The sequence below is a fragment of the Lampris incognitus genome, chromosome 1 (assembly GCF_029633865.1).
Source record: "Lampris incognitus isolate fLamInc1 chromosome 1, fLamInc1.hap2, whole genome shotgun sequence".
NCBI classification, from domain to species: domain Eukaryota; kingdom Metazoa; phylum Chordata; class Actinopteri; order Lampriformes; family Lampridae; genus Lampris; species Lampris incognitus.
In genome coordinates this window covers 40,120,591-40,264,769 of record NC_079211.1, presented here as the reverse complement: position 1 = coordinate 40,264,769, position 144,179 = coordinate 40,120,591, and the positions used below count along the sequence as shown (strand labels likewise).

The 144,179-nt window shown below is 43.1% G+C and overlaps 1 protein-coding gene across 1 annotated transcript; it reads right to left on the bottom strand.

The window, feature by feature from the left end:
• Positions 1–41,443: 41,443 nt before the first annotated feature.
• Positions 41,444–124,624, bottom strand: LOC130124508 (complexin-1). Its single transcript, XM_056293942.1, has 4 exons — positions 124,574–124,624; positions 124,347–124,466; positions 51,775–51,950; positions 41,444–41,641 (listed from the first exon to the last, which is right to left on the bottom strand). The coding sequence occupies exons 2-4, from the start codon at positions 124,375–124,377 to the stop codon at positions 41,444–41,446; spliced, it is 405 nt and encodes a 134-aa protein (XP_056149917.1). The 5' UTR covers positions 124,378–124,466; positions 124,574–124,624.
• Between the last annotated feature and the right edge of the window lie 19,555 nt (positions 124,625–144,179).

Here is a 144,179-nt window from a genome sequence, read left to right as displayed (position 1 = left end):
AGCAAAAAAATGGCTGCTTGAAAAAGCTAACAGTAAGCCATTTTTTTTCCTGGAGAACTACTCCACATTAAATCCACGATTATTTTCGCCTGCCGTTTGGTTTATAACAATGTCTTGCAGCTGATGGGCACTGAGGCATTTAATGTCAAGTTTTCCTTCAAAAGGCAGCATTTCAAGTTTGTGTTCCCAAACGTAATCCACTTCATTAGAAATGGCAGCTGCTTTCGAGGAGAAATACAACTTCTGGGGCGCCCTGGTTGCTCACCCTGGTAGAGCGTGTACCACATTAGGCTGAGTCCTTACCGCAGCAGTCTGGGTTTGAATCCGGCCCTGCCTGTCATCCCCTGCCTTTCATGTCTCTCTCAACTATCGCTATCTAATAAAAAGGCGTAAAATGCAAAAAAAATTTAAAAAAATCTTAAAAAAGAAATACAACTTCTGCTAAATGCTAAGCAAATGACAACAAGTTACTCTGCAAAATAGCCAATAAAATTGGAGCAGGGCAACAGGCAGCCAGCCCATTTTGGCATTAGGTTTATGCCACCTGCTTTTCTTGCCAAAGGTTTTGGGCATACGTATTGTTGTTTCTCGTACTCAAAGCATTTGATGTTGTGAGAGTGAAGCTATCCCCACATAGCAGCTTCTGGAGTCAAACGCAGTTAAAAACACCCTTTTAAAACTATTGTGTCAAGTCAGTGACCTTCTTGCTGTGAGATGACTGCGCCACCATGCCGCCTGCACAATAATCTAGCTAAGGAAATTCCAGAAAGTTGAATCAGTTCATCTGGACCCAACATGTAGGACTCAACACAGTCATCTGGACACAATGCTAAATGTTGTGTCCAGATGAACTGAGTCCCTTTTTTTCTGCACCCAGCAGGTTGGGCTGTACCCGACTTGCCCCAAATTACCCATTGCCTCTACTTGTGTCTTTAAAGTTTTTTTATTCATTCATAAATTAGAGGGGAAAACAAACTCTGAATAACAAACCAAAGTGTGCATCACTGCTTTGTGTAATACTATGTCGAACTCAAATCCAATCCAGTCGATACATCATGCTATGCATTAGTCAGTATACTTTGTCAATAATTATTGTATTTCATCTATTTTATCAGTGTAGACCGACTTCTTTCTTGAGCTTGAAGGTCACTGTTTTCAATCTTTGCATAAAAAATAGATGGGAAATTTGAAAAAGAAATACTCTTCCCTTTCATTTACAAGCACCATTGTATTCTCCTACAATGATTCTGCTCTCGGGGCATTGTATAGATGCCAACAAATGAAGACTGGCAGTACTGAGTAGTTCCCGGGTGTGAATGTGTGACTGTGTGGTGTGAAGCAGAGCAAATTGGTGAAAAAGAGCATGCATACTCAGTGTTCCCCTTGATGAGTAAAGAGGTTATAGGTGAAATCCATAACTTATATCCATCAATAAATAGTTATTTTATCCACCTGGACCATGGAGTCAGGTTACATAATACTAAATGGCATATTTACCATGGTTGGAGACATGCTCCATATAGTGCTGCTGAAATATTTTATCAGGTAGGACACACTCTTGTGTAGCGGAAAACACATTCCTTCTCAAACAGTATCAGTATTGCAGTAGGAAAGTGTCATCATATAGTCTGATATAATTTGTCATACATTAGATTTTCTGTGTTATCTTTAGTCTGAGGATACCATTTTTGCAAGGTTTGAAACTGTTTACAGCTGAGCAAATGGTGCACAAGCAATAATTGCTGCTACACCTTGTCTCTAGGTCTAATTTTTTTACCTAAAAACTTTTTTTTTACAACAGAGGTATACAACTGTCGTACAGAGAAGAAAAAAAACAACAACAACAACAACTTTGTACAGACCGAGGGAGCTCAAAGTCGACTCATTTTAAGTCCTCTCAGAGTTAAAATAAAATACTTATCAAAGGTCTTTATAGCTTTTTTGTTTTTCACCTTTTCAGTTAAGGTGCCATACTGCTGGAGTTCAACAACAAATGGATGAAAGTAGGGTTTGGAGTCAGACCATTTAGATTTGTGGATGTGGAATTTATCAAGAGTAATCAAAAGCTATAGTTAAATTTTGCTGTCCATGCCATAAAATACAAAATATAACATCACATTGAATACATTAATCTGTACATTAGTACAATTTTTTTTCTATTTATAAAGTCTTGCATATCAATCCAAAGTAACTTTGAATGGGCACAGTGAAAAAACAAATGAAATAAGTTTCGCTATCTGATTTACAAAAAACACAGGTCTATTCCATATTTAACTTAAATTTTTCCAGGACTTCTTTAGCAGGGGAAATTTGTAAGTTCTTGAAAGATACTTCTTTCACTTTGCTATTAATATAATAATTGTTTAGAATACAACAAGCCTTTTCCCATTGTAGCTCTCATTACCAGAAGGAGGGGCAGATCAGCGAAGTCACGGATTTCAGCTTTAAAAAAAAACATCTTTAGGGGGCTTCTGGGTGGCGTGGCAGTCTATGTCATTGTCTACCAAAACGGGAATTACTGGTTCGAATCCCCATGTTACCTCTGGCTTGGTCAGGCGTCACTACAGACACAATTGGCTGTCTGCGGGTGGGAAGCTGGATGTGGGTATGTGTTCTGGTCGCTGCGCTAGCACCTCATCTGGTCAGTCGGGGCACCTGTTTGACAGGGAGGGGGAACTGGGGGGAATAGCATGATCCTTCCACGTACTACGTCCTCCTGGTGAAACTCCCCACTGTCAGGTGAAAAGAAGCGGCTGGCGACTCCACGTGTATTGGAGGAGGCATGTGGTAGTCCGCAGCCCTGCTCTGGTCGGCAAAGGGGGTGGAGCAGCGACCGGGACGGCTCGGAAGAATGGGGTAGTTGGTCAGATACAACTGGGGAGAAAAAGGGGGGACCCCCCCCCCCCAAAAAAACAAAAAAAAACAAAAACATCTTTATGTATGTGGCTCAAACAAATGGGTGTATTTAGGCACAGGTTTGGTCCTTTGTCCTGAGTTTAAGTTCGGCTCAGAACCATTCCATAACCTTCCATATCCCATCCAATGAAGCAAAAAGTGTAAATAATTACATAAATAGATTTGTGATTATTGTCTGTAGGGTCCCAAGAAGCAGACTTTTTTTTTTGCTTCTTGTCATAGTATTGATAATACTACGATAGTATTAAGTCAATTTTATTTGTATAGCCCAATATCACAAATTACACATTTGCCTCAGGGGTTTTATTATCAATCAGCTGCTTGCCATCATAGTTACAAACGAGCATACCACTTCAGCAATACAATTTTTGAAGTTGTTGCTGCCACTGTGAGCCACAGATGGATGCCAGTATTTCTGCCTTGAAAAAAATTGGGTCAGACATGGCTTGATTGTCGGGGGAGGTTTTCATGAATGCCAGAGAAGCTGCTACGTGACAATCCTGCTCTGTGCCTGCCAGGGTAACAGAAATATTCACAGACAATACTTTTGACAGGGCTGAATCAGCTCTGAAATCTCACCGCCCAAGGAGCCCTTTAGGCTTGTGTAGAATAGGACTTGTCTCCAGGTGTGCTAGAAATAAGAATACTGCTGATGGCTCGGAGCGTATCATTACAGAGTCCTGATTAATATGAGTACATACTATGTTGGTCTTGTGAGGTGGAGGGGAGTCAACAAATTGGCAGCTCAAACAGATAAGCAAGGAAGCCTTGGATTTCAAACCCAAGTAGTGTTTGTTAGCCACAGGTAGCCAGCCTGAAGGCAGAGACACAGGACCGGGGCTCTTACTTTGGCATTATGAAGATTATAGGTATTCCTGGGTTTTATTTCTCACAGTGAGCCAGCTCAGCCTGAGTAACGGTCAGGGGGAGAGGGCAGGAAGGGTTGAATGACCTGCTGTTGCTGTTGATCTAAAATGGAGAAATGGAGAGAGACAGTCATCAAAATGTCATCGAGCGCCACGTGTTTTTCGGTTATGACCCAAAGGTTTACTGGTGCGCCATCCATTTAAGAGTGCATACCATGTGAACACCAAGCCAAGGTGCCCTGAGGTCAAAGGTGGCCTAGGACTTTTTTTTTTAATCCTTTTATTTTTATTTTTATTTTATTTGCTGCATGCTATACCATGCCCAGACTTTCTTTTTTTCTCCCCAATTGTACCTGACTACTTCCCCCACTCTTTGAACTGTCCTGGTCACTGCTCCACCCCCTCTGCTGATCCAGGGAGGGTTGCAGACTACCACATGCCTCCTCCGATACACGTGGAGTCGCCAGCCACTTCTTTTCACCTGCCAGTGAGGAGTTTCACCAGAGGGCCATAGTGCGTGGGAGGATCATGCTATTCGCCCCACCCCCTCTCCACTGAATGTGCACCCTAACCTACCAGAGGAGGCGCTAGTGCAGTGACCAGGACACACACCCATATCTGGCTTCCACCCTCAGACACGACCAACTGTGTCTGTAGGGACGTCCGACCAAGCTGGAGGTAACACGGGGATTCAAACCGGTGATCCCCATGTTGGTAGGCAACGGAATAGACTGCTACACTACCCGGATGCCCATGCCCTGTCTTTCTACTGTTCAAATCAAACTAAAACAGCATAAACAGTAATTAAAACGATCCCATTTTATTTTTTTATCCTATCTGATCTACATATCATAGGGTTTTCTATAATGACAGCCACAGGGACAGCCACCACATTATTCATTCATTTGTTATCCAAACTGCTTACCCTTACTCAGGGTCATGGGGATGCTGGAGGCTATCCCGGCAGTCACTGGGTGGCAGGCAGGACGACACCCTGGACAGGCCGCCAGGCCAATGCCACCACATTATCGGATTTAAAAATAAACTCTGAATTCATCCCTTTAACCGTCTCCTTCTCCTAGGAAATTCTCAGAGCCACCAAATAGTCCTACATATATTCCTCAATCAATCTGCTGACACTGCTATCCAAAGTGACCAATACCGAGTGCAAAAGCAAAATCCTCTGTAGTTATTTCCCTGCCAGCATTAAATATTTATACTTTTACTGATGCTGTTGGATATCATTGGCCTGTCTGCTCATTTCTTAACTCGAGGGTGTTGTATATCGGCACATGAGATACTACACACATACACAATACTATGTATTGCTTGTTGCAGTAGTGGTGTTATGTTGATCTTTGTGTCTTGCATTTTTCAAATCTACACTATAGCATCATTTTGAGACAAAAGAAATTACAAATACTTATAAGTCAGGGATACTTAAAAACACTTTACTCATTTGATTCCAGGCCTTTGTTTAGCTGAAATGTGTGTACATATCTTCTGTTGCAACGGACATTTCTTAGATTAAATTCCTCCTCTGAATCCCAGACTAACACACTGTGACTCAGTCGTAGTTTGGCAATAATTGTAAATGTAATGTACTGCTCTTAGACAGAAGACATGACTAACCGTTTACTATTTAATGTTGTACACTACTGTGCAGTTTTGTATTTTCCCTGGATAGACCTATGTACATGTTTTTGGCTTGATCAAATTTAGTCTCAGACATATGTGGGTCAAAACTTATCTCATCTCATCTCATCTTATCTTATCTCATCTTATATTATCTTATCTTGTCGTGTTGTGTCGCGTCATCTCATTCTATCTCATCTTATGAAAACTATATTCTTAATGCTGTTAATTAGAAAGCAACTTTTTCATATTTCTTTGCTTTGTAATTTTTTTATTCCCTCTTATAAATGTATATATCCTTTGTTCAACTTGGTATATTAGTGCTTACATAAGTAGGTATAAGAAAATTGATACGGAAAACCTTTTTTACATGCATACATTTTATTGACATTATTTAGTACTTGATTGGATATTTATGCTCATCAAATCCCATTCTGACATACAGAGAACACTAAACTCATATGTATTCATTTTCCTTTGGTTTAATTTTGTATGCCTGTGTCACCCCAGTGAGTAACACATTACTTTCATACATTTCTCACAATAAGCATCATAAATATCCGGTTGTACCGCCATATTTATTCAGGACATAGTAGAGTTTAAATAAAGAGAGAAGACCGGAAAGAAAAGGCACTTGTTGAATGATGTCCGTTCTTATTTGAGTTCAGCTGAAGTCACCTTACCATCTTCTTCTTTCGGTTTTCCAAAGGAGTTGAATCAAGTGCAACTGCACTTGGTATATATCCGTGAAGACGTTTCGCCTCTCATCCAAGAGGCTTCCTCAGTTCGTGCCTTTCTGACTAGACCAAGCTAGTCTGATTGGCTGGTGATGAGACTCAGAAGGTATCCTCTTTGGAGTCGTTGTCAGAGCTATAGATGTCCATGGCTCTTTGTGTCCCGATGTTTACCAACGCCCGTCGCTAACAGAGCCATAGATATGCGTGGCTCTCCTGTGCTCCGATGTCCAGCCGCGCCCGTCGCCATCGGAGCTATTGATTTGCATTTGTTTAGCAGCGACGGTCGTTGGGGGTGTTAGTTTCGACTTCATTGTTCAGTGGTCATGAGTCGTTGGAGCCGTTAGTGACCGGCTGTTGTTCTTGGAGGCTAGGCTTCTTGAGTCTCTTGGGTAGAGATGAGAGGACGGAATTGTAAGTGGGAGATAGGTGGTGTCGCAGACCTTCTCCTCTGTTGAGGGATGGTTTTTCCAGTTTCGCATAGATGGCTTCCTTCACCCCTCTTTCAAACTATCTATCTTCCCTGTCCAAAATGTGTATGTTGCTGTCCTCGAAGGAGTGTGTCTTCTCCTTTAGGTGTAGATAGACTGCTGAGTCTTGTCCTGAGGAGTTTGGCCTTCTGTGTTGGGCCATCCGTTTGTGTAGTGGTTGTTTGGTTTCCCCTATGTATAGGTCAGTGCAATCCTCATTGCATTGTACAGCATACACCAGATTGCTTTTCTGGGTGTGTGGTACACGGTCTTTGGGACGAACCAGTCTTTGTCGGAGTGTGTTGCTGGGTTTGAAGTATACCGGGATGTGGTGTTTGTTAAAAATTCTCCTGAGTTTCTCGGAGACCCCAGAAACATACGGGATGACTGTGCTATTCCTTCTGTTCCTTTTCTCCTCATCGCTCACCTGGTCGGTCTTTTTGGAATGTGTTGCAGTTTTCACAAATGTCCAACTGGGGTAGCCGCAGGTTTTTAAAGCTCCCCTCAGGTGTTTGTGTTCTTCCCGTTGGGCCTGAGTGCTGCTGGGCACATTGTCAGCTCTGTGTTGCAGAGTTCTGATGATGCTCAGTTTGTGTTCCAGAGGGTGGTGTGAGTCGAAAAGTAGATATTGGTCTGTGTGTGTAGGTTTCCTGTAAACCCCAATGTGGAGGCTCCTGTCTTCCCCAATGTGGACGTCACAGTCCAAGAAGGGCAAACTGTTGTTCTTTACGTCTTCCCTTGTGAACTTAATGTTCTTGTCCACTGAGTTGATGTGTTTGGTAAACGCTTGCACCTCTTGTGTTTGGATTTTTACCCATGTGTCGTCCACATATCTGAACCAGTGGCTCGGAGGTGTTCCTCTGAAGGAGTTCAGGGCCCTGTGTTCTACCTCTTCCATATATAAGTTGGCCACAACAGGCGATACTGGTGAGCCCATTGCACAGCCGTGTTTCTGTCTGTAAAACTGGCCCCTGAATTGGAAATATGTAGCGTTCCGGCAAAGGTCCAATAGTTGGCAAATCTGGTCCGGGCTGAGGTTGGTCCTATTGTGGAGGGTGTCGTCCCGTAGCAAACGTTGCCTCACAGTTTCCAAAGCCTCCATGGTTGGGATGCAGGTGAATAATGAGGTCACGTCGTCGGATACCATGGTTTCATCCGGTTCCAGTTTTACGCCTTGGACCTTGTTCACAAAGTCAATGGAGTTTTGGATATGGTGAGGTGTTTCACCTACTAAAGGGGTCAAGATGTTGGCTATATGTTTGGCAATGTTGTACGTGACCGAGTTTATGCTGCTGACGATGGGCCTGAGGGGGGTTCCATCTTTATGGATCTTAGGGAGTCCATATATGCATGGAATGTTATCTTGTGGGTAGTGACGGTGGTATTGTATCTGATCAATGGTTCCTCTTTTCTGTATTTTCTGTAGGTATTCTATTATTCTCCTCTTGTATCCACTAGTAGGATCGCGTCTCAGAGGTTCATAGGTGTCGGTGTCGCTGAATAATGACGTGATCTTGGCACGGTAGTCTGTTGTGTTGAGGATAACCGTGCATCTCCCCTTATCTGCTGGAAAATAATGTGATGTTTTCATCCTTGCTCAGGGCTGTCACGGCTTTCCATCCCTCCATGGTTAGGTTGGAAGGAGGGATTCAACTCCTTTGGATAACCATGCCCTGGATGAATGAGAACATTCACAGACTTCTTTCGGTTTGTTCCCTGTTTCTCAGGGGGGACCACAGCAGATTTGATAGTTTCCATCGGTACTCTGCGAGGGCACAGCACCAATGGCAGGCGTTGCTAACCCGGGCCTCAACTGATCCAGTATGGTCTTGTCAATCTGCATAATGATTTGGCAAAATGTTATGTCGGATGCCTTTCCTGACACAACCACTAACGCTATGGATGGGGGCACAGGTAAAGCGCTTGATACCATCCCAGTATTCATGGACTTGCACCCATGCCTGTCACCTACACTTCAAGTGAGAAAATAACAAAGGCAAATTTGCAGACAGTGTTACCACAGCTGTGGGAATGTTCGCTTTAAGTCTTCACAAGTCTTACGGTACATCGCAGAATATTCAGCCATCTGCCATCACACATACTGCGGATGAGTAATACTCACATGCCGAGGGAGAGAGGCAGAGGGGAGTCCCCATGTATGATGCAATAGCAGGCAGCTTGTGATCAGTCATGTTTTTGGGGTTGTTTTTGGGCCGGGGGAATTTACGAAGGAGGTGAATCACTCGCTGAACACCCGATTGAATTGAACTCTGCTGTCAAACCATGTGATTGCTTATTCTTTGGGCTTTTGTTTTCCGAGATCAAAAGAATGAACTGAGATCTATCGAACCCACAGCCGTCAAGTAGTTAATGTCTGAGGCTGCCAAGCTCAGTGCACTGAATTATGCTGAGCGAGCAGAGAGAGAGAGAGACAGAGGCCTCCCCAGCGCTGTCAGACATGTTGGCCTACTTCTGCTAGCAATCCAACGGAAACCACAGTAAATAAATTATTTACCAGGACACTGGAGTAGTTGAGAGGGCATGTGCACGGTTGGCTGTCTCTGTAAAAAAAAAAAGGAAAAAGAAATCCATATGTTTTGCTCTTAAATCAAACCTCCCAAGTGCTTACTGATCATTCATCATCCTACATGTCGATACGTTGTGGGCGAGGGAGAGATTTGGAACCAGAATACCCAAGATGATGGATATCTGCAGTGCGGGCTCTCAACTCCCTTGCTTGACCAACGCCTACGGCTTCTCTCTGGCACGGATCAATCCCCCCACTTCTTCAAGAGCTACGGCTTTCCCCAAAGCACCTTCAATTCACACACACCAAAAAGTCCCCAGGTTTGAATTTGTTACCATACTCGATGATTATTAACCTAAAAATGATGTGATGCCAATATCATGACATTAATATGACATGATATTGGCCTAGCATAGCATAAAAGAGAGAAATAGCCACCAGTCTACAGGCGCTGGCACACGGATGCAAAAAGCAAACGTGAATAAGGAAGAAAAACACGGGTAGTATCAGTGGAAATGTAATTGTAATCAAGCTTTCTGTCACGCTCTCCCGTCCTTTCATCAAATGTCCTCCCTGACAGCATTTACAAGGGCCATCCTCATGGGTTAACCAAAGACATCTACAAGCAATAAAAATAAATAAATAAATTAAAAGTTGTGAGAGAATTTCTTTAAAAATCAGATTAAAAAAATCTAATCTTCTAGAAAACCTCCAGACCTAAACTTCCACACGGTCATTCTTTTCACGCTGTTTTAAACATGACACCCGATGGTGCCTTTAAAGAGGAGCTTGCATTACTCTCTGAGAGACATTTTGGGTGACAGTGACTAATATTGGACTTTTAATTATTCATTCAGATCATAAGAGGATAATATAAAATAGGGAAATTAATGATAAGGACCACCTTTAGAGAATTAATTTTTTCCCATGCATAATTTAGGGCTCTCCCAGTAGAGAACTGTTGCTCCAGACACAGGAAGGAAGACATAATGAAAGGGAGACTAATTGTACCTTGGCTCTTAAAATACATCGTGTCTCAAAGGCTGCCATACATTCACATGTATCCCTGCCATGACTTGCATTCTTTGCAGTAACAACAGGTCTCTGTTACTTATCATGCACTGTATCAGGTGTTTATCAAGCCGACAATATAGCCTTATATTTTAGGACATTTTGTGCACAAAAAAGCAATGCAATAAACTTTACATTTGATCAAGTCCAAAGTAAAGGGAAAATAATAGGCACTTGCATATGTATACAATGGATAAGAGAGGGTAAATATGAACCCTGGTTAGGGTACAAAGTAAACGCGTGCACGTGTGTAAGTAAGCATCTTGTCCAGCAGCGTTGAAGCACAACTTGGACATTAACATCGGCTACGATGATGCAAAAAGAAAAAAAGAAAAAAGGAGGCCTTAATGCATGGGGATTTGTGTTTGCATCAGCAAGCAGTTAATCTGAATCCAGCTCGCTGTTTATGTTACATGCTCTGACAATATTTGAAAAAACTTTATCCAGGAAAAGTTGACTGAGGCTGGAGTCTTTTTTTTTCTTACGAAATATTCTGCTTTAGACAGTGACACATAATCATCTGCCATTTGCCCAGTAAAACCACTGTCCCATTGTTGACCAGCTGGATAAACAAAGGAATCAAGAACCTCAACCAAATGAACATTGGCTATAGATTTTTAATGATAGGCTTTGTCTTGATGCATGCTCCAGGTAAGAAAATCAGAGAAAGTTGAACCAGTTCATCTGGATACAATGTTTATTGACAGATACGTTTCATCACTCATCTAAGTGACATCTTCAGTCTAAACTGACTGCAGGTATCCCCACCCTGATGAACAATACAGTACAATTCAGTGCCGAGCGACTGAAACCAATGACCAGTTTCATATGCAAATATGGGTGTGACCATTGATCATGTGTACTAGTCACAGAGGACTGGGGATTGTTGGAGTCACAGCATTGTAAGATGGCGACAGATGCATAACGACCAAAACCAATGACCAGTTTCATGATCAAATATGAGTGTGCTCATTAACTAGAGTTTTGATGGCCATGTGTACTATTCACAGAAGGTTGGGGAATAGTTTTAATCACAGCATTGTATCTGTCGCAGCTGTCGCCATCTTAGAATGCTGTGATTGCAACTATTCCCCAGCCTCTGTGAATAGTGCTCACGATCAATGGTCACACACACATATTTGCATATGACACTGGTCATTGGTTTCGGTCGCTCGGCACTGTATTGTACTGTATTGTTTATCCGGGTGGGGATACCTGCAGTCACGTTAGACTAAAGATGCCACTTGGTTGAGTGATGAAACTTATCTGTTAATAAACGTTGCATCCAGATGAACTGATTCAACCTTCTTTGAATGATAGGCTTTCTTAGACTGTATTAATGCAGAGGTGACTTAAAAAAATTGATCAGGTTAAGTATCATTGTATCCAGCTCAATATATATGGGATAATTCATACATATTGTATATATCCACTAGAGGTACTCATGCTCAGCATGAGCGCCGACGGCAAAATAGTTTTAGCTCCATTAACTGAACTATGCTGCTGACAGATTTCATGAAATGGACAGAAAAGTTGTCAGGCATCAAAGGTTTGGAAAGAGGCGAGAGCTCTCGGCTGAAATAGACTGCATCTGCTGTGTTGCCCGGGTCAGCTTTTGATGGGTAGGATTATTATTCAGGCGCGGGAGGCATTCAGTGATACGTGAAGGAGAGCGGTGCATCAATCTTCCCTGCCTTTTATCCCCAAAAGAGAGGAGTGGGTTGACAATCATCAGCACGAGATAGGCCCCCCTCTAAAATAAGCCCGTTTCAGCTTGGAGATGGATATTTTGGTGCACCATTTGGCATCCCATAAACTGACCCCAGCAAAAGCCATCAGAAACTTTTAACGTCCGTCTGTCTGTTAGTCAGCCCCTGTGGCCTTAAAGCACTGCCGTGCCACCATTCTCACAGCTGACTGGGGACTGTACTGCCCTGGAATATCAATATTAACATGAGACATTAAAAGGTCATCAGAGAAGCTCCTCCTTTTCATGTCACGGTGTGATAAAGGTTAATAAATGTGCCACAAAACCGAGCCTAGAGAGATAAGAGAGATCGTGTAGAAATAGCTCTCATGATGCACTTGTTTTGCATTTGCCTCCCATCGCTGTGTTAATAAGCAGGCACCCAATTAATTTGAGGATGCGGTCTCTTCAGGGTTCACAGTCAACTGGGTTCAGGTTGGATTGATCTATTTGCAGAGGACCAGCATCACTGTTTATTGATGGTGATTGCATTTAGTTGTGCTTTTCATTTTGCTTGTGATAGTGGGAAAGGACCTTTTGAATGATTTGGAGCGCATGATTTTACCTTAGAGATAATTTCTGGACCTGTATTTAAGAAGTGTCTCACATTAGTCAAGGGTCAGTGATAAGAATGAAGGAAAGAATGGGGGAAAAAAAACAGGAAATTAATTTTTTTTTTGCAACCTGGATCTTATTTTTGTAGCTTTTGTCATCATGCGTAGAGGTTATGAAATCATATTACTCATTAGCCTCATTTTGGAGATTTTGGACACAGAACCACTGTTTTAGACATAGACTTTATAATAGCATCTCACAGGGCAGCTGAACACAACGTTTAAATATGTCCTGTGAGCAACGAATATGTTATTGCCACAGACTGTATGCATAATTTCTCATGAGCTTTGACTTCTCATTTGCACCGGCCGGGTAGTTTATTGATGGTTACCGCTGCACACGATAAGTATATGCCGGTCATTCTTGCAAGTTAAACCAGAAAGTGGTGCAGCAATGCAATCAACCATTGATAATTATGGACATTCTGAGCAATAACTTTTATTTTCACTATCATTTTCACTTTCAAATACATGGCTCAGATCGTTGTTGAAACGTATCTGACACTTGTGTTCTGTGGCCCCTGTAGGACGTTGTACAGCCGGCTCCAGTGGTGGTCCCGTATGCAAGATCTAGACAATAAAACCAGTGGGTGAAATAATATCATAACTGTTACACATTATGCCAAAAATGCAAAAATACGATCGAGGTTGTAAAAAATCTGATTTTTCCCTCAAACAAGGCCTCCCGATCCGTCAGTGGAGCTGCTTGAAAGTAAAAAGTAGAAGACTGGTTGTACTGGACACTTCCCAGTGTGTGCAACAGTCCGCTAAAACAAGAGCCCCAACAGTCAGCAAATCATCACCCTAGATTAATAAATTAAAAAAAAGACTGTCGTTAACTATCAATGATTTTTGATTCATTATTTCTTGCACGTCTGATTTGTTTGGTTTGTTTCTGAACGGTTTTTCCCATTTTCAACTGCAATGCATCAGGAGCTTTCACGGCGTGCTAGATGATAAGGTGACAGTCGTCTAATACTAGATATTTGGATCAATGTTCTCAGGCTGACGAACTCGAAGTCAGAGTAGATACGTCATCTTAACTGTCCTCCTGAAAGATAAACCTTCACATTGGGAAATCTTCCTGTGAGCATCATACAGTAAGATAAAATAAAAAATAAAAAATGGTAGTAAGGAACCACATGAACATGTCTTAAATGGTGCTGTTTTCAACCTAGTTTTGAATATTACCATTAATGGTATCATTTTTTTTAGATTGAAAAGAAGTGGATAAGATAACCATTTTCATTACCATTTTCATAATCATGTAACTTTTTTTAAAGTACTTCAAAGACCCTAGATAGTATATTAGGAATTTGCCTGTCAGAATAATCCTCCATGGTACATGCATACTGTATATTTTAATATAACTTGGGTTAGTTCAAGTTAGGTTGGGTTATTTCAGGTTGAGACCGTCTTACTCAAGTGAATAAAATCATATTTATTGTATAGCCTAGCTGGATGAGCGCAGATATAATATCATAACTATTCTCATTGCTCTCATCGTACAGCATCATTTAGTGTGGGAACATATAGTGACGTTTTTATACACCATACCTTATATTACATGTAATTTGTCACATGTCAGTTTGCTATGAATGTATAGATTTTAGCATAAGTAGTCTTACTGTGCAGAGAATGGCCCAGTAGGAACAATGGGCCATTGTTAATGTGATGTTTTACACATCAGAGCAGCAGGGCATCCTCATCAGGACAAAGTCATTTCCTCAACAGCACAACGGTTCACTTAGTATTATGCTAATTAAATATCATAAAATGGTGCAGTTATAGAGTTACTTCCATTGGATCCATTCGTGTCCATCAAGGAACATATCAAGTGTTTCTATTTTTTTCCCCACTGTAATTGTTTGAGCCAATCTCATCATTGGTACGTATGTACGTATGTATCCGAGATTGTTCAAAGTGTCATATTATGTAACGACACAGCGATGTATTTATATTACAGTCGTGCTGTAGCTCTATGCCAATTCCCCTGTAGTCTGTAGAGCTGCAGAACAAGCCACTGAAGAAATCTCCCTTTTTTGCTGCAGGTTTGCTGAAACACTGCTGTGCTTTGGCTCAAACACCAAGCAAAATTGCTCGGATAAAGGAATATTTGTTCTCTGCTCAGCTGTCAAATGTTACATGGAGTGGGATGGTGTTCAGTTGAGACTCAGAACAGCTTTGTGTGTTAAGATATAATCATTTGTTTTTTACTGTATATCTTTCACAGCAAGAACTGCCTGAAGCACTGATCCAGGATAGATGGTGGTTCGATGCATAACCTTTAAAATGGCTACCTCAGAACGGTATCTGTCAAAGCCTTCATCTCAGCCTATCAGGTGTTTGTACAGCTGCTTGCACACTGCGCCTGATAAGCTATGCCTACACAGGGTGAAATGCTGAGCTTGTCACTGATGAGAACTTCAAACCCCTCTTTCCTCCTTCTCAACAATCCATCTGCATTTGACAGGTTCATGAAAGGGGTCTTAGACTGGTCTGGCTCAAGCTGTCCCCCATGTTCCTTGGCAGTAAAACTGCCTTTAGGGAGGGATGTAGGGGGCTGTCAGCTTGAGCCGGACTCTTCATGAGTAATGATAGCTGTCTCTTCCAGGAGCTGTGGACTGGAAAGACATTGTGGTAGGTGATCGTCACAGCGGCAAACGTCTTCAAGCACTCCTTTTTTGGCTCGACGGTTTCCTGAATACCCTGAGGGTAAAGTGACATTGCAACAGGGATATGTCACCCTATCAATTATATCCTTTTATTATGTCAACTCCATCCAACAAAAACAAAAGAAAGAAAGAAAAGAAATCCTCCCTGGAGCGGGGATGTTAAAAGAATGGAGTCATGAGGTGAACTACAACTAAACCAGCAATAATCAGCTGTCTATCTGTAATTGCTACTGAAAATCCTAGTATGCTGATTTGATTTTTGATTCAAACTTTTGTTCTGTGGCACAGTGGTTAGCGCGGTCGCCTCACAGCAAGCAGGTCTTGGGTTGGAACCCTGGGGATGTCCAACCTTGGGGGTCGTCCCAGGTCTTCCTCTGTGTGGAGTCTGCATGTTCTCCTCATGTCTGTGTGCGTTTCCTCCGGGTTCTCCGGTTTCCTCCCATAGTCCAAAGACATGTAGGTCAGGTGAATTGGCCACATACTAAAATTGCCCCTAGGTGTGAATGTGTGGGCCCTGTGATGGACTGTCGACCTGTCCAGGGTGTTTCTCCGCCTGCTGTCCAGTGACTGCTAGGCTGGGCTCCAGCTTCCTGTGACCCTGATTTGGATAAGCAGCTTGGATAATGGATGGATGGACTGTGGTTCTCAATTTGGTTCTCGGGTAACACCAGTACTGCTGATTTTCCTTTCTGCCCGGTAGTTTGTTGTAGTCACCTGTTGTTCCAGTTTCAAAACCTCCCTGTTGCAGGCTGGAAACTCTTGAACCAACTTGAATGTAATGAGCTACCTGCTAGAATAGAAAACCAGTGGCGCTGGTGGTACACGAGAACTTGACAGAGAACCGCTACTGGTGTAGACAGTCAAAGTTTCATAGTGTATTTATACACAGGCTAAGAGGGGGCTGAAATGACATCCATGGTTATTCTGGAAGGCTAGTCACTCGTACAGACACTACTCTGGGTGACACTTTAAAAAGAGGAGCAAGACAGCTAGCTGCACCACATCAGTGGTCACCGTGCCTGTCGGCTGTCATCACAAAGCCCCGAGGCAGAAAAACCCGGGGATGAAAATTGCCAGTGGATTAAAAAAAAGGGGCTGAGTGAGAGTGAAAAGTGAAATGTGGGAAGGCAATAGAGGTAATATACAAGCCCAGTTCTTCAATGCTGAGGTATATATGACATTTCTAACAATAGTTCAACTGAGGAAATTACTTCGAACGCGTTACTACTCAAATCAGCAGTTACAGCAGGAAGGAGGGAGAGTGCGTGCATACACACACACACACACACACACACACACACACACACACACACACACACACACACACACACACACACACACACACACACACACACACCTAGCTACCACACAGTCTTGCACAGGTGACCCCTCGGTAACTCCAGCGAAGCAGCTGCTGGTTCAGTTGCCTCGCTTGAGGGCACCTTGATGGATGTCTGAGACTGACAGGAAAGATATTACTCACTGAGATTTAAACTGTTTAGTGACAAGCCGGCCTCCCCTCTGGCTTCAGGACACCTTAGACAACTTGACCCAAGGGAGGGATTTTTAACACCTGTACAGGTTTCCTGGGAACCCAGATGGGAAATGATGCCCTCGGCCCAAGTGCATCAAAGAATAGAGGTGGTCTTTTTATAAAGGGTCACATCAGGAAATGTTCCCTATATACAGTATAAAGCTGGACTTCTAAATTGGACTCCTGTATATGAGATGCTTTTGAGATAGCAGGCTCTGTATGTATCATAGCTGAAATCAATAATTTTTCTTCATTAACACATTTTATCCACCTGGACCATAGACCCAGGTTACCAAACGACATCTTTGCTGTGCTTGGAGAGACTCCATATACCGCTGTTGAAATTTTTGACCATTTAGGACAGCAGCAAACACCTTCCTACTCAATCAAATGTGATGGCGATGTGGCCATGCTTCTGTTGGACAAGTGATCTGCCATTTCTACAATCAATATGACAGTAGAACAGTATACTGACATTGTTTTTTTCTTCTTTTTTTTGTAGCTTTTCTCCCCAATTGTACTTGGCCAATTACGCTATTTTCTGAGCCAACCTGGTCGCTGCTCCACCCCCTCTGCCAAGCCATGGAGGGCTGTAGACTACCCAAGGCTGAATTACGGACCGGGCATGCCGGGCGAGTGCCCCAGGGCCCCGGACCACGAGGGGCCCCAAAAGGTCAGGAGTATTGTGTTCACGTATAGTAGGGGTCCCCAATCAAACCCTGCAAGGGACGTTTGTTCCAACCCTGCATCGCGATGCAGGGCCCAAGCTAGTCTCTACTGATGCAGGGGCCCCAAGTTACAGTCTCTACTGATGCAGGGCCCCAAGCTACAAAGTCTCTATTGATGCCAATCTGCATGGGATTCGCCGTGCAGATTGGCATAGCATCAACTACCATGCTGGGATTTGCATTAGTTTTACATTTAACAATGTTTAGTATTGTTTGTGTAGCCTATCTGGTGGGCGCGCGGGGGGGGGGGGGTGGGTTTGGTCCAATGGACGTGCATGCCCTGGGGCCTGGTGGGTTAATTCGGCCATGAGACTACCACATGCCTCCTTCGATACGTGTGAAGTCACCAGCCGCTTCTTTTCACCTGACAGTGAAGAATTTCACCAGGGGGACGTAGCGCGTGGGAGGATCACGCCATTCCCCCCAGTTCCCCCTCCCCCCTGAACAGGCGCCCCCGACCCACCAGAGGGGGCGCTACTGCAGCGACCAGTACACATACCACATCCGGCTTCCCACCCACAGACACGGACGATTGTGTCTGTTGGGACACCCAACCAAGCCAGAGGTAACACGAGGATTCGAACCAGCGAGCCCCGGGTTGATAGGCAGCGGAATAGACTGCCACGCTACCCGGATGCCCCCATATACTGAAATAGTTTGATGTAGTTTGTAATACATTAGATTGCCGGTGTTAGCATTGGTCTTAGGATATCATTTTAACAAGGGTGGGAACTGTTTACTGCTGAGCTGATGACACACAAGCGACAATGGCTGTTACACCTTGTTTGTAGTTCTCACTGCCAGAGGAAAACAGATCAGAGGAATCCCAGAGTTCAGCCTCAATTGCTGTATATTTTTTGCACACTTTTTCTTTTCTTTTTTTTTAACTTTTCCTCATTGAAGGGATTCTCCGTAATGCACAAAGTGGCGGTTAAATCCCCGCACGAAGTGGCGGTTGTCTCGGCACGTATTATCTTCTCGCTACATTAAAAAGTTTCACATCATTGTCTGCCCTGGTTACCATCCAGCCAGTGTTGCACTGGGATTGCAGTGATCCATGATACCGCTGTCTTGCAGCAGATAGCCTTGTGATTTATTTATGCCTCTCAATTTACATCCAGCTGTCGGGACAAAAATGAAGCAGAAATCCCAGTCGATGATTAAAGTTAACTTTCATTCGTCTCGGTATCGCTCATTACCACTTCAGAATGGGTTGAGCATGAAATCTGAGCATGTGGGATTTGAGCGAGCGGTAACTCTGGCAGTGTAGTGCCATTCAGTACCCACTGAACCGCACAAGGAACCCACTGTCTAACCATGGCTGCACTCGTACCGTGTTGTACCTGCTGAGCGATATACTGCAGGGAAGTGAACGACAACCCCGGCGATATGTGTGCCGTGCCCTACCCACTGCACATTTCAGGCAGGCTTGAATTTGTCTTTGATTTGCTCATTGACAGAGTAATGCTGTTTGTAAAATGGCATATATTGATCATTTGACTGTATGTTACACAGGTTTGGAGGCAAAGTGCTCCCACATATGTTAAGCCAAAAACAGCTTACATTAGGGAGTTTAAGATGTGAGTGGCTCACATTTTCAAAGTAACCCTTCCAGCCCTCTTATATGCATCCACTATTAGATGTTATTTGGAAAAATTGATGCCCATCATTCAATTTGATGTAGGTTGTTCGTATAATCAGATAGCCTGTGTGCTGGAAAGGTAAAACAGAGAGTAAATTCATGAACTCACCAGCTGCAATATATAAATTTTAGATTGCATGCGCAATATTAGCTAATACACTCAGCTGGATTACCAGAGATGGCGTGATTAAGTGCCTCGGTCGCTCTCTCACTTTCTCCCCCTCCCCATTGATCCATATCTCTTTATCTCTCTTGCTTTTATCCCTACTCCAGAAAGCATTGTCTATATTGAAAATCGGTGTTATATGCGTATATAAAAAAAAAGAATCACATTCATTCAAGGGCCAAATTAAAATTCCAATTTCCAGCAGTCATAATTTCCATTTAAATAACTGCACCCCCCACGTTTCATCTTCATAGTAGGGAATCCATTATAATACTTTATAAGATCGATGTCTTGATATTAAAAACATGCCTTGATATATTTATTGAGCAGACCTAATCTAATGTGACACCTTCCTGTGTCCTTATCTTGCTTGAAGCATTGAACCACAAATTTTTAAACACAAATAAATCCTGATATTTTTTTTGAAAAGAAAATAAAAAAAGAAGAAGGTTATATATTATTTTTTTGTGCAAAATGGCAGTTTACTGTGTTTTGAGGGTTCTCCTAAGTGGCTGCCTGCGTAGATCAGTGCACGGACACTTTAGTTACAGGATCCTTTTCACTTGAGATCACATCTGCCCAGCAAAAACTGTATGCACTCATTTTGTACTGTACAATGCTTAGGATACATTACAGTTTTATATGTTGCATGTTGTGGCACAGTGATTAGCGTGGTCGCCTCGCAGCAAGAAGGTCCTGGGTTCAAGCTCCAGGATAGTTCATCCTTGGGGGTCATCCTGAGTCGTCCTCTGTGTGGAGTTTGCATGTTCTTCCCGTGTCTGCGTAGGTTTCCTCCGGGTGCTCCGGTTTCCTCTCACAGTCCAAAGACGTGTAGGTCAGGTGAATCGGCCATACTAAAATGTCCCTAGGTGTGAATGTGTGTGTGTGTGTGTGTGTGTGTGTGTGTGGGCCCTGTGATGGACTGGCAGTGTCTCCCTGCCTGCTGCCCAATGACTGCTGGGATAGGTTCCAGCATCCCCGCGACCCTGAGAGCAGGATAAGCGGTTTGGATAATGGATGGATGGATGGATGGGTGATGTTGCATGTTATGGGTTGCTGTACCATGAAGGACAACGGAATGAGAGATTAGTTGAGATGATGGTCATGCTATAGCGTGGAAATGGTGTGTTTTCATCATAGCATCGTAGCACTTTAAGTCTTGACCTCTTGAGTCTTTGCCTCTCTTTGGACATTTAATGCACCTGAGATCCTGCAGCGAGATGCAGGTCTGTGTACACGGGGGGATACTGTTGTTTCTTAAGGCCCCTGTTGAATGAACGGGTCAGAGGAGAGTTCAGCAGCACAGGTCAGGTCAGTTCCCGCAGGTCAGCAGTTCTATTTTGATATAAATCTGTCACCGTTTTCAACACCGAGGGATAAAAGCTGGAAAGTGAGTGTGTGAGTGAGTTGTGGGCAAAACAAATTCTGGCAAACAATGATCATTTAATATTAAAACAACTAGACAAAAAAATGTTGGTTCTTAAGTCTGAACCTAACCATCAATATAATAGATTATTACTCTGTTATTGATTCTTTTTAAATAATTTGAGTAAATATGTGCAGGGAAGCAATCGGTCCCCGTCGTCTCGTTTGGGTGAGTCTGACATTGGAAGCATGACACTCGGTCAATGCTAAAGGCTTAGTCCGCTAATTCGCATTTAATTAATTTGATAAGGTGACATTGTCTCAGTAGCAAGCTTACTAGCCACACATTCGAAACACTCCTCTTCATAGTAAGGTGACTTCAGTGGCGACAGGCATGGGCACAAGTCCATGAATACTGGGATGGCATCCAGCACTTTACCTGGGCCCCCATCCATAGGGTTAGTGGTTGTGTCAGGAAGGGCATCCGACGTAAAATTTTGCCAAATCATTATGCAGATTGACAAGACCATACTGGATCAGTTGAGGCCCAGGTTAACAATGACCACCATTGGTGCTGTGCCCAGAAGCTATAAAATCCGCGGTAGCGACCCCTGAAAAACAGTGAACAAGCCAAAAGAAAAATAAGATTTTCTCACTTGAAGCGAAAGTTTATTTATTTTTACAGATATGAGGTTTTCTGTCCATCAACATACTGCTTGTGCTAATGATGCTAACACTGTTCAACACCCACTAAGCCATGTGAGCTCTGTCCTCTTCTGATGTTATTCAAGAAATACACATCCCAGAGTGGTACAACTCACAGGGCAGCAAGCTCCTTAAGAGTAAAAAAAAAAAGACTTGAGCATAATGATTTCAAACCAGGGTTCAGTTAGAGGAGGGGTTATATTTGCTTAATTGGCCAATAAAGTTGATTCTGAATCTGAACTGCGAAGATCCTGGAGCTTATATTGATGCTTTGATTTGAGACCAGGCATTTATTACAAGCTTCAAAACACATATGAAAGTGTCAGCATGCTATGAACAGAAAGAGGAGTCGCTTGAGAGACTGTAAAAGTAACGTCTGGTTTTTGCCGAACACAATTCTTTGCAGCTGCTGCATTAAAATCTTTTTTTTAATAAAAGGCATTAAAAGGTAGGAGATAAAGAGATCACATCATTCTTGTTTTTTTAGAAACGTTTTTTTTTCTAAGGCAGCTGCCCACTGTGCTTCCCATTGAGTTAATTTCCCCGAAACCAACCAGACTTTTTGCATAAAGTGTCACATTTCTTCATAAACTTTTTATAGTACATAAGCACTGCTCCCTGTCTTGCACAGGGAATTCCTCCAGACAGTCAGTGACAACATACATCTCCCCTAAAAAATGAAAGAAAAAAAAAAAGCTTGGCAGCTGTCAGACATCATCAGGGAGGGAGAACGAGACATCTCGGAGCTCAGTGGAGTGAGAATTAATGAGATTCTCCTGTACGGCGTCACAGTTTGGTCACAGCTGGATTCAAGATGGTTCAGTGCCCTTGCTTTGGGATTGTTATTTGTGGAGTTCTTTCTAACTAAGGGAGACGTGACTACAGCTATACTATATTTTGATTAGTTAAGAGGAATAAACATGAAAAATCAACGCAGTATTCCAGTTGAGGAACCATTTACAGCCCCATCATATTCACACAGGCACTTCATCCAAATAGGCGTCCAAATGGGGGATGCTCGAGAACTGAACATCCACTTTGCCGCTATATTTTAATAGCTTTTTTTTCTCAAATGTTGCATTGCATCAATGTATCACAGAGAGAAAGGCATCAAGTCAGATGTCTAGTATGTGAAAACTTACTGGCATATCAAAAAAGTGAGGTTAAAGGGTAAAACTGGTTCTGATTTTCTTGGACTGCAGTGAGATGAACAGTGAATACAGAGCTATGACTTATTGAGAATGATGGTGCCTCTCAGGAACATTTCATTGCACTTCAGTGCACATTGCACACTGCCAGAGGTGATGCTCAAATCCTATGCAGTCAGGAGGTGCTTTTTCATGTACTTGTACATCTTCCACATCAATGTTTCAACATCTGCCCAGTCCACTGGTTCACAAGGAGGGTAGAGACTGCTTCTCTCTCCGTCTACTCTTTGCTTTAAGATGCTGGCATACATACCACGTATAGCTTGCCAGCTAGCATGCATTCGAGACTGAGTTACCTACTGCAAAGAATGAACTGTTTAGAATTGTGTATTCATTTAAGAAATCAGATTGACGTGTTTTTCATTTTCCCAGTGTGTAAAAGTATATATGAATTATGAATACACTATCATGTAAGGTGTGCGCTGATATGATGTACATCTGTAAATAAATCAACCCAGTAACTATATATATATATATACATATATATATATATATATATATATATATATACACACACAATACACACACACACACACACACATATATATATATATGTACACTACCGTTCAAAAGTTTGGGATCACCCAAACAATTTTGTGTTTTCCATGAAAAGTCACACTTATTCACCACCATATGTTGTGAAATGAATAGAAAATAGAGTCAAGACATTGACAAGGTTAGAAATAATGATTTGTATTTGAAATAAGATTTTTTTTACATCAAACTTTGCTTTCGTCAAAGAATCCTCCATTTGCAGCAATTACAGCATTGCAGACCTTTGGCATTCTAGCTGTTAATTTGTTGAGGTAATCTGGAGAAATTGCACCCCACGCTTCCAGAAGCAGCTCCCACAAGTTGGATTGGTTGGATGGGCACTTCTTTGAGCAGATTGAGTTTCTGGAGCATCACATTTGTGGGGTCAATTAAACGCTCAAAATGGCCAGAAAGAGAGAACTTTCATCTGAAACTCGACAGTCTATTCTTGTTCTTAGAAATGAAGGCTATTCCATGCGAGAAATTGCTAAGAAATTGAAGATTTCCTACACCGGTGTGTACTACTCCCTTCAGAGGACAGCACAAACAGGCTCTAACAGGTACTATTTAATGAAGATGCCAGTTGGGGACCTGTGAGGCGTCTGTTTCTCAAACTAGAGACTCTAATGTACTTATCTTCTTGCTCAGTTGTGCAACGCGGCCTCCCACTTCTTTTTCTACTCTGGTTAGAGCCTGTTTGTGCTGTCCTCTGAAGGGAGTAGTACACACCGGTGTAGGAAATCTTCAATTTCTTAGCAATTTCTCGCATGGAATAGCCTTCATTTCTAAGAACAAGAATAGACTGTCGAGTTTCAGATGAAAGTTCTCTTTTTCTGGCCATTTTGAGCGTTTAATTGACCCCACAAATGTGATGCTCCAGAAACTCAATCTGCTCAAAGAAGTGCCCATCCAACCAATCCAACTTGTGGGAGCTGCTTCTGGAAGCGTGGGGTGCAATTTCTCCAGATTACCTCAACAAATTAACAGCTAGAATGCCAAAGGTCTGCAATGCTGTAATTGCTGCAAATGGAGGATTCTTTGACGAAAGCAAAGTTTGATGTAAAAAAAATCTTATTTCAAATACAAATCATTATTTCTAACCTTGTCAATGTCTTGACTCTATTTTCTATTCATTTCACAACATATGGTGGTGAATAAGTGTGACTTTTCATGGAAAACACAAAATTGTTTGGGTGATCCCAAACTTTTGAACGGTAGTGTATATATATAGTATGTGTGTGTGTGTGTGTGTGTATATATATACTATAGTTGTGCTATGGTGTCTGTGCATTTGACTATGGAAATAATTTCCTCACAAGGAATCAATCTATCTATCTATCTATCTATCTATCTATCTATCTATCTATCTATCTATCTATCTATCTATCTATCTATCTATCTATCTATCTATCTATCTATCTATCTATCTATCTATACTCAAGAGATAGCCAGTGAAAGTCCGCGGTGGCGTAGCGGTCTAAGCATCGGCTTGGTGTCGATGCAGTTGCCCACTGGGGACTGGGGTTCGCGCCCCGGTCTCGTCAGATCCGACTATGGCCGGACTCGATGAAGCAGCAATCATTGGCAACGCTGTCTTCGGGAGGGGGGCGGAGTCGGCTTGTGTTCGTCATGTGAATGCGTCTCTGTGTGTGTCGGAAAAACAGTGGTTCGGCTTGGATTCGCCTTGTCACGAAAGTGGGGAGGCGTCTCCTTCGAGACTGTCGGCCGGAGAGATGCAGTTGGCGAACGCATGCAATACAAGGCTGGGTGTTTGAATTAAAATAGGGATCAATTGGCCACTAAATTGGGAGAAAAATCAGAAATAAATTTTTGGAAAAAAAAAGAGATAGCCAGTGAAAATATACAGTTAATCAATTGTTGATTGATAATGAAGTTCATTAGCTCACCAATAGGCTGTTGGTGAGCTGTAAATACTGTATTAAAGTGTTTGGGTCTCGCACCCCCTGCAGTGTTTAATTACATATGAGTGTTTAACGCTTGATTATAATCAAGATAATTATGGATGAACTGAATATTTATAAGTCCTAAGAATAGACTATCGCAGAAAAATACTAGTGTTGAACGACGACCAGATGAGCTCTGCTGGCTCATAGGCTCATTAGATACCTAAGAGGTTCGTGAACTGCAGAACTGATATTGTGTTTCATTCTGAAGTAAAAAGAGAGAAAATCTCATGTCAGTGTATATCCTAGTGCAAAACAATATCTTATTTTATTAATTTGCTATACTCGTTAAATCCATATTCAGACGGTATGAAGACTAGGCAGGAAGAGACCTGGGATGGGTTACCCCCCCCCCCCACACACACACACACACGTACACACACACACACACATAGTTTCTGACCATTACCTTTGTGCAATTTGGAGTGTTCAATTCACCAAATGTACATGTCTTTGGAGGAAATTGGATTATCTTGAGGAAATGTACGGGAGCACAGAGAGAAGACGGTCCTTTCTGTGTGGAGTCTGCATGTTCTCCCTGTGTCTGCATGGGTTTCCTCTGGGCGCTCCGGTTTTCTCCATCAAAAAAGACATGCATGTTAGGGTTAATACTCCTGTCTGTACCCCTGACCAAGGCAATGGAAAGAAGAACTGGAGTTGGTCCTTGGGTGCTGCAGCTGCCCACTGCTCCTAGCTACACAGCTAGGATGGGTTAAATGCAGAGAGTAAATGAAGAGCATTCTATTCTATTCTATTCTATTCTATTCTATTCTATTAAAAGGGATCAAAACCAGGACCGTTTTCCTGTGAAGCAGTAGTGCTGACACTGATCTATTGTGTCTCCCTGCACCATTTGTAACATGCCATGTAGCGCAATAGACTGAGTAACCCAAAGCAATAAGTTACTTCTCATTTCAATTTGCAGCAAATACCCAAAAGACAAAGCTCCTGGACTAAGTAAAGTGACCCAGGAGAGAGTTCTTATAGTTGTTGACAGGACAGAAAAGTGGGAACACCAGTACAAACTAGAAAGATTTTCTTATACAACAGCATTGACAATGTGTTCAAATGACCCAGATCTTTTGTAAGGATAATTTACTCATTAAATGCAAACCTTATATCTAAGATTTGTACTAGAGTATTTTTTTCACCCCCCCCCTTTCTCTCCAATTGTACTTGGCCAATTACCACACTCTTCCGAGCCATCCCGATCGTTGCTCCACCCCCTCTGCCGAGCAAGGGAGGACTGCAGACTACCACACGCCTCCTCTGATACATGTGGAGTCGCCAGCCGCTAGCGTGTGGGAGGATCAAGCTAGTCCCCCCAGTTCCCCCTCCCCCCTGAACATGCGCCCCGACTGACCAGAGGAGGCGCTAGTGCAGCGACCAGGACACATACTTACATCCGGCTCCCCTCCCGCAGACATGGCCAATTGTTCTGTAGGGACGCCCAACCAAGACGGAGGTAACACAGGGATTCGAACCAGAGATCCCCCTGTTGGTAGGCAACAGAATAGACCGCTACGCTATCCAGACTCTAGGGTAATTTTTTCATTGTTTATTTTGAGTTTCAAATATCATTCCTTGAACCTGGTGCAGGCCTAAAGTGTAGACCTAATGTTCATTCATTTATTAATTCATTCATTCATTCATCTTCAGCCGCTTCTCCGGGTTCGGGTTGTGGTGGCAGCAAGCTAAGTAGGGCACCCCAGATGTCCCTCTCTCCCCAGCAACGCCCTCCAGCTCCTCCTGGAGGATCCCAAGGCATTCCCAGGCCAGATTGGACATGTAGTCCCTCCAGCGAGTTCTGGGTCTTCCCTGGGGTCTCCTCCCAGTTGGACGTGCCCGGAAAACCTCCAAAGGAAGGCGTCCAGGAGGCATCCTAATCATATGCCTGAACCACCTCAACTGGCTCCTTTCGACATGAAGGAGCAGCGGCTCTACTCTGAGCTCCCTCCGGATGTCCGAGCTCCTCACCCTATCTCTAAGGCTGAGCCCAGACACCCTATGGAGGAAACTCATTTCAGCTGCTTGTTTCCGTGATCTCACCCTTCCGGTCACTACCCAAACCTCATGACCATAGGTGAGGGTTGGAACGAAGATTGACTGGTAAATTGAGAGCTTTGCCTTCCGGCCCAGCTGCCTCTTCACCACAACGGTAGACCTAACGTGCACAAATATATTCATGTTGCACCTCCTCCTTGCTTCATGACGGCATTGGTGTATGATATTTTGCATGCTTTTCAGAGTAAAGTGTACTCCGTGCCTGATTGTCTTGTGAGCCGGAGATGTTTCCTGTTTCCGGAACAAGACTAAATCCAAAGCAAGCCTCAGCATGATGAATAGGACACTCAAGCAACACCAAGAGATTAAATCAGCTTTACAGAAAGACGTGTCAAAACCGGGTGCCGGGGCCAAACTGAGAGAGCGAGACCCCGTGAGACTCATCTAAAAAGTAAAAAAAAATCCAATTAAAATCGTATCACCAACAGAGACTAAACCCTCATTTGGTGTCTTCTGTCAATTAGCTCCTTGTGTACCAGAAAATAAGAGGTCTTCGCTCAGCACTACACCTGGGGATGAAAACAAAAAAAGTAATAAAAAACAAAAACACAATCCCCTTTGCTGTTATGGAGGTTTGCGGCTATTTTGTGTTTCTGGAATTCATCGTTGAGTGCCAAGACTGTGTGTGTGTGTGTGTGTGTGTGTGTGTGTGTGTGTGTGTGTGTGTGTGTGTGTGTGTGTGTGTGTGTGTGTGTGTGTGTGTGTGTGTGTATGTTTGTGTTTCTGCTGTGTCTCCTCAGGGGGGTGACATTGGTGCCCCTTGGCCCTCTACACAACGACAACGTGCCACAATAGATGTTGCTGAGAGAGCAGGCTGATTTAGGGAGAGGGGAAACATGTTGTATCCTTGGCAGGTTCCAGCGGTGCAGACAGAGACTGGTCAGACGTACTGCGGTCAGTTTTCTGCTGCATATGTGGCTGCATACACAGAGCTGTTCACCACACACATATTGTTCATTGGAAGAATTAAGCAATTGTGGTTATAAAAAAAAATGGAAGTACAAAATAGAATAAATTATGGTAATTTGTTAAAGCTTAGTGATTATCACCATTGCCTCCATAGGTCGATAGATTTAATCCCAGCCCTTTTGTTGTGAAGTTTGCAGGTGATTTTGAGACTCGGAGGAGACATTGCCTCAAGTTACGGATGGCGGTTCTTGAATGGAGATTGGTATTCGAGAATTCTGGTCATTCAGAAAACTACTCAATAAGACTTTATCTTAAGTTCAGAAATAAGGCGAGGTGGGGACAGATAAAACCCAGAGATAATGTGTCCTGTAATCCACCTTCCTAAGTGGAGGTGTAAGTGTGGAATACAATCCAACAGACTTCTGAGTTGCTCCTTGATACTCCCAGCGGTTTCATCGGCACATTAAGTCAGCTGCGGCTCTTGTCTTTTCCTTTCTTTCTTTTTTCCCATCCCAATTATAAACCCTTCACATGGCTCCTTTCCAGTGGTTTGGTGTCAGTTTAGCAAGTGGAGCGTGGCTGGTCCTGCTGCCCCCCACCCCAAGCATGTTCACCTCATCTGTTCACTTCATAGTTCACTTTATAATTTTACACACTGTTCTCCCACTCTATCTTCCCCCTCGCGCTGTCTTTTCTTCTTTTCTTCCCAGATCCAATTTAAATGGAGAACATCTCCATTGTTGTGCTACCCACTGGAAGAAAAGAAACTTGCTTGCTTTGCAGGTGCAGTAATCACAGTGGGATATATTCAGTAATCTGACAGTCTCAGACTCACTGAATAAATGAGCAGACTTATCTGTGCCCCATATTAATAATGCAAGATGTATTCTTAAGACCACAGTGTTTTACATTACACACACACACACACACACACAACTATGTACATTATCAATAAGCTTTGCATGCTATTTTGTTGATTACAAACTCTTAATCAGGGGTGGGAAGAGTACACCAACTCCATGGACATAGAACTAGTTTTTTTTTTCTCTTACCCCCTTTTTCTCCCCAATTGTATCCGGCCAATTGCCCCACTCTTCCGAGCCGTCCCGGTCGCTGCTCCACCCCCTCTGCCGATCCGGGAAGTGCTGCAGACTACCACATGCCTCCTCCGATACATGTGGAGTCACCAGCCGCTTCTTTTCACCTGACAGTGAGGAGTTTCGCCAGGGTGATGTAGCATGTGGGAGGATCATGCTATTTCCCCTAGTCCTCCCCCCCCCGAACAGGCGCCCCGACTGACCAGAGTAGGCGCTAGTGCAGCCACCAGGACACATACCCACATCCGGCTTCCCACCCACAGACACGGACAATTGTGTCTGTAGGGACGCCTGACTAAGCCGGAGGTAATATGGGGATTCGAACCAGCGACTCCCGTGTTGGTAGGCAATGGAATAGACCACTCTGCTACTCGGACGCCCCACAAACTCTTAGTCAGGGGTGGAAAGAGTACACCAAATCAATGGAAGCCGAAATAGTTTACTAGAAAACTTTGCGAGAGAGTCACTAATAAGAATATTATTTGGATCAAGTCGTAAAGAATCTGATATTAAATGTTTTTGCGAATGTGCAAGTTAAACTGAAGAGTGTTGACCAAGAATAATAGCTGACACATTGTGATTATGATGATTATCGCTATCACTGTTGTTGCTCTGAACATTATTGAGTTATTTCTGTTTTGGGGAAAACCTCACATAATGGAAGATTTATCCCATATCTGTAGTCAAGCACAGTACATGACTTACACACACACACACACACACACACACACACACACACACACACACACACACACACACTCACCCACACACACACACACACACACTCACACCATCATCATTATCATCGGCGGTCACTTGGGGTCGAGTATGACCGTCCCCCCTTTGGGTTCTCGGGTGGGTGTAGAGGCCGGTCCTGGAGCCACATAATGGGAGGACGCCTGTGTGTGACAGCTTTTTATGTGGAGTGGCTGATGCACCTGCAGCCACCACACGGTCCTTGGCAGGGGATGGCCAGAGTCCAGTGGCATGGAGAACCAAGACGATTGGGGACCACCCTCTGTTGCAGCCTTCATCCACCTTCAATGCTGTTGTGACCAGGAGACATCTTCCGCCAGTTCTGCCGTTGAGGTCTTTGTTGGATCACACTTCGTCTGGAACCTCCTGCTTGACCTGTCCACCTTGGGTGACCCTACAAGGAGCCAAGCTCTGGACGGTATAGCTCGTGGGATCATTGGTACATGCAAACTTCTCCACCATGGCAAGGTGGTGATCCAGGAGAACACACACACACACACACACACACACACACACACACACACACACACACACACACACACACACACACACACACACACACACACACACACACACACACACACACACACACACACACACACACACTGTCATTACGACAGTGATGTTGTTGCTGTTATGCTCAGGCATGTCTGGCAGATCTTGGAGGATCTCCGCTCAGTCAGTTCTCTGTCTTAGGTCTTTCACCATAGAAGCCGTATAAGATGTGACGTCAAAGGGTTCACAACGCCGTGAGTGTCTTGATAACTGCTAGTTCATGGGGGTATTCAGTACTCAAAGACACTGGTTGACAAAATGATTAATGTCAAGTAATAATTTATTTTATGTTTCGGGAATTATTTCTAGCTTGGAAATGATTAGGGGACGTTCGCTAATCCTAGTCGAGATGCTGGACATGATATGAATTGCTTTATGAATGTTGAAATTTCATCCTGAGAGCACTCCACTACAGTACACTATGATCCTTAAAGCAGAGGATAACCTGCATTTTAAGCAACGAGGAATGCTCAGAATACCATTTGGCATTAAGGGCTTCTCAGTAAATGACCCTGTCTTGAAGTCGGTAAGTTGAGAGAGTTCACGGTGGACTCGAGCAGCACTTGTGAAACAAAAACAGGCATTTTAATGTCAATGCTGCCCATTAGCCTTATGCCATGCGGCGTGTTTATGCATAAATCTAGGCCCTTCTCTTGACTGAAGAACAAATGAGCATCTTATGCTAAATCTGCAGCAATTAGGTTTCCACCCACAATATGTAAGCGGTATTCTGAATGGTTCAAATTGTCAAAACGCAGGCTTCTCTGGGTGGGTGGATAAAGAGCTGCGACAAGGGAACCGAGGCTGAGTGGCCCAGATGCTTCATTAATCAGTTGGGTAATTAGATATCAAGGAGCATCCTTTGGGAAACCAAACATAGTCTTTATCCTGGTGATGCATTTTACCCCCCCTCTCCTCTCACCTTAACAACCATAGGAAGGAGGTAGGGAGCAGGGTAAGAGAGGGGTATTAAGGGGTGATTCGCTTTGCACCGCTCTCCTCTATGGCCTCCTCAGAGTGGAAATTCAGATGTCAGGTTCAGCGCATTGCCCTCTGTTATCAAACTTCCGTAGACGGCTGGCAGTTCAATTTTGCAGCTCAGCAGAGCTTAATCCAAAGCAGCGCTTTCTTGGAATTACGGCTGTAGATTTATGCTGGCGAAATGTGCTGCAATATTTAGTGCATTGTGTTTAAAAGTAATAAGACCGTGCTGGGGGAAAAAAGACTCTCTAAATCGAGACTGTGAAGCCATGCTTTAAATGAGACTGTGCTATGAACATGTCATCAGTGTAGAGTACAGCTTTAGGAGCAGCGCCACCCGAGGGGGTAGAACAAGCTGGAAAATCTAAGTGGAGAAAGGGAATCAGGGAGACTTGCCGTTACTCTCAATGGCTGCTTGTGCAAATGCCCTTGAGCAAGGCCCATTACACCCAACCACTCTTATGAGGCACTTCACACTGGGCTTTATTATTAGGAGACTGTGGATAGTGGTTAGCGCGGCCACCTCACAGCAAGAAGGTCCTGGGTTCGAGCCCCGGGGTAGTCCAACTTTGGGGGTCGTCGTCTGTATGGAGTTTGCATGTTCTCCCCTGTTTCTGCTTGGGTTTCCGCCGGGTGCTCCAGTTTCCTCCCACTAGGTGTAAATGTGTATGTGTGTATCGGCCCTGTGATGGCCTGGCAGCCTGTCCAGGGTGTCTCCCCGCCTGCTGCCCAATGAGTGCTGGGATAAGCTCCAGCATCCTGAGAGCAGGATAAGAGTTTGGATAATGGATGGACTGTGGATACACTGGGCAGTTCAAGGATCTGCACCTCTGAAACTGGGTGACCTGTTGATAAAAGATGGTAGGAGACTGCTACAAAAGCTATATTATGTTCAGTTGACTTTACCTGAATTAGCAAAGTTTTCTATCATATAATATACTCTACATAGGAGAGTAACAACCAAGGTGATTTATAGTGCGTATTATATGCATTAGAAATGGTTCTGCACTGTGACATAGATGATACATTTGAAACATACTGGTTAAAAGAGAGTCAGTCACGTTTACAGCGAGGCCACTGGATAATGAAATGCTAGACGAAAGAGGAGACAGGCAACATTACCGAATGGAATGAATGGTACTGACAGCTTCCTTGATGGAAACGATAAGTTATTGAACAACCAAAGCATTCATAGGCAGCAGAGAATTTCCTGTTTGCATCCTGCAATTCCCTTTGGAGGGACATGAAGTATTCATGCACCACCGTGGATCATCTATTTATGGAGAGCATTTTATATATAATGCAGGCCTCTTAGACCTCTTAGAAAATATGTGGCACAATCTTACTTTCAAAGTGTACCACCACCTCAGACTCAGAGGAGAAATGCTCTCTAATTGAGGTCATGATGTGCTCATGAATGGACCTTTTTTTTTTTTAATCCTTCCCAGCCCAGTTGTTTTCTCCTTTTAACATGGTGAAATGGAGGAAAGTTCTCTCGAGGTTCTGTCCTGAAATGAAATGCCCAATAATACATCAGACTCCAACACATCATGCCCTGTCACTGCGCTAGGTGGAGAGGGAGCTCCCAGGGTTGCCCCTGATACTGCGGGAAAGGTCTCCGGCCTGTTGTGTTCATTAACTCAGCCCATTACAGCTCCATCTCAGCTGCCACTGCCGCCCCAATCCAGTGTGAATGGACTTGTCAATCTGGGCCTCCTTGGGATACTGTGATACCTATCAAGCTCCACGGGACTTAAAGCTCAACGATGGGGTTTGGAGATTCCCCTGCATGCCTGATGGCAGTCAAATGGCCGACTGATGGATTCAAAATGAATCACACTTTCCTCTCCAACGCTTATTTGCATGTAATCAAAATATGCAAAACAGGAGGATCTCTCCTCTTCTGTGTGTGTGTGTGTGCCCTGAATGTAAGATGACAGGCATGAATGTGGAAAATGAATAAAGCTGTTTTCCTTTTTTTTTTCTTTTTTAAGAGCAGTTGGCTGTTGCTATGTTTTGCAGTAGGGTAATACAGAACGGCTGGTTATGAATTGCTGGTTAGTCATTACTCTTCCCTCTGCAGCTGTTAATGTGTTGTTTGTCTCACTGCTGCAACACACACACAGCAGTATATTGATTTCTATTGTGTTGAAAGATATCTATCGTATGCCGTTACATACTGCACATGCCAGCTTGTATATATAGTCTCAGGCATGCAGATACAGGTAGCCCCGGGTTACGAACGCTTGATTTATGAATGCCTGCACTTACGAACCAGCCTCCGCAAAGCCCATTATTTATATATATATTAAAAAGAAAAATCGAGTTACACACAACGGTTCATAGTAATGAACGGACGGACTACTTTGCGCGACGCTGAAAACACTGCGCGTTTCAGGCGGTTCGTCGGCCCAAGGGAGAACAACGCCACACCGTTAAGTCGGGTCGCACAAACGTTGTGTGCGTTGTGTTTTGACTTAACATTTTCGTATGTTTACCCTCCCAATCTGATGCAAGTGATGGTGATGCATCGAAGAAAAGGGAAACGGTCCTGACTGAAACCAAAGTGGAAATAATAAAGCGTTAAGAGAGAGGTGAAACGCTCTTATCGTTTTTCACTTACCCGGTGAGGAGGGGAGGCGGGCCCCGAGCGGGCCCTCGTTTCTGGCGTCAAACGGCCGGCCTCCGCCGGTCGCGACCCGCTCCCGGGACAGTGGCAGGTGGGGAGTTTGAAATATAAGAAATTTTTATTTTAAGTTTTTTTTCATACCTATACACACACATTGTCTCTCTCAATTATAAATACGGTACTGCAGTTACATTTGTTATTATTACTGCATTATTATGTTTTCGGTCAAATATATACGATATCGGCCTGTCGCCCAGTGACTGCTGAGATAGGCTCCAGCATCTCTGCGACCCTGAGAGCAGGATAAGCGGTTCGGTTATAATTGATGGATGGATATACTATATACTAAGACAAACGTTTGACTAATTGACGCTACATGGGAACTGTACGTACCTGTTCCGACTTACATGCAAATTCGACATAAGAACAGACTCAAAAACGGAACTCGTTCGTAACCCGGGGACTATAGTGAAAAATCTCATAGACGTTTTTATTGACATTCCAATGATTCCAGGATGTTTGTCTACTTGAGGGGCAATTCTGGTTTTTCACAACCTGACATATATATATATATATATATATATATATATATATATATATATATATATATATATATATATGTGTGTGTGTGTGTGTGTGTGTGTGTGTGTGTATATATATGTGTGTATATATATGTATGTTTGCTATTTTGCATATGTGCAGTTATGATATCATCTTACTCACTGGCTTCATTTTGGAGATTGTGGACATGGGACCGACCACTGCTAGACATTGCTTAATAATGATGTCTTATGGTGCTATGTAACATGAGCCTGTCCTTTCGACGACAAAAAACCCTAGAGCCTCAGTTAGACTGGGTACATGATTTCCTATTATCTATGACTTTTCAGTTTGGTTAGCCAGGTAGGGTATCGATGGTTACTAGTACCAATGGTAAAGTATGGGCTGGTCATTCCTGCAAGTGGAACCAGGAAGTAGCTCACCAATGCAGTCGAACATCAATCATACTGGACATTTTGGTTGAAAATGTTTATCTTTCAGTTTCATTTTTACTTACAAATACCTGGTTTAGATAACTGGGTTGAATCAGAGGGTTTTCTAATTGTTGGGTAAAGCTCATTCTTGGAAGATGAGAGGAGACGATCCAGCTCATGATTACAACCAGAGTGAAGAAAAGACAAACAAAACAAAAAAAGAAAAAAAGAAAAAAAGAAACAAAACAAAAAACCCTTTTCTGTTGAACTAAGACTTTAGCATCAGTCTGCTTAAACTGACGGCTTTTGTGGCAAATGCCCAGCAGAAAACAGATAATTGACGGTCGGGTCTATAGGCAGCCCCAGGAGCCACGGCTGCCCCCTCAGCGTGAGTGGTGGTTGGAGAGCACTAAGGCTGCTGGGCCTGAAAGGACTAGCTCGGAGCATGAATGCTAATGGAATTGATTTCCTGCTGAGAGACCGGCGGACGGGCTCTGCTGCTCGTGCTTTGCAGAAAGCTTTTGGCCTGAAGTGGTGCTGATGCTGCTTTACAGGGAAAACCATGGTAATATAGCAGTGTTTCTAAAGAAGACAAGAATAAACCTTGCGCGATCATTTAGAATACAATCAAATGCGTCGTGCTATGAGGCTATAGATTTGATAAGAGGCAATATTGGGAAGATGATAAGGCGACACCAGCTCCCAGATGTGAATTTGTGTAAGTGCGTGATGTGAAGCGGGGCGTTTCTGGGTAAGAGCATCGGCGCTCAGCTGAGTCTCTTCAGTTAAATATAAATGTTAAAATGGCAGTAAGCATTACCTATATCTCTGTGATGGGAGCTATCTCGGCTCAGGAACTGACGGTGCATGAAGCCGCACACATCTGTTGCAACAGATACTGTGGGGGATTTGGTTTCCCCCCTGCACAATGCAAACCGCATGCAAACGTTTGAAAAAACCAAGCACCAAAGCAAAGCCACAGTCTGTGCAGTATGGGATGCGTTAAACAAAACTTGAGAGGAAAGGGTATTTTTGTGAGCTATCAACTCTGCTATGTGATTTAATAATAATTTGAAACTTCCATTGTTACCCCCCTCCCCTCCCCCCCAAAAAGGGGTGTCTTTTAGGTGAATACAAAACTGCATCTAAGACGGAGATGGAGATGGCGGCTCACCTTTAAAAGTGAAATGTATTGACACGTTATTTGAAGGTAAACAAACAACATGATGCCAGCAACCTTTTGAACGCATCTCATTTAAAATCCGCAGCAACACTTGGCCAGGAAGTGTGGCTGCAAAGGTCACAGCATTGTAATCAGTTAACTTTATGCTAATGCCAACCGCCACTTGTTTTTGTTTTTTTGCCCTTGCATTTTGGTAACCCGGAATGTTACGGATGTCCCCAGTCCCTGCTCGGCACTCCTCTACCATTGCTACAGCGGATGTGTTCGATGCGTTAACCCATATCACGGAGCCGCTTGTGGGAAACCGACTTTGTTAAGAGAGATACGTAGGTTATTTGTATAACTTTGATGTCCCTGTGGCGTAATCAGCCGGACACGGTTACCGGTTCATATCTTTTTTTTCCTTTCTTATTTTTTTTTGTTTTTCATAGGGGAATGATTATCCAATCATGATTTGAACGACACAGAGCATTCTGTTTACAGCCCTTTCGCTTTTATTGAATAGATGTTAAAATCCCTTGGGGGGAAAAATGCGAAAAATGCATAACAGCCATGTTGAGATGAAAAACAAAAAGAACAACAGAGAGTTGCACTTCATAGACTGACAAAAACAGTAACATGTGATAAACATTGAAGGTCTTTGCACACTCTTTCTTAATGGATGCCATGCAACGGAAAACAGGATCTACTGTAAGTGCCCGATCCGCAGCGGAAACCCGATTTGTTCTACGCATGTGCCATGTTGTTCTACGCATGTTCCATGGTCTTCTACGCATGTGTCATGATGTTCTACGCATGTGCCATGTTGTTCTATCCGTGTTCCATGTTGTTCTACGCATGTCATGTTGTTCTACGCATGTGCCATGTTGTTCTATCCGTGTTCCATGTTGTTCTACGCGTGCCATGTCGTTCTACGCATGTTCCATGTTGTTTTGCGCATGTGCCATGTTGTTCTACGCATGTGCCATGTTGTTCTATGCATGTGCCATGTTGGTCGACACATGTGCCATGTTGGTCGACACGTGTTCCATGTTCTACGTGTGTGCCATGTTGTTCCATGCATATGCTATGTTGTTCTACGCATGTTCCATGTTGTTTTACGCATGTGTCATGTTGTTATATGCATGTTCCATGTTGTTCTACGCATGTTCCATGTTCTATGCATGTGCCATGTTGTTCTATGCATACGCCATGTTGTTATTTTTGGCTCACGCGGGCGCAGGGTAAGCGTGGTTAAGGTTACGGTTAGGTTGAGTTTGAGGTTAGAGCAAATCGGGTTTCCGATACGGATCGGGTTGTGACATCTATGACTGTGGATGTTACGGCTACCACAGTCTCACAAATTATGGGTTTTACTTGACTTCCGCGTCAGAAATACACAACAAGTCTCTATCACTACGTATCTAAAGGACTTTGCCCTGTGCACAGAGGGAGCCTTAGCCGCAGGCCTGCTGTAACACTGGTCGAACGCAGAAACACAGGACGATGAACAAATTATATGAAATCACTTTATTCTCAGTGTGCTGTGATTCCAATTTTTTTTTTGCAGGAATGTTACAGACTAAAATATCTGTCTAAAATGGCATGCAAGTGAGGCTAACAGGTGGAGCTTTGTAACACAGAGGAGACACAAACAGTTACATCAACAACCTTGCCTACATTGCACACCATAAGCATGCATACATTTTATCAACAAATAGGAGGGGGGGGAGAGGGAGAAGGGTGAGAAGATCTTACAGTACAAAATAACGCACAGAATAAACACAAGGCTTTTCTCAAAATACAAATTACCATAGGACGAAACAAGACTGCCTACAGACAAGAAAAAGAAATGAAGGAAACTACACCAGAATAAGCATCTTCTCCACACAAAGACAGATGCAAGGAGAGAGAAACATCAGACACTTACATTCAAGTCACATCAAAGCAATATCTTTTTTTAAGTGGCATATTTGTCTGGCAGTTTTTTGTCATGTCCATGGCTGAATGAGCGGCACATACAAAAAAAGGCTTTCAAATGAATGAAACGAAATGTGGATCACCCGTTATCTGGCATGGGCGTTTACACAAGTCGACGAAGTACCGATTACACATGACTTGGGCAGTTGGTTTGGGCAGTTGGTCGTCGACATGCCATTTTTGGCGCGATCGATAGGCAACCGTTTAGATAATGGTGGCAAATATATCAGAGATGACATTAGCGGAAGTGACGTAAAGGTTGATCCAATTTCAGAGCAGTCTGGGGGAACACCCAGGGGTACCACGACATAACTCCGCACACGTCATGTCTGATGACTGGTTGCTGGGACGTTCGTTATAGGACTCGAGTGGGCAGTAATTAGCTTAGCTTTCTATAATGTTATTAGGCCAAACAAAGGTGGCGTGTGCTCGGCGAGCCCCTCGCAACGAAAACTGGTAAATTTCATCACAAGGGGGCGACTGTACTTCTGGACAGAACATCGACACTACTTTAAGAAGAAAAAATAAATGTGTACATTTGTAAAACATTTGAAACAAAACCTAGAATACCTGAGAATATTCAAACTAAGACATGCACTAAACACATTTAGAACAATGGGACACCTTCACCAAGTCTAATACAAGTGGACACCGTTCTTTGGTTTGATTGGATAACCTTTTTTTCTTTTCCGGTAACTGACGGAAAGAGGCGCATTCAACAACTATTGGTCGTCACTATCAGCCGTTCACACCGCGTCAGAACAAAGATGGGATGGCTGTTCACAAGTACTACGCTAAAATCACAGGACGTTCAAGAAAGTGCTCTACAAGTGATTACGTTGTGCCTTATGATTACTTTTTGTAACCACCAACGGGGCTTGATTAAGGGCCGATGTTATCCTTAATGCACCCCGAGGTTGAGGTTTAAATCGCCGTTTCAGCTTTGTGCTGACCACGAAGGACGACACCGGGGGCAAATACTAATGGCGTTTCAGAAAAGAGGCCAACAGTAGTGGACGTGTGCATGTGGATCAAAAGTATGCTTCTCTAACAAGATTTATCACAATTAAGATCTAATGCATTTTCAACCGGTAATAAGCACACATACGCGACATATTTTTTTCTGTACACGGCAGGCAACGCAGCTATCGACATTGACATGGTCATTTGTTGAATCTTAGCGCATATAGGAAATTCAGATTCACACTCGTAACTATATTACAGGAACGTTAAAAAAAAAAGAAGAAGAAGAGTTTTGGCTACTCGTCACGTGCGTGTAAGTAACACCGTCATCAACGGAAAGGGTTTCGTGACCAGCGTCAGGTCTTGTGGAATGTCAGGAAAATCTGGAATGTTTGAGCAAGACACTGCGGAGAAATTGATAGATAAAAAAATAAATAAGGCCAACGCAAAAGTATTAGGAATTTTAACCTCTTTCATCTGACCACACTTGTTTTTTTTTCCTTTTTCCTGTAATTTCGCTAATTCGGTGGTGCCTTCACGTAGCAGAACGGAACGGAGACGACTGACAATGGGAGTCCTCCGTCCTTTATGGCGTATTCTCTGAAATGTTGAATATCGCTTCATTCATCTTCAAAAAGAACAAAAATAAAAGCAGCAACATCTGGATCGTCGTTTTAGAACGTGCAACCGGGACACTTTACAACATGGAACGAATCCCCCCCACCCCCTACTTTTCTCTGGACTGGACGTTTAAATAGCCGAACATTTGTGACCTATAGGAAGGCGTCACTGTTCCTACCGCGTAAGTGCTGCGTCTGACTCTGACTAACACAGTGAGGGTTACGTTAAAACACACAACAACGAAGATTGTCTGTTATTGCTGATCCAGGATTTGCAATCCCTTCAGTTAACCAACGGACACAGGACAACTTCATTTCGAACAATATATTGCACCATTGTCACTGTCTGTTCACATATAGTGTGTTCACAACATAGTTGCGTTTATGAAAGAAGAAAGAAGAAGACGCAGAAGAAGAAAGAAGACGAAAGGAGGAGGAAGAAGAAGAAAGAAGAACAAGAAGAAGCAGAAGAAGAAAAGGGAGTAGGAAAAAGAACATGTATCTTACAAAGTCAAATTAAAAAATAAACACGAAATTCTCTACATCCAAATTAATTAGCCTGGCGGTCAAAAATTCACACGTCCTACAGCAGAAGCAGAACTGACAATACTTGCCACAGGACATATTAGAAATGTATCATAACACAAACATTTATAGTAACTAGTGCTTTGTGAGAGAAAGCTTATCTATAATGGCTCCACACCAGTTCGCTTTTATCGAAGACATTTACAGTATTCTCCATGGAAGAACAGTTCAGACACAAATTCATTCATCGCCCGCTATACATGGATATTAAGAGTTCCTTGAAATAAAATGGAAAACAAGTTATTGCCTCAAATATATATATATATTCCATCATCATAACCAATGAAATGTTTTTTTTCTTTTTTTCGTATATGTAATGTACCTTACAAATGTTCACAACGGCATGCTTGGAAAAAAAGGTCATCTGGAATGACCAATTCTTTATCTTTCTGGTTCAGTCTCTCTTACATACCAGCTCTCATCTTTTATATTCACACTAAACCGGCAAGAATACGAGGGACAGTTAATGGAGTTGAATCTTTTGAATGGAAAACTCAGTAAAATGCAAATAGCGGGAACATAGAGGAAAAGTCAATCAAATTTTGATATGATTTGGATAATTTCTTAAAAGTTAAAAATATGGCTTATACTCTTAGTCATCTTGAAATATGTTATATTTTTTCTTACATATAGTTCTCTCTTTTTTTTAAATTTTCAACCAGAGGCTATTTACAAACAAAATGGATGGACGATGGCTGATATCTGCTCTTTTTCTAAGACCCGGGCATTTGGAAAACATGGCACCAGCTTTGTCTTGAGGTTAAGGTATTGGATCTGTGAGGGCGTTTCGTAATGTCGTGTGTAAAGTTATAGTCTCGATATCAATAGATTAGAGTCCACCTGAACGGATGGATGGGTATGAAACATCTTCACAGATCGGACAGTTTAAGTCAAGAGCAAAGTCATGGCCCGTCGCTCAACGTCAGGACACTTAGAAGCGGGGGTTGTCGGAGGGGTTATGTAGAAAGGGGGTGGCAGCGGGTTCAGGTGGGGGGGGTAAATGGCATTAGTCTCGGTTAGATGGAGATTCTAAGGAGTTGACAATCAGTTATCTCTCGGAAACACTGTTACTTTTTATTAAACATATCCATCAGCGGGCCCGGAAGGAATTTCATGACCGTATCCACGATGCTCTCCTCCTCTTCCTCCTCGTCGCCGCAGCCGGCGGGGACCGCCTTCTTCGGACGGGTGAGGCTGCCCTCGGAGGCCTGCTCCATCGCAGCTGCTGCCTCGGCTTCCTTCTCTTCCTTCTTTTTGATGCCATACTACAAGAGGAGAGTTTGAGACAAGTAGATTTTAGGGAACTTCCTCATCAAGCATTTTACATTGATTGAACGTTGTAAAAAAAGACGGTCTGAATGGTATACACCGTCCGGGCTGAAGCCCGAATGAATTTATTTGAAATCTGAAAGCCTATAAATCTGTTAGCTGGAGAGCTAAATGACCAGTATTAAAACAAAAGCAATTAAAAGCATTCTAGCACAATGGGTGCAACATATGGAGCTGTGCCGTTTATCTTTGACAGCTAAAATCGTTTTGGCAATTTACAATTTTATAATGGTTGATTGCAGATTTTGGTCGAAAAGTGGGTTGCATTTAGCCGGATATATTCTAAAGTAGTTGACAGCTAATGCATACCTGCCAAAATGATATTGGGACTATTGCTTAGTGGCTAAACAAAACCTGTTTGGAAAATAAAAGACATGTAGTTGTCTTTGGGAGGTTCTTCATTCGGTGCTCCAAATTACCATAAAATGAAATAGATAAAATAAGATGAGCTGTATGAAAGAAAGGCACCGGTGTAACATCTTTCCTGCTTTAAACAAAACCCAGACAAATGATCACAGTGGCTTTTTTGATCTTTCTGACACTTCACCAGTGGTGAGCTGTCAGGGCCACCAGGACCTTCTCTGCTGGCCCTGACGAAATTGGAATCATAATTTGTTTTTCATAGTTAAATTGAACTCTGCCTGAAATGTGTCTGAATTCAGTGACTTGTTTCCTACTGGGGCTCAGCAGGGATTTCCAGTGTTATCTAAATACATCACAGCTCCTCGGACCAGCACTAGATTGTATTATTAGCCTTAGCTTTTTTTTCCCCTTCAATTTTCCCCCTTTTTCTCCCCAACTGTATCTGGCCAATTACCCCGAGCCGCCCCGGACGCTGCTCCACCCCTCCTCTGCCGATCCAGGGAGCGCCCCGACCGACCAGAGGAGGCGCTAGTGCAGCGACCAGGACAAATACCCACACCCGGCCTCCCCCCCCCCCGCAGACACGGCCAATCGTGTCTGTAGGGACGCCCAACCAAGCCGGAGGTAACGTGGGGATTAGACCTGGCGATCCCGTGTCGGTAGGCAGCAGAATAGACCGCTACGCTACCCGGACGCCATTGCTAGGCTTTCCCTGAAACCGCAAATTGATTGCAACTTTGAGTGACCTTATCACCAGCCAATCACATTTTGATGTGCAGTAACAGAATGTCCCATGGCCCTGTGACGTCATAATCAACTCTGAGCTTGAGCCTTTGGCGGGTTGTGAGCGAACTAAACTACGTCCTGATGGAAAACGCAATGGCTGCCGCATTCATAGCTACTTCGTGTGCCATTTTCAAGGCGGATGTTTGGAGACAAGAAAGCTTACCAAGGCCAGCACAGGTAATTTATTTCCTGTTTCTTATCGAACTGAAGGTGGTACACTGATCATAATGTGGCTATACTTTGTTGAAATTTTGAAGTTGCATGAGTGACTGGTGAACACTACATCAACTGTGGAAACTTGTTGTTTTTGTGCCATGTGGTGTGCGTGGGCAATCTGGGTGCTGAGTGACATGAAGGAAGCTCTGATGGTGATGATTCAATAGCTGCTATAGTACACAGTGGTGTGCGCTGTGGTTGTTGAAGATCAGCTGTCTTGTTGGTTTTGATTCAGTATTGCATATAGTGCATGATAGTGTATTTTGTAAGTGGCTGTGTTGACTGTATCGGCACCCATATGAGAAATTTGTGTGTGTGGGGTGAGGGGTGGGGGTGGGGGGGCAGTTCATTACTGAAGGCCCTGACTGAAACCCCAAGGTACGGTACTGTACTAGACAGGGAATAAAACCAACAGAAAGACCATTTCAGAGGAGGTTCTGAGGTCACGGCAATTTCAGAAACCATAAAGTGAGTTTGTTTCAGGTGTTGTATGATAGTTTTCTTGTCTAACGACCTTTTAGACATGATTAGACTGCGAATCCATTCAACAACTTATAAAGGAAAAGGTCACTTGGGGATAAACCTGTACAGTATTTCCTCATGTTTGGCAGTGGCACTGTGGGAGTGACAGTCTAAATACCTATGAGCATTTGTACATTTGGATGATGAACAATGGAATATCCATGTGTATCCGCTCACACATTGACAGTGTGTGTGTATCTTGTGTGTGTCTGTGGCTTTGTGTGTGAGGGGCTACATTTGGCTGATTGCTTTGTATACAGGAGTGAAGCTTTATCCCCTGGTGCAACGGCTTCAATTTGACCTGCCAAGATATTTTATATACCAATTACTTGGCTGAGAGCCATCTGGTGCTCAGCAGGTCTCACTGACAATGCCAACGATTAGGCCAATAAAACACACATCCTGCATTCTTTTTCTTTTTCTTTTTAAATCAAATGTATTTCGAGAGAGAAAAATGACCTGCAATTTAAAGACGCCCACTTTGAACAACACTAAATGGTTTCATTCAATGCTGAGATGGAGGATGTTAACTTGAAACATTGACTGCATTTAATGTGGCACCATTTTGTGGCGTATCCCTCACTATTCACACTAAATGAGTTCTGCTTTCGACCGAGGGCTGTTGCTGTTAAGCTGTCACTCAGTTAACACCACCGACTAGGACAGTCGACGGGAATTCTCCGTCGTTGGCTCAGGATTTCCATTGAAATACCTTAACTATGCTTTTTTTTTGCTATCTGTCATTTGGCTCTTCTGAAGAAAATCCTCTAACCTGTTCAAAATCCACATATGAAACAAACCGTTCTGCAGTGCACACATTGGCTTTCAAAGACATCTCAGCTGAAATGCTGGTTCCTTACTTTTTTCTTGCTTTTAGTCTCTTTCAAGATATCCAAAGGAATTGAATCAAGTGCAACTGGACTTGGTATATATCCGTGAAGACGTTTCACCTCTCATTCAAGAGGCTTCATCAGTGCGTGCCTTTCTGACTAGACCAAGCTAGTCCGACTGGCTGGTGATGAGACTCAGGTATTTATCCTCTGTGGAGTCGTTATCAGAGCTATTGATGTCCATGGCTCTTTGTGTTCCGATGTTTAGCAACACCCGTTGTTATCAGAGGTATTGATACGAGTGGCTCTTTTGTGTTCCGATGTTAAGCCACGCCCGTCGTTATCGGAGCTATTGATGTGCATGGCTCTTTGTGGTCCGATGTTAAGCAGCGACGGTCATTGGGGGTGTTAGTTTCGACTTCGTTAGTGCTCCATTCAGTGGTCATGAGTCGTTGGAGCCGTTAGTGACCGACTGTTGTTCTTGGAGGCTAAGCTTCTTGAGTCTCCTGGGTAGAGATGAAAGGACGGCACCTATGAACCTCTGAGACGCGATCCAACTAGTGGTTACAAGAGGAGAATAATATAATACCTACAGAAACTACAGATAGGAGGAACCATTGATCGGATACAATACCACCGTCTCTACCCACAAGATAACATTCCATGCATATATGGACCCCCTAAGATCCATAAAGATGGAACCCCCCTCAGGCCCATCGTCAGCAGCATAAACTCGGTCACGTACAACATTGCCAAACATATAGCCAACATCTTGACCCCTTTAGTGGGCGAAACACCTCACCATATCCAAAACTCCATTGACTTTGTGAACAAGGTCCAAGGCGTAAAACTGGAACCGAATGAAACCATGGTATCCGACGACGTGACCTCGTTATTCAGATAGATGGTTTGAAAGAGGGGTGAAGGAAGCCATCTATGCGAAACTGGAAAAACCATCCCTCAACAGAGGAGGAGGTCTGCAACACCACCTATCTCCCACTTACAATGCCGTCCTTTCATCTCTACCCAGGAGACTCAAGAAGCCTAGCCTCCAAGAACAACAGCCGGCCACTAACGGCTCCAACGACTCATGACCACTGAATGGAGCACTAACGAAGTTGAAACGAACACTCCCAACGACCGTCGTTGCTTAACATCAGATCACAAAGAGCCACGCACATCAATAGCTCTGATAACGACGGGCGTGGCTAAACATCGGAACACAAAAGAGCCATGGACATCAATAACTCTGATAACGACTCCAAAGAGGATAATTATCTGAGTCTCATCACCAGCCAGTCAGACTAGCTTGGTCTAGTCAGAAAGGCACGAACTGATGAAGCCTCTTGGATGAGAGGCGAAACGTCTTCACGGATATACACTCACCGGCCACTTTATTAGGCACACCTCTCCAACTGCTCGTTAACGCAAATTTCTAATCAGCCAATCATATGGCAGCAACCCAATGCATTTAGGCATGTAGACATGGTCAAGACGATCTGCTGCAGTTCAAACCGAGCATCAGAATGGGGAAGAAAGGTGATTTAAGTGACTTTGAACGTGGCATGGTTGTTGGTGCCAGACGGGCTGGTCTGAGTATTTCAGAAACTGCTGATCTACTGGGATTTTCACGCACAACCATCTCTAGGGTTTACAGAGAATGGTCCGAAAAAGAGAAAATATCCAGTGAGCGGCAGTTCCGTGGGCGAAAATGCATTGTTGATGCCAGAGGTCAGAGGAGAATGGCCACACTGGTTCGAGCTGACAGAAAGGCAATAGTAACTCAAATAACCACTCATTACAACCGAGGTATGCAGAAGAGCATCTCTGAACGCACAACACGTCGAACCTTGAGGCAGATGGGCTACAGCAGCAGAAGACCACACCGGGTGCCACTCCTGTCAGCTAAGAACAGGAAACTGAGGCTACAATTCGCACAGGCTCACCAAAATTGGACAATAGAAGATTGGAAAAACGTTGCCTGGTCTGATGAGTCTCGATTTCTGCTGCGACATTCGGATGGTAGGGTCAGAATTTGGCGTCAACAACATGAAAGCATGGATCCATCCTGCCTTGTATCAACGGTTCAGGCTGGTGGTGGTGGTGTAATGGTGTGGGGGATATTTTCTTGGCACACTTTGGGCCCCTTAGTACCAATTGAGCATCGTGTCAACGCCACAGCCGACCTGAGTATTGTTGCTGACCATGTCCATCCCTTTATGACCACAGTGTTCCCATCTTCTGATGGCTACTTCCAGCAGGATAACGCGCCATGTCATAAAGCTCGAATCATCTCAGACTGGTTTCTTGAACATGGCAATGAGTTCCCTGTACTCAAATGGCCTCCACAGTCACCAGATCTCAATCCAATAGAGCACCTTTGGGATGTGGTGGACCGGGAGATTCACATCATGGATGTGCAGCCGACAAATCTGCAGCAACTGCGTGATGCTATCATGTCAATATGGACCAAACTCTCTGAGGAATGTTTCCAGTACCTTGTTGAATCTATGCCACGAAGGATTAAGGCAGTTCTGAAGGCAAAAGGGGGTCCAACCCGGTACTAGCAAGGTGTACCTAATAAAGTGGCCAGTGAGTGTATACCAAGTCCAGTTGCACTTGATTCAATTCCTTTGGATAACCATGACCTGGATGAATGAGAACATTCACAGAAATCTTTCAAGATACACTAATTCCAGAGATGGCAAAGCCAGGTCCAGAAAGTACAAATCTGAACCATGTATCTCTTCCACCCGTGTACATCCCGTCTGCATCTTTCTCTGTCACACCAGCCACCTGCATGTCCTCCCTCACCACATCCATAAACCTCCTCTTTGGCCTTCCTTTTTTCCTCTTCCCTGGCAGCTCCATATTCAGCATCCTTCTCCCAATATACCCAGCATCTCTCCTCCACACATGTCCAAGCCATCTCAATGTTGCCTCTTGCTTTGTCTCTAAACCGTCCAACCTGAGCTGTCCTTCTAATATACTCATTCCTAATCCTGTCCTTTTTTGTCACTGTCAATGAAAAGTCTAGTATCTTCAACTCTGCCACCTCCAGTTCCGCCTCCTCTCTTTTTGTCAGTACCACTGTCTCCAAACCATATAACATAGCTGGTCTCACAACCATCTTGTAAACCTTCCCTTTAACTCTTGCTGGTACCCTTCTGTCACAAATCACTTCTGATACTCTTCTCCATCCACTCCACCCTGCCTGTACTGTCTTCCTCACCTCTCTTCTGCACTCCCCATTACTTTGGACAGTTGACCCCAAGTATTTCAACTCATACGCCTTTGTCCCCTCTACTCCTTGCATTCTCACCATTCCGCTGTCCTCCCTCTTGTTCATGCATATGTATTCCATCTTGCGCCTACTGACCTTCATTCCTCTTCTCTCCAGTGCATACCTCCACCTCTCCAGGCTCTCCTCAACCTGCACCCTACTCTCGCTACACATCACAATGTCATCCGCTAACATCATAGTCCACAGAGACTCCTGCTTGATCTCGTCCGTCAGTCTGTCCATCACCATTGCAAACAAGATTTTTGTATCTTTTTGTGTCTGTATCAATTTTGTATCTTTCAAGATACAAAATGACTTGATATCTGCTCTCTTTCTCAGACCCAGACACCTAAAAAACCGGAAATCATCTTGTTGGAATCTCTTTTGAAGATAGGGTTTCCCATCTTTCATGAAGTTCAATTTTTGGTTCCTCATGTGGGGTTATAGTTTCGGCTGTATCATTACTGCCGGACACAGAGGGAAAAGGGCTGTGGGACCACAAGAAAGGTCGATAGTGTGTCTGCCTGGCTGACTGATGGTTGATCTTAAAGCAGGGATGCGGAAAATGAGGTGGACTCTCCAGTGACCCCTTCGCTCCATTCCCAAGCATAAGTTAATGCAATTTCTGGGGCAATAAATATCTTAAAGGGAGGTTGACACTGTCTGTTTCAGCTGGGGACGATACAGAGTGTGTGTGTGTGTGTGTGTGTGTGTGTGTGTGTGTGTGTGTGTGTGTGTGTGTGTGTGTGTGTGTGTATGTGCCTGTATGTGTGTTTGTGTGGGTGTGTGTGAGTTTCCATGTAAATTTGGATGGAACAACCTGCCTAGTGCACAAAATAAAAAAAGAAAGAAAATAGAACAAAAAAAAATTGTGCAAAAAGACAAACAAACACAGTGCCTTTTCATCTTCTCTTTTTTTATGTCAATGCAAATTTGTTTGACATTCATTAAAACCCGCATCCATCCCAATAATATCTGCTGTCACAACTAAACCATCTTTTTTGTTGTGCTTTGATATTTTTTTGCGAGAAGCCTCCCAGGGATGTATGAGATGCTCTTTGAGGTGCCGGATGAATGTTGTGCATTCCTGTCTCAAAAGAGCATTTTTGGAGATTTGTACATGAATATACAATAGGGAGCCGCTGCAAGATTCGAGTCCTTCTGAGCCAGGGCCAATACACACTGACAAAGATCATCAAGGATGGATTTTCTATTTATTTATTCATTTATTTGCTTTATCTGTCTTGTTGTATTATACCAAGCACTGGGTACGAGGCGTTAATCCTGCAACAAGTGAGACCCACTAGGCTCCTTCTTGCGCTGACGTCCTTATTCCATTGTCAGCCCACCAGACTGCTTCCTGATCCCTTGTCTTACAACAAACTTATTTCACTGCAACGCAACTGAACAAAGAGCAAACGGTGGATCAGTTACTGTGTAACAGGGGAGGGTCCTGTAATGCCCAGCTTGGCACCCTCCTCATCGTATTCTTCATATATCTTATAATTCCACTGTAATTCTGTTATCCTCTTTCAATGCTGTATTCTGTACATTACACAACAACATCCATTGCACATCTGCCCATCTTGGGAGAGAGAGCTCTCCTCTGTTGCTCTTCCTGAGGGTTCTTCCTATTTTCTTCTCCCTGTTAAAGGTTTTTATTTTAGGGAGTTGTTCTTTAACTGAAATTTGCAATTTGTGATAATGGGCTATACAAATAAAATTGACTTGACTTGACCCGGATAACAATTGTCATGGAGCCAAAACCAGGACAGCGGTTAGTGAGAGAAAGTGCACATTTTGAATCTAATCCCTGACTGTATTGCATTAAATGTATGTATGTATTCTACAATCCCTCACTCTGTGTAATCTATGATGTTACATTATAAAACTGTTATTTTTGTGCATTTTGTGCATTTGACACCTATTGCATGTCTGTCTGTCCTGTAAGAGTGATCCCTCCCCTGTGGCTCTTCTCTCCTGAGGTTTCTCCCATATTTGTTACCTGGTGAGGTTTCTCTCGTAGTGTTTTTCCTCAGTTGGGTTAAGGGTCCAAGGATAGAGGGTGCCATATGTCATATATTGTTGTATATTGTACCGATTGAAAAACCTTTTGGGACTACTGTGTGTATTTGGGCTATACAAGTAAACTTGACTTGAACTTGATCTACCAGGGGTAAACAACACCGTAGTAATTACTAAACCTCATTTATACCCAATGCACAAATCTCTTTCTTATACCTTTGTTTTTTTTAGATGATTTACAGTGCTAAGGGTGCTACAGTTAATCATACAGTACAACATGGTTTCTGTCTGTTTCAGCCCTCACTGACATACTTTATATTATTATTTTTTTAATTTATTTATTTCCTCTGCGTTATACCAGCTGCGTGTTTTGTGAAAAACAGATATTCATTCAGGTCATATGTTGCTTAAGTTTACGATTAAAGTCAAGTCAAGTCAATTTTATTTGTATAGCCCAATATCACAAATTACAAATTTGCCTCATGGGGCTTTGCAGCAACACAACACCCTGTCCTTTGACCCTCACATCCGACAAGGAACAACTCCCTAAAAAAAAAAAAAAAAGAAAAAACCCTTTAACAGGGAGAAAAAAATTGTAAGAAACCTCAGGGAGAGCAACAGAGGAGGGATCTCTCTCCCAAGACGGACAACGTGTAATGGATGTTGTGTTTACACAATTTACTAAACACAACATTGAAAGAGGATAACAGAATTATAATGGGATTATAAGATATATGAACGATATGATGAGGAGGATGCTGAGCAGTGTTCGGACACCACTGGAGCAGCCCAGGACCTGAGCCTCACTCATGACCACCATCATGTAAAAAAAAAAAAAGAAAAATCATCACACATCTTAGTGAGAGAATGGTATAACATTAAAACAGGATAACAGAAAAGGAAATGTGATGAGGGGGGTACCAAGCAGTGTCCAAGTGGCGACCACCATCACCATGGAGACCTGGGAGGAGTTTCTATATGCCGGTGAAAGGCTTTCCCGCCAAACCACCTTACAATTTGCATACGAGTGAAATCTCGACCCAACATTGCTGCAGTCAAATAGATTTTAAAAACAGTGAGCTCTATTCATGGCTGTCCAAATTGGAGGAAATAAGGAACCCTGTCTAAGGTCAAAGGTCAACATGTACTTCCAACGCAGTTTGGACTGGTGGATTCTGTTCGAAGGCTCATAAACTGTTAGCCGTCAGAGCTTATGCACATGACAGAACAACATGGGTTGGATATGTGTACGGCTACTGCCTTTTTGCCATATTAGCAAGTCTTGCTCCACTGCATTCCTTCTTTGTCTTCCTGCGCACCATCTTAAGTCACTCTCGCTCCCCAGCGCTCTCTCTCTCTCTCTTTCTCACGTTTCCTCTCCTCTCTCCGGCTTGTGCTTCAGGGGAACAAAGGGCTGTTTCGGTTGAAGTGAAGGCAGTCACGCTTAGTCAGCGCCTCCACGGTTTCTATAATCAAACACTTGCCAAAGACGGGCTGTCATATCTATCGCTCTATCTCTTCCTCCTCTCCCCCTGCAGCGATGGCTCCAAAACAAGTATCCCCGGGACTCGCTAGAGCGCAGTGCTGATCCTCAAATTCCAAAGAAACTTGGACAAAAGTTACATGTTGGAAAAAAAAAGTACTCGGCTCAAAACCCCTCAAAGGGCATTTCAATTGAAATATGCATTTGCCATAATAACGATGCCAAGAGGAACATTTTGATGCAAGGGGAAAAAAACTCTGATGACACCAATTAACTTTTAATTCTAGATGAATCAAACATCAGACACAGAAGGGGTTTAAGAGACATGCAAATTTAAAGATGGGGGCTTTTGATTTGGAGGTCCCCTAGCCTTTGTCTGGGTGATAGTAACATTTCCCCCTCCCATCACAATTGCAGTCAAATTACATGAGTTAAATCCCAACCATGTCAAGTCTTGCTCAGAGGCCATCATACTGCAGTAGCGCTGAAGACGCTACCTACTCTTCTCATTGCAAGAGACATAGTTGAGGTTTTCTCTCTCTGCAAAATGGGTATTTCTACCTTATCCCTGATGCCCTGTCGGATGTTTTCTCTCTCTGCCTCCATTTTTGCATATTTCGCCTTCCTCTCCTCCTCCTGTTGTCTCAACGCCTCCTGTCTCTCCTCTTCCTTTTTCTCTGCATCGGGATCTTTCTCTTCCTCGCCACCGAGCATTTTGCCCATGTCTTTGGTGGCCCCTGTTTTGGAAAGACAAAAAGAAAGGGAGGTGAAACAAATGTCAGTCGGATATCTTTTAATGTGATAATCTACTGCCAGGATGAATCAAACTAATTGCATGTGATAGATCTCAGCTATGATCCATCTCTCGGTGTTTGATTTGCACAGACACATGTGAGACGTAGTTCATCCATTTGGCATCACTTTATGTTTGAGGGCTGGGTCAGAGAGCAGCTGTAGCTGCCCCAGACTGAACACAAGACAATCATATCTGACAGCACAGGGACCAAGAGGTAGGCTATGACCAAGAACCCGGGAGATAAAACACCCCTGCAATAAATTATCTACCATTATCCACCATTATCAACCATTTTGATTGTTTTAGTGCAGCTTTTTTTTTTGCCCTTCACTGTCTCTCATCACAAATGCACAACCACATGCAGCCTATCTGAACAGATGCTAGGTCAGGACCTGAGAACAAATGGCTTTATTATGGTTTCCAGCCCTATTGTGAGGACAAAAATAAACACATGTTGTAGACTGTGACTTGTTATACATGCAAAAAAAATAAAAATAATTATTTTTCATTATTTCTGTAGTTTTGACCTTTGCATTCTCAACTTTTGAACATCTGTCTGTGATTTGAAGTTTATTCCCCCCTCCTCCCTTTCTCCCCAATTGTATCCGGCCAATTATCCAACTCTTCCAACCATTCCCGGTCGCTGCTCCTCCTCCTCTGCCGATCCAGGGAGGGCTGCAGACTATCACATGCCTCCTCCGATACATGTGGAGTCGCCAGCCGTTTCTTTTCACCTGAGAGTGAAGAGTTTTGCCAGGAGGATGTAGCGCATGGGAGGATCACGCTATTCCCCCAGTTCCCCCTCTCCCCTGAACAGGTGCCCCGACCGACCACAAGAGGCGCTAGTGCAGCGACCGGGACACATACCCACATCCGGCTTTCTACCCGCAGACAGCCAATTGTGTCTGTAGGGACGCCCGACCAAGCCGGAGGTAACACGGGGATTCGAACCAGTGATCCTCATGTTGGTAGGCAACAGAATAGACCGCTATGCTGTCCAGACGCCCATAATAATAATAATTAATTATTTCTGTAGATTTGACCTTTGCATTCTTAACACGGGCGTAAGTTTGCATAGGGACCATAGGGACACGTCACAACCAAAGTTTGGGAAAGGCAGAGTTGTCCCTACCAATATTTTGATATATTTTAATATAACGATTTTTTCTTTTACATAATGCATTGAGTATAATATTTTTTCGCAAACTCATTCGTCGTATTAAAGTATGTAGAGAACTATTTTTCCGACGTGCCCTCTCATCGCAATCTTCAGTGTAACCTGCAAGGCAACGCGTTTAGATATGCTGCCATTTGATTGGCTGAGGGGTTATCACGTTCTCAGCGAAGCGTATCGAAGCCCCTCTCGTCACCTCTCTCCCGAAGAAGAAGACGCGCTGCGTGTGTGGCAGAGTTGCTGCAAGGTAGCTGGACTGGCGGTAAGATATCAGGCTGACTGTCTGTTGCAAACTTGGTTGACGTAAATACACCAGGAAATCATGAAAGTAAATTCTCACATTAGTATTTCGTTTGGCCTCAACATTTTTGTCCGTGTTTCTGCTTTGAAGATAGAAAATGCCACCGAAAAAGAGAAGAGACATCCGAAGCTTTTTCGCCACCCAGAGAGTAAGTAGTAGACTAGCTGCTAGGCAGTTGTTAGCTAGCTAACTACCCACAAAATGATAGCCTCCTAGCCTAACGTTAAGACCCATTCTACTATGGAAAAGTGTTATTAAGGTGTTAGTGTAGTGAATGTAATGAAGGCTAGTATTGAAGCTAACTGACTGGGTTCTGCAATATTTGCCGGTCGATTTAAAGACACGTGGATGCGGTCCCTCACAAATGCAAACATGCTAGCCTAGCGTAATATCACCAGTCTTCTACTGTGGAAAAAATAACTGGTTGCTAATACGTTTCGAGGGTAGTAGTAAAGCTAACTGTGTCCCCTCTAGTCTTTGAACCAATGTTAGCAATTACAAGGGTTAAACTGGTGAATAACTGCTAGTAACTATGAATCACTGCACACAGGAAAAACAGCAGCATGAAGCAACAAATGTAGAGCAGGTTGATGATGAATCAGGAGCAGAGTTTCAGGTGAGGTGTTGACAATGTCTATTAGCATTTTTGTTTGGAATAAAGATGACATGATTGCAGTTCTTTGTTTTAGGATGCCTTGCAGTTGTAACCTATGAATCTCATCATCATGCTGGTTATTTTGAAAATAAATGTTTGATTTTCACAATTGAGGGTGTCGAGGTTATTCTTCAAATGTTATCCAAATGTTTTTTTTCTTATAAGTTTGATATGTGTTATGTATATAAAGATTACATTTTATTCATTGATGCATTATTTTGAAATACATTCAGGAAACTCAGAAACCCAGTACAGATGTGGTGCAGGTTGAGGAAGCAACAGCTGGAAGGCCAGGGCTTCAGGTGAGGTCTTAAAATGGTTCTGTGATGAGATATCAGCAATGAAATTGAAGGATGTTTGGGTTTTATTTCATTTTAGGCGGGGGGGGGGCACTGCTTGGCAGTGTCCCTACCAATACTGAGACCAAACGTACGCCCTTGATGACATGAGAGAGAGAGTTAAGTTAACTTTCTCTCTGTCTCTCTCTCTCTCTCTGTGATTTGAAGTTTATTCTACTTTTGCTATCACATGAAGTCCTGAGTCCTTTGTCAGCGTGTCATCTAAAGGTCTGAAATATTCTCGGTCAAGGATGCTTGAACGATTTTGGTGGGGATCATTGCCTTGGATCCTTCAAGGAAAGGTTTGGCGAGAGACCCTAAAAAGGTTGTTTACATTGACCTTACCTTTAGAGGAACACTGGGCTATTAAAAAGACCCTGGCCAGCCCATGGTACATTTCCATAGACTACATTCAGACAGACAAGCTGCATTATCACACCCACTTGTATTTTGTATTTCACCCCACTACCGATCTGCATCTACAGGTCTTTGGCAGATGGCTGTAAATGTTTTTTTGAGGGGGAGATCTCTCATAAGAGGAAACACTTCGATCTTATTCAGTTGTGTGTTTTATCTTTGCAGTTTTACTCTCGATTCTGTCTTGGAGTGATTTTCAAGGGAGGACATCCAATTTCAGAATTAATCTTTTCATTTCCACATAATTAATTCAAATCTGTGTTAGTGAGTTATTCTTCATCATAATTCAAAGGCTTTACTTATGCGGCAAAAGTGACAAAGTTGCAGCTGTTTGGAGCATAATGAGAAAAAACGAGAACAGTTCCATGACTAATATGATTAACACTTGTAACAAAGCACTGAAATTAGTAGTGGCTTAACAAACCTAAATTTAAACAATGGCTATTTTGCATTCAAATAAAAGCTTTGCACTATGGGGGAATCATTTTCTTCTTTGATACAAAACCAATACCAGTAAAGAGTGCCACCTTTCTTGTTCACAAATGCATCTATTAAACATTTTAATTTTTTGCACAGGCGTTGCCATGAAACAGATGATTGGAGTCAATATGGTTGATGTGTTTTCATGATACTGTGTGGGGAAGCTACCATAATAACAGTAAAATTAATATCTGAACCAAGTGTGCTTTGCAGCGTTTGCAAATTGTTCATTGCTCCACTACTACACTGGGTCTGGCACGTGTCCACACCTCAGATGGAGGCGATACCTCTCCTTTCCAACTCAGCAGCTGGAAGCACACCAGCAGTCCGGTCCAGCGACCAGACGAGAGACTCAACCCTGTGACCTACGGCTTGGTCCTCATTCAAAACAAATTGATTTTAATGAGAACAGGGCCTCCCAGAGCACATGAGGCTCGTTTAAAATATCCCCCCTCCCCACCACCACCACCAAGCCCACCCCCATCCTTGAATCCAACACGTTTCCTTTCTCTTGTAGTGCCTCTTCATTTGCCCAGCCTGTGGACGGCTGCCATACAGCATTTTGCAAACTCTCTGGAGGGGAGTAGCAAAGGCTTAGCCATCTGCTTCAGCCAAGAAATTGATGAGACAGAGATGACCTTGAGGTTCGCTGGCCGTGGTCTGAACTCTATGTGTCGACCAGCTAAGACTAGCCCCCATCTTTAGTCATATCTAGTGGAGGGGAATGCTAATTAATGAGCAGGCATCTTGGTCTTTTCTTGGTGTTTCATTAAAAACTGAGTGTAACCGACAAATGACTGACATTTGATGGCATCCCATGAATGCCTTACAGCTTAGAGCCCATGCTGTTTGCGTGTCAGGATCAGTAAATGTTCTGTTTGTGTAATGTGTCAACAGTAGCATGATCACAGGTCTATGGTGGAGAAGTCACAAGCTCTAATCCACTTCTTATACTGAGTTGCAGCATTATGATTTGGAGTCAGAAATTTTATCCAACCTATAAACAGATACAATGCTTTGTAACATTCAGATTTTGGAAAATGTCACAAACAGTTGTTTGTCTGTGATTTCCCTGATCTGTCCCTCCCTCTGGCAGTGAGAACTACAAACAAGGTGAAGCGGCCATTGTTACTTGTGTGCCATCTGTTCAGCATTTAACCATTCCCACCCTTGTAAAAATGGCATCCTCTGATCACAGCCAACGCAGGCAGTATAATGTATTACAAACTATATCAAACTACACTACCGTTCAAAAGTTTGAGATCACATTGAAATGTCCATATTTTTGAAGGAAAAGCACTGTACTTTTCAATGAAGATAATTAAACTAGTCTTAACTTTAAAGAAATACACTCTATACATTGCTAATGTGGTAAATGACTATTCTAGCTGCAAATGTCTGGTTTTTGGTGCAATATCTACATAGGTGTATAGAGGCCCATTTCCAGCAACTATCACTCCAGTGTTCTAATGGTACAATGTGTTTGCTCATTGGCTCAGAAGGCTAATTGATGATTAGAAAACCCTTGTGCAATCATGTTCACACATCTGAAAACAGTTTAGCTCGTCACAGAAGCTACAAAACTGACCTTCCTTTGAGCAGATTGAGTTTCTGGAGCATCACATTTGTGGGGTCAATTAAACGCTCAAAATGGCCAGAAAAAGAGAACTTTCATCTGAAACTCGACAGTCTATTCTTGTTCTTAGAAATGAAGGCTATTCCATGCGAGAAATTGCTAAGAAATTGAAGATTTCCTACACCGGTGTGTACTACTCCCTTCAGAGGACAGCACAAACATGCTCTAACCAGAGTAAAAAAAGAAGTGGGAGGCCGCGTTGCACAACTGAGCAAGAAGATAAGTACATTAGAGTCTCTAGTTTGAGAAACAGACGCCTCACAGGTCCCCAACTGGCATCTTCATTAAATAGTACCCGCAAAACACCAGTGTCAACATCTACAGTGAAGAGGTGGCTGCGGGATTCTGGGCTTCAGGGCAGAGTGGCAAAGAAAAAGCCATATCTGAGACTGACCAATAAAAGAAAAAGATTAAGATGGGCAAAAGAACACAGACATTGGACAGAGGAAGACTGGAAAAAAGTGTTGTGGACGGATGAATCCAAGTTTGAGGTGTTTGGATCACAAAGAAGAACGTTTGTGAGACGCAGAACAAATGAAAAGATGCTGGAAGAATGCCTGACGCCATCTGTTAAGCATGGTGGAGGTAATGTGATGGTCTGGGGTTGCTTTGGTGCTGGTAAGGTGGGAGATTTGTACAGGGTAAAAGGGATTCTGAATAAGGAAGGCTATCACTCCATTTTGCAACGCCATGCCATACCCAGTGGACAGCGCTTGATTGGAGCCAATTTCATCCTACAACAGGACAATGACCCTAAACACACCTCCAAATTGTGCAAGAACTATTTAGAGCAGAAGCAGGCAGCTGGTATTCTATCGGTAATGGAGTGGCCAGCGCAGTCACCAGATCTGAACCCCATTGAGCTGTTGTGGGAGCAGCTTGACCGTATGGTACGCAAGAAGTGCCCATCCAACCAATCCAACTTGTGGGAGCTGCTTCTGGAAGCGTGGGGTGCAATTTCTCCAGATTACCTCAACAAATTAACAGCTAGAATGCCAAAGGTCTGCAATGCTGCAATTGCTGCAAATGGAGGATTCTTTGACGAAAGCAAAGTTTGATGTAAAAAAAAATCTTATTTCAAATACAAATCATTATTTCTAACCTTGTCAATGTCTTGACTCTATTTTCTATTCATTTCACAACATATGGTGGTGAATAAGTGTGACTTTTCATGGAAAACACAAAATTGTTTGGGTGATCCCAAACTTTTGAACGGTAGTGTACATGGGAAGACTTTTGTACTGTCATATTGATTGAAGAATTAGATCACCATTCCCTTTTCAATCCTTTTCCTTTTTTTTTTTTGAATTTTTCCCCCCTTTTTCTTCCAATTGTAGTTGGTCAATTACCCCACTCTTCTGAGCCGTCCCGGTCACTGCTCCACCCCCTCTGCCGATCCAGGGAGGGCTGCAGACTACCACATGCCTCCTCCGATACATGTGGAGTCGCCAGCCGCTTCTTTTCACCTGACAATGAGGCGTTTTGCCAGGAGGATGTAGCGCACGGGAGGATCACGCCATTCCCCCCAGTTCCCCCTCCCACCTGAACAGGTGCACTAGTGCAGTGACCAGGACACATACCCACATCCGGCTTCCCATCCACAGACATGGACAATTGTGTCTGTAGGGATGCCGACCAAGTCGGAGGCAACGCTGGGATTCAAACCAGCGATCCCCATGTTGGTAGGCAACGGAATAGACGGCCACGCCACCCAGATGCCAATCCTTCCCTTGTTTGACTAGGAACGTATTTGCTGCTGCACCAGTGTTTGTCCTCTCCGGTCAAAAACTTCTGCAGCGCTATATGGAGGGTGTCTCCAACCATGGTAAAGATGCCAGTTTGTATTATGTAACCAGATTATGTGGTCCAGTTGGGTAAAATAACTATTTATTAATGCAGAAAAATCATAGAATTCTGCTTCAAAGTGGGCAATAGTTTCTTCAAACTGGGCTTTAGTTAAATTTAAGTGTTTATTTTCATGGGGGAAGTCGAGTGAGTACACACACACACACACTGTTGAACAACACCTTCACATGAACACCTGAGAGTTCAGGACAACCAGTCTGCTGTTGGTTACTGAGACGGAGAAGACGTGTCTGGAATGAGTGTGCCCACATTCATTCATGGCGGTAACTCACAAAGAATCAGTCCACATAATTAATTCAAATCTGTGTTAGTGAGTTATGCTTCATCATAATTCAAGGGCTTTACTTAGGCGGCAAAAGTGACAAAGTTGCAGCTGTTTGGAGCATAATGACAAAAAACTAGAACAATTCCATGACTAATATGAGTTTTAGAAAGTTGTATAACTTGTTTTACACAAAAGGATTTTCCCAAGTGGTATAGGGAACTGAGCTGGCAATTATCTGTGACAAACCACAGGTCCATCTTCTCTTGAAACTCTAGGATGGAGGTGGTTGGACACTCCCCTCGAAGCAATAACGCTCCTTTCTTCTTCAACTCCCACCTCCTCTGTGTTAGAGTCACTGTTATCTTGTTATGTATGATTTGAGCAAAGGAGGACAAAATCAGCTACTCTTTGTGAATAAGTAATTCAGAGAGACTAATTAAAAACGTGGGTTTGACTTACATAGCCTTAATCATATTAAATACAGTGACACTTTATGAATACATAATGAGGAAAGTGTAATTATTGAATGTGTTGTCGCTATCAGAGCTTCCGCCAGGAATCTAAAGCACTTTGAGTGGCTTTTGCAGCTAGAAAAACACTATATAAAATGCAACTTGATTGATTGATTGATTGACTGAAGGGAGAACCCCCCCCCCAAAAAAAATAAAAATAAAAAATACGATACTGGCATTGTGATGTAAACTTCACAGACCTCACCATAGATGTAGTTAGAGCTGCAAACAACATGAAGACAATTTTAAAAAGTTATGATTTGGTAATCTACAGTTAAAGGTCAGAAATAATGAGCACTGATTTTTTTTTCAATATTTATTCAGTAAAGGGCAGCATGGTTATTTACATTTTCTATACCTGCTTTAGGGTAACAAGACAGTAGGGAGTAATAGCAGCTGGCAGTAGGCAGAATGTAAAGAGACACCTTGGGCAGGTCACCGATCCATTACAGAGCCCATAAACAATAAGCAAGTTATACAGTCTCCACTTACACTAGAATGACCAAGATGGTCATTATGACCATTTTGGATTTTCAAAGTTTGATAACTTTGTGGGGGGAAAAAAAGGATACAGACCTGCCGCTCCCTGAATGCCCCTAAAATTGCATATATTTGCATTAAAATGCGTTTTAGATCAATTGTACAAAAAAAGTTATTATAAGATCTACCTAAAACGACCATGACCAGTCAAAATGACTGCACGTAATTTGTGCGTGATCATGTGCGTCATTTCACTATCCTTCGCAAAGTTCTTTGCTCTGTCCTAGAAACCCACTAGCGTTCTTCAGTGCAGAGTAATAGCCTAAACTTGATTTTTGATATTGCCAACATGTCTGGTTACAGACGCCGTTTCAGATGCACCATGACTACCACTGAGGTGTTGCAGTATTTACAGGCGTTGGACAGCGTCGATTTTAAATTGTTTGAAAAATAGTATTAAAGTTGTTAAAATGCTAATTTTGGTGTCAGTCGTTTCTTAACAGACATACTAACATATGTAATGCATCAAATCTCAGTTGGGTATTTATCTTGACAGAATATAGAGTTTGAAAACTGTCCGCCCCTGGTTGTTCTAGTAGTTTTTAAGTTCCGGTCGTTGTTTGGGGATGTTTCAATGGTTATTTTCATCCTTTTTTTTAACATTTCATGTTTATAGGCCTTGTTACATTTGTTAGAGTAGCAATATGTGTTTTCCGTTTTGTTTTTCAGGTTATATTTTCACTTTTTCAATTTTGCTGTCCCTGCCTGCTGCCTAATGACTGCTGGGATAGGCTCCAGCATCCCCGCGACCCCAACAGCAGGATAAGCAGTTTGAATAATGGATGGATAGAAGTTTGACCATGTCTCTCTGAAGTTTAAATTGTATAAAAATAGTATTGTAGTTGTTAAAATGTTAATTTTGGCATCAGTCATTTCTTAACAGACATACTAACTTATGCGATGCATTAATATCTCAACTGGGTATTTACCTTGACAGAATATAGAGTTTAAAAACCGGCCGTCATTTTGGCCACCCATGGTTGTTTAAGGTAGAAGTGAAATCCCGGTCATTCTACTGTTTAACCTGCTATGCATTTCTTTGGATTGTTATTTGCCATCCCTCATATACACAAGTCGACTTGTAAAACAAATACAGTTGTGATTGGCTGATTGGAACTGTTAGAAACACTAAAAGTAAGTTGTTCTGAGTTCCGGATTGTTTATATTACTTTCTGAGTTTACATTTACAACACAATTACGCTAATACTCTGATTTCAAAGGGATACTATGATGTAAAGGTCAGAGAAGGTTGAATCAGCTCATCTGAACACGTTTATTGACAGATACGTCTCATCACTCATCAAAGTGACCTCTTCCGTCTCAACTGACTGCAGGCATCCCCACCCATATAAACAACACAGTGGCATAACGACCAAAACCAATGACCAGTTTCACGATCAAATAGGGGTGTGCGCATTAACTACAGTTTCAATGGCCATGTGTACTATTCACAGAGGATTGGGGAAAGTTTGCAATCACAGCATTGTAAGACAGATGTACTCTTAGCCCCCCCCCCCCCCCGGTTCAGGGATGGTCGTTCCCTCTTAACATAGATGCCCTCTTTGACTCCCAATTCAAACCAGCATTCCTCCCTATCAAGGATGTGCACATCCTCATGCTTACGTGTATCATCTGTCAATAAATGTTGTATCCAGGTGAACTGATTCAACCTTCTTTGATTTTCTCACCTGGATTATTGAGCATGCCTCAAGACACATGATGTGAAGAATTACTCTGATACTCTTATGTAATGCCACTTACAAGGGAGCAGCGAAGATTCAGTGTTTTGCCAAAGCACGATTTAGCATGACACAGGCATGTTGTTTAACACACGTTACCTGTTGTAAAATCTAAACCTAACCTTTTTCCAGGTGTGTTTGTGTGTAGTTGTTGAACCTCTCTAATGACTGGCCCAACATATAGGCCCTTCATCATTCTCAGTCTCTCATACCTCTCTAACGTCAGTTATTCAACCATTTACAGTAACACACTTTTGTCTACGTCCAACAGGCGCACCTCTCATCTGCATATTTACACTATCTCTATGTAAGGGAAGTCATTTTCTCTCCCATGCTCTGCATGTCACCGTGCCTCTACCTACCCGCTGTGCACCTAATCTCCATGCTCAAGGCTAATTAGCTCGTCTGATTGTGACAAAGTCTCTGTGTAGCGGCATGAGACAGTAGTCATTCCCCAAAGCTTTGGCATCGCCAGACACTACCGGTTGTGGAGTCTGCGAATCCTGAGAAGAACGACACGACAGAGGCTGAGCTGGGAGACTGAGCCACGGCTGGAAAAACACATTCAACAGTATGAAACACTACAATATGGTACAAAAGAGCATAATTGGAAAGGAAAAAATAGATAAAACTAGATGTGTTAAACTCAAGTCAAATCCAATCCTGAACAATTTGACGGATACTTTCATTCCAGTTTTTTTTTTTTGGATGCAAAGCATCATCGTGATCCTGGCTCCTAACTAATTCAATCACAAACCCCAGAATCAGAATCAAACACTTTATTTGTCATTTCATTTCATGCACTTGCGCACATCAAATGAAATGAAACATTGTTTCCCCCAGCCCACAGCAGTGCAACACAAAGACAAAAACACACCCAAAAACTACAAGAACTACAAGAACACATGTATCCATACTAACACATATATATCTAAACTAAACAAAAAAAATCAGTCCAGGAGAACGAACACCAGCCAGGATGACTGTCAGAACTGCCGGTCTGCATGGGCTAGCAGGTAGCTTAGCCTGCCCTGTTTACGCATCCTGTCAGTCTGTACTCGGTGTTTCCTCTTCGGGCGCAGCTCCGGTCAGGGCCGTGGTCCTTGGGCCCACAGGACACAGCAGCCCAAGCTCCTTCAGCCGATCCAACGCTAGCTCTCCCATTCTGACACCTTCGACACACCTCCCCGCACTCCACACGACCCTAAAACACAGTCAAGGTCGAGGCTGCCAGCAGACCGCCCTCGGTGTTAATCAGAAATGCCGGTCTGCATGGGCTAGTAGTTAGCTTAGCCTGTTACGCTTCTGTGTCCTGTCAGACTGCCCTTAGTCTTACCTCTTTGGACACAGTTCCAGGCAGGCCCATGGTCTCTGGGCCCACAGGACACAGCAGACCAAGCTCTCCCAGCTGATCCAGTGCCAGCTCTCCCGGCCATCAAACGAAAACAAACTTAGATGCAGACGTGGATAAAGACACTGCATGAGGTTGCCGCAAATGTGAATTCGCACCGCCATCTCCCTACACTGGTGCTGGGTGAGGCCGCCGCAAACTTGAATTTATGCTGCCATCTTCCCACACCGGAAGTGGAAAAGTGAAAACCAACATTTAGTCTAATGTTTAGCTGTACCAGCTGTGTAGTTTTTTATTTATTCTTTTTTTGAGGGGGGGGGGTTCAAGAGCATTTATTTTCAATATCAATTCATGTTAAGTATCAATTCAGGATATTACGTCAATAATATTAAAAAAATTTGAAGTCAATACTCCGTCTACGCAGTTCACCACAAAGTCATACAGCAGTTGTGCTTTGCAGCTATGGCACTGTGTGTCCTTTTTTTCTCATTATCACAACACACAATCATGAGCCCTCCTGCAGGAAATTAAAAACCTGTTCCTTGACGGTGTTAGTGCCATGCTATAAACACTTAGCTACACAATATAGCACCTATTAGGCTGCAGAGCAACTCTCTTTTAAACCCCACTGAAGACACCACATTACACCATCGCTGCAGTTAATATAGTAACCTGTATGGTTGCACCAATATCATTGGCGTGGGGAGCTGGAGGCAGGCTTTAACCGGCCAGCTCATCAAAGCTTAAGAGGGCCTTTTTAGGTCAGCCAAGGCCCAGGGGCCAATTTCAAAGTGAGGGAAGGCTTACTCTGCTTAGCAGCACAAAGACTGAGTGAGCATGCAAGGGAGAGAGGACAAAGTGTCTGAGAGACAGAGACACCCACAGAGAAAGAGAGAGTGACAGAGAGAGAGAGAGAGAGAGAGAGAGAGAGAGAGAGAGAGAGAGAGAGAGAGAGAGAGAGTCTGCACTGCTTGCTGTGTGTGGGTGTATGGATGAAGCTCTTTGTAGGTGTTGCAGAACGAGAACAACATGTACCGCTCTCCACGCTCTGTGTTGGCGTTTATATGTGTGTGCACATTTGTTTGTGTGTGTGTGTGCGTGCACACACACATGCATATGTACCTGTTTCTGTGTGAATTCGGTGTGGAGTGTCCATTTCCAGGGGACCTCTTTTGTCTGTGTCCATATGTGTGCTATCCTGCGTATGCATGTCTGTGTGGATGTGAGTTTGTTAGTGTATGTCTCTTTGTGTGTGTGTGTGTGTGTGTGTGTGTGTCTTTGTGTTTGTGTCTGTGAGTCTTTGTGTGGAGGTGATGTGTGTTGCCTTTGCGGTATACTCGCGTGTCCTGTCCTGTGCTGAAAGACAAGAGGAAGGTGACACATGGAAAGTGCCCTCTATGGATGCGTGAGAGAGAGAGAGAGAGAGAGAGAGAGAGAGAGAGAGAGAGAGTAGAAAATCAAGATGAGAAACAACAAGACCAGCGGGGAGATCAAGAGGGAGAAAGTGAAGTAGTATAATGGAGAGAGAGAGAGCGGGATAATATAAAAGGGACCATGGTGGTAGAAAGGGAAAAGAGGATGGAGGAAAAGAAAGAGATTTAGAAATGATGAAAACAACGAGAGAGAGAAACCACATCAACAAGCAAAAACAGTCAAGTTGAAGAAGACATGAAGAGAAAGGGCAGAGGACTGTGAACGAGAGAGGGAGAGAGAAAGAGAGAAAGATCACAAAGAACACATAAAAAGACACAAAGAGAAGAGAACGGCAGAGATCTGTTGAAAGGGAGATAGAGCAGAGAAAAAAATGAGAGCCTGTGTGTGTGTGTGTGTGTGTGTGTGTGTGTGTGTGTGTGTGTGTGTGTGTGTGTGTGTGTGTGTGTGTGTGTGTGTGTGTGTGTGTGTGTGTGTGTGTGTGTGTGTGTGTGTGTGTGTGTGTGAAAGAGAGGCAGAGAGCAAGAGAGAGAGAGAGAGAGAGAGAGAGAGAGAGAGAGAGAGAGAGAGAGAGAGAGAGAGAGAGAGAGAGAGAGAGAGAGAGAAATGGAGTGGGTGGAAAGGAAAATATGACAGATAAGGGTTGAGAGAGAGAGGAAAGAAAGAAAGAAAGATGAAGACAAAATGAAAGAAAAGCAGTGCAGGCAGAGAGAACAGACTATAAAGGACTGGTAGATGTTAAGACATCCATCCGAAAAGAAAATTGAGGCAATAAGTAAAAGAGAGAGAGAGAGAGATGAGAGAGCTAAGATTAGGTAAGAGACAGTAAAACCAGAGTGGAGAACACGAATGAGACAGAGTAAGAAATGTAGATCCCTTGAAAGAGGGATAAGACAAAGGTTAGAGGAAACCAAGAAGGAGAGATGCATAAAAAGTGTGTGTGTGTGTGTGTGCGAGAGAGATAAGAGAGAGAGAGAGAGAGAGAGAGAGAGAGAGAGAAGAGAGCATGAGGTAAGAGAACAAGACAGCAGTACATCTGAAGAGAATGAGAGTGTGTGAGAGGTATCGAGTGAGAGATAGCAAAATAGAGGGGGAGAGAGAGAGAGAATGAGAGAGAGAGAGAAAGAGGGAGAGAGAGAGAGAGAAATCACAGAGGAAACAGCGGGACCGGCTCAAGGACTCTGTGTTCCCTCTCTTCCATCTGTCATACGTCCTCACCAGTCCCAGGGCTACCACCCAGCCTGCCCCCTCCCCCCCCACCCAGTCCCACTGCAACCCGGCCCTCCCTGCCATCATTAGCCTCCTGCCCCGGGCCGGGCAGGACGGCAGTTCTGAAGCCCAGCGGGTCGAGATGCCGCCACAGTGTGGAGGAGGTGAGAGAGCAGAACGACATCAGTAGACAAACAGGAAGACAATCTCTGTATTGCTTGAATAAAAATGATGCAGCTCTGCTGGTTCTCTTCTGGGACATGGACCAGGAAATTAAAATGTACCCAATGGAGCTTCCCTTGTGAACAACTAGGCTTTTTTTTTAACATTTAAAGATTCTCACCGAAACACATTTGTAGCTTTTACGAACATTTTGAAGGCATTTTCAACCTCATAACACATTTGCAAAGCCTTTTCGTGGAAGGTTTTGAAAGCTGCATTGTTTACATGGGCTTGCGTTCTTCTTCTCTTTTTGATGGCGGATACGGCAGCATTAACACCACTAACTCTCTAATATTCATGTTTCTTTCTTTGTCCTTTTGTTTACTCCGTTCTCTAGTACGGCCAGTCTTAACATTTCTCCGCTTTTGTTGCAGCTGCTTTGCTTTCACCCGTCAGATATGTTGAATTTTTTCTTCTTCTTTGTGTTTTATGTCTGCAGACATGTGTAATATATCACCTTTGTGATCGAGGTGTGCATGGGCATCCTTGTGCGAGTGCTGGAAGAAAACGCAGAAACAAACAATAGGGGAAAATATTTTTCTCTCTGCGCTCTATAGCGCTACTAGTGGTCACAAATTCAACTACTATAAAATGCTGGCTGTTATTTAAACCATTTCCCCAGTGTGTTAAGTGAAAGAAAAGCCATTACTTGGGTATCATTCCTTATCTGGGGCACTTTTTTCAAGGTCATTTGAAGGTCACAGCGCCAACATGGGTTTGTGAGTTTGGAAAACATCCCTTTGGCATAATTTTAACACTTGCACAAAATTTCCACAATAAATAAATAAATAAATAAAATACAAACCTTGAAAAGATGGAAAACAACCCCCCATGTTAAAGCATCTTTGAGACACACCTGATAGATTTTGAGCTTTGAGGCTGTGCAATAGTCTTTGACAATTGTCACCTCTCAGTGAAAATGGTCATATTTTCCAGAATGGAAAACTCTCCTTGGAAAGTTCCAAAGCATCTTGGGGTGGGAGAGTAAAAAAAAAAAAAGGCACAGTGCAAGACAACAGCTTGGTTAACAATAGTTGAGGGTGAGAGAGGATCTTAATGTGGTCTGCAGCTCCACTTCTTGATGCATCTAAGGAAAACCTCCATGGTTGTGGGAAATAGAGGCAGGAGGTCCATCACTCCACTGCTTTATCACTTTATCACTCGTTCCCCCGTGTTTTCATTTGAAGGTGGTCCCCAGAGGTTCTTTCTTTGACCGTGAGCTAGCAGGGATAGGCCACATTGGTCACTTTCTATCTATCTATCTATCTATCTATCTATCTATCTATCTATCTATCTATCTATCTATCTATCTATCTATCTATCTATCTATCTATCTATCTATCTATCTATCTGTATGTCTGTCTGTCTGTCTGTCTGTGCATCGGCCTATCTGTCAATTTACCAAAAAAAAAAATCACCAATATTTAAATATTGTGGAACAATCAAAGGGGTTTATGAACAGAAAACGACATTCAGGGGAGCCTCAAACATCCTAAAACAAATTAGTCACAGATCAAATCATTACACGACAGCAAATGGCTCCACCATGGACCCTTATGCTAAATGTTGTACCCAGTTACAAAATATACCAAAATAAATAAATAGATAAATAATAACAACAATAATAATGATAAATAACATAAATAATAAAAAATAATCAAAGTTTAAGCAACATTAAACTGGAATTGAACCAAAATTGCTCACATTGTAATTGTGGCTATTCCCTCAATGATAACAATAAAGCCTCATGAGTGTGATTTCGTTTCAACGGTCATGTTCATTGTAAGGGTCTGAGGATTATAATGCAGGAAATGATATCAGCCTCAAAATGGAGTTTGGCTCTGATAGTCCTCCCGCTGACTCACCAGATAAGCACATTCTGCAATGAAGTGCACTCTGATGACCCCAGGCGGCTCGGCTTGGTGCGCCTGGTCGCGTGCCAGAGATCCTGGAGAGCCATCGTGGAACTTCATAAGCAATCAAGGCGATGGTGCAAAGAGCTCAGCCGCAGCTCCGGCCCTAAGCACTCCCAGAGAGAGAAGGGCCCTCCTCAGAGACGGGGCGGAAAACCCAGCGCAAAAAGTCTAGCATATATGATCTGTCGACATGCGATGACTTGAGATAAGAGAGCACGGCAGACATAAACTGTGGCTCTGTTTTAGCCGTGGCATATAGGCACAGGTGTAGCTACGTCTGGAAAATTTTAAAGTTGGAAGGAGGGCAGAAGGAAATTGTGGGGTGGTGCAATAAAAAGGCTACAGCACAGCTGGATTTTAAGGTATGCAGGTTATAAGTATAAAAGCAAGATGAAACATTTTTTTTCCTTAAGCTGTGCCCTTTAAGGGTCTCTTGGCTTCCATGCTATCCTTTGAGGTCGTAACTTATGGTCATATGACATTCACATGAAGTCAGATAACAGATCTTTAGCTGGCCTTTTAAATGCCAGTTTGAAGACATCATCCCCAATTAAACAAAGGAATGGGCAGCCAAAACTAAAACTATTAATTATAATCTGATTGCAAAGTTACTGTTTCAATGATTCATATATTTGTCCAGGGTCTCATATTTCATATTGCTTCCAAGTTCTTTTTAGTTTTTTGAATTACACCTTCAAAGAAAAAAAAATGTTTCAAGAATTATTACATTTCAAGATCCTTAGTGGCTGGACATTATATGGCTTTCCCGTTTGGGTTGACTGGTGTGGGTGCCAGTAATTTAGCCATAAACGTTTCAAAACTTCCATGTATGCTTGTATTTTCAAAAGCCTTCACCCCTTCATTTTACTTGTACTGCCATTAATTCATGGTAGTATCTATTATGTTACATTATTACTTTGATCAGCACACCATGTAACTAATTGCAGATCTTCTTTTGAGGGTGTAACTTTGCATCCAGCATTGAGGTCATTGAGGGTAAAAGTGGTTTCCTCTGATCTTTGTGTGTGTAGCTGGCACATTTAAGGCACATTAAATGCGGACCGCTAGCCTGCCTAGTCACTAATGAGGTAAAAGGTAAACACCATACACTTGTCTCAGGGGCTATGTTATTAATGCAATCTTTCATAATAGAGCACAGAGCTCTACAAAAACATTAGTGCATCTCAGGGTGAGTCTAGGGGCATCGGGGCAATATCCACCAATAAAAGAGAGCCACGTTCTCAAAATCTGGTTGTTAAAACCTCAAGCATTTCCCTGTCTATATCAATCTAAACACTAGAAATGATGATATATTTAAAAAAAAAAAAACATTGTTACATATCTGAAGAAGGTAATTTTACAAGCTGATTTTGGCTGTTTACATGATTTCATTTCATCATCATCATCATCATCATAACCCTAACCCTAACCTTAAGCCCCCTAACCCTAACCCACTTACCCCCTAAAACTAACCCGCTAACCTTAACTCTCTAACCCTAACCCCGTAATCCTAACCCTAATCTTTGTTGATCTTTTCTGTCTTCGGTTGTTGTTTGGGAGAGTGTTTATATTGTGACCGTACATTAATGGTCAGTAATCTTGTCAACCACAGAAAAACACGAGTCAACCAAGTAATGATTCTTGGAGATGAGAAACAAAATGCAGTATGTAGAGCCCCTGCCCCCAGGCTGAGTTTGTTATCCTTTCTGATCTCTTTCGGTTACTGAAAAAGACTGTTGTCTCTTACTGTCAAAACAGTTTAGCTGATGGTTTGATGTTCTACAGCTAAATTTCACAAATGGAATGGATTTCAAAATCCATCCCCAAAACGTGTATAGATATTATTACTATGACAAAGTACAAATCTGGACCATGTATCTCTTCCACTCGTGTACTAAATCAGCTGATTTCATTACCATATCAAGCTGACGTGTGGGGTTGATTAGAATCAAGTGGTTTAGCACATGGGTGGAGCATTTACATGGTTAGGACTTTTACTTTCTGGACCTGGATTTGCCACCTCTGACTACTACTATTACTACTATTACTCCTACTACTACTACTACTGCTACTACTACTAATACTACTACTACTTTCGGCTGCTCCCATTAGGTGTCGCCACAGTGGATCATCTGTTTCCATCTCTTCCTGTCCTCTGTATCTTTCTCTGTCACACCAGCCACCTGCATGTCCTCCCTCACCACATTCATAAACCTCCTCTTTGGCCTTACTTTTTTCCTCTTCCCTGGCAGCTCCATATTCAGTATCCTTCTCCCAATATACCCAGCATCTCTCCTCCACACATGTCCAAGCCATCTCAATCTTGCCTCTCTTGCTTTGTCTCTAAACTGTCCAACCTGATCGGCCCCTCTAATATAATCATTCCTAATCCTGTCCTTCTCTGTCACTCCCAAGGAAAATCTTAACATCTTCAACTCTGCCACCTCCAGCTCCACCTCCTGTCTTTTCATCAGCGCCACTGTCTCCAAACCATATAACATAGCTGGTCTCACAACCATCTTGTAAACCTTCCCTTTAACTCTTGCTTGTACATTTTTGTCGCAAATCACTCCTGACACTCTTCTCCACCCACTCCACCCTGTCTGCACTCTCTTCTTCACCTCTCTTCTGCAATCCCCATTACTTTGGACAGTTGACCCCAAGTATTTAAACTCATATGCCTTCATCACCACTACTCCTTGCATCCTCATCGTTCCACTGTCCTCCCTCTCATTCACACATAGGTATTCCATCTTGCTCCTACTGACTTTCATTCCTCTTCTCTCCAGTTCATACCTCCACTTCTCCAGGCTCTCCTCAACCTGCACCCTACTCATCACAATGTCATCCGCGTACATCATAGTCCACGGAGTCTCCTGCCTGATCTCGTCCGTTAACCTATCCATCACCATTTCAAATAAGAAAGGGCTCAGAGCCAATCCTTGATGTAATCCCACCTCCACCTTCAACCCATCTGTCATTCCAACCGCACACCTCACCGTTGTCACACTTCCCTCATACATATCCTGCACCACTCCTACATACTTCTCTGATTACATACCTCCTGATTACAGTGGTCAATCAAGACCATTATTAAGCTGATGTCATTTCATTGAGTCTTTGTTAAAGCCGCCCACATGAAAATATACAGTATATCCATTAGCTGCTTTCTAAGGTTATGGGAATTTACATTGGAATTATTTGAATTAAAATTGTCTCGTTCCAGTCTACTTTTCATTTCATTTTTCCAAGTAATGCAAGAGGATTGGAATAAATTAGGTTCAAGTTGAATCTTTGGAAGCTTGATGAATTTGAAGATGGCTGCGCGAAATCGCATTTAGTGCCGGTGCCAGAAGATGGTGGCGCGAATTAACATTTGCGGCAGCCTCACCTTGTACCGTCCATGCAGTGTCTTTGTCCATGTATGCGTCTAAGTTTTGTCTTCGTTTGACAGCTGGGACAGCTGGCGCTGGATCGGCTAGGAGAGTGGGGCAGGTTAAGCTAACTGCTAGCCTATGCAGCCTGGCTGTTCCGATAACATCAAGGGCGGTCTGGTGGCGGCCTCACCTGGCATTGACTGGTGTTTTTGATGTCATCATGAGGAGTGGGGGGATGTGTGTCGAGGGTGTCTGGCTGGGAGAACTGGCGTTGGATCGGCTGGAAGAGCTTGGTCTGCTTCGCCCGGTGGGCCTGGGGACCACAGCCCCTGCCTAGAGCTGCGCCCAAGGAGGAAACGCCAAGGGAGGTCTAACAGGATGCTGAAGCGGGGCGGGCTAAGCTAACTGCTAACCCATGCAGACCGGCGGTTCCGACATTCATCCTGCTTGGCGTTCGTTCCCTGGCTTGGACAGTGATTTTTTTGTTTAGTTTGGGTATATGTGTTAGTTTGGGTATGTATGTTCTTATAGTTTTTGTATGTGTTTTTGTCTTTCTGTTGTACTGCTGTGGGCTTGGGGAAATGGCATTTCATTTCATTTCATGTACACAAGTGTATAAAGTGAAATGACAAAGTGTTCTTGGTTCATGGTTCTTGTTTCTTCAGTTGCCTTTCACATATATAATGACAGTGAAATTGATACACAGTTGATAAACGGAACAGAGTTATCAACTAACTACTTTAAGCAAACATAGTTTTGGGTCTATAAAACCACATGCACTCTTCTAAAGTGGGATGATGCAATTAATACATTTAGTTGGTACTATTATCTGCTTATCACTACAATAACTGTCTTTTCATGGACAGAGAAAAAAACATGAATGTTGGTTCCTAAAAGGCCTTCCATCAGTTTTAGGAATTAGAAAAAATATGCTTATGGTCATTGGTGAGTAAACTACTCTAGCTAATTACGAGTATGTGAATGAGTGAGTGGGTTACTCATCCATGAATGGCTTCGTATCTCCAAAGTGGAAGAGCAAGTGTAATGGATGACATGACTGGCAGGTCTTCAAAAGACTTTCAGTGCAATCCTGCTAACAACATGTGTTGACCAGATACACAAATAACAGTTTATCATGTGGAATCAGCACATTGCTGTTTCTTTAAAACATTTTCACAAATATAGATTGGTGATGGGACATACCTTTACATGACAACTCTGAAACACAGTTTTCCGCACTTTACATTTCACAATCTTTTTTAAAAGTTTTTAGGTACCTGCTTTGCCAATTCTAACACCTCAGGTACCACCGTTGGTGTGCTAACATTGTAGAAGCAATTAACAGCTTAAGAAATCAACAGATCCCTTCAACTTACTGCTTTCACATGCATGTGAATATGAATCGGCAAAAAACAACACTGAATATGTGAAGGTAAATTCATATTTATGACAGATTCACCGCAGATCTACGCCTCGGCTCAGGTACATTAAAATAAAATACAATATTTCTCTCGTTGCTGGGAAGATGAAGTCATGATGATATTGCACACCGGTGACCTAAATAGAAAACTGTTAAGTAGAAAAAGTATTTAAGTATATAAGTATCTTAAAACACTACTTATCCACCTTGTATGAGCTGTTGTGTTTATGATTAATCTGATGCCTCTGTGAAGAATGAGTGCTGTATGAACTGCAAGATTTTGTTTTCCTCTGGGCGTCCAGGTAGCGTAGCGGTCTATTCCACTGCCTACCAACACGGGGATCAGCGGTTTGAATCCCGTGTTACCTCTGGCTTAGTAGGGCATCCCTACAGACACAACTGTCTGTGTCTGCGGGTGGGAAGCCAGATGTGGGTATGTATCCTGGTTGCTGCACTAGTGCCTCCTCTGGCAGGTCGGGGTGCCTGTTTGACGGGGAGAGAGAACTGGGGGGAACAGTGTGATCCTCCCATGTGCTACGTCCCCCTGGTGAAACTCCTCACTGTCAGGTGAATAGAAGCAGCTGGCAACTCCACATGTATCGGAGGAGACATGGTAATCTGCAACCCTCCCCGGCTCGGCAGAGGGGGTGGAGCAGTGACCGGGATGGTTCGGAAAATAGGGCAATTGGCCGAATACAATTCGGGAGAAAAGGGGGGGAAGATAAAACAAAACAAAAAAAAAAGATTTTTTCCCCCTCCCACCAAATATCTGTTCTTTCCTATTTCATTCTATGGTTTTCTTCTCTGTTCTTCTATAGTTTCTTCCCCCATTTGAATCTGGCAACAGGGAGATTCACAAAAAAAGTTTTGTCAATCGTTGATTTCTTTTTGCTGCCATGTTATTTTCTACATGACTGAAAGTGCTAACACTGCCATTATTTCAGCTTAGCTCTGTGGTGAAACTCCACACATATCCGTGCACCTGTTTCAACAGCTGCTTTAGGATGACACCCTTCTTAAATACAGGATAATGGCATCTTCTGACATCTAATTTTTTTCTAAAGCTATGGCTAAATGGCTTAAGATGATTACCTGGCTTTCCTGTGACGCCATTTTTGGCTGTTTGAGGGAGAGTCACGCTGAAGGCTGGAACATGAGCAAGGACAGGTAGCGTTTTGATAGCTATGTGTCAAATTCGTGTTAAATCCATGGGGAACTCCTTCACCAAGCAGCCGAGAGTTAAGAATCAAAGCTTACAGCATTACTCTCACCAAACTTTCAACTCCAAAGAAGACAGGAAATGAATAACACGGTTTTGCAGCTGGAAACATTTTGCTGTGATGGATTTCTTACATGTTTCAAAAAGCTGTTGGCTAGCCAAGTTATTTGCTTGAGCTTGGGACAGTGGAAAAAGCCAGTTCTCTACTGCACAGACATAGCAAAACTGTCTCAAGAACGGTCATCTCTACAGGAATCAGACATGTGATGTGAACATTTATTCAATGGTTTATTACCCAAGGTAAATGGAAAGCCCATCATAAAATGGATTCCACAATGCAGTATGACCTCTAAGGATGCCATAGTTCCTCGGCTTAAAGCCTCAAGCTCCATTGAGAGCAGTGAGGTGTTGCCGTCACCTTCAGCAATAGGCATTATCATAAGAGCACTGTTGAGCTAAGCTGGCTAAGATCATCCTTGGGTATGTATTTTCAATATAATGCACACACATTGATCCCTAAGCCTAAAGGCTCGGCTTCCTTTCCACCCCTGTGCTGTTGTTAGCTCCAATTTCACTTCCTGCCTCTATGCTAATAAGACACTGATTCAATCCCCTGTGTCTTCCAGTGGCTCTGGAGAGCCTTTAAGTAGTGAGTTACGTTGGTAAATCCATAGCCTCCATCTGCACATGATCATCCTTGCCCCAAATCCCCACTGCATGTCAGTAAGTATTCTCATTGATCACGTGTGTTGGGATGGGGAAGGGGGCAATCTGATTTCAAAAGATAACTAACGTCATTATTCAAACATGAGATCATGCTGCCCTCCATACAGTCATCCGTGGCTTGCATTTGCGTGGCTTTGGCTAAGCGTATGATCTATGGAAATCCAATTCATGCCAAAACTCTCTCATAGTATAAGCACGCCTGTGGGAGCAAGTACAGTGTAAGGGCTAAACGTGTGAGATGATTTCATATATATATGCAGAGCAAGAGCCTTCAAAGATCTCTGTACAAGAAATTTGATTACACTAGGATCACTATTCAACATATTCAAATCAATTCCACCTATTGACTTGCACCTATTTCTGTTCAATCCATATCTCAATTGCCTCACAGCTTAAAGGATAACTATGGTTTTTGTAGTGTATTTCTTATACCATTTTTTATATTTTTTAATATTATATTTAGCTTATTTTTGTAGTTTATGCCATCATGCATATCGGTTATGGTATAATTTTACTCATTGGCTTCAGTGTCGAGATTTTGGACACCTCACCATCCTTCGACACCATGTCTTCTAGGGCATTGGAACATGTGCGTCAAACATGTTTCAACAAGTCCAATTATATAACCCATGTAAGTGAGTGAAAAAAATAAAGTGCATAAGCCGCATTAAGCAATATTTTTCATGTTAACAGTGAATTAAATGACTCCCTCTAATATGAGAGGGTTGCTAGCTGGTACTGTTGTACTGTTGATTGCACTGAGAATCAACATCCCAGTCTACAGTTTTCCTTCACTTTCAGCTCATCGTTTACATTATCTTGTCCAAAAAAAATGGCAAATCCCCTTCCTCCATGAAACTGCGGATAAGCTGCTCACAACTTGGTCTAGGGTGAATGCTTTGGAGCGGAGAGGAAGCAAGCACGATAACGTTGGAATATGTATGAAGTGAGCTAGTTCTTAGCCTACCATGTTAGCAAACAACTGTGTTACTTACAGATAGCAACACTGGCGTCCCTTTTGACTTCTCTGCAAGCATTATGTAGTTGAAAAAAATGGATAACAAGCACATTGGGCGTTATATTTCGGCCACCATAGAGACAGGAAATTGAGGTGTGAGAAGTGTCTTGGCTATGAGTGTGTGTTTTGAAATATCTCTAGCACTATCATTTGACATCTAGCTGTAGAAAAATCACTTAACCTAGTTATCACCTAAAAGGTTCAATAATATCAATGGTCGATCAAATTGCTGGGCTACTTCCTGGTTCAATTTGTATAAATGACCAGCCTATACTTACATACCATAGGTAGTAGTAACCATCAACTACCTATCCGGCCAGTGTAATTGATCATTCATAGATAATAGGAAAGTATGTACACAGTCTAACTGATGCACTAACGTTTTGCTATGTTGTTGCGGTTGAAAGGACAGGTTTAAGGCTCGTGTTCAGCTGACCTATAAGTCCCCACTGTAAAGCTGTGTCTAGTGGTGGTCCCGTGTCCATTCATCCATCCATTATCCAAGCTGCTTATCCGAATTTGGGTTGCGGGATGCTGGAGTCTATCCCAGCAGCCATTGGACGGCAGGTGGGGAGATACCCTGGACTGGCCGCCAGTCCATCACAGGGCCAACACACACACACACACACACACACACACACACACACACACGCAGGGATAATTTAGTACGGCCGATTCACCTGACCTACACGTCTTTGGACTGTGGGAGGAAACCGGAGCACCTGGAGGAAACCCACGCAGACATGGGGAGAACATGCAAACTCCACACAAGACCTGGGACGACTCCCAAAGTTGGACAACCCCGGGATCCGAACCCAGGACCTTCTTGTTGTGAGGTGACCGTGCTAACCACTGTGCCACCGTGCCGCCCAGTCCCATGTCCGACATATCCAAAATGAGGCCAGTGAGTAAAATTATATCATAACTGATATGCATGATGGCAAAACTACAAAAATAAGAGTCAGGTTGTAAACAAACAAAAAACAAAACCTGCAATTATGCTTTAATTGTCCGTCTTGAATTTGGCACCGTCCCACACCATTCCTCAACCATCACTTCCACTCCATTGCTGGTGTAGATACAGTGACTAAAGCCAGTAAGGAATTATAGCTTTTACCTTAGGTCTTTTTTATGGAAATTAGTGGCATTGCTAACATTTTATACATTCATACTCTGGGGCGTATGAGCTGAATGGGAAGTTGTTCCCCTTCAAATCTTTTCAAAGTCAAAGCCTTTCCTTGCTGAGCGAACTCTAACCGGCAGTAAGCGCATACATAAAGATGAACTGCTTACAGAAGACACAAGCAGTTGTGTGTGATGACTCAAGGTCAAACATTTAAAAAATGTATTGGAGTCTCTAACTGGTATGGTCCATAACTTTGTACAATTCAAATGCTGACTCCCATCCCGTCACACGGTAGAATGGCTGTATAATGACAGCTGGTAGTAAAAAATAGCTGAGTTGATTCATACTGTGAACTGCTCCAAGCGTGCTGAATAATCGTAGCATTTCTGTCACTCTGAGTTACTTGAGGTCCACAAAGCCCTCTATTGTAACAACGTGATACAACATAACAACATTTGTTATACGACCGCCCACTTCCTTTCTTTTCATGAATGCCGGCTTCATCAGTGCTGAAACTTCAGCATTTGCCTTGTGCTGATAGTGATACAGCCTTTTCGTCTCGTCACAATCATTAATATAACAAAACGTATGTCTGTAAAACAATCTCACGGCACACTGATCAGAAATAATCACAAACTGAGATTGTAGTCAGTTAATGTGCTGCTGTATTATCAACTTCTATCACTCTACTTTTTTATTTTTGTTTTCAGTCTTGCCTCTCCATGTCAAAGACCTCTCTCTCTCTCTCTCTCTCTCTCTCTCTCTCTCTCTCTCTCTCTCTCTCTCTCTCTCTCTCTCTCTAAAATGAGATTCAAATTTTTGAGATTTGCCCATTTTTTTGTACACGTGTTGCTATCATCATCGTTTTTTCACCCTCACTTGCCTGTTCATTTCAAAAGTTGGTTAACTATTTTTATGTTCTCTTTGCACACAGTCCCACCTTATACCTTATTAATTACTAGAAGCAGTCAGTGCCACACAAGACTAATCTGCAGGGGGAGCATAGAGTTCTCATGGATATATCCTATAACCATAAAATATATGCAAAATGATGGGCCAAAATCAAACTGACAATCTCTACTAACACAAATACTTCCTGATGGCATAGGTTGGAACACATGCAAAAAGAGCACATGCAAAAATGCTGAATTTTGCATGTTTTCTATCGCTGTCGGTATTGGTCAGCGAGAAAGCAAATTGTTGCATGACACCCATTGGCCATCCCGCCTGCCTTGTTGTGCCTCCCATATGAAGAGGGGCTTTTCAGATGGCAAATGGCAAAAACAAAACAAAAAATCCCCCAACATTCAAGCCTTGTAAAAACATGATCATAAGCACATCAGAAGTGCACCCCCCCCGCCCCACAAAAAAACAAAACAAAAATATCTCTATCTAGCAATTGCTAGGATGTGCTGACCCTAAGGTTGAAAAAAAACAAAACAAAAAAAACAAGTGAAAGTCAAAAATCCCATCATGCCTTTCCCTCAAATCAGTCCTGGCTCTGACACACTGCGCAGCTGGGTTGATGTTTAAGTGGATCTTTATGTGCTCTGAAGTTCACCAGCAACTGGACCTTATAGCTTCTCCCAGAGTCCTTTTGAAGTGCTTGTGGAGAGAAAGCATGAGAAGGTATCTGAGAAATTGAGGTCACCGATGGATTCTCTCACAGCTTGTCATAGCTGCAAGGCCTTCCCCTTTCTTCCTCCCATTTTCTTTGTGAATATCTAGAAATACAATCGCCATGTGAAGTGGAGAGAGAAGGGAGTGAAGGAGCGCAGAGGGAGAGTGTGATGGTGAGAGAGATTTACAAAAAGAAGGTGGTAGAGGGCGACTGAAATTAAGAGCCGGAGAGAAAGAGAGAGAGAGAGAGAGAGAGAGAGAGAGAGAGAAGGAACAGATGGAAAGGCACAGAGAGAAAGAGAGAGAATGATGGTTAAAGACTGAGAAAGTGAAACAAACAGAGAGAGGGAGAATGAGAGGAGGAGGAGGAGGCCGAAAGGCGATTGGAGATGAGGGGAGGAGAGGAAGCGGAGCGTGACGGCAGGATTTAAGATGCTGACTCGTGTGCCAGTGACCTTGTCTGACAGATGAAAGGCACGGGTGCGGAATATCAATGACTGCTTCTCCTCTGTCAGAGCAAAGACTGGAGACACAGTAGACCCCCCCTCTGGACCAGCTGCAAGCACAGTTTGGCCATCAACACTAATTTCCAAGAACGGTCTAAGTACATGGCTGTAGTGAGTCCAAGTCTGCACCAGCTAAAGCTTGTCACTGTAAGCGGTCAGCACAGTTTTCGTATGACATGCAAAGGATAAAGGGAAACAATCACAATTTACGACTTTATCGCAAAGGGATAATGTCATAGAGCTAAACACTCCATTAGCAGCCATAATACTGAGCAGTCTCCTGTACATCTCTGAAACCCTGCAAAAATTGTCCCCCGGTGATGTCACTAGTGGACAATCTTTGAATGTGAAGAGTTTGTTCCCGGTTTGCCGACAAGCTGCATGATGTGCCTGATTCTTGGTTTGGGTATTTGGACAGCAGGGTGGTGTAGTGATTTAGCAGACACACTTTAGTTCAACGTCTTTTATAGCCAAGTGACACTTCAGCGGTACTATTCTACTGCTGACCTCCCTATGTCGAGTCAAGCAAGTTGTAAGAACATTTTCTATTATTTCAATAAGGTTTTAAAATAATTGAATTTTTTCCCCCAGTATAATTGGCTCCATTGTGAATGACATTGAAGTCAGTACGTCTCTTCTGAACGTTAATTTGACTTAGATGTTGGAGTAGGCACTGTATCAAAATACCTTTCAAAGTCCTCTGGCTATCATTGGATTGCTGACACAGGCAGCGAGATAGGAAGCAGACAAGGCAAGGGCAGCAAGGATGCTATAATGAGCTATTATTAGATGGAGAACAAAGACAGATGCTCTAATATTAGAGCCTCCTTTCTGTTTGGGAGAAGTATTTATACAAGCGTCCCATGCCTTAAGTAGCAAACTTTGAAATGAATATTAGAACAAGACATAGGACGATTTGTCACATACGGCGATTTGATGTTAGCGTCACACATTAAAAAAACTCACATCATTCTAGAAGCAGGCACACAAATGGCAGCCTTTCGACTGATCGTGATAGCCTTTGCAACCCCCCCCCCCAGTTAGTGTAAACTGTATTAATTACAATGACTGATCCATCTGTACATACAAAATACAGAAAGATAGTCCCTGAAAACAGTCATTTCTTAAAGAAGCACTTAGGATGCCGATATTTTCAGTAGCTATTCAAAGTTCAAGTTCAAGTTATATTGCAGTTTAAATCCCAAGTTAAAAAGAATTGTATGATTCCCTTGATATTGAAAAGGTTGAGAGCTCTATGTTCAAATTAAAGGCACAAAGAGGGTTGAGGAACTAGAGAGGGTAAAATCAACCAAAAATGTGGACTTCTTGTGACAGTTAAACCTCCAACTAGCAGTGGGGAATGTGACATTGGCCGAATGAATTGCTGTTTGTTTACAAAGGAACAATGGTCTGTGTTGAATGAGCAGATTCAATATCTCTGTGTGTCACCCAAGTATCCTATTTCTCGCTAAAGTGCTCGCAATTACAAGTCCGTGAATGTGTCACTAAATTTTCCATGCAAGCACAAAATCGCAAATTATTTGGCAGTAGAAAGCAGGAAGGCAGCAATAAAAGATGACACATCCCTCACTGCCTCGCTGATGTCTGTCAGTTGGGTCTTCTCAGTGGCTGAAGTGAGCATCAGGTGTTCCTGAGTCTCTCACACACACACACACACACACACACACACACACACACACATACAAACAGATGATCACACTTGCCACACCAGTTAACTGCGGTTGATCTCTGCTCCCCGAGTCCATGGCGGTCAGTGACACCAGTCATGCCTAGCATTTGCTTAGATGCCGAGATGAGCTCTGCATTCCACAAGTCAGCGTCCGTGTGGCAGAGTCTGACTCATAGACAGGAAGATGCCTTCAACCATGAGCCCATATACATACTAACCCCCCACCCTTCATCTCCCATCGCTTATCCCCCCATTGAATATTAATTATTATGTTAATGCATCTGACGGGCTGCTCACTTGGAAAATTAACCTGTTTGTGCTTTGGATTGGGGACCCATTTTGCGGCAGGGCTACATTAACCCAGGGTGGAGTTTCTCTGTGTCTGTGCCAGGTTTGAGCAGGCTGGTGGGGACTAGGAGGTGTCAGAAAGGGAGAGATCTGATGTCAAAGCAGCTTAGGTTGTTCAGCTGGTGTGACAATACCAGCCTGGCGATGACCGCTAGCTTGGATCGCTGATCCCCCAGCTAAGGGGACGGGTCCATCATAAGGACTAAAGCTTGTAGTAACTAGCATGCAGTCAGGAGTTTTAACTTACTAGTTACATAAACTCTAGTACTAGGGTAGAATAAAAAAAAGGCTACATTCATTATCAAATATTTTTTAGGTCTGAATTTGCTCATGCCTGAAAAAGTTGATCATACTACTACTAAGGCATGTTTTTTTGGGGGGGGGACCCTGCTTTTTTATAGATCAGATGAGAGATCTTGTTTTATTTTTATTTTTTTTACACTTTCTGCTTTATTGAGACAGAACAGTTATGAGTGACAAGAGAGATGGTTTTCTTCGTTTGTTGAATCCAAATCCAAGACACTACAGTGATGTGACATTTGAGGCAAAACTGTCATTCTGGAGTGAGTGTGCCACGGCTTTGTGAATATGCTTTGTTAATAGAAGAAACCATCACAAACATCACAGAAAGTTCAATCAGTTCATCTGGACACAACATTTACTGACAGATACGTTTCATCACTCATCTAAGTGACCTCTTCAGTCTCAACTGACTGCAGGTATCCCCACCCTTATAAACAATACAGTGGCATAACAAACAAAAACAACATTGGGTTTCATAAGCAAATTGTTGTGACCATTAACTAGAATTTCAACAGCCATGTGTACTACTCAAGGAGGATTTGGGAACAGTTGCAATCATAGCATTATAAGATGGTGACGGATGTACTCTTAGTCCCCCCCCCCCTCCGGTTCAGGGATGGTCGTTCCCTCTTCACATAGATGTCCTCTTTGATTCCCCATTCAAACCATCATTCCTCCCTTTCAAGGATGTGCACATCCTCATCCTTGAAAGAGCGGCCACTGGCCTGTAGATGGGTGTAGACTGTGGAGTCCTGGCCTGATGTGTTAGCTCTTCTGTGTTGTGAGTACAGCTGTTGCCATATTACAGTGCTGTGATTGCAACTATTCCCCAATCCTCTGTGAATAGTACATATTGTCATTTTAACTCTAGTTAATGGTCATGGTAATTTGCATATGAACTGGTCATTGGTTTCGGTCGTTATGCCACTGTATTGTTTATAAGGGTGGGGATACATGCAGTCAGTACTGTCAATAAACATTGTGCCCAGATGAACTTATTCAACTTTTTGTGATTTCCTTACCTGGATTACTGAGCATGCATAAAGACATCACCAAACATGGTAATAATGAATAAATAATTTATCCAAAAGAGCTATTTACATCAACTGATTGATTATTGGTAACCAAAGTTAGTTTTTTTTCCTGTTTGTTGGTTGTTATTCTTGGCGTTCTCTTATTTTCACACAGGACAATTCTCTAGACAAGCGATCCTGCTGTGATTCAAGTCAAATTAAACTCAAGTAAGAGCACCTCCAAGGCAAGATGATAAGATGAACTGTACTGATTTGGAGAAAATTGGGTGCGTGAGTTGAATATTTCCGTAGTCCATCTGATCCTGTGAGGAGTGCTCGGATATATAACTGAGTGCCATTGCAGCGTATTTCCAGGTATAGAACCTAGGCATTTGGAATAAATAAGGAGAACATAAAGAAGCCCTGTGTTTTGTCCTATGTTCCCAAAGTATTCAAAAGAGTTGTGGCTCTAGTCGATATAAGGGAACTCTTTGTTTTATAAGGAAATATAGTCACACCTTTGGAGATTGGTCAATACCTGACTCATCAGAGAAAGGCCCATTGCACATTTTGGGTCACAAACCATGTGTCCATTTGTGTGGGGGGTTTTTTTCCGAGTGCAAAATTATGAAACTGACATGAAAATATCCTTAATCAAATCATGTTTTCCAATCCTGAAGAGTAAACAAAATTTCAGTTTGACCAGACACTGCACCCTCTTTTTTAAACTGACAAACTATACTAGAGAGTACGATTTTAATTTGTTGAAAAGGTGGGTGTTTGTGTTTGGTTGAGATGAAAGCCTGTCTAGCATTTGGTATCAGTGACTCACTATGTTGGGGAATAATAAGTCAACTACTTTCATCTCTTTTTCTCACCCTTGCTTGGAACCAATCACAGAGTAGACCTGCATTGCTGCTAAGAGATGCATACATCTTAATTATGCCTATCTACGTTCTCTATCCTCTTTAATAACTGATATCATACATTCCTCCCTTACCTCTGGTCTTGTTCCCTCATCTCTCAAAACAGCTGCAATAACTCCAATACTCAAGAAACCTGGTGCAGACCCCAACAATTTGAATAATTTTTGCCCAATCTCAAGTTTACCATTTCTTTCTAAAACACCTGAAAGAACAGTCACATCTCAGCTCCATGCTCACTTGACTCACAACAATCTGTTTGAACAATTCCAGTCTGGTTTTCACTCTATGCACAGTACGGAGACAGCCTTGGTGAAAATCACCAATGATCTGTTGATAGCAGCTAAATCTGGGCTCTTAACCATACTTGTCCTTCTTGATCTGAGTGCAGCCTTTGATACCATCTCACATAACATTCTCCTAGACAGGTTAGCTTCCACTGGAATCACTGGCACCTCCCTTGACTGGTATATATTGTATTTCTCTGGCTGCACTCAGTTTGCCCAACTTAAAAAAAAAAGAGATCAGAGTCCTTCCCTGTCACTACTGGTGTTCCCCAGGGCTCTGTATTGGGCCCCTCCTATTTATTATTTACTGATTACCTCTTGACCACATTTTCAGGAAATTTGGCATTCAATTTCACTGCTATGTGGATGACACCCAGCTCTATCTATCCACCAAGCCTACCTCCACTCTTCTGCCCACTTCCTGCTTACTAGAATTTAAGTCCTGGTTTTCATACCACTTCCTCAACCTTAATAGTGATAAAACCGAGGTTCTCCTAGTAGGTATTAAATCTACTTTGGCTAAACCTGATAATTTTTCTCTGACTATTGACAATTCTATAGTTCCTCTATTGCCTCAGGTTAAGAGTCTGGGTGTCATCTTGGACAGAACATTATCTTTTGAAGCTCACATCAGCGATGTTACTCGGTCTGTGTACTTCTACCAATGCAATATTAATAATCTTCACCCGTCACTTACACCTAACAGCACCATCATACTTAGTCACACCCTGGTTACATCCTGTGTTGAGTACTGCAGTTCTATCCTCTTTTGTCTTCTCCTCAAGTATCTTCATGAACTTCAGTTGGTGCAGATTCAGCTGCCTGTATCATTACCAGAACTCCTTCCACAGATCATATCACTCCTGTTTTTCAGCAACTCCATTGGCTCCTTGTTAAATACTGCATTGACTTCAAGATCCTGCTTCTCATCTTAAAGGCCGTTTATAACCTAGCTCCTTCATATCGTTCCGAACTCCTTCATATCCACATGCCCCTCTGCATTCTCACATCCTCTTCTGCTCTCCAACTCACTATACCATCAGCCTGCTTGACTACCATGGGGTCTAGAGCCTTCAGTCATTCTGCCCCCCATCTATGGAACTCTCTCACAAAATATTCACAACATTGACTCTGTTTCAACCTCCAAATCCTATCACAAAACGCACCTTTTCAAACTGGCATGTTCAGTCTAATCCACACTTCATTGAGTTTTGTACAGATTATGCTATTATACTTATTTGTTGGATTAACTTTTTATTGTGTACCTTGCTTTGTTTTGATTTTATGCTGTCTGATACAATGCTACTTGTTTTTAACTGTGCTCTGTAAGTAGTCCTTGAGTGCTCTGAGAGGCACCCGCAAATAAAATGTATTATTACTATTATTATTATTATTATTATTATTATTATTATTGTTGCTGTTAATATTGTTTCTTTCGTGTTTCCTGTTTTACATCCTGTAGAGCCGGGTCCAAACTATGGACCTGAGGCACTACAGGGCAGATGTCACTTGATTGACAGTACTCATCGTAATATGTGGGCTGTTCCGAATAGGGTGATCTTCTGGACTGTATGGATGTTGAGGTTGCCTGGGATATGGTTGGTGAACTTTTCCATTCCCTTCTTCATGAGTCTTAGAGCTCCGATGACCACTGGTGTTGTTTTGGTCTTCATACCCCATGTCCTGTTGATTTCAATCTTCAGGTCTTTGTACTTGGTCAACTTCTCTGTGACTTTCGCTGAGGTGTTTTTTTCGGATGGTATCGCCATATCAATGAGCATGCACATCTTTTCCTTGCTGTCCTTGATAAAGATGTTGGGCTTGTTGGCTTTTATCTTCCTGTCAGTGTGGATGGGCATGTCCCAGAGGATGGTGACATCATTGTTCTCAGTGACCGTTTTTGGCTGATGTTCGTACCACTGCTCAGTCATCTTGATCTTGTAACTCCTGCAGATCTTCCAGTGCAGGTATGCGGCTGCCTTGTCATACCTGTATATGTACTCGGTCTTTGCCAGTTCTGGGCAGCCCATTATTAATATTAATGTTATTATTATTATTATTATTATTATTGTTATGAGGTACCTAGTTTTGGGCTGCAAATTAACAAATTACTAAATTGAATACAAAGAGTACTTCATCCTTCACATTCCCTTTAGGCTTTCAATTCCTAGTTATCATGCATCAGAGTCTTGTGTCACACCTGAAAAAGGCCCTATTATCACAGACTGTTGCCTCAGAGTTAATTGCTTTGATGTGATTCTATGATGCAGGTGCTGCTGCTCAAGGCTGCATGGCTCAAAAGATCAAGAACAAAAACACAAAAGTAACAGACTAATTCATCAATACTACTGACGTCACAGGACTCTCATCCACCTCTGCTTCCTTCCCAACTGCAGCCATCAGTAATAAGGTGCTTTTCAATGAATATACTGTACCATTCTCAAATCGGCTTTTCTCTTCATACATTTGTTCTTAGGTTTATTTAAGCCCATACTAAGTCCATCCATCCATCCATCCATCCATTCCATCCATCCACAAATCATAATTTAAATCATAAATTGAAATGAAATCATTAAAACAGAATTTATACCACACTAAATAAAAACAGGTTGCACCACTCTTACTAGTTATTACTAGGCAGTTACTTGTTGCTAAATCCTTACACACACCACCAAGGATGTATCATCATTGGAGTTAGCTAATGGAGAACTGTACCATTTTATCAAAACAACAGCAGAAATACCATTAGACCCAACTTAAACAACAATAAAAATAATTAAAGCCACAAGCGGCGTTGGGAGGGGTCCAAGCATTGGCACTGTTGCGCCCCCTATGGAGCAATTTGAATGGTTTTGTCCTCATGATCATATATATACCTTCACCCAACGTAAATAATTAACGCTATGATACGTAGGGGCCTTTTATACACCTAGCCTGTAATAGACTACCGGGTAACACTTTAGTATGGGGAACATAAAAAAACTTAATTACTAGTGAATTAGTAATGATCAAGATGTCACTTTAGTATGGGGAACATATTCTAAGTAACAAAAACTTAATTTACAGTAATTTAACACTATTAACACTTGTAGTTTTGTGCTTTGTTATGTAAGAACAGACCATATTCATTAAGTGTTAGTAAGGGAGAATAACTCTTCTTGTGGAACTACCACCTTATAAAGTCCATACAAAGCAAAGCATATTGAGATGGTACTACTAATAAGCAATAATTCTGAGGTTATAGAGGGAAAACTCATAGTTAATGGCTTACTGGTTGTATAATAAGGCCATGCAGAATAAGGCATTAATGAGTACATAATAATGGCCAATTAAGAGCCAATATGTTGCTAATTTGCATGCTAATAAGCACCTAATTAATGGTGACTACGTTCCCCATACTAAAGTGTTACCGACTACCGTTTCAACATGAAACTAAACCGCTGTTGGTAATGTAATAAAGATTGAAGAATCTTTCTTCAGAAACAGTAGCCTACTCGAGTTTCCAACTAGATATGACAATGTCGGATTACTTGGGTCGCCTGTGTCCTAGACGATTACCGTAATTTTTTAAAATGTCGTAACACTTCCATTGCTTCAGAAACATGTGCCAGAGTTTCCAAAACTGGACCAGACGGTGTCTGATTTCTTGCGTCCTAGCCGACTGCCGTAAAAAGAAAAAGTATGTCGCTATACCCAGGTGTCCTGGCTTGTGGTATGTAGAGCTGCAGCGCTTCCACACCAAATAAGTCAAAATAGTGAGCAAACTATATGACTGACATAGGTGGTCCCCATAGTAAAGTTGTTGAGCACATTGAGATGCATGGGTCGATTAAGTTTTGTGTTGATCTGACTTATGCTGTGGGAGTTATGGCCTTTTAAGCATGACCCTTTGTTATAGCGCCACCATCTGGCTGACATGGATGATTTGTAGTGCCAGAGTAGTGGGGGGCCGTATGAATGCACCTACCAAATTTGGTTGGTCTAGGACTTATGGTTGCTGAGCCTCAGACACTTTAAGCTGAGAAACCGCGCCCAAACTAATACAAGTCAAAATGGCGGGCAAACTATATGGCTGACATATGTGGTCCCAATAACAAAGTTGTAGAGCACATTCAGATGCATAGGTCTGTGCAGTTTTGTGTTGATCTGACTTATGGTGTGGGAATTACGCATGACCCTTTGTTATAGCGCCACCATCTGGCTAACATAGGTGATTTGTGGTGCCTGAGTAGTGGGGGGCCATAGGAATCCACGTACCAAAGTTGGTTGGTCTAGGACTTACGGTTGCTGAGCCTCACACACTTTTAGCGGAGAAAAATAATAATAATCCTAACAAATACAATAGAGTTCCACCAGCTTCGCTGCTTGGACCCCTAACAATGGCCAGTTTAGACCATTTGGAGCTATCATTTGAAAACTGGGAAAATATTCGCTGTCAGCATGTGATATGATCGCATCCCCAAATTTATAATGATGATGAGGGCATCTTTGTCTGGCATTGGCTGATGAAGCAGGTGCACATTGCCATACTTACATGTGTACACGTTTTTGATTGGCTGGCTGCTGTAATATTTGCCTAGTAACTGATTTACGCATTTCTAAGGCTTTACTAGCTACGACATTACCTATGTTTGAACAGCACGACTGAAATTAACAAGTCATAAGTTTACAACTTGTAGCAACCCTACCCTGGCTTCTATCACTCACTCACTCACTCACTCACTCACTCACTCACTCACTCACTCACTCACTCACTCACTCACTTACTTACTCACTCACTCCTCACTCATTTGTAAGTTAGCCAAATTATATGGGGAGAGGAGAGGGTTGACCACTCCAAAAATGTTTTTGAGTGACTGCATCTACGAATATAATGTTGTTGTAAGGCATTAAAGATTCTGCATTTTTTTACATTTTTTAATTAACATTATAATTTTCATTGGCAAGAAAATTGGCAAAAAAACATTTTTTCTGCACCCCCACCACTATTTTCCCTTAGCCTCTCCCTCGTATTCTCTCACTTGGTATCATCCATACAGTTTCATTTGAGGTCGAATTTCACAGAAACACCATCGGCAGAGATGTAAGTAAGATGTGCTCTGTCACCTTTAACATGCTTACAGAATCAGTCTTTCGATGAAAGTTTTTAATTGTCCCTGATGCAACTGCTACCTTTTCTGGGTTGTTGGTTAGCAAACAACATAATTCACACAAGCTAATTTTAGCTCTGTTGAAAGCAGCCAATTTACAATGTCAGTGTTAAATATCCAAGCAGGATATGAGGTAAATAATATGTAACATTAGCTATCATACTCAATTGAAAATGTACGGTCAATACTCGGCCTACTTCCAAATACAACTTTTACACAATGATCTCATATTGAGATTTGAGAGATTTGAGATTTTGAGATACTTTATTAATCCTGTGGGGGAAATGGGTGGCATGGTGATTAGCGTTGTCACCTCACAGATAGAAGGTCCTGGGTTCAAATCCCGGGGTTGTCCAACCTTGGGGGTCATCCGGGGTTGTCCTCTGTGTGGTTTTTGCATGTTCTCCCCAAGTTTGGAATGGGTTTTCTCCAGGTGCTCCAGCCGGTTTCCCCCACCGCCAAAAAGACATGCATGTTAGGGTTAATGCTCCTCTCTGTGCCCCTGACTGAGGCATGGCAAGACGAACTGGAGTTGGTCCCCAGGTTCTGCATGGCAACTGCCCGCTGCTCCAGGCTACACAGCTAGGATGGGTTAAATGCAGAGAAAAAATGTCCCCATATTGTTGTGGACACCACGAAGTTGTCTGTGACACAATGTGTCATGTTATCTTTAGTTTCTGTCAGCGCAGCACATAACCAAAGGCCCTGTGCATTACTTGACATGTCCATGAACCAGGATCTCTCATACAAACAAAGTTGGTATCAATTTAATAAAACAGAAGAGTTTGATATGTCCAGTTTATATATATATATATATATATATATATATATATATATATATATATATATATATATATGTGTGTGTGTGTGTGTGTGTGTGTGTGTGTGTGTGTATATATATATTATGGTATTCAGATATTATGGTATTCAGCTAGTCAGTTTTAGTTGCAGTTTTAATCATCTACCCATTACTTTTCCCATCCTTGACTAACTTTTTCTGTTTCCTCTTCATGAATTAGTTAAGAATACCACATCTCTGGAATGATTAATAGCACTCCTTTGGGGAACATAATTAGAACATTCATCATTTATAGCATTCAGCGAATACCCATCGCAGTACCCCTTTTTTTTCTTTTTTTTTTAACTAAATCAGAACACTAGCACTTGGGTGGTGGGGGTGGGGTTGACATCAAATGTTACATTAACCAACATTTTAATGAGATGCCCTGGACCTAAATATTTTTTTTTCTGTTTTGTTTGTTACTTTGATGCAAAACTATTACATTTTTACTTGCATAACTTTCTCAACATGGAATGAATGCTTTAACACCTCTGTGGATACCGCCTGGCAAGACTGTTGGTTGGTCAGAGATAAATTTACTCCCTGAACACAAATAGTACCTTAAGGGGAAAAGCCGAAACTAGGAGGGGAGGGAGAAACGGGTTGGTATGTTGTATTAATTACTCCAGAGCAGACATTCTTTGTGCTGGTCCTAATGTGGACTCATTTTGTTGTAATGTCTGCTGTTGGCTGATAAATGCAAAACTATAATGCAACCTGGTGTGTATCCTGTATTGCCATTTATTGTGACTAACATGACTCAAGACAACTGCCCAGAAGCAATAATTACTGTTCCTTGAAATGTATTGTTTAAGGTTCATGGCATCTTTGATACATGCGGTAATGGAAATCAATATCACATTTTCATTTGGTATGGCATTTATGTTTTTCCATAAATAATATGATGCTCTGACTGAATGGGAGACAGCCATTAGCTCAGAGGTCAGACTTATCATCCACTGGCTAGAGCAGGTCCTTATTACAACACGAAGTAGACATCATCTCTCATCTGTCATCTGGATCTTTTTTTGTAAGTCTTCACATTTTGAGGCTGCAGCCGTTTCTGAACACGTCTGGTATCAACTGCATCGATACCTTTTCAGCTGCAGAACCCACAATAGGTCTTTATGCTGCCCTTTTTTTGCCTGTGGGACAAGTTCCTTTGTTGCTCTATAGATATGGACTGAGAAGATAGTGCCTTTATGTTGTCTTGGAGGACAAAGACTGCCATCGATGTCTGAACTGTGCATCGGCCCAATAGCTGAGCTGTCAATTTGCTCTTGTGATAATCATTCTGTGGCTATGGTGAGGATAATTCTTCCCCTCTGAGGCACTCACCCACAGGCTGATATTGATTCAATCATCTTTTTTTTTTAGACCTCCAGGGAGTAAGTGTTCTGACATTACTTCAATAATGTCACGCTAACTATAGGAGTTATTGTATGTCAGGTGAGAGAGCTGTGTCGGTGATTTTCTGAGCGCCCTAAGAAGAAAATGACCTTTGTACTTTCAGACCTTTGTTTGACCATCACGTTTTTCTGATATGAAATCTAATCCTCCCCTTTGTTAGCCAGTACCAGGTCAGAAAGGTTCCCGGGGTCAGAGTTTGGGGATCTGCAGCAATATCCTGACAAGGGCTCATGTGTATAAACTTTGAACCTGTCCCCAGAGGTGCACAGGTAAAGGGCAGATTTGTCATAAATACCATGCCTCGGGGTACTTTTCTACTCTTCAGCATGACTGGCTGTCTCCAAGGAGTTAAAATGCTGTATGTAACCATTAATGATGACCAAGAGATGACAAATCCTGTCTCAGTCAGAATGCATGCCGTAAATAGATTTTGTAAGAAACATTTCATCAGCCCTCCCCTTTTTCTATGTGTCTTTCATTCTCTCTCAGCACCTGATGTTCAGAAGAAGGGCCGACTCGTTATGTGTCATCTGTGAACACTGCATATATGTTTAATACACTGATCTGATTTGCTTTTGTCAGGGAATGTGGGTGGTTCATTAAATGTGCTTCGTTATGTTATTTTGGGTGGTCCTCAGTGAATCATTATTCCTGCAATGTGGGCTACAAGCGAGCCAGCTAATTTCTTTCCTTTTTCCGCCTCTCCCGGCGATGTATTCAACTATCCCCGAAATTGAGGCAAGTGAGGTGCTTGGCTTTCAGTTCACATCTGCAAACTAATTAGAGGCCATTGTATTAGTTGGCTCTTGTTGCATGTGTTTCTCTTTTTTTCTTAACAGCAGCTCTCTTTGCAGTGGCTAAGCAACTTACAAAGGACATGTTTACTAATTTGCATAAAGTGGCCTTCAGTGATTTTGTCATTCTGTTTGTTTTTTTGTTTTTTTCCCCCCTTTTTCTCCCCAATTGTACTTGGCCAATTACCCCACTCTTCCGAGCCGTCCTGGTCGCTGCTCCACCCCCTCCGCCGATCCGGGGAGGACTACAGACTAGCCGCTTCTTTTCACCTGTCAGTGAGGAGTTTCTCCAGGGGGACGTAGCATGTGGAAAGATCACACTATTCCCCCCAGTTCCCCCTCCCACCCCGAACAGGTGCCCCGACCGACCAGAGGAGGCGCTAGTGCAGTGACGAGGACAAATACCCACATCCGGCTTTCGACCCGCTGTCACAGCCAATTGTGTCTGTAGGGACACCCGACCAAGACGGAGGCAACACTGGGATTCGAACTAGCGAGCCCCGTGTTGTTAGGCAACGGAATAAACCGCCACGCTACCGACGCCCCCATTCTGTTTGTTTTTATATATGTTATGCGCACTGCAAATGCTAGGCTGAAAACATATTCTTAGTTAGGAGCTAATTCGCTGAGTTTTGAAAGCGTCCTGGTTGGCCCGCATTTACAGAAAATGATTCTCGGGAAAACTTTTCCTTTTTTTTTTGCTTCAAAACAACTTGTGGACTGCTTTTTCTATGGAAAGTACGAACATCACAGAAAAATGCTTCATTGATGGCAAAAGAGAAGATTATGCATCATTATGGGTAATGAAGAACTTCTCATCCTTGGACCTCCCATGCTAGCAGTGATGGTTCGACCTAGTTATCAGGATACCCACTGCTGCTTTTTGGGCTGAGAACAACATCATGGTCATCAAAGCTTTTTAGCAGTCAGCACAAAGTCTTCACCGCCACCCACGGCAGCCCAGCAGGCCTTTTTCGAAAACACCCACATTCCCCGAGTGTGTGCACCTGCAGAAAGGTTCACAGAGAGCAGAGTAACCAACGCAGGTTCGAGACCCTCCGCTTTTACACAAAACTATTGTATTCACATTTGACAGAGGCAGTGAAGTAGTCCACATTTTCAGCGTGTCACAAGACAAAGCAACTTTACTTCCAAATTGCTTGCTGCGCAAACACCCTTTGTGCTACCTCACAATGCAGCATCGTCTGCACCCTGGCAAAAGCCATTTCAACAGTCCAACTGTCATCGCAGATATGAAGAAACGGTGTCGTCAGCTTTCTGCCACTAAAATGCTCTTAGTTCTGCCTGGCAAATGGGCCAACGGCTCTCAGGGTTTTATAAAAGAATCTGGGTAATATCAAAAGTGTTAGTATTTTAGGTGTGCAACAGGAACAGACATACAGCCATGGCCACGTGTACAGACGTCTGCTTTTAAGTGCATGTTTGTCTACGTAGAGCTGTATTGATTTACAACTGATTGTGAGGCTTTAGGGTTTTGTGTTACGCTATAGATGGAATATAAAAAGCGTGCAAGCGGCGTAGTGGTCTATTCCATTGCCTACCAACACGGGGATCGCTGTTCGAATCCCCGTGTTGCCTCCGACTTGGTCGGGCATCCCTGCAGACACAATTGACTGTGTCTGCGGGTGGGAAGCCGGATGTGGGTATGTGTCCTGTTTGCTGCACTAGCACCTCCTCTGGTCAGTCGGTCGGTCGGTCGGTCGGGGTGCCTGTTCAGGGGGGAGGGGGAACTGGGGGGAATGGCATGATCCTCCCACGCGCTATATCCCCTTGGCATAACTCCTCACTGTCACGTGAGAAGAAGTGGCTGGCGACTCCACATGTATCGGAGGAGGCATGTGGTAGTCTGCAGCCCTCCCCGGATCAGCAGAGGCGGTGGAGCAGCGACCGGGATGGCTTGGAAAATAGGTTAATTGGACGGGTACAATTGGGGAGAAAAAAAGGGGGGGTGTATTCATGCAGAATAGATGCCAGAAGAATGCACCATGGGGGACTTCTTCAATGTCTATGACTTCAATTCTGTGCAATTTTATTTTCATTTTCTGTAAAGGGAACAATTTCGATCAGACCTGACTCTTGTTTTTCTTGTTTTAACTTGAACAAGGATCAGGTTGGTGTGGTGTGCCATATCCTGGTGCCTTCCCATACTAAATGACTAAATTGTGGTGTCCAGCATGGCTGCCATGACATGTTGCTCCCTAGCTTGTCACACTAGTTCTTCCATTGATAGCTATAGAATTTATTTTGCTACATTTATCTGACATTATCCAACACCCCTTTGCACTAATTTTATGTTATTCCTTGTTACCTTTTTAAAATGAAGTGTTACCTCAAAGTGTTTCTGTGAGCAAGTGCATCATTGTATTGCCTTTTATGGCAATATTCACATATATCTGTTAATCCGTGTGTGTGTGTGTGTGTGTGTGTGTGTGTGTGTGTGTCCATCCATATTAATTTGAACCCACAGAGACCTAAAAGAAAAAAACATGGTTGGTGCCTGTTGTGAACAGCAAATCCAGCCTTTGGAACAAAGCCATAGAACCAGCAATAGTTATTGGCCAAGTCGATTCCCAGCAGGCATCACCTGAGCTCAGGAGTTAGCTTTGAGACACATGAATCACGCCATTACTCAGTGGTGGTAGGATGAGAACTTAAGGCGGTTCATCCCTGGTGGCCATCATCTCAAAACAACAAGATGACATTTCCTGAAGGGATCTCATACTACACTGCAAGTGAACTTTCAAACTCTTTTAACGATTGAAAAGAGCTGTCACCTTCTTTGTCCTCAGGTAATGATTGCAATAAGTATAAATAGACCCCGGCAAACCATTAAGCACAAAATTTTACTTAAATTACTGCTAACTTTTCTTGTGTCGACATTTGGAGGACGGTAAAAAGGGGAAAGTCGAAGTTGAGAAAAATTATGACAAAATTATAACAATGATAATATATTCCCCTATGATCCTAAATTGGATTAAGTGGATATAAAGGATGGATGGATGGATGGATGGATAGATGTATGGAAGGCGGATGAATGGGGACAGATATGTCTAGATCGACTCAACTCAAGACGTTAAGAAACCAAAATCATAAGGAGAGAGGTTACAATTTATTGATTTGCAATCTAAAGAAATGTATGTGATTTTGATCAGAGTCTACTTGTGGGAGATGAGTGGATGTGTCTAATAGTGGGTCTTTCCTTCTGAGTCCTGCTTCTACCATGTTCTGGTTGAATCGGTTCCTGGCCAGATCCTTCACTGGACTTTTTGTTTGTTTGTTTGTTTGTTTGTTTGTTTTTATATTAAAATCTCTTACAGTTAAGCGGTAACTTTTTATTAAATTATTATTTTTCTGAAAATTAGTTAAAAATCCCCTAAGCAGTATATGATTCTACTTGTCTCAGATGAAAATATCAACTTGTTTCAAGATTCTCCCTGAATCTCATGACTTCACATTGACAATGGTGGCTAGCCTTATTTCAAGTTGCCTCCCCAAAACAACTGGTGAGAAAGCAACTGACGTACTGAAATTATCTCTTTTCTCCCGGAAATACAAATTAACAATCTTAAAGATTCTCACTTAAATAAATGTCTGTTAAGTTATTATCTTTCAACAATCAAAGTGACTACTACTACTACTACTACTTTTGGCTGTTACCATTAGTGGTCGCCACAGCGGATCATCCGTTTCCATTTCTTCCTGTCCTCTGTCACACCAGCCACCTGCATGTCCTCCCTCATCACATCCATAAACCTCCTCTTTGGCCTTCCTCTTGCCTGGCAGCTCCATATTCTGCATCCTTCTCCCAATATACCTAGCATCTCTCCTCCACACATGTCCAAGCCATCTCAATCTTGCCTCTCTTGCTTTGTCTCCAAACCGTCCAACCTGAACTATCACTCTAATCATTCCTAATCCTGTCCTTCTTCGTCACCCCCAGTGAAAATCTAAGCATCTTCAACTCTGCCACCTCCAGCGTCGCCTCCTGTCTTTTCATCAGTGCCACCGTCTCCAAACCATACAACATAGCTGGTCTCACAATCATTTTGTAGACCTTCCAAGATGTTTGATGGTTTCACTTCGTCACAAACAAAGTGACAATGACAATCGGCCACTAATAAGAGCCCTTGCATTTGCAGTCATACAGAAAAATACAAAAGTGTGTCTGTGGCGACATTCCTGGCAAAAAAAAAATCCCAATTGTTGCACAGACGTGTTTAACGTCCCCCAGCAGTGGTTGGTCCATCGGAGAGGATAGGTAGAAGAAATGCTCTGTATTACAGTGTTGTGGTGGACAAACTAGTTAGTGGTTTCAAAATGACTCCATAGAAGTGTATGCCAAAAAATAACGCAACCAGTACCTTTGAGATTGGAACTTTAAGACTGAATACTAGACTAAATTACTTGCTAAAAAGGAAATTTTGCATGTTTTTTCCTGCCCTGTTCAATACAGTGAAGAAGGAATCTCCCTTGGCAAGATGACCCATGACGCAGTCCCTGACTTCATCTTCAGAGTTCAAGGCAGCTCTGTACCCTCTCAACCTCCTGCCTTCTCTACCCAACCCTAGTCCACATGTCCCTCGCCCCAACCCTTCACAAGCAACCGAGCCAAAAAACATGACTAATTTGTTGGAAGCTTTCATCCAGAACAGCTAACAGGACCATGAGCAAGCAAGTGCATTTTCAGCATGGCTTGACCCAGTGGGAACCGAACACCCTAATCCTGGCAGAGTTAGTCCTATCTTCTACATATTGTAGCATACAGAACTGCTCGGCATATGAGACACCAGCAGGGTGTGATGCTCAGCTCTATGATAGATTGGAAGAACTGAGTGCACACAGCGAACCATATGGGAAAACTTGGAGAACTTCCTATTCCGCAGTATCACCTAACGACTCCCAAGGACAGCAATGGAAGGATTATATGGGGTAATTAAGAGGAAGATTCCTTGACCCTAGTGTGAACCCTGGAGTTTATCCGGGATTTGATAACTCAAAAGGAACACTTAATTAAAAACCGAAACTGTGAGTGAGAATATTGACTATCTGCAGTTTAGTCATTAACTAATGCTCTTATCCAGAGTGACTTCCTGTCGAGTAGAATATACTTCCATTCCCACAATAAACACCTGACACTGTAAGCAATACACAGATAAACAGGTTTTGAGTTTGATAGGTGACGAGTATAAACACATCAACTGATTATAATGAGCATTTACACAGCACTTCAACCAATATATCACTTCACATTTTGCTTTATTGGCATAGGGCCAACCATTTTATACAGCGTAATATGCAGTAAGTTAAAAGACGACACACATGGATATGAGCCACAGCACCCTGACAGCAGTTTCCCTATTTGGAATTATAAAGTTAATATTCTGTCATCTTAATTTATATGAATCCATTTAATATCTTCTTATCTTTATCTATAGTCCCCTGAACCCGGATGAACGTGCAAAAATCGATTACAGGTGTTAAGATAATTGTTTTTTCTTACCTTAATGGAGGAATACAACGTGTTTGCTGATGAAATTCCCATTTACAAATTTTGCAGTCACAGGACTGAAGGTGAAGACACATTTTTTTTACACATGCAATGAGAAAGCTGCGTGCCCTTGATCCACAAGGATCTCAGCACTGTATTGCATATAATTCACAACTCAAACTTATGTTCGGACACACTTGTGTGAGTTAGACAGATGCAAATTTTCAGATGAGAACTCACCCTTGAACGCATGCATGCACGCCCCCCCCACACACACACACACAGTATGTGCACTAGACACTAGAAGTGTACATGATTGATCACCCAGCAGTTCAAACAGAGTAACACTGTTTAATGGACCTACAGCTCAGCCTGCAGGAGACATAATTGATGGGTCTGCATGTTTGTATTAACTAGAAAGAGAGAGAGAGAGAGAGAGAGAGAGAGAGAGAGAGAGAGAGAGAGAGAGAGAGAGAGAGAGAGAGAGAGAGTAAGAGTAAGAGAGCAAGAGACAGAAAGCGAGAGAGGGAGAAAGTGAGAGAGTAAGAGAGAGAGAAAGCGAGGGAGAGAGAGAGTAAGAGAGAGGGGGGAGAGAGAGAGAGTACCCGTGGGTCTGTTTATCAATTTATCCTTTTTACACACAGCACAGTGTGCAGAAGAACGTATGTGTGTGTGTGTGTGTGTGTGTGTGTGTGTGTGTGTGTGTGTGTGTGTGTGTGTGTGTGTGTGTGTGTGTGTGTGTGTGTGTGTGTGTGTGTGTGTGTGTGTGTGAGTAACCTTGTGACTCTACTTGCCAGCATGCCCACCTCTGTCCTTGCATATCTATGTGGTTATGTTCGACGTGCCTATGTGTTAAGGGTGTGTGCAGCTTTAAGGGAATCACATGTAAACCTCACTGTGTTTATATGGAAGATGACAGCTCAGTTCAAGTCGTGAAGGTCACAGCCATTTTCTGCCAAAAGTAACATATTGAGGAGGGCGGCTATTTTGGATGCCGGTCAGAAAGGTGCAGGGAGGGTCAGCTGTTCCCGAGAGGATGGACCTTTACCCTCGCCAGAAAATGACACATTGTTCCCAATGGGCAGTGCAGTGCAAGGCACTTTATCCCAGAGCCAAGTAGAAAATTACTTGTTATCTAACTGGGACAGGGCGTCACCATGCTAATTTTAGGCATCAGTGATTCCTCGGATATGTACTGACAGTGTTCATCTTTATTTATCCAGGAATATTCGATCAAACATGTATTTTTTTCAGCATGTTCCTGCTACAGATCCACCCAGTTGGAAACATCCACATCTGGGGGCTGCCCAGTACCCCCGCAGTCGTTACCTGCTGGCTGCTGACCAGTTTTAATGGAGTAATACGAGTGCTATTAGTAACCCTTTAGCTACCTTTTTTTAAACTGAAAACATGTTATTTCACAAGGATAGTAAAATCGATTGCTCAGGTAATGAAAAACATGGCTACCTCACAGGGCTGCTTTGACAGAGAAAATCCACCCTGGCTCTTTGTTCCCAGGTAAGATGCACATTACGGTAAACCCCCTCTATTCATCACTGTCATATGAGGGCATCAAAGACATGACACCTAATGTGCATTGCCAACACCGATGGCGTCCAGCAACTTAGACTAATAAAATGTTTGGTGAGGTGAGATGCCGGTGTTAGTCACCTAAACTCTGTGGGTAGATTTGTGCAAGCTTCAGTCAAACCAACCCCACCATCACTGTCCTTTACATCTACATCCCTTTGTATCCTCTATACATGGACACCACCATCACTGTCCTCTACATCTACACCCCTTTATATCCTTTAGATATGGATATCTCCATCACTGTCCTCTACATCTACACCCCTTTATAGCCTTTATACATGGACACCTCCATCAATGTCCTCTATATCTACACCCCTTTATATTCTTTATACATGGACACTAACATGACAGTCCTCTACATCTACACCCCTTTATAGTCTTTATACATGGACACCACCATCAATGTCCTCTATATATTCACCCCTTTATATCCTTTATACTACATGGACACCTCCACCACTGTCTTCTACATCTACACCCCTTTATATCCTTTTTATAAATGTGAGTGGACAGAGATTGACTAAAAATTATTGTTTACTTACTTTTTAATTTGCAATTGTATGGTATTGTGTGTAATAGTTCTTAACTAATGGTGAGATATTAGTGTGGACACCATAGCCAGGCGGTAAAATTTAGGAGAGTTGTTATTGGGTGAGCTGAGGCTGTTTTTAATTAACTACTTTTCCCCTGAGGACTCGCTCATCCACATCAGAGTTTTGAGTCAACAACATCTCTATTGTGATTAACTTTTGACTTTTTCAACCAGAAAAATCCAGCAAAAAAAGAAAGAAAGAAAAAAAGGTAAAATTCAAAGAACAAGAATACTTGCGATGCTAAAAGGCAAATATATTTTCGGGGGAAATCTTCTGGAATTAGGTCAAGCAAGTTAAGGTCTGCACAGTATTACATATGCATCCCCTCCAGCATAAACAACATAAGGCAAGGAAGGGATGTCGCTGACAAAGTTTCAAAAGAGATCAGAAGCAGATTAAAATCTGATTTTATCAACAGAATTTATACTTGTAAACCAAAGTTAATTTGAAGTTATTTCATCACAGAGTTGGTTTTCCCCCCCCCATCACTATTTCCAGCTAAGGACCTGATAAAAATAGCCCCACTTCAGTTGTTGTTCTGTTATATACTTCAAAGCACTGTGATCTCAAGGCTTTTCCTGCAACTACTAAGATACACTATAATTAAGTATTACTGATGGGTCTGAAATTTTGCAGTACTACTTAGTTTTAATGTGCCTTGTGGGGTGATGCCAAGCTATTATCGACATCACTTCAGTGGAATTTCAAGTGTAGTGTGAACAGCAAGGCGCAGTAATTTCACACAATAAACAGTTGACTGACTTTCAAACAAGGAGGGGAAAGATTTACTATAACAAAAGAATCTATGCAAAGGAATGGGACAGAAATTGCAAGGCCTACTACAGTCTTAAGCTTACAATACAAATTACACACTGTACCAAATAAACTGGATCTAGTCAATCCAGTCTAATGTTGGTCTATGAGGCTGAGGGGGCACCAGTGATACTATCACTGCCTCCCTGAAATCACTACAAAATAAAGATTATCAAGGCGTCAGGGTAGCGTAATGGTCTATTCCGTTGCCTACCAACACGGGGATCGCCGGCTCGAATCCCCATGTTACCTCCGGCTTGGTTGGGCGTCCCTACAAACACAATTGGCCGTGTCTGCGGGTGGGAAGCTGGATGTGGGTATGTGTCCTGGTTGCTGCAGTAGCGCCTCCTCTGGTTGGAAGGGGGAACTGGGGGGAATAGCATGATCCTCCCACGCGCTATGTCCCCCTGGCGAAACTCCTCACTGTCAGGTGAAAAGAAGCGGCTGGCGACTCCACATGTATCGGAGGAGGCAAGTGGTAGTCTGCAGCCCTCCCTGGCTTGGCAGAGGGGGGTGGAGCAGTGACTGGGATAGCTCAGAAGAGTGGGGTAATTGGCCGGATACAATTGAGGAGAGAATAAAGGGGGGGAAATTCCAATAAATAAATAAATATAAAGATGATCAATATTCACCTATGGGGGACATCTAACTTAAGGCACATGTACCTATTATTGAACAATATAACGGGTTAAGAGTAATACGCTTTACAGTGAATATCAATTAAGGCGTGTGGCTATAGGTCTTGCGCTTCTGACCTGTACCCCGGACCTTTTAAACTTAGTCTCAGAAACATTAAGACAGCTACTAGTTTTGCAAGAATCTAGCAAGGCTATATAAAGCTATGCTCTTCTTGCTTCTGTGACACATTATATGAACAGGCTTAAGTATGTTCTACCATGATACATCAATTGATTTACCTTTAAACCAACACGTTTACTGTGTAAATACCACTAATACAGGCACTTGCACTTGAACACACCAACACACTAGCCCATGCCATTTGCTGATATTTCCCCTGTTGCTGACAGTGAAACTCAAACAGGGCTGCCAAATGTCACGCCTACTGTGAGAAACTCGAGTTTTCAGGCACTTTCTCACACTCATACTCTGCCCAAACAAATCCCACACCAGTATGGCCATTTAGAAAACAAATACTGCAAAACACAACACTGCTTTGTAAAAAACATCAGTTTTTATCATAGCCTATTCTATACAGAACAACTGCAGATCGGCTTTATGGTCCAGCACCGCCCTTCCCATGTCACCTGCATCCCATGTGACTCTTTCAAAGAGTGTTTCCAACGAGAGGTTATGTGAAGAACCACAAATTGAAAAGGGAAAATCTCACTCCAGCCTGCTGACTGAAGTCTGCAGTGCTGCCAAAGTCATGCACCTCTGACAAATTAGGAGATCATTCTGAACCCGCATGTAAGGAGCATGTCGCTGTTTCTGGGTTACGCGCCTGATTTTCTGCAATGATAGTCATGTCCCTGCGTGGCCCTGCAAAAATAACAGACTCATAATTAGCACTGAAACTGAGTTGTTAAACAAGTGAGCATAATTTTTTTTTTGGCCTCGTTTTTTTACTGACCCTGAAGTTATTGTTAAACCATTTCCCTTTACATTTTTTTTCGAATTGAAGATAAAGGATTTTTGACCTGAACTAAGTGGTGTTGTTTGATGTTAAATTGCCATAAACAGGGAGCGCAGGTCGGCAAAGCAGAGTTGCATAATCTAGGTACAAATATTCAGTCCAAACAGATGACTCATTTTCCCCCACAGCACAGTCACTACAGAGGTAGCGAGTAAGCCCATCTGTGATGTGCATGTGTGTGCAAGTAATGCGCCATGCTGTGCTGTGTGTTTGTGTGTGTGTCTTTGTGCGTATTATTATTTATTTGTGCATGTCTGCGTATGCATAAGCGTGTTTGATCATGTGTGTTTGTGTGTGTGCATGGATATGTGTCTGCATATGTTTACATGCCTATATGAGCATTTGCCCATTCTTTTGTTCTCTTAATTTGAGCAGACCCATGCAAAGGCTTGTGTGTCTATGTTCTTGAGTGTAAAATAGTGTGGAGATTGTTATAGCACTTCTGTTATTATGCTTACGTGTAGAGATGACTGTGCATTTAATTGTGCATAGATTATTCAATACACGTGCGTGTGTGTGTTTGTGTGTGTGTCCACATGCATGTTTACTTGTCCATGTTAGTGTGTTGTTCGTATGTTGAGCTACATATATTTGTATGCTGATGAACGTTTGTGACTACTGAGTAGGATTTTGTGTGATTGTCATTAAGTTTGTGTCTTTACATACGTGTCTTCACATGTGTGTATGACAGCAGGTGCTGTCTGTCTGCACCAGAACACTGAGGAAGGCACAGCAGGTCTCATCACACCGATGACTTGGATTGCCCACAGCCAAGACAGCCCTGGCACTGCCAAGTGTGTGTCTGTGTGTCTGTTTCTGTGTATGCGACAACTGGGGGGATCGTTGTGTGTGCTGGTGGTGGGGTTGTACAACTGCTGACCCCTGTAAAAATTTCTGGATCCCGGTGGGTTCAAAAGACTCTAACTGCATCCTGACCTTGCTCCCATGTCTGTCTGTATGCTTGTGTGTGTGTGTGTGTGTGTGCGTGTGTGTGTGTGTGTGTGTGTGTGTGTGTGTGTGCCCATTTTCATATGGTCCACTCTACCTTTCTGGCTCCCTGCAGTTGGCCTACCTGCCTGTCTGCCTGCCTGTGTGTCTGTCCCTCCCTACTGGATGTACAGCAGATGTCTGGGCAATGGTATCTGTGCATGCATGGTTGTACAATATATGCAGTCTCTAGCTTGGCATTATAAAATGTCTTTGTCATGAAAGAAACACCACTAATACTTCACAGACACAGTCTAGTTTCATTCCCCGGTCCCCTGCATCATAGCACCATTCTATTTATCAAACTAACGGGACTTTCAATAGTGATTTCAAACTAAAAACTGAATAGTCCTTAATTGGACATTTGGTTTGCAGTGAGGCTCACAAGACATACTCATAGAATATGCAGAAAAACACATATTATGAAGTAATTCTAAAGCATATGGGTAATTCAACCCACGTGGGGCCTTGGTTCACTCTCAGCCTTTTTTTGTGAAGCGTGTGTGTTCCCCCCGTGTTCATATGGTGTTTCCTCCAGGTACTTCTGTGTCCTCCCAAAGTCAAAAGACATACATGTTAGGTTCACTAGAGACTGTAAGTCGCTCATAGGTACTGTGAGAAATAAAAAGGTCAATCAAACACCTTTAGGGGTTCTTCAGATTGTAGCCACAAGAGAGCCCAGGAATGTTCCCAGAGGAATCCCTTAACTAAGGCTTCTCAACCTCAACAGGGCTTCCACGGATGTTGGATATGCAGGAAATTCATCACACAACCCATCTGGGGATATATTTTCCTGGTGAAGTGCAAAAAGGGGCTTGTTGGATCTTAGTGTAGATTTTAGTGTACTTTACTATCTCTGCTGCCCACACTGACGTCAAAGGAACTGGTGGGATTCCATGTGGAACTCACATCAGCAGACAAATGGACACAGACACGTAAGAGCACATGCATTCACACATGGACGCACACACTGGCAAACACATGTACCTGCACATGTGCATAGAGACACAATTGTACACACATTAAACATGTATGGGTCAAGGGTGCAATTTGTGGAAAAATCAGAGAGGGGGTGTTTTTGAAATGTTTTTATTCATGAAAATAAATCCATGAACCACAGCGGACCTATATAGACTATGAAGCCTTCCTTGAGTATATGGCCCTAAATCTCTAATGTCAGAGCAAGCTGTACACTGAACTGACCCATCTGTGGTGACCCTCTCTTCATTTAGCAAAGTGTCCCAGCTCAATGCAGCCTCCAACCATAATAGTCCATGGGCCAGAGCCCAAAATTTCCTATTTCGGTACACTCAAGGTGGCAAAACTTACTTATAATTTTTGAAAGGATCCATGTCTGTAGATGATATTTTGGTATGATAACCATTCCTGAGTGGCAGCTGTATCACAGTTATCAGCTCATGAAGTTAACCACCCCCTAAAGTAAATTGCATTTTAGACGCTGGTGCATATCCTGGTTTAGCCTCATGGTCAGGACATTTTTCAATGTTCTATAATATTGTCTTTGGTATCATTTTAAAGGGGACCTTCTTAGCTTTCATTCAAGCCCTGTTGTGGATATTTCTCACAAATATAGAGGTCACTTGAGCTCTTCAACCCGTCAATAACACACATCTTTCTGCAATTTTCGCCTAAACTATATATTTTCTTTTAGCCCTGTGGCATCTAGGAATATCAGGGACACAAAACACAAAAACTGGAATACTCACAGGACTGTAAAGATTCAGGAAATGTATAATATACCCATACTATTTCATTGTGTGAGGTGATTGTGAACCTTAAATTAGAAGGGCATTATTACTAAGAAACTAACTAGACCAAAGCCAGTTAGTCCATGGGTCAGACCAGATATCGATATCACCCAAGGTGACACAACTTCACTGGTGCCATTTTATTTGGTACACTAACAGAAGTAAAATAATACATGATAACCTTTCCAAATGAGCAGCTATTTCATTTTTCTTTCAGGAAACCTGTTTCTGTGCCTCTCACGATTGTGTATTCGCCCAGATTTTTACAAATATAGTATTTCAACACCCCTGGTACTGATTAGCCTAGCTTAAACTCTGGGACAGTTCTTAGTTGGCCAACAACCAAGGATAACCAGTACTGTGTACTTCCATTCATTGTGCTAAGCTAGGCTAACGTGCAGCCAGATAGCTTTCTACTAAACACATATAGAGGAAACTGGTATCTATCTTCTTGTCTCACTCTGGAGAAGATTGTAAGCTAATTTCCCATAATGTTAGCATGTTCTTTTAATGTATATGTTAATATGATTAGTTAAAGTGGCTACGAGGAACTTTCATCTTGTGTTGATTTTAGCGGCCTCATGCGGACAAAATACAGCTGTTGCATAGCAACTAGGTAATGTATCTATTTGTGGCTATGTAAGATAAATAATGGTAATATGACGCTGGTGAAGCAAAGTAAACTTTGTTTTAGTAGTATTCATACACCTAAGTTACATGTATTTGTTTGTATGTGGCAGGTGAAAACTGACTGAATATGGCCACTGGTGAACAAGCAAGTTTTTACCCAATACCAAAGCGCCCACGGGTGGAGTGCATTATCCACTGTTCTGATGATACAGATAAGCTGGTTTCACTACAAAGTGTCGACTCATGGAGAACTCTGCTCAGGGCAGCTCAGATACGAAATCATGCACCAGTTTTGAAACTGGCAAAAGACATTCCTGAGGGATAGATTCCAGCAATCTACTACCACAGAAAGTGTCGCAGTATCTTCACTATGAAGCAAATTCTTGATGGCCTCCTTGCAAAAGAAAAGAAAAGTTGTGTGTCTGCTGAAGAGAAACAATCTAAGAGAGTAGCTCGACATGCTCCAAGTACATCTAGGACTTATGATGCAGAGTGCATATTTTGTCAGAAAAACAGCAAATATTCCAAGAGACAGAATACGAGAGAAGTACTGGTGCAGTGTCGAGAACTGCGAGCTGATGCAAAGATCAGGAGTGCAGCCACAAAGAAAAGGGACAGCAGAATCCTTGCCATTGTGAGTAGAGACCTTGTAGCAGCTGAAGGGCACTACCACAGGTCATGCTATAGACTTTACACCAAAGAAGAGGTTTCCAAAGGAGAGGTTGCCAGCAATGAAGATGATGATGCTGCAGCCCAGTATGAAGCTGCTGTGAATAAGGCATACAATGAGCTGTTCCTCTTCATCAGGATGGAGCTTTTTGGCAATCCTCAAGTGATGACAATGACTGATCTCTCTTCTAGACTGGTAGCTTCAATGAACTCCCAAGGCATTGCCCAAGTCAAGGAATCAACCAAGAAGCACATAAGGCGAAACCTGGAGAGTGAGTTTGCTGGAGCCTTGCAGATATTCCCTGATGAGAAAGGAAAATTCCTCCTCTATCCCGATAACTTGTCCATGAGGGAACTTGCCAAAGAAAATCAGTCTCTCAAAAGGGAGCTGCAGACCCTGAAAAGTGTCAGTGCACAAGATGTTATAGCCAAAGCAGCCATCAAATTGAGAGCAGACATTAAAAGTCAAGATGTTCCTCAAACCTGGCCGCCTGAAGTCAAACCAGAAGCAGAATATCCTACCATTCCAGAGTCGCTCATATCTTCCTGTACTCTCTACTCACAGGCTCAAATGATCCTGATCATGCATCCCAGAGAGTGCAGTGCCTTCTGCAGTCATTTGGCCATGACATAGTATATGCAGTGACATGTGGAAATACCAAGCCTTCCAAGCACATTGTTCTGCCATTCAGTGTCAAATCGTTGACAGGAAATGTAGAGTTGATAAACATCCTCAACCGACTTGGTCACAGTGTGTCCTATTCACAGATGGAAGAGATCAACACTGCCCTGTGTCTCCAGAAACTCTCATCATCAGGGAGTGGCATTGCCCTTCCAGCTAACATCCATCCTGGCATATTCACAACTTTAGCCTGGGACAATATCGACCGTCTTGAAGAAACTGTCAGTGGTGAGGGAACATCTCACAGAGTCAATGGGATTGCTGTGCAAGCAAAGCCAGTCAACCCACTTCCTGTCCAACCCATGCCCACTGTTCCCAAAACAAAGAAGAGAAGCATTGATGGACCCCCACCAATGTTACCAACTTACAATGCTGGACAACGGGTAGGGCCACCACAAAGCAAAAAGTCAGATGCCGATACTGCAGCCAATACTAAGCTTGCCAGAGAGAAAAACCTTCTTTGGGTCCTAGCACGCATGTCACAACAAGAAGAACAGTCAGTCAGCAGCTGGACAGGCTTCAACATCCTGACTCGAGGAGAGATGACGGTCATCCCCGACAATATAGGCTATCTGCCTACCATCGATGCTCCAGCGACACAAATGTCTACTGTCAACGAGGTGCTTAACCAGTCACTGAGCATCATGCAGTGCTTAGGCCTGAGGAAGATTGTCTGTGTCTTTGACCAAGCCCTGTATGCGAAGGCTGTCGAGATCACATGGAAACACCATGACAAGTTCCATGATATCATCGTTAGGCTTGGGGTATTCCACACCATCTGCACACTGCTGGCAATAATAGGAAAGCGTTTCCAAGATGCTGGACTCAAAGACCTCTGCATTGAGTCTGGCATGATTGCAGAAGGCTCAATTGCTGGTGTTATGGATGGCCGCAAGTACAACAGGGCAGTGCGACTACACAAGCTCCTGTATGAGGCTCTCATGCAACTGACCTTGAATGGTTTCCTGTCCTGGTTGGAAGAAACTCACAGGAATGACATGGTTCACCTGAATGAGACACTGAAGACCATTGACAGCCTTGGGAAAGAAGTCTCACAACATGCTTTGAAGGAGGTCCTCGAGAACAGCTCTTGTACACGCATCATGGATCTATTTGAAGTCTACCGTGAGTTCCTTAGAGGTGGAAACGGCAGCCTCTCGAACTTCTGGATGTCCTATTTGGACATGGTTGAAATCTTGTTGGGGCTCATCCGAGCATCCAGAGAGGGAGACTGGATGCTACACTTGGCTAGCATTCGAGCAATGATCCCATGGTGCTTTGCTTATGACAGGATGAATTATGCACGCTACCTCCCCTACTACTACGCCCAGATGTCTGAGCTGCCCATCACACACCCAGATGTGTACACAGAATTCATGGAAGGAGGCTTCTCAGTCCAACTGGGCTCCACCAATCCCTTTGGCCGAATCCCTGTTGACCAAGCTATAGAAGAAACGGTGAACAAAGACACCCAAACAGCTGGAGGGACAAAGGGATTCAGCTTGAAGCCAGGAGCTGTGACCAAATATTATCTCACAGCTGAGTATAGAAGCATGTACCTCAGACAGCTGAGAGACCTGACAGGTCAAGGCAGGTGCAAATGGTCTCATCCAGATCTACAGAGTCCAAGGATCAAGAGAGATGAAGCAGATGTCCAGTCTCTCATGGACCTTATGGAGAATAACTGGCTCAATCCTATGTCCCCTGATGAGATTGATTTGGTTAGCCTCTCCACTGGCAACATGGCTCCACCTGATGTGACCATAGATCTCTTGAGAGCTCTTGAGAAAGGAGAAGAGGCCTACCATGCATTCCAGCAAACAAGGTTAGATGCAGACCCACCACCTGTGAAATTCCACGACAAGATGACCAAGCAAAGTCTGAAAACATTCTCCAATGTCAGCACAAAACAAGCTCATGGAAAGAAAGCACAGGATGTGGTTCTGAAGGCAGATAGAAACCTTTTCAGTCACATGATCCTGGTGGCTGAAAGCAGGAAGGTGAATCTGAAGGATGTCCTTGCCTACCCATTGGGCCCACTACCATGGGCACTGGCAAATGCTGATGGGTCCTTACGAAAAACAAACAAGGCTGCACTTGCCAGAGAGCTTGAAAAGAATGTATCTCCTGCAGAAGACATCCCAATCCCATCTACTTCCATCATTGATGGATGAGCCTGGTCCAAAAAATGAATGGCAACAACAAAACCTTTGCACAGGTGGCAGAGTCAGCCTTGACCCAGGTCCTCCATGAGGGAGCACAGAGTGGGAGGATTGATGTTGTTTTTGATGTCTATCACCAGACTTCGATCAAAGATGCTGAACGACTGAACCGGGGTGGAGACATCACTCTCCAGTACAAGAATCTTGCAGGGGGACACCACGTCCAGCAGTGGAGAAAATTTCTGTGCAGTTCCTCCAACAAGACCAGTCTCATCAAGTTTCTGGTGGAAGAGTGGAAACTCCCACGATACAGAGCTATGCTGCATGGCAAGGTGTTGTACATGACCTGTGAGGAAACCTGCTACAAGTTGACAGAAGATGGGTGTGAGGAAGCAGCAGAACTGCACTCCACAAATGAAGAAGCTGACACCCGTCTGCTCCTGCATGCATTGCATGCAGCAAATGCGGGCTCAAAGTCAGTTATCATCACAGCTGAGGACACTGATGTCATGGTGCTTTGTCTTGGCTTCCAGAAGGACATCACCTGTCCCATCTACCAGAAGTGTGGGACTCAGAACCGCACACGGTTTGTCGACATCACCAAACTGGCAAGTTCACTTGGAGACAGCATCTGTGACAGCCTAATTGGCTTACATGCCTTCACAGGCTGCGACACTGTCAGTGCATTCGCTGGTCGAGGGAAGCTGAATGCCCTGAAGATAGTGAGAAAGCACACTTCCTGCCAAGAGACTTTTAGTCAACTGGGACAGACATGGAATGTGAGTGATGAGCTGTTGCAGAAAATTGAGCAGTTCACCTGACGGATGTATGGTGCTAATAGCAGCACTGCTGAGGTGAACAAACTGCGTTACCAGCTCTTCTGCACCAAAAGGGGAGAGGTTGAGTCCAGCCAGCTGCCACCATGTAGAGACTGTCTCTTTATGCATGTTCAACGAGCCAACTATCAGGCAGCAATATGGAAGTGCTGTCTGCAGGCTAACCCTGTGGTGCCAAGCCCTACTGAGTATGGATGGACAGACGATGAAGGCAAGCTGGCCATTTACTGGATGCGCTCCCCACCTGCACCAGATGTGGTCTTGGAAATGCTAACATGCAAGTGTGTGCATTCATGCAAAATGCCAAGCTGCATGTGCCTGTCAAATGGACTTCCATGCACAGACATGTGCAGGTTACAGACCTGCAGTAACCAAAAACAGCAGGATGGTCCAGAACTGGACTTTGAACTTGGGGAGTCAGATGATGAGAGAAACGAGCAGTTTGATGAATGACAGTGTGATGATTCTGATGGTATTACTGTGGTAGTAGTCTATTGATGCACAGGATGTTGATTCTGGACTTGGTTACCCAGAGCTTGATAACAATAATGTAACCATATTCACATATACCCATTACCCTATCCATTACCATTACATATACCCACTAATGATATGGGATTACATGTATCATTGACTAAGTATATGTAAATGTCAATGTTGTTTAAAATATTAAAATAGTTCATTACCTCACTATGGTATTCCTTTTTATCATGTATTTTGATTGTGTATTTAAACAAATGTATAGAGACCAGTTTGTGACCTAACTGGCTTTGGTCTAGTTCTCATTTAAGGCTCACAATCACCTCACACAATGAAATAGTATGGGTATATTATACATTTCCTGAATCTTTACAGTCCTGTGAGTATTCCAGTTTTTGTGTTTTGTGTCCCTGATATTCCTAGATGCCACAGGGCTAAAAGAAAATATATAGTTTAGGCGAAAATTGCAGAAAGATGTGTGTTATTGACGGGTTGAAGAGCTCAAGTGACCTCTATATTTGTGAGAAATATCCACAACAGGGCTTGAATGAAAGCTAAGAAGGTCCCCTTTAAAATGATACCAAAGACAATATTATAGAACATTGAAAAATGTCCTGACCATGAGGCTAAACCAGGATATGCACCAGCGTCTAAAATGCAATTTACTTTAGGGGGTGGTTAACTTCATGAGCTGATAACTGTGATACAGCTGCCACTCAGGAATGGTTATCATACCAAAATATCATCTACAGACATGGATCCTTTCAAAAATTATAAGTAAGTTTTGCCACCTTGAGTGTACCGAAATATCGTCTGGCCCATGGACTATAACCTCAAAAGGCAGGATATTAGCTTGTAAGCCTGGGTTGTTCATCACATAGTTTGGGTCAGCCTGGGAGTTCCCCTCCATCCTAACAACAGTAGCTCCTGTAGTCTCATTCTCAGTTGTAATATTTCTAGGATTTTTTTTTGAGGGTCCTGTGAAATACGATATGTTGCTCTGCATCCTTTTCATTTTTTCTTTCATTTGGCTAGCTGTAGTTTTCTTGCTGAAATAGACTATTGCATGATCCATGCATGGATCAAGGCCAATCAACACGTAGGCTAGATGTAGTTTCATCTCTATTTTCACACAAATACGAGCACTGACAGTGTTCTATTTCTGATTTTATTGTTTGCAGTATACGCAGTTCTCACATTGCAGTGCTTTACTTAAATTTATTATTTTTATTAAAACAATTTTTTTAGGCATTTTATATGGTCTATTGGTGTAGTAGCATTAATCAGTATGGGGGGGGGGGGTGAATTTTGTCCCCAGCGGGGATAAAATAATTCAGCAGAGGAAGGGATAAATAGACCAGAGGGAGGGAAATCCTCCCCTTTTCCCCCAGAAATTCACTCTCAGTATAGAACACACACACACACACACACACACACACACACACACACACACACACACACACACACACACACACACACACACACACACACACACACACACATCCTCAAAGCTGGTCCTCACTACGCACGCAACTCATCCTTCTCACCACAGTCCTGCACAGTGAAGAGTCATGAAGTCTCAGTGTCACTATTATCTGCTTTCTAGGTCAGGGTTTGAATCTATAACAAGCGCTCTTGTAGCACAGTACATCCTCTGAGTCCCCAGAACCCATAGGTAAGGGTGATTTGATTCCCCTCACAGCCCTTCCCAGCCGGGCTCAGGGGAAAAGCCATTTGGAGATGTAATTAGCACTACGTAGCTGAAGAACTAATGTGTTTGTGTGTGCTTTTTTTTTCTTCGTGAGAGAGGATAATTTGACTGTATGGATGACTGAGCAAGGTTTGTTCCATGTGATTTTTAGAATGTGTATGTTTAATGGTGTGTATGTGTGTGCATATGTGTGTGTCGCTGAATGTGTGTTCCTGTGCATCCACATGTTTATTTGTCATCACGATGCTGATGATGGTAATAATAGAAATGCCATTAATGCCATTTTGCGCGTATAGAACTGATGACTTCCCTGTTCATCTATTTACATTTCATTTCCTGGATTGCTCTCACCGCTTCAAGCAAGGTTGCCAGAAAGGGGCATGATTTTTAAGTCAAGAGAAAGGAGAATAATAATTTAAAAAAAAAACTTAACACAGCTAAAGGCCACAAAAACGAGTGCCACTCCATTGGCTGTAAGTTTGTGAAACATTTGTTTAATCGCCTCAATTATATATATATATATCCCCTTTTTTCTCCCCAATTGTATCCGGCCGGGGAGGGCTGCAGACTATCGCATGTCTCCTCCGATACATGTCGCCAGCCGCTTCTTTTCACCTGACAGTGAGGCGTTTCACCAGGTGGGCGTATCGCCCTGAACAGGCGCCCCGACTGACCAGAGGAGGTGCTAGTGCAGTGACCAGGTCACGTACCCACATCCAGCTTCCCACCCGCAGACACGACCAATTGTGTCTACAGGGACACCCGACCACAAGCTGGAGGTTAACAGGGGGATTCGAACCGACAACTCCCATGTTGGCAGGCAGCGGAATAGACCACCATGCCACCCGGGTGCCCTCAATTGTCAATGTTTTACATTATAATGTAAGTGGTAAAATGTAGCCCATATAGATCAGTGTTCTGAACACCAAGCCTGCCACTCACCGCTTTGAATGTTAAAGGATCACTCTGATATCTAAAATTCTCACGAGTTTATTTAACTCAACCAAACAACAAGTCACACTATGAGAAAAAAAAATCTACATTTTTTTTTTTACTTTGCCTTTGTCTGCTGTATTGAAATCCTTGGGGCAAAGCAAGCCTCATGGTTCCAGGTGACAGGTTGTAGAGAAATCAAAAATTATAATAGTAAGTTTGAAACATCAGATCCATACATCACACAGTTTCATACATCAAGATTATAATCAACCAGCCTTTCTCATGCTGGAACAGAAGTGGAGGATTGGTTTGGTGGGTCTGATTGCGAGCTATTGCCCAACATCTTCAATCAGCCGCATTTCAAACCCAGGGCACATTTTGCTCTAAATCAGAGTGAAAAGACTTGGAGGATATACAACTTCCAACCTTGCTTCAATGACAGTGTCGCTTGCTAAATTTCCTCAATGATTGATTGTATTGGTGATTGAAGCTGTCAGCCCGTCATTGTCTGTAAAGCATCAAGAAATTAATCTGAAAAATTAAAATCTGTTGGTATTTGGCTTTTGTGCATATCCGAGGGCTGTACATTGCTGATTTCACAGTGGATACTCTCATAATCTCGTCACGTCCTTGAAAACATTGCTGCACTCTGAATAGGCCACAGTGGCCTTTTCATGTTGGAAATGAAAAGCTGTGATTGACAGCCTCTTCAGCCACTTGGGGATCCTCTCTGTCATTGGTCTGTCTCCCCCACAGCTGTTGCAGGGCAGAAAAGCCTCCTTAGGATGGGAAGTGTCAATCTATCATCATTGTTGCTTGAGGGAGACACAGTAGTACAGTACTGCTCTAGGATGTTCAAGGTAGGTCATGAGGAGATGCCATGACTCTAGCGCCATGTCCAGATGGTGGCACATCTAGGTCAACTGTACACTGCTTGCTGAAGGTAGCCTAGATGGTGGATGATGTTTGGGTGGGTGGGTGAGAAATGTCCCAGCCATCAACAATACCTGTCAACATGCCTTTAAGCAAGGAGCTGAACCCTCAACTGCGAAGTGACTCTGTGGATGACTGCATTTGCTCCAGGCAGCTTCAGGTGTGGATATGTGACTGTTAAATTGGGCATTTACCTAAATAGAGAGTTTATGCCATTGATGTGCCTTTTAAATTGCCCTCTTCAATATTCTCCAATTTGAAAACCCCAGAGGGCCCAGGAATTACCGTAAAGCCACAATATGTTAGGTTTGGAGAAATGAGCAAGAGTGAGATTTTGAAAATACACAAAAAAAAAAAATCCTTATGCCTGAAACCCTGCCTTCCAAACCAGCTTCATGCGCGTGCATGAGTTTACCCGTCATAACTGGCAAACCTGGTATTGTCGTTATATTTTTTCTCCAGCAAATCTCTTGGTTACACCAACATTGTTGTGGAGAACATCTGTACTTGCAGGTGAAGTATTTATGAAAATAAAGATGACTACTTTCAAAGCACCAAAACTTATTTTCCCCCTTCTCAAGATCTGTAACACTGCTGTGAGGAGAGGATAAAGCATCACAGTTGATCATCTAAGTAAAGTGATCATTTTACCAACATCGCGCTTCATTCATGAGTTGGTGTCTTGGTTCAGGGTTTACCCAGGAACTATGTACAGCTTTTCCATGAGACACATTTGAGGGCTAAAAACTGCAGCGTTTGAGAACAAATTTGTGGGTACGATCATTTCACGAGTCGGGCCAATCATTTCTTCGTATAGCCTGTAAATTACAGGTGAGGTAGATTGCTATTTTCGTTTGGCCAGGGTAGACGGGCTTACTGTGAACGGGGCTTCGCCAGAGAATTGCCGAGCATGCATGGCAATTACGTGCACAAACTTGATTGACAGCCAGGGGGTACGCCCCCTTTTCTTTGAACAGCGATAGCTTGTTTACAGTCACGTGATTCTGATGACGCGTGAGATTCAGACTGAGGGCAGAAAGTGAAAAGCAGAATGGACGAGGTGGAGCTACTGTAAACTACTAATAAGACACGTTAGCCCCTAGTTAACGAGTCTGACCCTTTAGCCGAGCGGTTAGTGATGTCGCCTTGAGGTGCAGTACACCCTGTATCGAATCCCGCACCGGACAAGAAAATAACCGGTTACACTACTTTAGCCCGAACTGTGCTAGCTTAGACGATATTATGAGAGAAAGGTATAAACTGAAAGTGAGACATATTGGACATGTTCCTTATGTTATAAAGAGTGATTTCATTTATTTATTTTTTTTTGATGAATCGGTCACTGCACACGCGCGTTATCCGACCCCGCTCCTCCCGACCGCAGACGACGGTTCGCAAGCCATTTTTTCCCCCGGCGTTTTCGGTCAATTTCTTGCGCCCCCCCCCCCCCCCATGAACAACAACTTTTGTTACTCAATAAAAACTCCTTGTGGTTTCTCAGTTAATGACACCAAACATAGGCGGTTTGTGATAGTGCTTCCTATGTAGAAAATCACTCCCTGCCCTCCATTTGTAGTTCGTGACATCATATGCAAACAACCTATCGGTTAGAAGGGCAAGGCTGCACTGCTCCTGTACTGGTCTATGGAACTCACTCACAGTAGACCGATTCAGTGTGTCTATGTTTAGGAGCGACATTTTATATAAAGAAAAAAAAAACAACAAAAATCTTTCCTACTGTAGCTTTAACAGAACTTTAGCAAAGGGGTGTTTAACGGAGGCAGAGGTCAGTTATTTGAATCTAAGAAAATCTCCTAAATTGGGAACTGTCAGTCTACCATCTGTTACGGCATAAGGCACATTCCCAGTGCAACAGAGAGACTTTTCACAGCAAACTGCAAGTGCAGCCACAGCACTAATAGCAAGTGAAGAGGCCGATTCACCAATTCACTTTAGACTGATGCTTGTTTAAACATCCACTCCAACATAATTGGGTAACAGAGGTTGTTCCAGTGTCGAATTTTAGATTCGAGTATGTGTGCTGTGAAGATGGAGGTCAATATTTGGATCATGCACACATATAATACGGAGCCCACTGTCTGCTGGACGCCATGGTTCAGAAAATTGCACTTCCTGCTGGTTGCTAATAATATGTTGTATCAAAAGGTTCACCTTTTACTAATGTCACACTTACTGTTAAGCTCCACAAAATGGTTAGATTCAAACATTTTCCTCCAATTTGATGGAAAAAAATGTCCAGTGGATCATGCTGGTTATTGTGTTGTTGGCCCTCTTCTGTGATCAAACAAGGCTTTTAACTCAGTGTGCCTTTGTGTTTTTGTTTTTTCTTTTTGTTTTTTTTTTCCTTTTTGTTCTTGAAGCTGCCTCTGTGCCACAAAATGATCAAACCCATTGTATTTTGGTTAGCAGTGGTGTGTGAAAGGGACATCTGTCGTCACCATTCATACGTTTATGAGCATTCAGCTGCTTCGCTTCTTCAGCCATCGTCTCCGAAGGGGGTTGACTTCCTCCGTTGAGCTTTATTCCTCAACACAAAGTGCTGCACCATTTAGGTGTGATGAAACTAATGTATAACTCTCATGAAAACTGGCCAATCATGTGCAGAGTTTAGGTGATAAGGTCAATAGTATGCCTGTGTTATAGATACATTTTAAGTAGCATACCATAAGTTGGCTTTCAGTGTTGAAGCCCTGTTAGGTATGTCCTAACAGGCCCAACATACATACATACATACATACATACATACATACATACATACATACATACATACATACACGTACATACATACGTATGTATTTATGTATGTGTATGTATGTATGTTTTGTATGTATGTATGTATGTATGTATGTATGTATGTATGTATGTATGTATGTATGTATGTATGTATGTGTGTGTGTGTGTGTGTATGTGTATGTATGTATGTATGTATGTATGTATGTATGTATGTATGTATGTATGTATACACATACATATATGTGTTTGTATATATATATATACACTACCGTTCAAAAGTTTGGGATCACCCAAACAATTTCGTGTCTTCCATGAAAAGTCACACTTATTCACCACCATATGTTGTGAAATGAATAGAAAATAGAGTCAAGACATTGACAAGGTTAGAAATAATGATTTGTATTTGAAATAAGATTTTTTTTACATCAAACTTTGCTTTCGTCAAAGAATCCTCCATTTGCAGCAATTACAGCATTGCAGACCTTTGGCATTCTAGCTGTTAATTTGTTGAGGTAATCTGGAGAAATTGCACCCCACACTTCCAGAAGCAGCTCCCACAAGTTGGATTGGTTGGATGGGCACTTCTTTGAGCAGATTGAGTTTCTGGAGCATCACATTTGTGGGGTCAGAGTGGTGAAACTTAAATGGATCCGACTTGTTATCAAAGGACAGCACAAACAGGCTCTAACAGGTACTATTTAATGAAGATGCCCGTTGGGGACCTGTGAGGCGTCTGTTTCTCAAACTAGAGACTCTAATGTACTTATCTTCTTGCTCAGTTGTGCAACGCGGCCTCCCACTTCTTTTTCTACTCTGGTTAGAGCCTGTTTGTGCTGTCCTCTGAAGGGAGTAGTACACACCGGTGTAGGAAATCTTCAATTTCTTAGCAATTTCTCGCATGGAATAGCCTTCATTTCTAAGAACAAGAATAGACTGTCGAGTTTCAGATGAAAGTTCTCTTTTTCTGGCCATTTTGAGCGTTTAATTGACCCCACAAATGTGATGCTCCAGAAACTCAATCTGCTCAAAGAAGTGCCCATCCAACCAATCCAACTTGTGGGAGCTGCTTCTGGAAGCGTGGGGTGCAATTTCTCCAGATTACCTCAACAAATTAACAGCTAGAATGCCAAAGGTCTGCAATGCTGTAATTGCTGCAAATGGAGGATTCTTTGACGAAAGCAAAGTTTGATGTAAAAAAAATCTTATTTCAAATACAAATCATTATTTCTAACCTTGTCAATGTCTTGACTCTATTTTCTATTCATTTCACAACATATGGTGGTGAATAAGTGTGACTTTTCATGGAAAACACAAAATTGTTTGGGTGATCCCAAACTTTTGAACGGTAGTGTATATATATATTGTAACGTGCATGTTACAATATATATTTCAGAAACTGTCAATGGTGTTGATAGAAGTGCTCAACTAATGAGGAGCAGAATAATATAATATAATATTATATATATATATATATATGTTGGGCCTCATTGAAATTAATGATGTGAGGGATATTGGGAGTTAGGAATTTTAAAAACTGACGAGTATTTTATGAAATGATTGAATTACCAAACCAATGATGAGACTTTTTAAAGGATGTTGGGTAATGTATGTCCTTGGTTGATGGCATACATTTTACAGAAAAGCTGATTTAGGTCTTAGGAAGACTGAATAATTCGAATAATGCAATTCGATCATGTCCATTTATCTTCGTCTCGTTAAGCACCATTTACATTGTAGAGGTACTGGTTGAATTTCGTTTGCATGAACGGTTTAATTTAGATATGAAGATGAGGACAAACTCTGCCAGGATATGACTACATGTACCGCTGTGTGCTGCGGCGCTGCAGACACACTTCTGTGGCGGTGAACGTCTCACGGCCTTTTCAGAGGCAGGGCTCGAGTCGGAGGCCAGGCACATAGCTAACAAAGACACAGCCAATGTCAACTTCATTAGCAGCGAGTGGAGAAGGGAAATGGATAAAGAGGGTGGTGTGGTGGAGGATGGATACAGTGACGGAGAAGGGGACAGGAAATGACAAAGAGACAGAGAGAAAGAGAGACAGAAAAGTGAGGAGGGGGAGGAGGGGTCGGGCTTGTTCCGCAAATATCGCACACCCAGCCACGAGCAGGTAGAAGAGGAGGAAAAGGAGGAGAGCTGTGGAGGTGAGAAAGAACTCAGAGAGAGGGAGGATGGGAGGTAAAAGGTGATAGCATGTACAAGGAGATTGGGTGCACTTGCTATAACAAAAAAAATTACCATCAACTTTGAGAAAAGTCAGATTCAAAATGGCAAACGGAGTCAACATGGTAGCACAAAACACCCTGTCGGTCTTTTCTTTTACGGACTTGGCGACCCACTAATTATTATTTCCGATACAAACGTGCTTGGCTGTAACTCGGACGCTGATTAAAAAAAATCAGATTTGGATGATTTTGAATGACATTGGCTCGTTTAACCACAAAGAAGTAAATGACATTGGACCTTCCGAAAGGCTTTGCTGGCTTATACAAGAACGTCCATATTTAAGTGCCCATCACTTCATCTTAATCAACCAGACCTGATAATTGCATCACATTTTCTGTTTGCCCTAACAGTCAGTCAAATTCTTTACAAGCCATCACTTTTTTTTCATTTTGGACTGTAAATAACCCCACATGCACAGTGTGTACTCTGTGTGTGCATGTTGCTCACATAGTGTTGTATTTGGGTGTAATAACCAACAATTATGGTATGTATGCCCTTTAGTAAGGGCATTCAAGCACTCTCAAGTGTGAGCAAGAGTAAAAAAAGAGACTGTGTGTGTGTGTGTGTGTGTGTGTGTGTGTGTGTGTGTGTGTGTGTGTGTGTGTGTGTGTGTGTGTGTGTGTGTGTGTGTGTGTGTGTGTGTGTGTGTGTGTGTGTGTGTGTGTTTGCATATCCCTTGGTTCTTGTGAAAGCGAGCGTCTCATATGTCCATCTTTAGATTGTGTTGAGTTTGTGGTTGGCAGTGGACACAGGGCGGTGTCTCTTCTCAGGGAGTGTGTGTGTGTGTGTGTGTGTGTGTGTTTACATTACGTGTGTTTGCAGAGGACACTATGGCCGACTGTCTGCTCTGCACTGAATGAGCCCTGTTTCCTGCCACGTCTACAACACAGCAGAGGATCTCTGTTACATCCTTCTGATTAAGCCGACGCTGTGTGTGTGTGTGTGTGTGTGTGTGTGTGTGTGTGTGTGTGTGTGTGTGTGTGTGTGTGTGTGAGTTTGCAATGACATGGAATGAATGATGTGTTAATGCGTTTTCAGTCAGGGTACCCAAAAACACACAAACACACACCCATGCGCACACACACACACACACACACACACACACACACACACACACACACACACACACACACACACACTCTCTCTGTTTATCATCTACTGCAAGCCAGCATCTACTCCTGAGGCCCAGCACCCCGCCTCGCTTTGCTCTCTCCCACACTTTCTTGGTCTCTCTCTCTCTCTGTCTCTCTCTCTCTTGCTCTCTCTCTCTCTCTGTCACGACACAGAAACAAACCTTAATAAACACACACACACACACACACACACACACAAACACACACGCACACACGCCCACACACATCTGCCCCACATCCCCCTGGTGACTGGCTGATTGAGACTGCCTTGCCCTCAGATTTACTGTAACGGTCAAAGGAGGCGGGGAGGAGGAGAACGGGGAGGCAGGGGATGGTGATAGAGGGAATGAGAAAGGGATGAGGTTAATACATGCTCGGTCACGAGCCGTTTTCGACAGCCGATTTTTGTCAGAAATGACGCAGTTTTTAGAGGCCAAGAGCGAGAATGCTTAAGACGTCTGGAGTTTTTAGTGTCGTCTTCAAGGTTTTCAATTTTCTCGCAGTTCGACTGAGTAGCAAGTTTGCCGTGCCAAAAATCATTACCATGCCAAATATCATTACCATGCCACAAATCATTACCATGCCAAAAATCATTACCATGTGCAATAGCTTGCTGTGACCACAAGGACAACAGCACCCTCACCAAAACATCGGTTGAATGTTGCTTGACATTTCTATTCTCGTGAGGAGCAGTGAAAAGATTGAGTTTGACTGAACCCATAAAAAAGGAAGGGAGGAGAGAGGGATCAACAGAGGGAGAGAAGAAGTAAATGACGCAAGAAGGGAGTGAGTGGGTGGAGGAGGAGGAGGATGCGAACTGGGTGGCTCCTTAGGATAAACTAACTGATAATATGGAGTTTGGGGTGTCCATGTGGCATGGCAATCTATTCCATTGCCTACTAACACGGAGATCGCCGGTTCGAATCCCCGTGTTACCTCCGGCTTGGTCCGACATCCCTACAGACACAAACTGGCCGTGTCTGTGGGTGGGAAGCTGGATGTGGGTATGTGTCCTGGTTGGGCGGGGTGCCTGTTTGGGGGGGGTAGCATGATCCTCCCACGCGCTATGTCCCCCTGGTGAAACTCCTCCCTGTCAGGTGAAAAGAAGCGGCTGGTGACTCCACATGTATCGGAGGAGGCATGTGGTAGTCTGCAAGCCTCCACAGATCGGCAGAGGGGGTGGAGCAGTGACCGGGACGGCTCAGAAGAGTGGGGCAATTGGGGAGAAAAAGGGGGAAAATCATAATAATGGAGCTTGTTTGGACAGGTCTAAGCTAACAATTAGTTTAGACTAGCTTAACAATGCTAGTTAAGGTCATGCTAGTTAAGGTTATGGTTTGGGTTATGCAGCCTAATCATGTTTAATGCAAATGTGGCCGGGGGTGGTCCGTGCAATGAGTCTGTAGTGGTGAACTGCATTGTGGACCTCCGTGTCACAGGAGACCTTACTGTCACCCCTGCAGAGGAAAGGACAGAGGCAGAGAGGAAAGACTGGAGGAGAGGAAGGAGAGAATGACAGAGGGATGAGAGGCTGTGACACAGTGAGTGAGGAGTGTGTGTGTGTGGGGGGGGGGGGTGGATACAGGGCAAGTGAGAAGCCGGAGAGGAGGAAAGGAGGAGAGGAGGAGAGGAGGTAAAAACAGACATGATGACTGCTCTCTGCCTGGCGGACGGCGTGTCTTTACAACCTCAGCCACTGATGATACAACAATTTGTCTCTTTTGAATTCTGCCAAGCACAGTGTCTCAGACACAAACACACACGCATGCACACACACACACAAACACACACCTCCTATGAAACGGAGGGCAGACCTACGAGTAGAGGAGGAAGGGAGTTTTGGGAGCTGCAGCTACACCGAGGAGAGCCAACTCACATTCATGCACAGTTTCGGTGATGTCATCAGCAATAAAAAACCCCACTCCCTCCCTCCTCCCCTGTCAACTAAACCCCACCTGCTTGTCACTATTAGAGGGACACACACACACACACACACACACACACACAAACTATGCAACAGCGGAGGACCAAAGCGGTTATGTTCATGTGTTGCAGGGGCCCGTCTCTCTCGAGCTGCTGTTAACTCATGTCAGTGGTTTTTAAACTGGGCTGCCAGGTCTCCCAGTGGTCCTGAAGTGTCTCCTCAGAACTAGCTGATGCTTCACCATGTTATTCTACTGACACAGCGCGGGTGTGTGTGTGTGTGTGGGGGGGGGGGTAGCAATCAGAAGGTTTATCTCCTCGTATACAGCAGAGACCAACAATGGATGAGCGGGAAAGACTCCTTATCATACAATACTCCACAGTCTGAACTCTGCTGATCTCGCAGTGCTTGATGGGAAAATGATTTGCAATCCCTGACCATTTGGCATATGCGCTTGGGCAGCAGATTGTGTTTGTCGACCGACAGAGACGCACGCTTCCATGCAGCCAAATCTTATGACCTCGCATCTCGCTGCATGAAACAGAGACAGAATACAAATTGCAGATGAGAGGAGACGGAGTGAGTCTCTCTTCTGGCGAACAGAAGGAACAGAGAGAGAGAGAGAGAGAGAGAGAGAGAGAGAGAGAGAGAGAGAGAGAGAGAGAGAGAGCGAGAGAGATAATAGCCCAAAGCTAATCTTCCACACACACACTACAAAACTCATTCCTCTTGAGAGAGACAGAGATTATAAAAAACAACTTGCACCCGAGAATAAGTAAAAAAGACAAGAAAAAGGCTGCTCAAGGTGAAGACCTTGGGACGAATGACCTGATGTTCCTCAGGTGTGAAATGCTCGAGTGCAGTTCAGAAGACCTGAGTCATCTGCCTCTGTGGAGGGTTAGATTTAAACAAGACTAGGGTGGGTTGGGGGTGGGGGTGGGTGGGGGGGTTACCTATTCACACTTGCGCGCTGTGCCCTCATCCGGAAAAGCAGCCGGTTTTATGATCTAAAATCCCATTAGAGACTATCTACCTGTTCTCGGGCTTTGTCCTACCTAATCAGGGTTAGTAAGCCTCACTAAAGCAAAACGTGCTCCATACATGAAACGACATTTACATGGATGATGAGGGGGCGCGTGCTCGTCTGTGTTGGTGTGTGTGACCACAAGCGCAGGGTAGCTACACTGTTGCATAGTTTAGACTTGTTGTGCATGTGTGTGTGTGTGTGTGTGTGTGCGTGTGTGTGTGCGTGTGTGTGTGTGTGTGTGTGTGTGTGTGAGAGAGAGAGAGAGAGAGAGAGAGAGAGAGAGAGAGAGAGAGAGAGAGAGATCATCTGGATGGTTTTGTGTAGAAACGTGTATTAATCCACCGTACGCGAGACCGTCGGTGCGTGCGCGTGCATGTGCGCGTTGTTGTGTTGGTATATTTACGCGCACGCACGTTTGCGTTTCCCTCAGCGCGTCCACGCGCATAGGCCTGTTCACATGTGCGCGTGTGTGCATCTGAGCCGCGGTGTGCGACGAAGTGCACTCTGCGCACAGATTACCAAGGGCCCCTGCAACAAGAAATCATCCATCAGCGCTCCTCTCTGCGAAAACCACTTAGACCGCTTCGCTCCCCCACTGCACCCATCTGCATATTCATACGTGATAACAAGTCGGATCCATTTAAGTTTCACCACTCTGTTGTATGACCATCTCTTATTGCGTCGTAAGCAATTACCAAATCATCCGCACGTGCTCATCCCGGAATTAAATTTGCGGGAGATTAGATTTTATCTTTGATTAGTTTCCCCCCCCCTCCCCCTCTTTCCCCCCATGTCAAGGTAAGAGGGGATGCCGCGTCTACGTGTGATTAATGATAGCGGCTTGACCATGGCGGGGGCCCGGCTTGGCTGCCGCTGATTTTGCTCTGACAAACAGGCCCATCATTCACACGTGAGCGCGTGTACCCGCCGGGTGCGACGGTTCAACCCCATGTCACAAATCACCAGGCTGTTTCCAGCGGGAGCTGTTGGCCCGGACCCCGGAGGCGCTGCGCCATGCCGTGCGCCGTGCGCCGCCCGTCTGCGGTTGTGGGCAATGCGCAAAAACCCGCTGATGAAGCGATGAAGCGCCCCGCGGAGAGGGGCTCCGCGCCGCTTGTGTGGAGCTCCACACACGCGGCAACACGCATGGCATGCTCCACACACGCGGCAGTGGCGGAAACGCGTATAGGTAGCGCACACGCGCGAGTTTTGCCGCACAGCCACGACCAAACCTAAGACTGTTTCTAGACCCGTCTTCAGTCTGGGACGGAAAGTACAAAAGAGGCTCTGAGAAAGGAAACAAAAAAAGACTTGCAGGGAGACAGATGTAGAGATCATTCCGAGGACATGAACGATGATCCAATGCACTTTGCCCTCCCTCTTCCTCCTCCTACTCCTCCTCCTCCTCCTTTGTTTTTCTTTTGCAGACTGTTTAATATTCAAGGACAAAAAAAGCAAACAAAATAAAACTTACCTCCCAACGCTTGCTTCATTACGAAATTCATGGTGATGGCTTTTAATTCCTCGCCTTTCTTATCCCAGCGATGTTACATTCAGGTGTTGCAGCAAAAGTGGTAGTCCTTTGTTCCCAGCTCTGAAAAGTAGGGGAAAAAAAGAAAAAGAAAGAAAGAAATTCTTGCACGTCTTTTTTTTGTGTGTGTGTCTGTGTATTTTAGCGTTAGTGTGAACTAAATCACCCACATGTGTCACTGTCTGCGTGTAAGGCTGCTTTTCACTGTAAACTGGTGCTCGATGCGTCAAACGAAGGACGCCAAGGTCAATGGTTCATACACGACCTGCACGCCGAGGCGGCTCAGTAAAGCCACGCCCTGCTCCCTAACTGGCCTGGCAGCAGCAGCCATTGGCTGCCGAGGATTCCACCTCATTTGGTCGTTATTAAACCATTTTCAAAGAATCTCCTCGCCACGGAGGAGAATCGGGACACGAGTTGGCTCCACATCAGCTCGTGTCCCACCGACCCGATATGTAACGACCCCCCCCCTCCTCCGCCTCCCCCCTCCCCGGTTTATGAAAGCAACTGATGCAAGTTTAAAACTGTTTAGGAAAAGTGGCCGGGCGGACATGCAACACTGTATGATGTCGTGCGGACGGAACAACGGTGTCCCTGATCATGTGGTAAAACTTTCCATCGCCCAGATCGGGGGAGGGGGGGGGACGTGCTGCGCGATCCACTCCCCTCGCAACTCGTCTCGCAAAGGCGTCCGTGACCGAATGACAAAGCTTTTACGTGCATTCACCGGTGAAGCATGCAGGCTGTGTAGGCTTTAACGCGCAGTGCGTGCTAAACATTCACGCAAATAAGCATGCACGCGAAGTGGCGATACGTTTGTGTGCGGAAACCCCCCCCCCAAAAAAAAAAAACTAAAAACGTGCACAAGCCACTTCCTCGTTTGAGCAAAGGCTGCTTTCAGCACCACTGCTCTAGTGAATAGCTCCCTTTCGCTCCCCTCAGCCCGGGTATACTGGAAGCTAAACCCGACGGCGGGCTTTGCTTGCAGTCATAATCATAAAATTTACCTGTCCGGCGGTTGAGATCCTCCTCAAAAAGAAGAGGGATTATAGTGACGGGACTGCAGTTTAGGCGCTCCGGGTCTGAAGTTGCTCTGCAACACAAAGATAGGCTTATTAACTGCTCGTCCCTATAGCATCTCCGGCTCTCGGGGCTGGAAGAGGACGTCCTTGGTTGCCGCCTGCCTCGTCTTGCACAACGGGCTGTGAGTGAGTGTGTGCGTGCGTGCGTGCGTGCGTGTGTGAGATAGCGCTTAAGTGTGTGTATGTGTGAGTGAGTGTGTGTGTGAGTGTGTGTGTATGTGTGTGTATGTATGTGTGTGAAAAGGGGGGGACCGTAGTTGCCTCTCGTTGAGGAGGGGGACGACTGGATCACATGGAGGGCTCGCCACAGAAACGTCCCACGTATTTCTCTGACCGAGAGAGAGTGAGAGAGAGAGAGAGCGAGAGAGAGCGAGAAAGAGAGAGAGCGCATTCATTCCTGATGCCGTCTTACTGGTCGTCTTGCAGCCCGCCCCCTTTCACTGCATCGGGAGGGATCTCGTGGTTCCCTCTCCACCGGTAGCACAAAACCAGATTGTGCACCCCTCCGTCTGAACCGACCCACATTCGCTTTACCCCTCCAGTGCCATCGCGTTGTCACGCTGTAACCGATGCCCCGTCTCGTCTGCCCTGCAAAGCTCACATCAGCTCGTGATGTGGGAAGTATATTTTGGGTTCAACCTCTGTTTGACGCACGCGGGTATTTATAGGTCACGGAGCCATCAGGAGTGGGTCGATAACATGGGATATGGCATAAACCCTATCAGGCAAATCTGAGAAACAACTGGCCGGACATACAAAAAACCTCCGGGCTGATTTGTATCTCCTTCCGCAAAATCGATATCTTAACAGCCTGAAAGGCTTAACCCCCCCACCCCACCCCCAACACGCGCGCGCACACACATGCACGCACGCACCAACGCACCACACACACCTCATTCACACCAGACTCCCTTCCCATTCAAGTAACCCAACGCTGTTCTGCTGAACCTTTCTAAGCAGAGTATAAGTTACTGAGGTGTGTGCAGTTATCACTTGAGCAATGTTATTGCTTATTTGTTCCAATACTTTGGGTAAATGAACCATGGTATGAATCATGCCGCTGCGAAGTTAACAATGTTTGCTAATGTCATTCATCAATTCCAAATTAATTCAACGTGCAATTTGGTGTTTTCCAATTTCCTGCGGCTGTTATTGAAATGACAATCCAAGTAAGGCGGATGGTGGGGATTCTTCATAAGTGGCTGTTTTAATCTATGAACTGCATAAAATAATGTATGCCATGAAACCCTGGCAGTGTTTGTGTAACCCACTGAGCAATACATGCAGGACATCAACCTGTAGACCTGCAGATATGAAACCATGACAGCATGCCTCATCCGGGATCTTAAAGACGACCTTTGCTATACGTTTTACTCATAAGAAGTTTTTAATGTGGAATATTTTGGGCAGAGGGTGTTGTAGGGGACGTAGCCCTTTTCTCTGAGTCCTCATTGGTGTATTGGTGCAGTAGAGAGATTGACTGGCTGACTAGCTGATCTTTTCTCATCATTTTCAAAATACCTTCTTTTCACAATCTCACAGCTCTCCATGCACTCACCCCTGGTAGCCCACGCGTATGACCACGGTTTACTACAAATGACCACAGAGCAGTTCAAAGCCACACTGGAATTAAAGATATCCCTTACTAAAGAATGTGCAAAAACTGCACAGTCTTATTTTTTTTCATCCTTAATTCTCCTCCTTCCTGGTTAACAGATGCTTTTTGTGTGTGTGTGTGTGTGTGTGTGTGTGTGTGTGTGTGTGTGTGTGTGTGTGTGTGTTGCCCTGGTCATGCACTTGTGGGTATGCATCAAAATTCAAAGCAATCTGTACAATCCCTCCTATTTTCTTCTTATCATATGAAAATTGTGTCACATCTTGTGCCGGGTTTTCAAAACTGGCAAGGAGGAAGTAAGGACAGCTATGAAGAGGATGAAGAGTAGAAAATTGGCTGGTCCAGATGACATACCTGTGTGTGGAGGCATGGAGATGTGTAGGGGAGACGGCAGTGGGGTTTTGAACTAGATTGTTTACCGCAATCTTGGAAAGTGACAGGATGCCTGAGGAGTGGAGAAGAAGCATACTGGTACCGGTTTCCAAGAACAAGGGCGATGTGCAGAACTGTAGCAACTACAGAGGTATAAAGTTGATCAGCCACAGCATGAAGCTATGGGGAAGAGTAATAGGAGCTAGGTTAAGAGGAAAGGGGACGATTAGCGAGCAGCAGTATGGTTTCATGCCATGAAAGAGCACCACAGATGTGATGTTTGCTTTGAGAATGTTGATGGAAAAGTATAGAGAAGGCCAGAAGGAGTTACAGTGTGTCTTTGTGGAGTTAGAGAAAGCACATGACAGGGTGCCGAAAGAGGAGGTGTGGTATTGTATGAGGAAGTCAGGAGTTGCAGAGAAGTATGTAGGAGTGGTGCAGGATATGTATGAGGGCAATGTGACAGTGGTGAGGTGTGCGGTAGGAATGACGGATGGGTTCAAGGTGGAGGATGTCACTGAATTTTCTGCTTTTAAATTCAGATAAAACTGAGATGCTGGTCATTGTTCCTGCTAGACACAGGCACCAATTTGATCAAGTAACGATAACAATCGACAACTCTGTGGTTTCACCAAGTGTGACAGCCAAAAATCTTGGTGTCACATTTGCTCCCAGCCTTTCCTTTGATAATCACATTAAACAAATCACCAAGACTGCCTTTTTTCACTTACCTAACATAGCTAAAATTCAGTCTATCCTGTCCATAGCTGATGCAGAGACTCTAATACATGCATTTGTTTCATCCAGACTTGATAACAGTAATGTTCTGTTTTCAGGTCTGCCACATGCTAGTACTAAAAGTCTCCAGATGGTTCAAAATGCTGCAGCTAGAATCCTAACTAAAACTAGAAAATTTGACAATATTACACCGATTCTTGCCTCCCTTCATTGGCTTCCTATCCATGTTAGATCAGAATACAAGGTGCTTCTGCTGACTTATAAAATCCTAAATGGGCTTGCCCCATCTGATCTCCTTAAACTGTACATTCCATCTCCTGCTCTTCGCTCTCAAAATACAGGGCTCCTGTGTGTACCCCAAGTTAAAAAGAAGTCAGCTGGTGGCAGGGCCTTTTCCTATCGGGCCCCGTTCTTGTGGAATAACCTGCCTGCTGCCATCAGACAATCAGTCTGTTGATCCTTTAAATCCAAACTTAAATCTCAATCTTTTTGCCTTAGCTTACAATTAATTGCCTTTATATAGATTATGTCTTTATGCATGCTCAATAATCCAGGTAAGGAAATCACAGAAAGTTGAATCAGTTCATCTGGCTGCAACGTTTATTAAGAGAAACGTTTTATCACTCGTTAAAGTGACCTCTTCAGTCAGCAGTCAGTTGAGACTGAAGAGGTCCCTTAGACGAGCGATGAAATGTTTCTCTCAATAAACGTTGTGTCCAGATGAACTGATTCAACTTTCTGAGATTTAAATTGGGTACTTCACTGTCTGTACTGCATGGCAGGTTGGTTTCTGTCTCAGTGAATTTACCAAGCACTGTTCTGCAGATGATATTAAAGAGTATAGATTATTGGCTATTGCAAAGCATTCTCTTCTCTCACATGTATTTTATGCCTCTCTGAATGATGTCTTCTCCTTTCTCTTCTCCTGTGTATATGAATGTGTGATGTGAGTCTCCCGCATGTAGATGTAGAGTCTGTCCTCCTTCCAGGTCTCAATGGTGATGGGGTCATCACCTGGACACTGCTTGGCATTCTCCTCATCACAGTTTTTATATATTTTATAAATCCATATCATTTTGGTATCCTGTTTCAATGTTATATCCTCCGATGTGTGACTAATTTTTTTTTCTTGTCTCTTCTCCCATGTATAATGGTGTGATGTGAGTCTCCCCTGTGCATGAGTAGTCTGTCCTCCTCCCAGGTCTACATGGTGATGGTGGTCACATGGTTCAGGTTCTAGGCTGTTCCGGTGGCATCTGGACACTTCTTGGCATCCTCCTCATCATATTCTCTTATACTTTCATTATAATTCTGTTATCCTTTTTCAATGTTGTATTCTGTAAATTGTGTTTTATTCTGTACACACAACATCCATTGCACATCTGTCCGTCTTGGGAGAGAGATCCTTCCTCTGTTGCTTTCCTTGAGGTTTCTTCCTATTTGTTCTCCCCATCAAAGATTTTTTTTTTTAGGGAGTTGTTCCTTATCCAATGCGAGGGTCTAAGGACATGATGTCGTATTGCTGTAAAGCCCACCGAGGCAAATTTGTCATCTGTGATGATGGGCTATACAAATATAATTGACTTGACTACATCAAGGATCGGCTCTAAGCCCTTTCTTGTTTGCAATGGTGATAGACAGGTTGACAGATGACATCAGGCAGGAGTCTGCATGGACTATGATGTTCGCCGATGACATTGTGATCTGTAGTGAGAGTAGGGAGCCTCAGTTCTCATAAACTGGTTAGTTTGTACTTTCTTGAAATGTCATGAATCAATCTGCCAAATGCATCAGCACGATGTGTCTTTGCGAGCCATTCATTCCACTCAATCACTGCAAGGTGGTCAGAAAGCATTGTGCACCAGTGTGGGGGTCCAGCGCTGAGCGAAGAGCAGAGATGCAATTCTGAGGTTCCCAAAATGGACACACTCCTCACCTTGGCTGCACTTTGAGATCCTGTCCATGACCAGACTGCTTTCATTTTGAATTGACCAATCGTCGGTCAGTTCACCAGTGCTCGTTTGAGCCTCTTCTGCCAGTTGACTGAATGGAACACCAGATGCCACAGTCTGACTTCAAGTCACTCTTCAGCCAATTAGTCACTGCTCCTCAGCATGGGGTGGGTAGGACTTGGTGATGAGATGAATTACATTGATGGCTCCAGAGTTGTATCAAGAGCCAGAAAGGAAAAGTCCTGCAGGCTTTGTTTGACTTTGCCAGAGATCAAATAAAGTATTGCCTTTTGATTATTGCCCATTTCAGTTTTGTTTTCATTATCTTACAGTTATATTTAAATGTTGGCAAGGTTTCTGCAAAGTATGTATGTATGTTTTGTAAATAATCTCAGGGAGAGATTAATTCCATAGCATGGGGGACCTCCGTTGGAACTGAGTGTAATACTTTTTGAGCTACAAAACAGGAGAGAAACTTGAGCATGCCAGTTTCAGCACTTGGCTCCATATAATAAACTACAGAGCACCGTCACATGATGCATCTTTACCCCAAATGTCACTTTTTGGTGTTTTGAGCGTTTAACAGTCGTGGACTGTCAGGGCCATCAAGGCCTTCTGTGCTGGCCTTGTCAAAATCAGAATTATCATTTGTTTTTCATAGTTAAATTGAAGTGTGCCTGAAATGTGTCTGAATTCAATTACTTTTTTTCTCCTGGGGCTGATCAGGGATTCCCAATGTCATCCAAACACATCACGTGGCCTTGGACCAGCACTAGTGCTATTGCTAGCCTTTCATTGAAACCCAAAGCCGCAAACTGATTACAACTTTGAGTGAACACAGCCTCAAGGCTGTGTTCTCTCCCCCTGGCTCTTCTCACTCTTCACTGTCCACTTTACATACATGGATAGTTCTGCGAAAATAATAAAATACGCAGACAACACAACCACTGTAGGCCTCATCTCCAACAATGATGAAACCCAGTACTGCACTGCAGTAGACAAGCTGTCACTTGGAGCGCAAACAACAACCTTATGCTTAATATAGCCAAAACCCAAGAACTCATTATTGCCTTCCCATGCATGCCGAATCCCAACAAAACACCCATACAAATGAACGGAGACCCCATCACCACCACCGACTCATTTAAATTCCTTGTAACATACATCAGCAATAACCTGAAGTGGAAAATTAACACTGAAGACATCATTGCAAAAGCTCAACAACGACTTTACTTTCTTAGGCAGCTTAAAAAACACCAGATCAAACATCAACTTCTCGTTCTGTTTTACTCAGCCATTACTGAGTTCATCATAACATCTTCTATTACAGTATGGTACAGTGGCACGCACAGTCAAACAAGGACAAAATTGCAGTGGATTGTCAACAAGGCATCCAAAATCATAGGCAACCCACTCCCCCCCAGTTGCATCCCTGCTTACTCACCGGACTGTAAAGCAACTCTTCACATCTTGCTCATCACCTCTTCCAGCTCCTTTCCTCAGGGAGGCGCTACAGGTCACTGTCCACTAAGACTAAGCTTCTCAGTTTTTTTCCCCTTGCTATCAAAACTCTGAATTCCTCCCTATAGTCCCCTCCTCACACACCACTGGGATGCATACTACCATTCCCTTAATTGTTGTGCATAATGTGTTTGTCTCTGCTAATGTGTAACTGTATTGTTCGTGATAATATGTGGAGTGTCTGCTGTTGTTCATGGATGTATTGTGCTGCAGAGTTGAACGTGTACCAAAAACAAATTCCACTGGCCTTGGTCATGTGGCTAATAAAACAATAATCTAATCTAATCTAATCTAATCTCATCTAATTTAATCTAATCAACCACTCAAATGTTGATGTGTAATGACGGAACACCCCAGGGCCCTGCGGTGCGTCGGTGCTAGCCCCGCTTTTGGCGGGCTGTGAGCAAACTGAGCGCGAAAGCCACCGCATTCTCAGCTATTCACGTCTGACAATCTCGTTGCCGGTGTACTTCGTGTTTTTGGCGCATGTGTGAGGATTGTCTGGATTATTTTTTTTACACGTTTTCCCAAACGGACTAAATCACTGGATGAATTTTGCGAGAGAAGGCGAGTCCCTCAAGTGAGGTGGAATTCAGCTCCAGGTCGACTGAATTGAAGGCGGTGCACCGATCAAATTGTGGCTGTACTTTATTGACGTTGTTGGCGTTGCGCGAGTGACCGGTGAACACTACATCAACTGTGGAAACGTGTTCGTTATCTCCGCCGGTAGCCTGGCTAATCTTACAAACGAAGGGACCCATCAGCCTAAACATTTTTTTTGTGCACAGTTATGACCATATAATCAAGAACCTCTCGTGGTTGCAGTGATTACAAACCTTTGGAAAACATCTGTTCTCACGATCGCTTGCTCCCTCTCCTCATTCACTCTCTAGGTCGCTCGATTAAGGCGGGTCGCTTTCGCTGCACGCATGCGCACTGTTGATTTAGATGGGCCGGTGTCAGTGGCCATTATGTATTCGAGTATGAATGCTGAAAGTCAGCGAGACGTCCAACATATTTCGTAAAATCAGTAAATCATGCACTGCTGATCTCAGCACGGCAGAACTGGAGGGACCAAAAAAATAATACGCTTTATTCACCTCGATCGCAGCCATGTTTGTGGTGTCTAATGAGGGGCATTAGACACGGAAGTGCCAGACTCCAATGTCAAAACTCCGTCATAAAAATACAATTTCATGAGGAGGATTAATCACAGTCACAGCTGGAATTCCCCTCAGTAGGTGCAATAAAACATGACCAATGTTTCCTTACCGTTGTTTTACTGCTTTAGAATGAATGACAGTCATTCGACTACACTCATTTTATATCATGAAATCCGTGACGGTTAAACACATCTGAAGTCTTTTAATAAGGGCCCCTTCTCCCGCAGGCGAAAAGAAGGGCTGGTTTGTCACCAGGTCCGAGCACCGGAGAAGGGGAAAGGCGCCTGGCGGAGATCTGTACTCTACTCAGTGCACTCTTCCAGTTGTTTTCGTGCCATGTGGTGTACATGTGCAATCTGGTTGCTGAATGACATAAAGGAGGATCTGATGGCGATGCTGCAATAGCTGCTATAGTGCACAGTGGTGAGTGTGTGTGTGTGTGTGGGGGGGTGCAGTTCGTTACTGAAGGCCCTGACTGAAACCCCACATTACGCCACTGGAAGAACCTTAAATGTTCTTCCTCAGAAGGTTCTTCCTCCGTAGAACTTGCTGAGTGGAGGCCTAGTTTTCTGGACTAATCTTCCCCTTGACCCCAAAGCGCATGATGATGATGTGTTCTACAAATGACACACGGCTATGACAACTGAATGCAATATATTACATCCTTCGAACTGCAACTCACGTACAGCCTCATTAAGGAAATTCAGTGCCCTTTGCAACACTCCTGAAAGTTCAGTCATTTGCATCTGAAAAATTGTGCCGATTTGTGGCCAAATTCAGGATTCTGCTCAAGGAGGCCTTACACGTTTGCTGGATTGAGAGTGCGACTAGAGAATTTTAATCTCCTTCTCCTATAATCTCTCCTGCTCACTTCATTTGAGGAATCTCAATAACAAAGGGTTAAGCAGATGTAACGGGGGCAGTCCTATGCTGTTCTGTGCTGGTCAGCCTGCTGCATGCCCGTCACTCTCATCATTAGCTCTGCGTTGTGTTCTAGTTGGGTGGGGCCCCAGGTGTTGTGGGGGGCCCTCAGTCTCTCATCATCATCATCATGATCAAGGAAGGAGCGGGGACACACAGGACTCTATTTGGCCCACCTTGCCATTTATTTTGGTTTCAAACCCTTCGACAACCGTCCAGTCCTCCAGCGGGAGCGGTGTTTCTTACGGACGTGGGGGTCGAAGTTCAACCACTGCCCGGACTCCACTCGTGTGCGTTAGAAGTAGAAACCGTCCACGGGACTCCGATGTAAGAAAGGATAAACAAGTATTTTATCCCACAGCTTGCAGTATCTTCTTACAGGGATACTCAAGGTTACGTTCTCCTCAACCAGCAAAACTGTCCCACGGTAAGAAACACGTGTGGCTCGGCTCGATTGCTGCTTGAGACTCCTCCCACAAAACAAAATGGCCTCTCCCGCGTTCCCTCTTCCGTGTACCCACAAGACCTCTCTCTTAAAGCGACAGTACACGTATATGACGGTCGTTGGAAAACATACATAAAAGTAAATAATGACATAAAATAAAATGTAGTAAACACAAATAACAGCACACAGACAGGATTTGGTGATATTTCATACTCAAACAAAATAAAAACATTAATTTTAACCTGGTTACACAGACTGCCAAAACAAGGTAATTAGGCTACATGAAATTCCCCACAGAGGCCATTTTTCCCAAACACTGACTCAAGATAGAGTTAAGTAATTTCAAACGATCTGATTTCTGAATCTTAATGTGTACAACTGCACATACATGAAGCCTGACATTAAGCCGCTTGGCTAAATTCAGACATGCCTCCCAGTGATGATAGGGTGATGTAAAGAACTGGGAAAAGTAAAATCTGTTGCTAACATATTATTATGTAATAGATCCCACAAGTTAATACCAGGGTTAGTATATGTAATTTTTTCCCTGGCTTTATTAAAAAAAAAAAAAACTCTAATCAGTGATTCCCAAAAGGCTCCCACAGCTTCCTGGTGGGTCGTGAAGGTACTGCAGGTGGGATTCGAGAGGTCATTTACAATAATAAATGAATAAAAAGTGTTTACTTTTCAATTTTGTAATTAAAGTTGAAATTATCAAGTAACATTTATGATTAAAATTTTTATTTAAACCTATAATTATTTACATAGAGTTGTTTTGTTTATGAAATAAAAAAAATATATCTTAGTCTCATGTGTTGTTGATTAAAGGGTTGGGTGGGCTGTGGAAAACGTTCAGATTACAAATTGGGCCACGGCGTTCTTAAGTTTGGGAATGACTGCTCTATGTCATACATGATCATTAATAGATGCCTTCATCCAAAGTGCATACAATTACTGTCTGTGCATACATTTTCAATCACAGATGGCATCTGTGAGAATGGAACCTAAGCCTACTCTGTTGAATAATAGTCTTTCATAAAAGTTGTACAAAAGCATCACTTAAACGTTTTGAAAGCTGGAGACTTGATTCTCCATCTGTTTCTCATCCAGGGCTTGAATTGGCTTCAACTAATTTTGTTATGGATCTAATTTTACTGTCACAGGACACTTCCCTGGAGGCTCTTTGACCTAAACCAGAGGTCACATTAGTTCATACGCTTTAGAGATCCTCCAAAATCCCCCAAGATGATCATCGATTTGTGTGTTAATGGAAATCAATACTGATCCACACAAATTGATTTTTCTTTCACTTCTTTTAGCCGTTACGGTATAGCTTTGCTGGATTGTCTGAATTGAATGATTTGCATTATTTCTCCTGGTCAATTTTATCAGTATGTCATTTTCTATTACAGTGTCTGTGAGTAGCAACCAGGAAGGCAAGAAGGCGACCCCATGTTCTGACCTCTCTGATGAACTTCTCTGACTGGCATGAAGCAAAAAGTTAGAAAAAAAGGGATAATGGGAAAAAGGTTGGCAGTTAAGATCCCAGAGAGCAAAGGAAATACTAAGGTGGAAATACGAATGAGAGATGGTCTCCACTCATTCAAAAATCATTATTGAGATGGCCATGATTAAAGCATTTAAACCCTATTTTCTTCCCAATGGCATTTAGTAAAGGACAGCGGTGGTAATGGGTAGGTGCCCGGTGTGAATGTGTAGAACTTTGTAAATGTGAGTGTTGGAGATTGGTAAGGGCTGTATATATATATATATATATGCGTTTTGGGTTTTTTTTTTCTTCCGGAAACCGTCAATGGTGGTCATAAAAGTGCTCAACAAATGAGGAGTGGAATATCAATGCAGATGTAGGTAAAATTATATATAGGGGTAATTCAATCTATTCGTATTTTTAGTGATTATAAAAATAAAACAAATAATACATGCGTTAAGACCTTTGTTTGTTATGGGGAGGTGATGAGAGAGATGGTGGGGGAGGGGCCAGGTGTGGACGGTGGGTGAGTGCACCAGTTGACAGTTCACTGCATCTGTTGAAAATTTCTGCCAGTCTGTCTGTACGAATGAATATATCAAAACCATCGAGGGCACAGTTTAGAAAGAAAAGGGATGATTAAGAAGAAAAATAAGACAAAAGTATAGAGGTACGTAGTGTAGAGGTACGTAGTATAGAGGTACGTACTGCTATAATTTTGTCTCCTTTCCAGGACATTTTTAAAATAAAAAAACATCTGTCTGTCTCTCATTTTAGCTATTTGAAATAGCTAGCCAATTAGCTAAGCTAGCTAACTAGAACTACACAGAGTATAGCAGTATAGCTGCTAAGCTATCTAGCTGTGTAGCAGCTAGAGATGAAACGGTATGAAAATTTCATATCATGATTCCAGTGACCAAAATCATCATGGTTATCAGTATTATCGTGGTATTGTTAAAATGTGCTGAAAATGTTCAAGAAGTACTGATACACACTGAAGTCACTTCATCAAGTTTTATATTGAAAACGACATAAAATTAACAGCACTATGCACTTTTTGTTTGCATAAACATTAAGATTATAACATTGCCAATATCTTATGTAAACATGAAAACCATATCAAATGAGCATTAATTTGGCACCATGTGGCCATGCGAGGTAGGGCATAACTGCACTTGCAGATAAGAAAACAGCAACCAAAAATAAATTTCTTCACATTCTATGTTCAAGTAATGAGCTCTAGTCTTTTACAGATTTCGCAGCACTGCCCGTGCCTAACCAGAAGAGCTCATAAGGGCAATTTCACTGTTTCATGCATCACTATTGGGGGGCTTTTCTGTTGTTCAGCCCAACTCTGTGATTTAGCTTGCTAGAGAAGTGATTTTTTTTCATGAAAAGTTTCCCTAGTGCAGGTTTAAATGAACACAACAACCACACTTCAGACCTAGTCCTCTTAGAAGGCTGAAAAATCTCCACCGGAGCGCTGACACTGCCATCTGCCATGTTTTCATTGATGCAAAACAAGACCATGTTGCATGCTGTGCCTGCACGCCTGATTCCACACTCCAGTGGAATTGTTGATGGTAATGGGCCTCTAAGCTGGTTTGCCAACTGTCAATCAACACTAAATAATAATAATAATAAGAGGCCCCGTGTCTGGGAGACTGTTTCTAACTTTGGTTGATGGTGGACGGTATTTACAGTGACTTTTACAAAGCGCAGTAATCAAACACGGTTTTAATGATGATTAAAATTTGAAATAATAATACTAACCATCAGGAATTTTACTGCGGTTTATCGTGAAACCGGTAATCGTTTCATCTCTAGTAGGAGTATCTCTATTAATAATGCTGTATTATTAACTGGATTGACACCTTGTTGTGGTGGAGAAGCTTGCATGTACCACTGATCCCAGGAGCTATGCCATGCAGAGCTTAGCTCCTGGTAGGGTCCCCCAAGGCGGATAGGTCAAGGGGGAGGTTGCAGACGAAGCGTGATCCAACAAAGACCTCAGTGGTGGAACTCATTGAAGATGTTTCCAGGTCACAACGGCAGTGAAGGCGGATGAAGACTGTAACAGAGGGTGGTCCCTAATCGTCTTGGTTCTCCATGCCATTGGACTCTGACCACCCCCTGCCAATGACCGTGTGGTGGCTGCAGGCGCATCAGCCTCTCCACGTAAAAAGGTGTCACACACAGGCTCCAGGATCGGCCTCTACACCCACCTGAGGACCCACCTGAGGACCCAGAAAGAGAGGGAGGATGGTCATTCTCGACCCCGAGTGACCTCTGATGATAATGATGATTATTATTATTAACATAGATGTAGCATCAATGTCGTTGCTCATCCAGTTTAATTTTTGGAAAGAAGGCTAATTTGACATTCTATATCACATTATGGGGAGCAGTGTGAATTTTAATTTTATTCATTTTGTGTTTATAATAGTAAAGTTAAAGTGTTATTTCCCATGAAGATGGTGCTTTTATTGCTTTTATTGGCAGGGTGTTGGAAAGCTTGCCTAGGCACCAGAATGGCCAGAAACCCAACTGTGTGTGTGTGTGTGTGTGTGTGTGTGTGTGTGTGTGTGTGTGTGTGTGTGTGTGTGTGTGTGATGGGGGGGTTGTAAAAGGGAGTACATTGGAAAGATGCCGTCCCATGTTGCTATGACTAAATGGATTTAAGACACAAGATTAACTTAAATAATTCTAACATCTCCACGGTCTCATAGCAAGCTGTTGCACATCATCCCTTGTAAGTCAGAAAGCCCAGTTTATATTGTGTATCATCCACAGCTCTGAACTGTAGTGAACACTTAACAAGTATAGGGTAGTCGATGTCATAGTAGGCATGATTAGGATTCATAAAATATACATGTGAAAACTACTGTTATTTTAACAGTACTGTTATATTGGAGAATTACTTACACGATGAGCCGGAGAGACATTCACTAAGCCATAATATTGTTAGTCAGCAAGAGAATCATGGACATAAAAATGATGCATTTCTGCAATGTACTCTGCATGAATACCAGTTCGGTTTCCAAGTGAATTAAATAGATGTCTTTTTGACATTATTTCTATAATCTAATGAGCTGATACAAGGAAACAGAATGTTATTGTGTGGGGGGAAACAGGGCGGGGTGAAAAGGTAGAGGGAGAGACTGTTTCACAGCAGGTCAATTCAATAGGGAGAGAGACAAAAGAGGGAGATAATGATGATGATACAAATGAAAACACTTTGTTAAACAATAATGGTTCAAGCCATAGGAAAATATCATTGGAATGAATAGATAATAGACAATGCAATAGGGATAATAAATTAAAAAAAAAAATCAAGGATTATAGAGAAGCTTTGCTGAATTTTAAGAAGTTATTTTCAAGTTGATGCTAACTTTGTTATCCTGTATTTTTCTAGCTTTCGTTTAATACCCAGCCTTGGGGCTCGGATAACAAAGACCCGGCTGCAGTCGTTAGCCTCGATACAACAACAGTTAAAAGGATCTCAGGCTTTATGCTGGCTCAAAAGAGATCTAATGTTCTGAGCTAGCATAACAAGAATCAATACTAGCACTGTAAGAGTTGTCAAACCAATATGATGCTACAACCCAAAATAAAACACACAAACACTGAAAGATGCCAAGAAGGTTTGGCTAAAAGTCCCTGCAGAGCTTTGAACACACTATCTCCTTTTGACATTTTTACATTATTTCGGTTAAGACAGGTAAACGGGGCAGCACAGTGCTTATGATTCTTTGTCACTGAATTATAAGAGAGAGGAAACTTACCCCAGTTGCCAAAAACACAGTGCCGGATTTAGATGAAGGGAGGCCCTAGGCTATTCCACTTGTGATGCCCCTCCCAACTCCCCACCCTCACGACTATAGGAAGATGGAAAAATGTTTTAAACAAAATTGAGTAAAGCCGAGGATGATGATGACTGTTTAAAATTCTGCAATTCACAATTCCCCCTCTAAAGGACATAAGATGTTATTTTTAAATACTGTAGTGACTGAAAAAAATGCATAAATGTTAAAATCAACACTGTGAAAAACTGTTGCAATAACCGAACTTTGTAAACATTTTCTGGAAGAAACAGGAATTTTTAGGAAAATGAAATTGTAAGTTTACTGTTATATTCTTTAAAAAACAACAACAACAACAACAACAACCTTGAGCTTAAAATTTTATTGCCTGGAAAATGTTAATAAGATGATCATGATTACTTGACAGTGACAATGTGACACTTAGATCCTACTTTATGTTGTCATTAAACAGTCAGTTTTAAAATACATATTAAGAAATAAAAAAAACTACATCATCAAATACACTAAGACTAAAAAAAATTTTTTTCTAGGCTTCCTCATAACAAAATAATCCAAAAGGTTGTGCAGACAACCTCTCAGGAGACATTGTGGCCCTTAATTCATTTTTAATTCTTTTGAGTTGTGAAAAAGACCTCTCTGCTGAGCAGTTAGTGACCATTAAGCTAAGAAATAGCCACAATATTGCTTCCACATTAGGGAAGGCCATCTGAATTTTTTCCTTGTATATAATTTGATAAAGGTCTGTATGAGACAGAGAGTGCTCTTCTGTACGCATATGGCTTTGTCTCACATACAAGTGAAAGTGCAAAAGTTCATCAGTAAGTTTCAGGTCAACATCTGCTGGGTATGCTTCCATCAACAGTTCAACACACCTTGCTGAATTTCTTGCTTAGATGCTGTCAGATTAGCAAGAAAGGAAAACATTTGTGCCACATCACTGTGCAACTTCAAGTGCATCTATTATAAGACTAAAGGAATTTATTCTAAACTTATCTCTTGAAGAGAGTTCATCTAAGGCATCAGGACCAGGTGCACTTCTGTCATTTCCTTGCCGTTTCCTTACTCTTTGTCTCCTTGTGATAGTTCTGTAGTTAATATTTGGCAAGGTGGCTTTTGCTTGTTGCTCAAACTCGTCAAAATTTTCTCTAATTTTGCTTAAAAAAATCCTGAAGTGAACTGTACAAACTTGCACAAGTACTCAATAACAGTCTGATATCTGAATGGCTTTGCTGACCTTGTGGAAATGACCTAGCACACGGGGCCAAAATGCAGCATAAACACAAATTCCAGTTCTTTAATTTTCTGCAAAAGATTGTTAGCTCGAAGCCTGGTATCACCCTTCCCATTAACATCAGAGTACAAATGACTGAGGGCATCAGTGATAGCGCTGTAACTATCCAAAATAGGTTCTGTGGCTCTTGCATGTGCCCCCCACCTAGTGTCTGACAAATATTTAGGCACTTTGACTGAGGTTACAAAAATGACTTTAGAATTGCCCATCTCTTTGTGGAGGATGAAAATAAGGTTTAAATTTCATTGACAATGCCAAAACAGTTCACTGCACCAAGCCAGCGATCAATAGCCGAACGGCCCACCATATAATTTGAGGCACTGGGGCTCAAATTATATAATAGTATCTCGTCACATGAAACAATATGTAACTGTAAGACATTTCAGTTTTATTCGACGTTATTATCATCCATCTAGAAAATGTCAAGCCTTTCAAGGCAGTGAGACTCGGATAGTTTTCAGCATCTGGAAGACTGATTGACAATCTGATGTTGCCATGCAGCACAAACCTTACCACCAAATAAATGGAGATTTGACTAATATTGCTACGCAGCAAAATTTAGAAACTAGTGAATTTCGGGAGGCGGGATTTTTATTTGTTTATTTATTTTTAAGTACAATACGTCATGTATTGTTTAAAAATAAAAATATAATTTAGTGTGTCAGAGTGGCTACGTGAGTATGGAGACAGGCCTGGTACTGCAGGATGCTGCTTCAAGCCCCTTTGTCAGCTAGCGTCCACCCTGCTGACGGGTCGATGTGCTCAAAGTGTTAAATCCACTGATCTATAATAAAATCTCAGTTGATGACGACGTAATATCTGTGAAGCCATCTTGGTGTTTCCTACATCAGTGTTGTAGTAGCAGATACAGATAAGTGGAAACAGCTTGTTTCCCGCTATAGATACGCATTTATGCCCACCCTTAATATCATTTGCCATAAGTTATGCTTATGAATGTCGATACCACATGCTGTTATTGCCATTAGATCTCAAAAACAATAAATAAGCATAAACATATGATGAGTTGCTATTATATTGCGATCACCTGTGTATAGCTTTACTGCATCATTTTTTAAATGTAGTCTTGTAACCGTATGCTGTACATCTAGTCATTATGACAAGCCAGCAGAAACCACAGACATAGTTATTGCTTTCAAGAATACAAATATGGCTGCCAAGGAACTTCCATTGGCTTCAGCCTTAGAGGCCATTATGTCACTACAATTTAGAGTTTGTTGTAGATCCGTAGTTAAATCCTCTCCAGCTCCAGAGGTGCTGCTGAGTGGTTGATGATGCGTGACTGCAGTGGAGAAAGTGCAAAGAGAATTTGCCTTTAGAGATAATTTTGTACCACAATGTTAATATCAACACTCACCTATGGTCTTGAGCTTTGGGTAGTGACCGAAAGGGTGATATCGCAGATAAAAGCAGCTGAAATGAGTTTCCTCCGTAGGGTGTCTGGGCTCAGCCTTAATGATAGGGTGAGGAGCTCGGAGTAGAGCCGCTGCTCCTTCGTGTCAAAAGGGGCCAGTTGAGGTGGTTTGGGCATCTGATTAGGATGCCCCCTAGGTGCCTTCCTTTGGAGGGTTTCCAAGCACATCCAACTGGGAAGAGACCCTGGGGTAGACCCAGAACTCGCTGGAGGGACTACATGTCCAATCTGTCCTGGGAACGCCTTGGGATCCCCCAGGAAAAGCTGGAGGGCGTTGCTGGGGCGAGGGATGTCTGAAGTGCCCTACTTAGCTTGCTGCCACTGCGACCCGACCCTGGAGAAGCGGCTGATGATGAGATGAGAATGTTAATATCTTTTAGGGACCATTTCAATGGCTGGTCTGGACTACAGGGCTAGGCGACCATGACCAGCTGAAGGATTCCAGTCAATCACATAACGGTTTTCTTCAAGGGAAATTGATGAACATGTTGATCAAGTTAAAAAGCCATCCAATCAGGGTGTCCGGTTGGCGTGGCAGTCTATTCCATTGCCTCCCAACACGGGTATCGCCGGTTCAAATCCCCGTGTTACCTCCGGCTTGGTCGAGCGTCCCTACAGACACTATTGGCCGTGTCTGCGGGAGGGAAGACGGATGTGGGTATGTGTACTAGTTGCTTCACTAGCTCCTCGGTGCCTGTTCGGGGGCAGGGGTAACTGGGGGGAATAGCGTGATCCTCCCGAACACTACGTCCCCCCAGAGAAACTCAACACTGTCGGGTGAAAAGAAGTAGCTGGCGACTCCACATGTATTGGAGGAAGCATGTGGTAGTCTGCAGCCCTCCCTGGATTGGCAAGAGTGGGTGGAGCAGTGACCGGGACAGCTTGGAAGAGTGGGGTAATTGGCCAAGTACAATTGGGGAGAATAAGGAGGGGGAAAAAAGTTTTAAAAAAAAAGTCATCCAATCATACTCCTCCGTGTTTAGTAATGTGTTTAAGCTTATTGATGAAAACAAAAATTTAGATTGCAACTGAGGTTAGGACTCAAAATTCTCAAAGCCCGTAAACACAATCCTGTGTTGATTTGGGATGGCTTAAAACGGAGCTCAAATTCAAATGATTTTTTTACACAGTAAGAAATGACAACCTTGCACTAAGATTTTCTGAAAGACGTTTTGATTGTGATTTCACTAAGTATCACGAAAACCTGGTTTTATCGTACGCTGTGATATCTCAGGTCCTTGTACATCATAACTCGCACATGGTTTAAGAAGAAAGGCACTTTAACTTTATTTTGTCATTTTATTCTTATAACGAATGTGTTCTCTGCATTTAACCCATCGTATTGTATAGGAGCAGTGGGCAGCTGCAGCACCGGGGACCAATTCCAGTTCTTTCCATTGCCTTGGTCAGGGCACAGACAGGTGTATTAACCCTAACATGCATGTCTTTTTGATGGTGGGGGGTAAACCGAAGCACCCAGAGGAAACCCACGCAGACACGGGGAGAACATGCACACACCATAGAGAAAGGACCTGGGACGGCCTGGGAGTCAAACCCAGAATCTTCTTGCTGTGAGGCAACAGTGCTAACCACTGGGCCACCGTATCGCCCCACATGCTTTAAATTAATGACAAATGTCATACACTATAATATACTACCTTTCATATACCACTGCTCAAATCTGCCACTGTCTTTAATGTGTTAGCTGCAATGGTGACTTACTATTTGGTGTCAAGGGATATTGCGGTGATAGATGGTTTGAGCTGGACAAAAACAGGTTCCCATGTTAATTATTCACTCATCTTATTCATAAGGTACCAAACATAGAATTTCTGTCAGAAATAGCAGATGATTGTAGTGGGCAATGAGGGATTTTTTTTTTTTTTTAGGTAAGTTAAACTCGCATGTAATACTTGTGAATACGGTAATAC

Excerpts from the sequence above, each read along its gene's own strand:
- LOC130124508 (XM_056293942.1), bottom strand. The coding sequence starts at position 124,377 with ATGAATTTCGTAATGAAGCAAGCGTTGGGAG. Across the intron at positions 51,951-124,346 it reads AATGAAGCAAGCGTTGGGAG|GGGCCACCAAAGACATGGGC; the intron begins GTAAGTTTTATT and ends TTTCCAAAACAG. Across the intron at positions 41,642-51,774 it reads GACAGGGCATCAGGGATAAG|TATGGCATCAAAAAGAAGGA; the intron begins GTAGAAATACCC and ends CTCCTCTTGTAG.